Here is a 133,815-nt window from a genome sequence, read left to right as displayed (position 1 = left end):
GCAGTTGTGATGGCACATACCAGATGACATATTCTCCACTAGTTTGCCCTCCTCCCCGAGCAACAGCTGGGGTGGTTTTTTTTTCCCTCATCCTTGAACATTCCCTTTCGTGTTTTACCCCAAGCTCATTCTCCTGCCTGTTCCAGGGCTGTTCTCATTTTCTAACCCCTTCCCCCACCCAAGAGGCCCCTGTAGATTCATCCTTTCCTCCAGCTGTGAATCCACATGAGAAGGGAGATTAAAAAAAAAAAAAAAACAAAACACCCCAAACCAAACCAGACTCCCCAGAAACATAACATGCTGCAGCCCACATAACTGCATAGACTCAGTTTAAAGAAGTGGTAGGATGATCCAAAGTCAGCAAGTGCTTGGTAGTCCAGGCAAAAGTTGTCAGAGCCTTGTGCCCCTGTTTAGTGTTGCTGTATTGAAGGGGAGAATTTTAACAGGGTACAGCTCCAGCTGGAGGCAGCACCCTCATACTAGGGAAGGGTAGATGGCACTTGCACACATGGCATCCAGGGCATGAAACTAATGAAAATAATACACAAAGTGGGCTCTGAGCTGGGTGGGTGGCAAGAAGTAGAGGGTGTGCACGGAGGAGAAAGCTAGGTTAGTCTGTCTGCAGAGAAGGTGGAATGAGAGGATTCAAAGAAGGCTGGGGTCTGTGAATGCCAAGGGTTGGCGGAACCCAGCAGAAGCGGGTACTAAAAGCAGAACACCATTGCTTGCCAGGCCAAAGAGAGGACAGCAGAAATACCAATGCAGCTGGAAAAAACAATGCTTAGTGCATTGGTCATCAGTCGCAGCGCTCCTAAATGTGATGGGCACCAAAGCTTGTCACGCACATACACAGCAGGGCAGGAGATGTGTGACGCTGCTCCCGCCTGAGGTGTAGGCACAGCTCAAACCACCCAGCTGCTGGGCCATGGTGCAGAGAGCGAGCCCTGCCAAGCCAAGGGATGCAGGGAGCCTATCTGGGATGTGGGCAGAGGCAGCTGAGCTCTAACAGATTTCCACTGCAAGACCTGGCACCCCTTCATGAAGGATTGACTGAGAAATATGTTTGGGTTATGAACGAATAATAAAATGCAAGCAAGCGTGAAGCCTGGACACAAGGATAAGTTACACGAGGTCTGGGGTGGAGCCTGCTATGAGGAGACCAGCCAAGGCACCCAGAGCCTCCTTTCTCCCTGCAAATGTGGCTCAATCCCACCTAGCTGTGGCCCCCAACACCCTACACATGTCCCAGCTCGAACACAGCTGAGGGAGCTGCGCTGCCCCAGGGACAGGGTGGTCTGGGGCGATCAAACATCTGTGAGGATTTCACCCCTCCACCCCAGGCTGAGCCTGCTGAGTTCAGAGCGGTGCTGAGCTGCAGCTTGGAAATTGGCAGCCAGGCACACACACCTACAGAGTCAAACAAAAAAGAGCGTCTTTTCCCCTTCACTTGTATAAACAGGAAGAAAAAAAACTACAAAAAATTGGTTTAGTCTAATCCTAAAATGAAAGTTCATATTCTTTAGCTAGGTTTCAAAAACAAAGTCTCTGTTTGACCTCAAATGTTTAATTTGACCTAAAATCATTTGCTTTGCTTTTAGTTTCTTGGATACTTCAAGGAAATGTGCCGATTTTAAAATCAAACAATGGTTTAACTTTCTTTTTTTTTTTTAACAGCCTTATGTGAGTTGTTTTTTGTTGGTGGGTTTTTTATGTAACTCTGTAAGCAGGCAGATCATGAACACCCTGGCCCAGTGAGTCTAGCTAACAAAAGCTGTAGGACATTGTCCAGTCCATGTCCGTGTCACTTTGTGTACTGAGAGGACCAGACCTGGCAGATGAAGGGCCATGCCACAGTGCAAGACAGAGGGTCTGCCTTTGGCTGCCTTCCCCAGCTAAAACCACAGCTCAGGCTGGAGTTGCTCCATCCGTAGCCCAACAGTTACCCTCCCTCTGGGGCATTGCTTGGGGATGTTGGGGCAAAAATCACCCCTTCCAAATGTCCTCGCTGGCTGAGAAGAGCCTGAATGTCTCATCCCAGGGACCTGTGACAGGATTTTGTCTCCTTTGGCCATGCCCATGCGGCCCATCTGCTCCATTCAGCTCATAAGACGTTGCCAGATGCCCCAGTCCTCCAAGGAACTGGCTTGCTATTGAATTTAACGTTTGGCTGAAACCAGCTCCCGACTTGGTCTTCAGCAGCTCTCCCACACCAAGAGTGTTTAAATGATTCCGTAGGGTAACAGTCTGACATTGCCCCAGTGACAACTTAGGAGCATTGGCTGACTGAAGAAGAGGATCAAAGGCCTGCAGCAGCAAAGTGGCACAAAGACAAATCCCATTCAACCTCTGGCTTGAACAGGGCTTCAAGAAGGGTTGAAGAAGAACCCCTGAAGAAGTTCAAGATGTCCCCAAATGGCACATTCTGGGATGAGCTGCAGAACAAAATAACAGTCTGCTGCCCTATGGAGTTCCATTTTTTTCAGTTGTAAAATGTTTATCAGGGAAAAAGCCCCGCTTTCCAATTAAGCCCTTTCAGAAAGTGCAGTGTTTGCTCAGTCAGATGGCTGTTTTTAACAACAGAGCAGGTTTCTTAGTTTTAAGATCTGCCAGGGTAGAAACAACCATTTCCCTTCATACCAAGTGCCCTTCAATTGTAAAACAACAACCTTTACCCTCATTTAAGAACAATAATACCAATTGCACTGTGTTTTCCTTTGCTTTCCTGATTTATCCACTTGGGAGTCTGATTATGGCCTCATAAAAGAGTATAAGGCTACTACTAACTTTTAACTGATACAGTAAAAAATAGGTACGGGGTATGTATGGAAAGTAAATACTCTGCACAGGACACTGAGTACTTTGTAAACCTAAATAACTCTGCTATAGCATGAAAGTGTCTTTACTTTTGGCACTACAAAAAGCCAGAATCAAATTGGCAGAGAGCAAGATATACAAGGAGATGAATTCAAACCAGAAACGCATCACACTGCCATCCAGAAAGACAAACAACCCAACTAGTTATAACCTCTTTTGACTGAGCCATGTCACTGTCCCCCTGAGGTGTGTTGTGCTCCATCACACGGCATCCCAGCCACTGTGACCAGAAACAGCTGAGTTTAAAGATGTAAAAAGGAGGTTTGGAATCTGTAGCAGCTCAAAATGCAAAGCACAAGTGCAGGCTACGCTTATACTCGTGCTTCATCTGCATGTGGGACATTTGAAAAGCCCCGGGGTACCACTTGCCATCTGCAAGCAAAGGTTGTGCATCCCCTGCAAGCTCCTTAGAGCAACATGCTGGTTCCAGCTGTGCATCTCAGAATAGAAGCTTTTCACTCAAACTATCTGCTACCTTATAAAACCTCACTCGCACCTGCTTAGCCTGACCAAAAACATGTTTCGAGCTAGAGGTTCAGCCCAGCCAGGAGAACAAGTAGGATGCATCATTTTACACCTCTCTGTGGGCTCCCCAGGGCTGGCAATGGAAACTTCAATTAACATGTGATACAATTTTCTCTTGCTAAATGCTCCAAAGCTCCCAGAAAGCACTGGCCATCACCAGCACTAACTGTACCCTTGTCTGTGATGGTGCACAGAAACAAAATCGCTGATTTTCTTTTCCTTCTTCAATTAGGTTGTCCTCAGGCCAGTCCCTCTGAACTCCAAGGACTTCTCTCCAAGAAGAAACTGCTTTTTAATTTTCATCAAGACATTAAAGATATCAGTGAGTAGCAGGATACACAGGACAAGAAGAGAGCAGGCAATGTTTTCCACATGTTCTGGGAGGGAGTAAACTGATGTGTAACACAAGTGTTGTTTGTAAGGGTTTGGACTGAATGAAGTCCTTTGCAGATACATAACAAATTGATTGCACTTGATAAAAAAGCACTTAGGACAAATTAAGAGAGTCATAACATTGTGCTGTTTTCTAGATTAAAAGTCTTGGGTTATTTTATACTGTTCTTCCAGCAGTTTCCATACCACTGCGTTTAGCTACCCACTTTGAATTTTCAACCAGTTTCAAAGGCAACCCAAGTCTCAGGATGGATTTGCAAGGCTGACACCAGGCTTGCCTTCTCCTTTGAGCACATCATTAAGAAGGAAGTGACCTTGTGTCCTGCTGCGCTATTAGGGAGGCCATTTTCAGATGACAGTACTGTTGGGAAACCACACTTCATGAGGGGCAGAAGAAGGATTGGCAGAAGCCACTTAGAAATCAGGGCATTGCACAGCTCATTTAAAAAAAAAAGCACTCACACGTCTGGGTTTGAGGCAGGTGACAATAATAAGCAGTGATAAATGAGCATCAGTCTGTGTTCACATAAAATGTCTCATCTTGGCCAGGTGCCAGATGCACTGCCAACAAGGATGTATTAGTCTCTGTTGTCAAAACTGCTCTATTTTTAAAAAAATAAATAATTAAATATCCCCTTGGCCAAATGGAAAGAGTAGGTGATGCCTGGGTAGGAAATGGGGGCAAGTGTCTCAGCATGGACCACTGGAAGTACCTCCAGCTTTCTAGATGTGAGAAAGTCATTTTCCATCTCTTGCTGTTCCCCTAATACCATGAAGTGATGCCTTGTGCTCAGCTGGGCTGTGGTTCCTACCAGGCACTCAGAGACCTAACATTCAGCAGCAAAAGCAATTATAATACAACAGTACTCTCTAGGACACCTGAGCTGTACCGTCACAATAGTCCTGACCCAGAGGGTAGAGGCAAGACTGGTTTTACAAGCTTGATTAAAAACAAATGGCACCTCAACCCAGAGTGACCTTGCTGGCATGACCAGCCTTACCCACAGAGCAGCGGGAGGCAGATCCACGGTCATGTACAGCAAAATTAGGATAGCAAAGCAGAGTCCCTCTCTGAGAAAACTGCGGGGCAGTAATGGCCTTTCTTAAGGGGCAAGGCTGGTGGTAGGCATGTGGGACATTACTGATAGGAGCACACTCATCAGCTACTTGGAGACACAAGCATAAATGTTCTCTTCAACTGATGCTTGCAAAAGTAAAATCAAATGAGCCCTGATGGCAAGATTCAACAAGACACAGATATAAATAGGGAAAGACTCCCACAATATCCTAAAGGACAAGGGCTTGGCTTCAGCAGTTGCTGCTTGATCTGGAACAGCCTGGTGTCAACCAGGGTTTATGTTTTCACTTGCTAGAGGAGGCTTCCTGGAGAAGCCTGTGCATCAGTGGCTCTACTATATCTCCCACACTGCATTCTCCTTTTAGCCCCTTCCAGCATCTCAGACATCAGCTCATCACTTTCCCACCATTACTTGTCCATCATTATTACCAAGAAATAGCTATATGACTGTATACATCTGGCTATAGCTCCAGCTGACATGAGTTTATTGTACTTGAGTTTAAGAACACTTTACAAGGGCCTATAGCCTGCCATCCATCCATTTTCTTGTATCCTTCTGAAGACCAAAATTTCCCTTCATTCGACACTTCTCTAACTATCCTTAATAAAACAAAAAAACCCCCATATTTCTCCCCCTTTGTAGCTTGCTCATGTATTTTGCAGGCCTCCTGGTTCTTGCCTGCGCTCAGTGATAATGACTCAACAAGAAAGCTATAGCACGTTACAGGAGCAGGCTTTGGTCACTGGAATTTTTAGCCTGTGTCTGACACATGGCTTTTGGAGGCAGAGGATTTCATTTGTTGTGTCTGAGACCATTGCCCTAAATACTTCCTACTCCTCTCGATTTTCCCAGACACTATATGATCCCGGAGGGCATTTCATATTCCCTCCAACTTAACTGCAGTAGAGTCCGAAACTTGCATTGCTTCTTCCAGAGCCTAATAAAGTCTCATGAGAACAACAGCTTTTTGTGTGTGGTTACTTTCTATATCTGAAGGATACTCCTGAACTTTAGCCTGACTTTTGCTTTTGGCTTCTCTCCTAGAACTTTGATCCAAGAAACCCTCTCAACATGTTCCACTTGCTCAGCTGGGGAATTCAGCACTGCGGTATCTTGCATTGCAGATTATTTTTAGGGATGATCAAATCAAGACAGATAAAATAAGAAACAAGCTGAATCTTTGCTAGAGCTGACTGCAAAATGCTGTGACTTACCAGCACATGGTCTCATGGCCAGAGTATAATTCCTCACCCAAGAAAGAGGAAAACATATTCCTGATTGACCTGATTCAGAGCGGGGCCTTGAACTCGGCAGCCTACAGACCACACTGTCAAATTAGTCTCTGTCTCCCTGGTATCTTGCTTCCTCGGTATCAGCTATCTCCTGCTTCTGAGCTAGAGAATTCCCACACAGGCAGCTTGTGGCCTCCCAAAGGGAGATGCAACAGTAAGCAGAGGTGCCCTGCAGCACAACAGCTCTGAATTTGAAGCTGAACTGAACAACAGCAGCCAGGTGATGTGCATGCTGATGCACAAAGGCTTAATTTGGGAGGATACAATGGGCAGCCCAACACTCCAGTCCAAAAAAAGCACTTGAAAGAAAGCGCATGTAACTGGGATCACATTCTGGATCAGTGGTGTTGGGCTGAGTCACAGATTCTCACTGATGATGAATGAGAGACATTCCCATTATGAGAGGCAACACTACCTCCCAGACCAAAAGTTTTCACATGGGCAAGCCTCCTTCCATTATCCTGCTGTCCATAGGCTCTCCTGGGCAGCAAGAGCAGACCTTCATGTAGAAGCAGCTGAACAAGCCAAGGACGTATGAACAGACCTTGATGGCTCAGTTGTGCTGCCTACTAGCATCCAGTGAGCAACACAGTTTTATGACAAAAAGGAGAGATCGCCATAGGTCAACACAGTCACCTGCATGCCAAAATACTCAAATTAAATCCAAATCTCATTTCAAAGACAAGGAAACATCATCCTTAGCTTGAAGGACATCCTAAACAATGATGGCCAGCAAAGCTGGTGATGCACAGCCAGATTTCATTTAAGATCTTTAATAAATGATTATCAGATCTTTAATAAACTCAGCTGGGCTGTCTAACTACAGTAGTCATCATCTAGCACTTTACTGGAAAGAAAAGAATAGCAGAAAACAGTGAGACATACCTCTCTGTGCCATATGCCAAGACTTAAGAAAACTGTTTTGGGGGAAATTCCACAGCACACTGCAGCAGAAACGTGAAGGACAAAACATGTTTTTTTTCACTGATGTGAGGAAACAGGCTTTGCTGTTAATTGGTCAGTATTGCCTGGGGAAAGAAATTTTTTTTAGAAAACCACCAATGAGGGACAAAGCAGCTAGCCTAAACTAGTCCCTTAAAGGTATTTATTTTGAAGAAGGCAATTTTCTCTTCTTCTTTTTTTTTTTTTTTTTTGTCAGGTTTACTATTGCCAACAGTAGTTTAGCTTATGCTGTGCCTGCTGACCTACCACATTTAGCCTACTTACACTAATTAAACTTTAATTAAGTTTATTAGGTGTTCATCTAACATCAAAAGTAAGTCAAAGGTTTTGCAAAGTGTTTGCTAAGGCCTTAGCATGACTGGGCAGTTTTGGTTTACATAATTTTATTTATATATTTATATAAAAGTTGGGTTTTTTTAAAGTGCAGGTAACTTCTAACCTACTCATCATCACCTTTCCGAAAGCCACAGCAAGCACTCGGTCTACAGTTCCATTTAGAGCCGGCGTTGCAAGGAGAGGCACTTACTGGTTTGCTGTTACTCTTGCTGTAACAGAGACCTCGAGGGACTGACTTGTGTTTTAGGATGCTCTCATCAGTCCAGGCCCATCAGGTACCTCAGGTTTCTCCTCCTAGGTTACCAGTCATGCCTTGTTGCATTTCTGCTTCTTTTTAAAAAACAGGGACAGGACTCTTCTTCAATTCCACCCTGCCAGTGCAGAGTGAAGTCTCTGCTTTGTGCATGGACAATTGTTTTCTAGTCAACCTTACTCTTTGCTCAAATAACTCAAGCCAAGTTTCCTGACAAGTCCAGCCTTTCCCCATTTCTTCTCCTCTCTGATTCCCCCATGTCCCAGCAAACGTGCTGCCATCACGTGTTTCTGAACTGAAGGAGGCAGTACCAGAAGTTTCACGTGGCACTGGAACAAGTGTATCACAAGGCACCAATGAATTAATCAGTGGTCTGAAAGATCCCATTAAAAAAGATCCTAGTGCTATACTCAGTTGAAAAGCATTGTTTTTCTTTAATTTCTGTAAGATTATCTGGGAAAGTGAAAGCAAGCTGCACGTATATACCTCAAGAACCAGCAATCTATTTGTTGGCATCCATAATCGTCATCTTACATAGTTCACTCCATTCTCACCTTTAGCAAAACTGGTCAGCCTTTTACCCTGGGAAAGCCACTGATATTAAAGCTACTGCTTGGGCAAAACTCCCATGGGAGCTGTCCCAGCAGCTGAGCACATCAAGGAAACACAGACTGAGCCCAGCACAACCCATCTTCAAGTCCCAGTTCCCCACAGCGGGGCACAGGACACTGGCACAGCATTTGTCTCCAGGAGGTTTTCAGCCCAAGGTCCTTCTGCAAGTCCTCTGCCTTGCAAGTCTTGCCAGCTGAGTCACTCAATGGCACCGGTGCTGCACGTGCACTCTTACAAACTGAAAGCACTGTCCAGTTTGTGTTGGCCTTGGGTCTACTCACTCCTCCAGGTTACGGGCATGCCACCAGGCAGCCGGTTCCCCTGGGGCTGGCAACACCCCCAGCTGTCTCGAAAGACCCCTGTCATTATTAGACTCCCCACCTCTATCCACAACCTTTTCCCACAGCCACAGCCGCAATAACTGCACAGCCCAGGAGATCACCCGGCAGCAGTTAACACAACCCAGTTTATTTTGCTATCAGCCACATCCGCACCTGCTCTTTGTTCTTTAGATATAGTGCCTACTCCCTGTTAGCTTGTTCGTTGTTAATGCTCAACTGATTATTCAACGGGTGACTCCCTGCTCTGGCATGATGTGGCACGGAGAAGTCTTGAGGCGAGTGTGGGCACCCTACAGGGGATGCCGGCGGCGGCTGCTGGCTCAGGCACTGCTTTGAGCGGTGTGTCTTTCTCTGTGAGACTGCACACAGGGCTCCCAGGCACCCACAGAGATGAATAACAAACCAAAATGTTCCAAAAGCAGCCAAAGGGCAGGATCGGGTAAAACTCTGTCCCATCACCCTGCCATCAATCAGTGAATCACTTGCCCTGTTATCAAGGTGCACTGATCTTTGCCAGGAGATACGGAAAAACTTCCCCACCACAAAAAACATGCCTCAAATATGGACAAAAATCATCATTTTCAAATAGAAGGAAATAGCTTTTAAAACAAGACAGATTTTCATTTTGGATAAAGCTTTCCAGACAAGCTATGATAAGCATAGCATAAGAAATTATGCAGATAATTTTCTACATAAAAATGCAGGGGGAAAAAATGCCCCTTTTTTTTTTAAAACAAGCACCAACTTAAAAAAGAAGGTTTTGGAAAAGAATATTTTGGCAACAAACTCTTCAGCTTAGTACTTGGCAGCTGCCAAATATTTAGCTTTGCAAAATAAAAAATTGTTCAGAGCTTTGGATTTTGCTTTCTTTTCCCTTTTCAAATGAGAGAGTGTGCACTGGCACTGTGAGTGAGAAGGTTCTGACAAAAAAAACACCTCACCACCGGTGAATTCTCAGTGACTTCTAAGTAAAAAGATACATTAATCTGAAGCTAACTCCAAATTCCCAGGAGGACCACACATAGCTGCATGGTCTTCTCTCTCCCTTAATGACAGATACCTCCCAGTTAGTATTAGAGGAGATTCGAACGGGTGTTAGACACCCACAAAAGCAACATCTCATTGGTTTCCTCTTCTCTGAAAGGCCACTTGCCTGGCAGCTGTTCCTTCGCCTCCTCCTTCACCTTCCCCATGCCACACTGCTAGTCCGAGTGCACGCTTCTCCTGAAACACTCCACAACTCCCTGGAATACCATTGCAGCAGAGATGAATGAGTCAGGGCCTCTTTTGGCTGCTTGCAGCTGGATGATTTGACAGAGAGAGACTCCAACCTTAAAGTAAAAATACTACTTTGTAAACAAAGCTGAGATGAGATTTAACACAAAACAGAAACAGGGAAGTCATTGTTCCAAACAATAATCACCTATTTATTTTATTTTTCAGTCTACCAAAAGAAAAATGCTCGCAGTGAACGTTCTGTGCAGAAACACGGTTTCCTAATGAGATATTCTGTATGTCAGCGAGGCCAAGCAATGGAAACTCTCCATGTAGGAATTAAATGGGTGCATATGCCTCCTCCAGCAGAAGTAAAGGTCTGGGAAAACAGATGCCCCTTGCACACATCTTGGAGTCAATCCTCCTAGTACTTTTTGGCCTGTAATGTATAGAACAGGATAGCAATCTCTTTGGGCCTTTAAAAACAAATCCAAAAAGCTATGATCTGTCTAGAGTATTAGATAAATTTACTCCCAGAATTGAGAAGGTCTCTCCAAACGGCTTGCTGCTAAACCTCAGATGTCATCACATGGAAACATCCAACTCAGAAGCATCGGCTCACCACAAGCATCCCAGCAGGGTAGGACCCAAGTCATGGAGGTCTGTTTTTAGCCCTGGATGAGCCCCAGGCGGGAAGAACAAGCAAGCAGCGCAAATCAGGGGTGTACCAAATCCATGCAGCAAGTGAGGCAGATCTGCCCCAGGGTGCTTTCGGAAGGTGGAAAGACACCCCAGGGGCGTCTATACTGCAGGTCCTTATGGCACAGGAGGAGAAATCGCAGTCTCTACCTGTGCCGCTTTGCGAGCTAAGCGCTCCCCCTTGCTTGTTCTGTTCATACTGACATTGATTTGCAGCCTTTCGTGGAATATACGCTATAAATACATATGCCAGTTTCCAAAATAGCCTCACAGGGTTACACTGTAAACAGTGCTGCTCCCTGATGTTTCCTGCATCTATTTTCGTAGCTCTGCAGAACCTGCAGCAAGCCCCGTTTTCTGAGATCCTCTCTCCCAGCAGCCCCTCACTCTAAGCTCCAAAAGGGCAGGAGGGCTTTGGCTCCAAACTCATTTGCTCGATGGCATTGGAGAAAGCAGAGAGGTAACTAGAGAAACAGAACATTTGGCAAATGTGTATTGAACTTCTCACAACAAACCCATTAGTTCAGGCGGCCCATCTCTATGGCAACCAAACAGCACAAAACCAAGACATTAACACCTAAATTTATTAGTGTGCAAGTGCTTAGCTATTATCATTCCAGGGGTATATTCCCATCCCTACCCCCCAACCTTGTTTTGGTTCATAATGAAGACAACTCGATTCTAGTTCAAATGCCAACGTAAACATAGGAACGCAATTTACAGACAGCAGAGCTGAAGTTTTCAGATTTTTAATCACAGTTTGAAAAACAAACAAAAACCCCAAACCAAAACAAACAAAAAAAAAGGCTGTTTGTAGGGAGCTACTCAATTTCCGTTTTATTTTGCAAAACTGTTAAAGATTTGCAAGTCATGGGTACAAGGGGGAGAGATACTCTCCATCCTACCCTAACAGGTCTGTGAAGGTCTTCATTAGGTGGAGGAATTGGGAATGTATACTGCTTCTCCAAAAACAATTTCAAATCACCTTGCTTTTATTTTATACAGATATTACAAGCAGCTCCCCAGGAAACGTAACACAATCTCTACTGTGCCACAAGGCTTCAGGTCATGTCACAGTCACTGGGCTAAGTGTGTTGCTATTTGGGTACGTTCACTCAAGAAATAAGCAAGGGCTAGGGGTAAAGATGCTGGGAAGCAGACACAGTGCGTGGCATCGTGGGGTCTGGCAGCAAAGCTAATGAATTCAGACATTTTTGGAGATCCAAGTGTGCCTAGAGGGTCCTTAGTGAATTCCAGTGGCCTCAAGAGCAAAGACCATACTGAGACAGCTTGTAGAAGACAATGAGGCATTAGGTCTGTATCTCTGCAAGTCGACGCGAAGCAGGAAAACGAAGGATTTATCACAGCACAAGGCACATTTGAAATTGTGTTGGCCACTCACGGGGCTAACAACACTCTCCACATTTATCTATGTGTTCACTGAACTTCTTTCATTTTTCCTTCAGGATTTAGAATAACTTACATGAGGAATAAGGATCTGGCTTTACTGGGGTGGACACTCTTATTGAGTCTAGTCCCGCCCAGTCTGTCAGAGACAGAAAGTGGGACCAGACAGACTGGCAGCCTCATCATGTCCAGCAACCTCTATGCTGGCCAGATGTGCAACAAGCCTCATTGCTGGGACAGAACTGCCCTCCCAACGACAGCAGCACAGCTAAGTGAAGTAAGGAAAAACCTTCAGCAGCATGTGGCGGTGAGCCTTGCCTGAGGATCAAAGAGACTTTGTAAGTAAGCAGTTACCATTTCTGGAATCAGAGCATAGTAAATATGTGGTTAGCGATAAGACTTAAACACAAATGGATCTCATAGGTGGGTAAGGAGTGCAGGTGATGGAATAGGCTCACCAGTGCTCCATGTATGCTAGTAATGTTTGATAACGTTAAACCCTCAATTACTGTAGAGGGAATGGTAGAGAGAACACTTCTGAAGGCCACCAGAACCATTCCGACACCGACAGGTTGAAGACGTCAAGCAACAGTTGCCTCAAACTCCAACGTAACACCTCAAGGTATGCGTGTGGGAGCGGTGTTAGGTTACCCCATCCCTAAGGAACCACACGGCTCCACATACCAGACTCAACAGGTCTGGAAGTCCTTTTCTAGACCATTTGGCATTTTCCCCCTTCTGTCATGCACTGCTGTTTCCAAGTGAAAGGCACCTTGTCTTGGGGCTAATTCAGATGTAATCACTGTAGGGTTAATCCAGATGTAATCATTAAGCATCCTGCACCTTTGAGCAATGACAGCAAAGAAAATCCAGGCTGAATGCTCAGGAAAACTCTTTAGTGGGAACAGCAGCAATGCACTGGGAGATGATGCCTTGGGAGAGTGTGGAGTCTCCACAAAGACCTGTCAGGAATTACTTACATAAAATTGATGCTGCCCAGGGGCAAAAGGACTAGCTGCCTGCCCAGGACACCAAGGACAGGCACTGCATCAGTGGTGTGGAGTGCAGTATGTTCACTCTCACACAGTGCTGCAATCGCTGGTGAGAAGTCTCATGAAAAGTAAGATTTGCCATTGTCACAGGCATGATTTGCCACGGTACGGAGCACATATAAAATACATATAAAATGCAAGATCTGTTTGATCAAAGCCAGAGCAAACGAGCTATGGATTTTCACAAGGTTTTTCAGCTCTTTAAGGATAGATGCTAGCATGGAAAGGGACTGAATTCCTTCCAGAGGACCATGCCCAGGCCATATAACACAACACTGCTTCTCAGCACTGACAGCAAATGGATTACAGGGGACAAATAAAAAAAAAGCATCAAACCAACCTTCTCCTCTAGCATCCCTCAGGTGGAGTCAGTAGAGCATTTCTGAACTTGACACTAGTGAAACCAAGAGCTAGATTTAGCCCATCACTGTACAGAAGGTCTAATGGAAAATTGCTTGTCATCTAATTTCAGACACGCAAACAGAAAATGTTTAACATAAGGGTTGCAATATATTAACCGCACTCCCATTAGCAGTGGAACAATCCATTACTAATATTTCTCCATCCTCAGGCAGCACCTCCTCCTGAAAGCAACTGCCAAGATTTAAGCTGACCAGGCCCCAGTTTCCAGGCCCTTCAGGCAGGTTACAAGAAAGCAAATTAACAGGTTGAAACCCTGACAATTTGCTTCTGAAATAAGGTCACTGAGGATCCTGCAAGTCCCTAACTAGCTGGCTTGCTATCAGCTGAAAGACATTTCAAGAACATTAGCAATGGTGCCAAAAATATCTGGGCTTGTCCCTGCGGCAAAACAGCAGCAGGAGAAGGAGGCTGAGGATAAAATGTCAGTATCTGAATAGGCAGAGTGATGGGTGGAGTTGAGCTGTTGTTGAGACCTTGTTTGTTGGGGTATCGCCACTGCCAGGAAGAGTAAACCAGCACCGGCTAGGCGAGGATGTGCCTCAACAGCGGAGCAAGGGTGAATGCACCCTTGGGAAATCACTGCTCTGCAAGTCTGTAGACCTCCAAGAACAGCACGAAAACATCCAACAAAAGAGCTGCAGTATGGTTTTCCTGTTGTGGACAAGAAAACATGGCCAGGCACACTCACATCACTCTAGCAAGTCTCCTGCTTTCTGTTAGCCAGAGCTAATACTCTTGTCGCCATGACACTCCACCAGCTGAAGACCTCTGACAATAGATCTAAGCACACAGCAGCAAGCCAGCTTGAAATAAATCTTCAGCATGTCCAGCTCCTTACAGAAGATGCAATTCCACCAAAACAAGATGCTTGGCAACATCATGCCCACTTCCCCTATGTTTTTCCTCTATAGGAACACCTTTTCCCATCTCCAGTCTCTCCTTACAGTCTTCTCAAAAGGGAAGCCTTCTTTTTTTCTCCAGTGAAGTAACAGCTGTGTAACAAAACGCAGCAATTGTAACAAAATTCATACCCCCAAGCTTCAGTATAAAACCAGCCTAAGAAACACTTCAGTGTGACCTGGAATAAGATATCTCAGAACCTTCTTTCATGGCCTTCATGATTTGGTTTTTTGGATTTGTTTTCTAAATTAAACATTTAGAAGCCTCCGTGCTAAGACTTGGTGCTTTTCCCCCCAGAGTCATCCAGGGCTGACATATCACTGAGGCAAGGCGGGCATTCTGCTCCTGGTCCGTGTGAACGCAGACCAGCCCTGACTGCTTTTTTAAACATAGCAATGTTTCTGACTCCTAAAATTCATGTTACCATGCCACTGTCCTAAGGGGAGAAGACACACTGGAATATATGCAGAACCTGGGTACTAGCTTCTGGTTATTAATACCCGCACTCCACATACGCATGCACATAGATGCAGATTGTGTAATAGCTTTGAAAAATCATCCAGGCCCTCTGGAGACAGTGCCATCTTGAATCCATTAACTCTGTTATGAATAAATGAATGAACAAAAGCCAATTTTTTTTCTGACTATGTGGCAAAGGCAGAGGACAGAGACATGTAAGAGCAGAGAGGTGGAGCATGACTCCACACATGACACCAGCATCCCGAGTGTGCCCCGTGATGCTGACTAGTCCTGGTGGAGCCACACACAACCAAGAGGTGCCCAAGTCCAGACCTGGAGGCTGCCATTGCCCGAGTGTGTTTATTTTAGTCCTGCTTGCCTGCATGCGTGTTCCCAGCAGGAGGGGATGTAAATGGGCCCAGCCATCCCTGCCCAGCCCTCCATCCTCCGGCATGTGCCAAAACTGTTCTGCTCACGCTAGCGCGAGGTCACATTTCTTGGCAGAGAGCTCAGCTCCTTCTCCCCTCTCCCTTCCCCCATGCTCCTGGTAAAATATGAAAACAGCCTGCCACCTGCCATTTGCCTGGCCTGTTTCTCTCTGTCTGCCAAAAATTAGCAACATGCCCCAAAATATAATTGGAAACACTGCACTGCACTGCAGGGGTCCCATTTCTGTTGCATAGAAAAGGCTTGAAAAAAAGCCAATTTAATTTCTAGATTCCCCGGGCTGCATATAGCTGCTAAGTGGGGAGGTAAAAAAAGTCACTTTTATCAGGCCAATTCCTATTAGTAGATTCAGATCTTTTAACAAGCCATGCTGTAGGAATCAGCGAGCTGTCATTGCAAGCAGATTTAGGGCATTGTTCCTTGGAATTAGAGTTGTGTGGGAGGTCAAAAGTTAGAGGCCAGCATTCCCAAACTTCAGAGCCAAGAGCCCGGGTGTGCACACAAGAGCTGGGGGGTGGCAGAGGTTTTGTGAAGGCTGACATTAACCCTGGGAAGCAAACTGCCCCATTCCCCCTCCTCCCCAACAGATCTTGCGCAAGTCCCCAAGAGGATCCCTGCAGGAGGCATTTGCAGATGAGTCCAGGGCTCTGTCAGGGCTCCACTGCTATTGCGGCAGCCGGGGCTTCAACTCCCATTCAAGTTTCTTTAGAGAAACAGCTTTGCGAAGTGCTGTGTGGCTGAGGGAGGGCTGCCGCGTCTCCTGTGCTCAGGGCAGCTCTGCCTGCAGGCGCCCCGGTCCACAGACGGTGAGCCAGCCCTGCAAAGCCAGCAGTTATCTCCCCTTTGCAGAAGAGGGGCAGAACAGGGGATCAAGAAAATATAGGGCACCTCATTCATGCCATGCTTTGGCAGAGAGCTTGGCCAGCAGATTTCTGAAACTAAAAGCAACATTTCACCCTGAAGAGCTGTTTACATTGTCAGGGTTGACTTGCCAGCCTTACGAAAGCACTGTGCCAGATTGGCTTATATTCTTCCTCCCTCAAAATGCTCAGGGTCTGCTCCTTTGTTATGAGGTGTCAGCATCCACCGTGCAAAGGAGCTCTGCTAACAAACCAGGTCTCCTTGGGCAGACCGGTACACACAGACACGGGGAACTCTGCCACTCTCCAGCAATAAAGAGCCCCGCTGGAGGCTTTCAGCTCCAGTGAGAATATACAACCAGGGAGTGAACATGTCACCCACTCCCAGGAGTTATCATAGGCCATCACACCGTTTGCCCAGCATCAGTAAGCAATCAGTGCTCCACTTTTTGCAGGACTAATTGAGGTAACTCTTATAAATGAATTGCCAGGCCATCTTCAGCCTCACAGGGCACTAGAAACCACTTTGTAAATTATGCGCTATAAAATTAATATTCACTACCATCCATCCCAAGCAGCAATAATACCTCCTACACGGCAAATGCCTCCAATAAAACCAAGCAAAAACCCCTCCTGGCCAGCCACCCTCCAAAGCGCTGGAGCCCTACCTACTTCATGTTACCCCTTGAATTCTGCTGCCTCCTTGACTCTACCACACTCACTTAGGGTGTTATAGTCCAAAGAGGAACAATCCCACCGCCTTCTCTTATGGCGAAGAGTGCATAAACCTGTCACAGCACTACTACATAAGTCCTCAAATCCTCTCTGACCAGGCTCCTCAGAGAAGATGTGTAGAGATGCCCAGATCAGACATCCTGGGGGCACTCAAGTGTAACTGAAGGCCTTATACAGTGCACGAGACACTGGGAAAATTGAACATCCTGGAGATAGGCTGGGAGACTATATGTAGAGCTGGGACTCATTTACCTAAATCCCTTTACGGATCTGATGCATAGAACTGTGGGCTGCCTTAATTTCAGCCTCAGAAGGGAAGAGCAAGAGGGAACCCCAGATTCCTTCTCATCAGGCTGCTTACTGAATAGACTTTCATAGATCAAGGAGTGAAAAACATGGTTGAGTCTTAACTACTTTGAAATTCTTCAGTGTTAGAATTTTTTCTATAGCAGGCATGCTATGAAATAGTAGGGAGATGACCCTATGTTTCCAAAAAATAAAAATGTCATCACAAAATCCACAGCTGCTCCACATTTGCAATAAGCTGTTCAAAACAAAATAAACCAATACATTTGCTCCAAGAAATACGCATTAGGCACTGGCAGCTTGCTTCCCTTGTTCTCTATCCCCAAGTACTTAAGCTGAAAAGAGGGGAAAACCTTGAAGTAATATATGCGTGAAAAAGTCCTGAGTACAATAAGTGCTCTCCAGTTGACTCCAAAGCTGTTATTAAACTTGAGGTTCCTGTGCTAGCAGAGCACAGCTTGAGCAGCATACTCTGTATTCACCACCACCATCACTAGGCTCTGATAATGCAAGCAAGTCAGGTTTCCACCTACAAATTCCTGGAAGTTCATAGCCTAAAGAGCAACATGCCAGTACCTCGGTATGAGCAGGCTCAGCTGGAGAGCATTATGGAAACCTCCCCTGCTAGGGCAAAATACCAACGAACTAATCCTGAGATCAGAATGGGCAGGCTCTTACTTGGAGCCAAACATCACCATTGTGTTTTAAACTGAACTTTTCCCAGGGGTCTTCAGAACGAGGTGCAGTCAATATGAAGCAGCTAGAGTATGTATGTCATACAAGACATACTCAGACTTTCAGCTCCAGATAATGACAAAGGTTGGGTCAAAAAAAGCAAGCATCCAGAAGCTGGCCAAAGTCTCTATAGCACATTGTAATCATCTCCCCCAAAACTGATTCCATAATCTGAACATACCATCCAAAGGTGTTTCAGTGAACCTCCCACCCAGAGGAGGGGAAGACCCCTCATTCTGCATGGGCTGGAAGAAGGAGATAGACGGTTCAGCATTTCACCAGTACCACAGGAAGGAACAGACTCCTTCAGTGAGCTATGAGAATATGCAACATGGTGGGAAAGACAAAGAGAGACCAGTGTCTGCACCATGATTCAAGGCAGAGCATGAAAACAACTAACTGAGACCTGTTTGCAGGCATTAAAATTCTCCAGGGAAGAAGGAATGGGAGACTAAGAAGGAAATCTAAGAAAAACAGTGCACGCTTAAAAGCAGCAGCTCATCACTTTAAATATATCCATGCAGTTTATGATGTGTATTTTCAATAACCCAGACCACCTATCATTTCATCCAGGACTGTCATGACTATTCATCATTGAAGAAGTTTTGCCTGAAGGGGTGCAAACCCATGCCACTGAACTGCTGTCCCCAGAAGCAAACCAAGCATCACTGGGAGGGCAGGAGGGGATGGGGCCTTCCGCCTGTGTTCATTGTGCACAGCGTGCGTGAAGCTTGCTGCCTTCTTCTCCAGAGCAAACGGCTTTTGTTCCAGATGGAGGGGCTAATAAACAATCTCTGACAAAAGTGTGTTTCTGGGACAACTGGGAAGCAGATGCCAGGGACACAGAAGGGCTTGTAGTCATGCTGCTGGGCTGTGCAGAGCTCTGACACACTCCCCGCCTGACAGAGAAGCCCTGGCTGCAACAGAATTCATGTTTCATTGGTTTTCTTTTTTCTTTTCTTTTTTTTTTTTTTCTTTTTTCCTTGGGATGCGCTGTCTGTCAGTGGATGGGGGTGGGAAATCCAGTTGATAAACTATGGAGCAAACCACACAGAAGGCTGAGGAACTGGGGTGGGAAGGAGGAGCTGAGCAGACAGCAAGTGCTGCAGAAACCAGACCACAGTGCTCTTGAATTAGCAGCACAGTCCCTGGGTGTCTTAAACTGGGTAGGGGAAGCTGAATGTAGCTGTTTGTAACCAGTCTGCAGCTCTTGTCCCTCCTGAAAATGGGGAGAAGAATTAAAGGGTATGCCCTGCACTAGGGATGCTCTGAGGGTCCCTTTTTCTAGGGCCTGGCTTTGGAAAACGAAGCGTCTCTTGGCACCCATTACAGCAAGTACATAGTTATTTCTTCTAGTCCCCTGGACACTGAGCTGGCCCATAGGAAATAAGGCATTAAAATTTTCTCGAGTTTAAAAGCTGGAGAAGCCTATGAAGCACTATCTTCAAGTCAAGCCTCACAGAGAGACACAGTCAGGAAGAACAAATAGCTCAGTCTGCTGTCCAACAGAACCGAGCACCAGGCAAAAACCAGAAATGAAGAAAAATCTGAGGCAGGACTAAACTACTGTGTTCAAAATCAGATTTTCGGCCATGAAGGACTCAGATAGAAAAGCAGGTGAGGGAAGGTTTCAACAACCACAGTGAGCTAGAGACACGCTTCCCCCCCAGCCTGTTGCACCTCTGTGCCCGTATTAATCTCCTTTCTGCTGAGGACACATAAAGGAGAATTTTCACCTGGCATTCCCAGGAGACCTTAACTGAGTTATGCACCAAATACCTCTCAACTGCTGTTGGATCCGAGTCCCTGATTCCCACAGGCCCTTTACAAACACCCAGCCTTGTGTTAATGACAGCGAGACCAGCAGCAGGATCTCTCCGTCACAGGGATACCTGCACCCAAAGATTTCCCTGAATGCATACACCAGAGGCAGTGCCCAACCTAGCTTGCTCTGAGGCACCTCTTCTTGATGTTCCCAGCCCTCTGAAGGGCTAAACCCCAACAGCCAGCTAAGGTGGGACACAAACTGCATGTGACATGGACAACCACAGTGGCGTCAGCAATGCCTCTCAGTTTCCACTGCTCTCAAGCGCATCAGCTTGGGACCCCCCTGGGCCAGTTTTTCAGTTTCCTCAAAGTCATCATTAAAGTGTGGCCAAGCTCGGGAATGGAATTCTTGCTCCACTAAAGATCAGGGTTTTTTACCTTGGCAAGAGGGTTTCATTGTCTGGCTACTGCACATTCAGGTACACACTGGTGCCATGCCCTGTTCATCCAGGCTATGTTCTTGGGAAGTTCCAGCAGAGACTTTAGGCAAGATCAGTTTGTAAAATGTCTCTCTGTGGCTATTGAGGAGCACAGGAGATTTCCCAGAAAGTTTCAGATGTGAGGAAGCATCCAGGTGCACCACTGCCCATAGCAAAAGCAATGCTAATGCAGGTACACAGGGAAGTTCCAACTCAACTGTTCCATATTTTCGAGGCTGGGCTCAGAAGGGTATTTGTACTGGTACAATCTTCACTGTCAAACCAAGAAATGCATGCTTGGTATCTGCAACTAATCTGTTGTTTGTAATAAGCAAGTGGAATTATTTTAAATTTATAATAAGAATAAAACTATCCATCAGCATTCCTGCACAATGACAAAGGGGAGGTCTCCCCTCCTCCTACTCTGTGGGTTCTCTCAAAGTGAGAGATGCAGCCAGATGTTTGGAAACAGGCTGTTGACAGTACTGTGGAGTAAGATATAGGCTATTATGAGTCAATTAAAATTTTATTAAGAGAGAGTGGGCAGGAGGTACTGATCTTCTGATTCCAGCTGTTTCACCCTTCTTGTGGGACAAGTAAATTGGAACTTTCAGATCTTCCATGGGGAGACCAGAAACAAACAATCCAAACAAACGCAAGGACTCGGTGCTTAAGAAAAACACTTCTTTGTGCTAGCTGCGCTTCAACAATGCACTCGCATCACATACTTGCACATGGTATATTTCACTGTTAAACACACCCAGAAAAATAAGACCGGCACAGAAAAGCTAATAGCAATCTGTGTTCATTGTAAAGAGGTCATGAGAGACCTGAATTATCTGAAGCCAAGGCACGAATAATAAAAATGAGTTGTCAGGACCAGGCTGTAATTCACCTAAGAGCTCTGATAGAGCCCAAACATGAAGATTGGAAGTGTTGCTCAGGTTGGATCAAAAAAAGCTAAAGTGGCAAATGCAACATCTGAAGACAGCTTCAGGAGAAATACTGGGTGCTACAAATAACTTATGCCAAGCTAGACAGGAGGAACTGCAAGAAAGCAGAGTGGAAGATGCAGGGAGAAGTACAATGTGTTGTGTTGTCTTTTCAAAATAACTTTTGACAAGATCCCTCAAAGGCTCTTACAATAACCCAAATTAGGTCCTCACAAAAGGGTAGAATGGTAGAATGGTAGAAAAGATGGTAGAAATAAAGTGTGAAAAAAGTAAGCGCTCTTTGCAATGGTGATCGACCAAGAACTAACTAGCAGGATGCTGTTCTTCAACATGCACAGGGGAAGTCTGGAGAAGGTATGAACAGAAAGGGGATGAAGAAAGAAAACATACAGGGCAGTCGCAACCAAAAACAACTATGAAGGGATACAAATCCTGGTCCTTATTCCATACAGTCCAAGGCCTAATGGACTTGCAGCAGCAGGATCATGCAATGGGTTTAACACTGCAAAAGAAAACATCTTCTTTTCTCAGCACACAAACAGCAGAATGCATTGCTACAGGACTTTGTGGGACTCAAGAATATAAGAGGGCTCAAAAAGAATTAGGCCCACTTGAAGACAATAGACCTAACAATGCCTATTAAACACTGGGATCTGATTGAAACTTCCAGGCCTGGACATTCCCCAAAATCCTGACGCTGGAAGCTGGAGGCTGAACTGGAAGCTCAAGGGTACAGCAGTCTTAAGTATGTCTCTGCTCCGAGTATATAGGGCTTCAGATGCTGGCTTGAGCGGCCTTGATATGGCCACACCGGATGGTTACGGATCAAACAGGCTGCTTAGCTCTGCAGCGACCAAGTCTGACTCTTCAGTTTGTTCCCCCTTTGGAAACCATTTCTCTATGTGCCTTTGTTACTGAGGGAAACTAGGGAGAAGTTTTAACACAAGCAAAAGCAAAATTCACCAGGGCCACTCACCCTAGGATATATTTATTAACAATGGGGAAAGGTAATGTCAGTCTCCCTGCCGAGGACAGAAGCAGTGACTGAGTTTAGCCTCAGCTAAAAAGCCCAAAGGTTCCTCCTTGCTGGGTTATAGATACAGTAGCTGAAAGCTATGGCATTCCTGTCTGGCCTCCATCGGAGAGGTGGGTGGCAGGAGCAACAGGACAGGATCAGGTACTATTGATTTAGGTGGCTTTTGATTCAGCGTCTGGACAAGTATGCACTGGGTTTGCATGCAGTCCTTCTCTTGTTACCACTGCTCTTGCATTACACCAACTGCTTTCGGTACTACATTGCTCCAGCTGAGCTCTGACATCAGGAGACAACTCTGTACGACTCCCCTGACAACTGCAGTGAAGTCCTAAGCAGGAGGACCTTCAGCTTTCAGTTTATCATATCTGTTAAGGGGACCCTAGAGCAGGTTGATACTTCTTCTGATGGAGGAGATGTGAGGAGGCTCAGAGCTGACCTTAGGCACCTCAGAGAGCAGTCCCCCTTCACCTAACCAGGAGCAGGAGCTCCCAAGTGCCTGTGCTCTGCCACTCTAACCCTAGCTTGAAAGCAAGGATCCCAGGAGCTCTCCTTGCAATGGGAGAAAGCAGGGTAATCTTTTCATCCAGCATCTCACGAAAGCTAGTTTTGCAGGAAGCCCTGCCAGGCTTTCTGCAGTATTTACTACAGCCAGGGCTGTCCCCTTGCTTTCCCACCAAGGAACATTTTGTTCGAAGACAGCTAATGACCCATTTACATTTGCCTATAAAATGATATTGGGTTATTTCTCCCCACCTCTTCCACCACTTGGCTGCCTCTGGTTTGCAGAGCTTGTCAGGGCTAATTACATTGGCTTTTTCATTGAGGGAGTTTTTTCTCTTTGCATGTGTTTTCTGTTCTGAGCATAGCACAGTTTCAACAGGTTTTTGATGCTGCTGTTGTTGTTGTTCTTGACAAGAGCTGCTGTTATGAAACACATCCTCATGGCCCTGCCAAGGCCCCAGCCAACTGCAAACCAGCTCTATTTGACGCAGGAGCAAATTGAGACCATTTGGTACTTGGGGCACTGGACATCTTATTCAGACTGCAAGGGAGCTGGGAAAAGGGCTGAGTTTCTCCTCCCTCCCCTTCCCTTTCAATACACTCATTTGTTCCTGCAGAAACAGTGTTTCTTTTCAGTCTTCCCTCTTCCCTAATTTTAACCATATGCAGTCCAAGATGGACATGGAAAATTACCTGCCCGTTACTCTCAGCAGATGCCTGCCACCAGTTAGGCCAATAAATTTCCCTTAGGGACACAAGCTGTCCCTTGCACCCTTTTGCCAGGGGCAAAGCTACTCAGATGGCAGCAAAACGAGAGCATCCCAGGGCCCAGCCTTAAAGCCAACACAGGGCACAGACCCGCAGCTGATCATGGAGCCAAACTCAGCAGGGGAGCACCCTCTCCTCCAGCACACTAGGGGATTTGAGGTCTAGGGGAGGAGACCACAGATCCCCTACCAAGTGAGACCTTCTCCCCCACGGAGAGAGAGTGCCTCTGCCTTGAGGGGGCCCATGTCAAGATCACAGCTGTTGTGTGCGGTCTGGGCAATAGTTTCTCTTCCCCACTCTGCTCCCCAGCGTAGCAGCTCATTTATCAGGGAAACGCGCCAGCAAGCTGAGGTGGTGGGAGAGCTGGGCCACAGCTGTGCTCCCGGCAGCCCTCCACTCAGACAGGACTTAGCATGTACCATCCCAACACCAGCTAGGCTTGATCAAAGCTACGTGGGGCCATCCACTCTTGCATCCAGTGGACGCCAGGCAGGCAAGCCCAGAGATCTTTCCACTCAGGTCAGCGTTTCCATCCTGGAAAAGATAAAAGGGATGCCCTGCATGGAGAACAGTGCCAGCTTAAGTGCCGTGGGAGATGACCACACAATCCACCCCACAAACTGCAGAAGGTGTCAGGTCAAACAACGTAGCTTCCTTCCTACACTGGTACAAGAGATGGGATTAAAGCCTCCCTCCATGGCCTGCCCAGGGGAAGCATTTCAGAGCATTGGATGCCCCAGAAGAGATGCTATTCCTTATCGGACTCCGTCATGGTCAGCTTGGACCACAATGACTTGGCCAAGGCTTCGAAGGTGTGGAGCTCTGGGCTGCTCCTCACACTTGGACATCACAGACTGACTCTGGGGAGCTCTTGCACCCCACCAAGACTCCAGGCACCATTTTAATTAATGAGGACAACCTGTTTTACCATGCACACAACCCCAAAATATTTCAACAGGAGGTTGAACTGTTTAACCCAAGGCTTTGGCTCAGCTGAAGTGTCACACTGAAGAGCCCACGCAAGCCATGGGGAGCGGACATGAGAACACATCTGGCAGCACTGCCAGCACCCCACTATGGGATGCCCCTCCGCAAGCAGGGCCCTTATAACAGAGTGGTAATTATATTTTAAAACCTCCAGTTCTAATAAAACCCATTCACACACATTCAGAGGAGTTGAATCTTACTTACAGCTCTTCCCAAGCCCTTAGGTTATTTTCATCAACTACAAAATTGTTAGATAATCACAACAAATATTATGTGGGGGGCTGTTTTGGAGTATTTTAGAGTCTGAATGTTGATTTTTTTTTTTGATTGCAGCAGTGGCAGCTGTGGTGAGGGGTTGCAGGGCTGCGGCTGCTTGCCGCTCCAGGGATGGCGGCAGCACCTTCACCCCGCTGGAGGCAGCGGCCATCTTAAGCAGGGGAAGACCGCTGGCTCCGAGGTGGCTACAAGCACATCTCCGTCCCACTGCTACAGCATGGCCCACCATCACCAGGCCCAGCACCCCTCCGTGGCAACAATCACAAGGATCCAGACAGACAGCCACCTCCTTCCGTCCCCCAAGGTCAACCAGGAAACAGGATCCCCAGTGAGGGATGCGCCGCCATCTTATCCCTCCCTCCCGCAAGGCACCAGCCCCCGGCCTGCAGGAGCAGAGGGCAGAGCCCCAGCCCTTGTGCTGATTTTCCCCTGGCCGCTTTCAGGATGGGGGAGAGGGGCCGCAGGGAGAGGCAGCGGGGCTGGGGTTACCTCACGTGGCCGTGTGTGGGTGAAGCCACCCCACCGCAGACCCTTGTCCCCTCAGACAGGCCAATGCGCCAAGCCTGCGGCAGCAGCCCACACAGCACCTTCCTCCCGCCTCTTTGCTAAATAATCCTTTAAAAACTCTCCGTTATTTTTTCACTGCGATGAATTAGGAGGCCTTCACTGTAAAACAGTGATTCTGCAGGGTGGAGGGGATAATTACATCCCCCCTTCGCACCGCTTTGTCTTGCCCGGGGAAGACGCCAGCATAAAAGCTGGGTTGTAAATCATTTTCGCACATGTTAATATGACTGTTTTTGCCGGGGAGGCTAGGGAAATAAGGAAGTGCATGTATATTGTCCTCACCCTTTTTTAATTTAAAGAGGACCCCCCCTTTCCTAAACATACAGAGGCAGAAGGACACAGGCTCGGCCCTGTGTCTCAGCCAGCCTGACCTAAGGGACGTAAACCCCAGGTTAGATCCTCTCTGCACAAATACCCCATGGCTGGGACAGGATATCCTCCTTGTTACATTTCAGACGAGACCTTCCTCCCCCAAAACATGACAAACTCTCCTTCTCCAAACTCTAATTGTCATCCGGTCTTTGCGACCCACTTCAGAACCACCTCCGAGCTTCACCGTGCTGCAGAAGCGATGTCCCGAGGGAACAAAACACCTCTGAGCTTTAGGTCCATCCTCTACTGAGCCATACAAACACAACTGCAGAAAACACGTACAGTCCATTGCTCCTCTCCATGTAGTAGCCCAGATCTAAACCATTTCTTGTGTATCAGCAAAGGCTGTACTACCAAAGAGAAAACAAACAGGAGAGTCCTCCAGAATGGAGCCTATGAATGGCCCTGTTGGTCTATCTGTTACTGATGCTGCATCTGGAAAGAGAAAACTATGTCATTTCATGCAAGGCATTTTCTGGAGCATTGGCTGAATTTACTTCATCTACCCGAAACCCATTTTAAAAAACTCTGGCAGCAAAATCAGAAGAACCAAATAGAGGCTTTTTGGTGTGAGAAACGAAACCAAGAAACCCAAATCAGCTTACGTGAAGACTGATAGTAAAAGCTTGTATGTTTTAAGAGTTCGACAGGGGACACAAAAAGAGGTGATGAAATTGCCCAAGGAAAAATCTAAGAGGGAAACGAAGGAAAAATCTAAGAGGGAAACTGGTGACATGTGTATTATTGCACACCAGGCATTGATAAATGTTCATTGTTGGAGACAGAAACACACCACCCTTCCTTTTCTGATGTGGGCTAGGCAAAGGGCATGCACCAACAAACCCTGTAACTGGATCAAGCCCAGGGAAGAATTTCATTCCTTGGGTAGTGGTGGTGTGTAAGGTGGTCATCACAAGCCTCAACCCTTGGGTTTGCTTCTGGAGATGAATATTGCCTCTTCCTTGCACTTGAAGTGCCTCAAAGGGACAGGCACAGGGTGGACCAAGTGAGTCAGAGTAGCCTGTGTTTCTGCAAGCTTCTGAGCTCCCGGAGGCCTTCCTTTTCAGGCAGGGTCTTGCCATGGATAGGAGCAGCTCTCCCTGGACTAACTTCTTCAAGGATGTGAACTAGCACAGCTGCCCTGCGCTCCTGCAGCTGGGAACCCAGCCCGGCTCATTTCAGTGGAAATCTCATTAAGGAGGAGGTAGAGTTAAGCGACAAAGAAATCAAGCTTATCAAGGTCCAGCTAGGGATAGTCAGAGGAAATGCAGCAGCCAGAGCACATGCCAATATTGTTAATGCCTTTTTGGTCTGTATCTTAGAGAGGGTTTATTTTGGCAGCTGCAGAGTGTGTTAAAAAAATATGTCCTTGTTGTATAGATTGCATAGACTGTTGCAGAGAGCCAAAGCTACGAGGCAGCACAGGGATGTTCTGACACCAGGGCTGAATCCTCACCTGGCAGAAGTCCACCTGGCTCCAGCAAATCTAACAGCATTGCACCGCTTTACACCAACTGAGCATCTGGCCCCAGTTGGTTGTTTGTTCTGCTCATTATTTGTTTTTCTGACACCTCCTTTGGGCTTCTCATGCTTAATTTACAAAATGGTGACTTTTTTAGATGCTGCAGGGCTATGTGGTTATCATTAAACTCAGCCACATTCTGTAGCAGTTCAGCAAGTCATAATGGGCTCTTCAGATCCAAGCCTTCCTCTTAGTGTCAGTACGGCTTTCTCAGCTCTGATATCCCCAAGATTCAGAAGGGTTCAAACAGTTCCAAGAGCAAGCTTGGAAATGAGAGACCTCTGTTTGCCAATGGCCATGTGAGCAAGCTTTTTCCCCTCCCCCAGCACTTCTTCTACAAGAAGCACTGCTTTAGAGGGCTAAAAACCAGAACCAAGCAGGCCTGTCTTCCGGTTCGTGACCAATGGATGCCAGTGACTTACTGATGAATCAAAAACAATGATAGATTTGAGTAGCTAGCCAAATCTCATCCATGTGTGCATCTCTTGCATGCTAGAGAAAGACTGTTCTGGATGCATGGTGTCCTTTCCAGTGCCCACACACAACAGACTGGAGTCCATGAGCCATCTGTGATGGTGTCCTAGAGATCCTCAGCAGGTCTGTCCCTGCTGGAGAGGTCAAGGTGGTGGCCATCATGTGGATGGGAAGCATGTGCTACGAATGCTACTCTGTCCCTCATTGATCTGTTCGAAACATTGGTTCTTAGCTACTTTTATCCAGAAGGTAACTAGGTCATTTCCTGGAGAGGTAACCAAAGGGACAGCTATTGTGGTAGTGCAGATAGATGGGCACCTTTGTGAGCCCATGGGAAAGTGACTACAGGAGCCTTTCATCCACATGAGCTGGGGATATCACTGTGTACTTGATCTGGGGGGTGAGATACTGTTTCCATGCTGTGGTTCATCAGTCTTACTGAAGGTGGGAATCTCTGCTCACAAAACTCTTCCCTAGCAGGGCCAAATATATCGCTCTCTTTGACTGCAAAAGGCAACACCAAGTGTGACCAAAGGCAGCTCCTTACAGGATGCAAATAAAGCTTTAAAGAGAGCAAACTGTTGCGAAAACAAAAAGAAACAGCTAGGTCAGCAGTAAATCAGGCATCCTTGGCACGGGTCTCAAGCTACACACAGCTAGGACCATCTGGTGGCAGCGGGCAAGCTAATACATCCAAAAGCAGCTTGCTCTGGCCAGCGGCATGTGACAAAGGCTCTTGTGTCCCTGTAAGAAAGGGCCCTGCAGGTGACACTGATGAGCGTAAGCAGTACTGAAGAGATTCTTCGCAAGTAGCTGTCATAGCTCTCACTGCAACATCATCTCTCCCCCACCTTAACATACCCAGAGCCCTAGAGTACTACTCAGCCAACGGCAAGACCCACCTTATGTCTTCAGATTTGCTGCTGCCTGGTCCTTCCTGTTCCCTTCACATTCTGTGACCAGTCTTGTGTGCCAAGCCACTACCTTGTGTGTCCAAGGCCAGCTTTGGCCTCATGGCAGGTGAATGCAAAGGGCTAGCTACACCTTGACTGTACAGGTCACCATAAAGATGGTGCTGGTGGCATGTACCCCTTTGCATTTTAGCATGGCTTTTTCAGCTCCGCAGTTGCAAGGATTCCCACCCATAGCAATTCTTATGAGGAGCTGGGAATCCCTTCACTGCATTTTCAGCACGCACATCTTGGATTTTCCTGTTTCAGGCGTGGAAGCAGTAAAAGAGCTGAAATTGTACCCATTGTGTTGCTATTGGTTGCTTGATCTTCTCTCCCCCCACTCTTCCTCCTGCCGCCCCCACTTCATTCCACATTTTTCACCTCCCAATGCTTTCTGGAGCTTGCCCAACAGAAATAAACGCATCCTGACCATCACTGGTGGGGCAAGGGGCAAGAGGTTACTCTCTCGGTAAATTTAGCCTCTCACTGACAGATTTATCTTCCTTAATCAGAACCAAGTGTAGTTACCGAGGTTTGTTTTTGTAGACTGAACTTCCCCAAAGTCAGTGCACACACACCTCCTCCTCCCTCCCCAATTACATAAATGCTTTTAGTTAAGAGCTAATTTCCTGGAGCGTGTGCCAGTGCTCTCTCCAAGCAAACAAAACAAAGACGACACGTAAAAAACTGTGTTTTGCATTGAGAAGGAAGCTTGCCCTAATAAAAGTCCAGGAATGAGATGGCATCAAAGGGTCTTTTCCCCATTTCTCCTCCTTCATTTCCATGTGTAAGATAAAGCAGAGATGGTGAGCACCTTTCCAGTCTAAAAATGCAGGTTGTCCTAATAGACCTTGAAAAACCTTGTATAACAGCATAGAGAGGTCAGTGTGCTGAGGTATGTTGCGTTAACTGGCTGTAGATGAACTTGTCTGGACTTCACCAGATCTTGTCTCCATCCAGAGTGACCCAGAAAGTCATTTTTAGCAAGCACAACCTCAGGACCTCACAACAGCTGGCCATATGTTGCCTAATGCAGGCACCGAGCCTTCTCAGATGCTACGATTTGTCTTTCCTCCTTTTGCAAAATGTCGTTTCACCCAGTCAAAGAGAGCTAAAGTTTTAGTCAGAAACTAAAACGCGCCTTTCACTAAGCAGGTGAGCCTGACAGATTCACCAGGAGAACCACATAGCCTCTCCATTTAAATCAAGACTGCCTCTCTTGTCCTTGCTTCATCCTACATTCACACGTTGGCACTACTGATGTATCCCATCCTGCCGCAGCTTGGATCGCTGTGGCGGCTGATCTAGCCAGGCCTTGGCTCCGCAGTCCTCTCCTGGGAACAATTTGGAGGCTGTGTGGTAGGAGAGACTTTGTGGACATCTTACTACATGGGGCTCCTCCTCTACATCTGTCCATAATCTTACTTGAACATTTCCCTTTCATTTTTCTTCCCATCATGCTATTAATTAAGAACATTTCTAACATGTGCCAGCCTGGAAAGGAGTGTGTTGTAATGACCATTTTTCTTCTGTTTCAGTTTAAACGGTTGTTTTTATTGAGCTCCTAAAACGCAACCAAGCCCATAAAGAACTGATTTTAAGAGAAAAACTTGAATTCGGACTCCAGTAAGGTTCAATAAACTTCCATTAGGTCTCAGACAAGTGGATCACATGAATGGTGACCATGACTTCAGCCCTTCTTCACTTCTGTGTGTCACGCATGAGAAGCCTGGCTAGTGTAACTGAGTAATGTTTCTTCCCTGCCTTCTACAGGCCATGCTGGTTGCTAGTTAGAAGAAAAAGCAAGAAATAGGGAGGGAAATCCAGGATCTCTCTGGTCTCAGTACAATGCCTCCATGGTTGTCATACAGTCCTATTGGATGTGTCAGCACAGGCCAGCTCAAGGTGACCCGTAACAAGAAGAGATACTGCAGGCTGCGGCATCCAAAAGGACCAGACCTAATAGCAGTCCCTTTTGGCTTTCACACTTACTACCTCGTCTGGGATCCATCCGGACAAAGGCCATTAATTAGAAACGTCGTTTGCTCAGACTTAGCCCATGGAAGCTATCAGAAAGGGTTGCTTTGCTGTCGTGCACTGTTAACGTGTTCCACTTGGTTTTCTTTCCTTTCTCTCTGGACACAGGAAATGAAGAGGATCTGGGAGGATAAGATAAGGCATGTAATAAATTGACTTCTTATAAATCAGCCTGTCTCTTGATCTTTCCACTGCTGCCTTGGTTTGTGCTGTAACAGGGTGCAGATGAGCTTCGTTCAATAGCTTGGTTTCTGCCATCCATCAGCTCCAATGTCTGTGGCAAATCTCCAGCAGGTTCCCTGTTCCTTATGCTTACCTGGGGAGCCTTGTCTTGAATGGTACAACGGTGCACATCTGCACACTGAGAGGCCCAGTGCCTCCCATCGGATCTAATCTGCCTGCTGTAATACAGCTTGACACGGCCAACCACACCACCAAGACACAGCCCTCAGCCTCCTGCTGTCATAGCACAGGCATTACTACAGCAACAAGCCCAAATCGGCTGTTCCAGGACCAATATGCTGTCTACAGCCATGACCCATGCCCGATCTTGCCCTGCCAGACTGCAGAGTTAAATGCAAACACAACTGGATGTTAAATCAGGCCTTCACAAGAGTAGAAGACAGACAGACAGATGTGTCTCGGCCAATCTTTTAGCCTTCTTTTGTGCGACAGACTCTGGAGAATTTTCCAGGGGATCTGCAAAGGTGCAGATTTAAGTCTCAGCCACTGCCCTCCACAGAGCAAAGAGGTGGCAGAGAAAAGTCCCTGTCACTTGATACCCAGACAATAAAAAGAGACTGTCATCCTTCGCAGGAGTCAGCTTTGCCCACGCACAAAGCCAGGAGGATCCTCTGCACTCGCCTGCTCTCAGCCACCCCTCCGTCCCACTTCTGATGAACGGGAGCACCACCCTTGCTCACATCTGCCCTTGAAGGGCTCACCATGGATGGCTGGCACTCCCCATTGCTGGCTGGAATTGACTTCTGAGCCCACCACACCAAAACGTTGCCATGGGGTTACTCTGCCCTAAAACCAGACAGCTGGCACTGCAGGAATCAGCATGTCAAGGGAGTCTTTAAAGCCTCAGCTCACTGTGACACCTGGCCTTAGCTCTATGCTCCAGTGTTTTGCAGGAAGGAGAAGGGGGTTTCTGGGCACTTGGGGGTTTTCTTCTAGCAAAGTCTTACTCATTTTTTACCTTTTCTGTGGGGGGTGCTGGTCCCAAGGGGCTGCTGCCATTCTTGGCACGAGACAGAGATCTGCCCAAGAGCTGTGGGTACAGTAATCAGGAGAATGATTCTCCAGAATCAGCCAAAGCCATATGTGAGGCTCCTTCCACGGTCACAGTGTAGGACAAGGCACAGCCGCTGCACTTCTGGGTTTGGCTCTGTTCTCACTGTGCTTAATTAGCCAAATCCACTCTCTCCCAGCAATCCCCTATTTCCATGGCATTTCCCCATCCCAGTGCCTGGGGCTCTACCTCACCACCTAAGGGTGCAGTCCCCAGGTTGAACCACTGTTTCCCCACCGAGTCTTTGCTTTCTATACTTTTAACGCATTGCTATCTTACACTGCACGGCATGTTGAGGCCAATGCTGCTCTCCTAGCTTCAATGCAACTGATTAATGTCCACCAAATGGGCTTGAGATAGGACCCAAGTACCTATGAAGAAGTTGGGGGCACCTGCATCACACTTAGGGTGCGAGGAGCCCCTCCACAGCTCATACTGGGAAAGCCCGTGATGGAGGACACTCAGGGTATCCTCACAACTCACTGCCCAGCCCATCTGGGCCTATGAGGATTGCTGCGTAATGAAAATACCTAGGAAACGACACATGGAAAAGCAAAACGCAAACTAGCAGTCCTGGCACAACTAGCCTGCGTGGATCTCAGACAGGAATTCTGCCTGATTTTTTTTTTATGTCTCACTGGTGTCAGTAGGCAGAGATGAGCCTCATGCAGTGGTTGCAGCCCCAGCTGTCAGCTCCTAAAGCCTGGGCGAAGGCTCACACAGCCCAGCCTCTGACGCCCGGACCTCCCAATGCACCGGGGCCGTGTACAAATCTAGGTGGGGTTATGTTGCCATTATAAGAGCATTAACGTTTTCTTTTCCCATTGGTGCAATTAAGGATGAAACCTTATGTTTCCTTTTGCGTACAAAAAAGTTAGGTCAGCCCAGAAGCATTGCTTAAGCACAAGACAGCTTAGCTGAGCAGTGAGGAAGGCCACAGCAGCTAAGAGAAATTGCAGAAGAGGGGAGAAGCAACACAGAGGGGAGAGGTGCATTTATATATTTTCTGAATTAGCACGGGTTGAGGTGGAGTCCTTACCCCGTGACGTCTTTAATCCAGACTGGGCACCTTCCTATGTGAAACTCCCAAGAAACCACCCCAGATTTTTAGCTTAATAGCAGTTTTTTCCATCTTGCCCTACTTGGGCAAGCAGTAGCTATCTATATGCAGGACAAAGCAGCATCTGCCGGATTTCAAAGCTCACCCTGCAGCTGCCTGGAACTACAGCAGAGCCTGAGTAAACCGCACCCAAGACTGGGCCCATGAGCTGTCTTTCATGGTGGTCACGGTGGTGGGGATGGCCTCAGGTGCACCAGGGACCAGGAGCACTGCAGGGGGCTCCCTGGCACAGCTCTCACTGGAGCTTCTCCCTTTGCCCCTGACCTGGTGGTGCAGCCGCTATCAGGACCTGCTAGCCCCAGCTCCAGCTGGGGACTGCTCCCTCTGCCAGGCAGACAGACGCTCCGCAGTGGCAGAGCTGTCTGCACAGCCCAGCTCCATGCTGCAAACATCAGCCCAGATGTGTTGCCCGGAGCACATGGATGCAGCTGGGGCAGCTCCCCACATGCAATGACAGTCACTCACTTCAGCTGACATTGTCCACTTCTGCCCATCTTCCAGGGGCTGTACTGGACCAAAGTGCATCTCCGCTGCCCAGAGACGGACCGCCGTTTCCAGAAGGCAAGCCGGGAAGGTAAATTTTGCTCTCATTTTTTGCTTAATATCAAAATTCCCCTCATTTCCCATAGAAAGCAAGCACACGTGGGACTATTTTTACCCTGAGTTATTTTTACTTAGTCTTTCCTACGTTGCCTCTCACATGGCTGTAAAGAGAGCACCCCCACCACACAGGCATGCGAGAGACCGAAGGCAGCGGCTGGAAGGGCGCTTTCTCCCTCTACAGCATGACAGGGCTGGGGGCAAACGCGCTGCTGGTAATTACAGCACAGCATCATTAGATCAGCTGCTGCTTGCAGCCTTGCTCCCCAGCCCGCCGGGTGCAGTGAGGCTGTTCCTAGCCAACACTGCTGCCTGCACCAGCCCCGTTGCTAGAGACACCTCCAGCCAAACATGCTCCCATCCTGACGGTGCTGCCCCAAGGGACCCAATTCATGCTGTCCTCCTCTTACACCACAGAGCAGTTAGCCCCCAGGAAGACAACAGGGTGCTGGCGCAAGCTGAAGGCGCCTGAAGCTGCGTTCAGAGCTGAAGCCTGGCCATAACCATCAGCAGGGCACCGTGTGGCCCCCCTGGGACAGGGCCCCCTCTGCCCATCTCTGCCTTAAAGCAAAGCCTCCGGGCAGGCGGCTGGGGAAGGGGACCAGGATGATCAGAAGTCGCTTTGGCCAGGGATGCAAACGCCTCTGGCCAGGGTGAATGCTGTGGGTGCTGCGGGCCAGTGGATTTTTTTGGTTTGGATAAGCAATGTGCAAAGGTCTGGGTTTCACTCCTTAGGGGAATTAAAACATAGCCCAAGCCTTAATGTTTTTGCACAAAGGGGAATCACTGCTTCCCACCAGCATGACTAACCTCACTAATTGCAGCCTTTGCGGTCAAGCAGCAGCTGGGTAGAAAGGCGGTCGCGCTGAGAGGCTGGTCTGGAAGCGGCACTGTGGCTGCGGCCGAGGCTTTGGCTCCTCGCAAGCGCGGCAGCGTGGATGTGAAGCTGGACAGGAGGGGAGGCAGAGGAGGCCAGACTCTGCTCAAGGGACCGTCATTTCCCAGAGCTGCTTCTTACCCTGCCATCACCTCTCAGAGCATCTTCCCAAGGCTCCTGCCAGCTTCCCCAGGAGAAATCACAGCCTCTCCATCCCACCAGCCCTCTGCAGCCCAGATAACAGCGTGCCACACCGCCCGCAGTGCCACGCTGCCCGCAGTGCCGGCCTGCAGCATTTGCTGGCAGGTCCCCCGTTACCATGGCAATGCTGTCAAGGTTCAGATAATATTTTCCTCCAGCCCGATTTCTGCTGCTGCTGCTTTATTTCCCGCCCCCCCCTCCGTACTTTGCTAGTCATGCCGGTGCAGCCTACCTCGTGAGGCAGCAGGGAAAGGGTTAGGATGCTGCTCTGCTGTTCGGGCTTCGGTCACATTGCTTGAAGTCCTTGCTCAGGAGTAACAGCATTAGATCTTCTGTCACAACAGACGTAAAGCTGAAATCAGCAAGCAGATACTAACAAATCCTCCACTGTCTCTTCTCATTAGACTTAATCACAGGGAAAAACCCAAAAGGCCTGAAACATTTTGTTAAGTGACAGATAGATTTTTTTTTTTTTTCTTTAAAAAGAAAAGCTCACCGAGCAGAGGGGACAGCCATGGGTACAGCTCCTCGTCAGTGTTGGTCTCGCTATGGGTGCTGCTGCTGTGCTCAGGCCCTCTGGCAGCCCCTCTGCCTGCCCATCCTCTCTGTTCAGTCCCCCCATCTGCGACCCTTCTCTCTGGAGGGGCAGCAGGGCAGGTGACAGCAGCCTGCATCGCACTTGCATGGAGGGCCCAACCCTGGGGGTCCATCCCACCCCAGTGTCCAGCGCAAGCCTCCTGGGCTCGCAGGAACATCTCCTTGGGGCCACAGTCCCTTTTCACCCAGGTGCTATTTCCTGGTGGCCTCCATCCAGCTTCTCCATAGCAACATCTAGACATTAAATACAGACGCATCCCCAAACAGCCTTTGCAAAAATGCCACCTCTCCCTACCACAGACAGGCATTTTCAGGGAATGTCACATTTCCCCCTTACCCATCTCCAAACGAAGATGGGAAAGCAGCTAATTAGGAGTGGTCTCACATTGTCTGCGTCCCAAGCTGTTAGCTAGCTGATGAGCTGCTAAATTATTTTTCATCCTTGCTGAAAGAGATTAACCTATGGCTTTAGATGCAGAGGAACAACGTCTGCTGCCCAGGACAGCCAGGCAGTGCCAGAAGCCCCACTACCAGAGGCTGCTCACACCCAGGGAGGGAAGCAGGGCTGAGGGCAGCTGGGACCAGTGGAGGCAAAGGGCTGCTGGCACTGGGTGCAGGCAGGCAGCAGCACCCACCTCACCACCTTCAGAGGATGGACAAGGTGCACAGGAACAGCTACTGCAGTAAACCTCAGCATGGAGGATTCTGCTCAAACACCGTCCTGGGGACTGTTGATCAGTTATTGCTTGTAGAGAGGGGAAGAGGAGAGACTCCCTGCAAGGACAGGACAGCTGGGACCATCAAGGAAGGCCAAGGAAATCCTGGCACCCAGCTCTCATTGCCAGGCACCAAGAGAAAATGAGGCCAGAAAATTAAGAGCCATAGAGGTGGGATGCTAACAGAGCATGGCCTGGAACTGCGCAAAAGAGAAGGTGCTGCTCTGGGAGACAGAGACACAGCCTCTACTGTGTCCTGGGACTTTCACACAAAAATACCGGGGCTCTTTACCTACCTTTGCTGCTCTAGTCTGAGCATTTCAGAGAAAGCACAGTACGCAGCCACACTGCTCACCTGCTTTGCAGCTCCCCATGACACCCCTAGTGATTCATCTCCAGCAAGTTCAGCAGCAGGGTGCAGCTCCCGATTCCAGCCAGTTTTCTGAAAAGCAGACAGCAGGGGTAAGAGGAGAGACATGGTTGACTCCCTTAGTTAAGGAAAGAGCCAAATCTTTATTGGACACTGCTGGAAGACGCGAGGCATTGCAGGGAAAGCCGCAACCACACCCACGAGGCACCTGGTGAAGTGTCCCAAATCCCCTTGATCCCAGCCCGGGGGTTGCTGTCCATGCAGTGATAGCAGGTCATCTTTAGCTGGGGTTTCCAGGCTCTTTCCTATGAAGACATTGCTACCTGATCCTCGTGCAACTCAGTCCTTTTAGCCTGAAGGTGTGATAGGACAGGGTGAGCGAGCAGAAGAGGCTGGAGCAGCCTGAAAGCACTTACATACACAAACAAGCTCGGTGAACACCTGGGCACCACAGTGATGCTTCAGCTGCAGCAAACCCTCCTGCAGAAAGCCCAGACCTGCTCACTGGCAGCATAAGGTAGAAAACCTCCAAAATGCTAATGCATTCCTCTTCTGCGACCCACTGTGTGGCTGAGCCCAGCCTGTGCTCCAAGCACTGGCAATTCAGGAGGCCAGGAACTTCTCACACCGGAGCCTGCACTCTGGTTTCTCACAGCCCCTGTGGAATTTTCCTAACATACATCAACTCACTTTTTGAAGTTGTGTAGCTATTTGGCACCTGTGGCATCCTACAGCAAGCAGGTCTCCTGCTTAATGGCACTTTTTCCGTTACCAAAGACAGGGAGTCACCTTTTCTGCATGTAATGGCCAGCTGCAAGCAGATATTCAGTTGCACGAAGCACGGCCTGACTCCTCTGCCAGGTCTCTGATCCAGGCCAACAGGCAATGCTGCCGCTCGGTACAAATAAAGCAGGGGAGGTAGAGCAGCACTGCATGCAATTGCAATGAGAGCGCCCTGAATTAAATGGAGAGCTCAGATAACTGGAGCAATCCCTTATCAAACACTGAACCCCATGGAGATGGGGAGATTGGTGCTTGGGTCGCCATCCTGCCTCAGAGCAAGCCCTGTGCTGCTGGTGCTTTGGGTTTTTTCTCTTTGCCATCCTTGATTACAAGAGTGGTACTTTGGCAATCATGCTGAGGCTACTGATTAGCTGATGTTGGGACATCGTTCCAGGAAAGGCAATCATTTCTCAAAGTGCTTGCAGCTCCCAGTTCAGGGCAGGTGAAGTGCTAATAAATATTGAGCACAGCAAGTGAGTCTGACTCCAAAGCAGCTCAATAAATTAAAGGCTATTAGAAAAAAAAAATATCTGCAGATGCTTCTGCCAACCTTTCTTCTCCAGCAGCAGCTCTGGGTGCTGGTACTTTGCATTCCCATTTCACAGGGCAACTCACTGGAAGGAACTGCTTGTCTTTACGTTGCGAAATCCAAACTGTTGAAATCTCCAACTGAGATGAAATTGCAGATCATTGTTTTACTGAGCAAAAACCTGCGCAGCATCCCATCCAGGTCCGAATCACAGCTAAGCATGCCAGGCTCTGTCCTCCCAAGCTGACATCCCAAAGGCTAAAGGGCCAGCACACACTGCAGGCTGCACAGACATGGGCCAATTGAAAAGTAAGTGCTGTCTGGCAAAGAAATGAGCTGCTAATTTATTGAAACGCTCTGCAAAATAATTGCATTTGGAAGCCTTCAGCTGTCCTGGGTTTGTGCCTTCATGCAGGAGTGCAACTTCAAGAGATAGGACATAAAAGGGAATGGAAAACCAAAGAGATCTTTGAAGCTGGGGCAAAAGAGCATACAATCAAACAGAGCAAAACTCCAAGCTCCCACCCCACACAAAGCTTTGCAGCTCCTGTGGACAAGCAATTAAGAAACAAATCAGCCCTGTTTGTTTTCACAGAAGTGAGAAACACCTCCAAATCTGGCAGCAATTTCTGTTCCTTCAGACAACTTCCTCACAGCAAGCTGCACGCAGGGATGGGGCACAGGGAGGAAAGAGGACCACTCCATCCGCTCTCCTCCTGGTACATGAGGTGGCTCCTACCCACGGTGAGGTCCTCCTCACGTGTTTCTTTTGTTTCAGGCCTGCCCATTTGTCACTGGGATACTCTCCAGTGGGTGGCTGCTGTCCTCCATCCAGCATGAGAATAGGGGGCTGGTTTGGGAAGGGTTGGGGAGGTGCTGAAGTCGACTACAACAGAGATCTGGTGTCTGAAGGGCATTGATTAGAGCTGTTTTGGCAGGATCCCTATGACCTGAACTATGGAGGAACAGGTTGCTTTCAGCTTCCTCTACAGCTGTGACAAGGAAGATGTCATACCCCTACTGTGATTTAAAAAGCGGTAGGGAGCTGTAAGATGAAAAAGAAAAAAATCAAGCAAACAAAACAAATCCTCAAAGATCAAAAGTATTGAAGAGCCTTACCTGGATGCTTCTAAGGAAAACAACCCCAGAAACAAAACCAAAAAAAAAAAAAACAAAACCCACAACCAAAAGCTCACCCAACCCAGAAGCACATAACTACATAAACACAAAACCCACCTTCTTGAGCAAACTGAGACCCACGCAGGCTCCCAGTACCTGGAGCACAACCCTGCTTGCCAGGATTTACTCAGAAAGATGAACTAGAGCCTGCCTTCTCCCCAACCCCCACCTTTAGGAGGACATTTGGCACTTTCCCCAGCTCCTTCAGCAAGGAGGGGAGATCAGCCATGTGACAGCTACCCAGGCCGCTTGCCTCCGATGCTGACAGAGGCTCAGTGCAGTGCAGTGCCTGCTCCCTGCCCTCTGTTCTTTCTGTTCAGAGCCGTGAGTTTCGACAGGTCTGGGTCCTGGAGCTCCACCGAGACGAGAGCAGAGCTGGAACACCATCCAAAGGCAACAAAGGCGTCCAGCAGCATCACCTCCCTGCTCAGCATCTCCAGTGCAGAGGACCTCTCTCAAGCTCAATCTCTCTGCCAGCATCTGCTCCTGCAAAAGCTGCAGCCCAGCTGTGCTGCATGGTGCCAGCTCCTCGGGACTCTGCCTTTGCTCCTCAGCTTGGCTGTAGCTCCAGGTGAGAAGCAGGCTCCACAGCCCAGCCAGTCCAGCAGTGACCTCTAGTGACACGTAGGGGACACTCTTCAGTCCCCACATCTGGGTGGTGACATAGGCAAGGCCACAGGCTACCATGAAGGATGCTGTCCTTGTGAAGCAAGTCCCGGCTGAGTTGGTGGGAGCATTGCTGCTCCTGGGTGGCACTACCAGGTCCTGGATGGGCAAGAGGGTCCTCATCTCAGAGCCCTGGCTTGCCCCCCAGCCTCCTTGCCCTAACTTGTTCCTCTCGGCTGGGCTGGAGCACTTCTGACGCTCAGGCACCCGCTAAAGCCCAAGGAATGGAAAATTCATCAGCCATATGTTGCTCCTCCAATTAATCGCCCTTTGCTTCTGGTTTACCAGAAAGCAGGTTTCCCTTTCTGCTCAGGTGAGTCAGCAATGGCTCTGGAAGGGGTTTCCTCCTGGAAACCCTCCACTGAGCAGCCGTTGCCTCCCCAGCACATCCCAAGCTGTGCAGGTATCCTCCAGACAGGAACACAGGGGGCTGCTGCGCCGGGGGAAGCTTAGCTTCCCAGGCAATTGGCACAGCCTTTGCTAAGCACCCAGAGACACTGTCAGGATCACGGCATGGTTTAAGCTATAGGAAGCAAGCAGCGGCAAGAACCGCACTTGAGCAAAATAGAGCATCTCAGCCGGGGCAGCCATCTCCACAGCAGGGAGTCGCTGAGGGAACGCTGTGGTCCCCAGGGATGTACCAAAGCATGAGCTGATCAAAGAATGCGGCCAGGACGCGTGTGGAGCAGGCTGTGTGCCCCAGGGACCATCCGCGCTGCAGGGCTCTGCTTCCAACTGGATGAACAGATACAGCACAGTGAAAAACAAAGGGCAGAGAGCAGCCTGGGATGCAGAGGAGAAAAGGGCTGAGGACCCATCATCCCCAGCCCCTGCTTGCTACTCGTTCCCAGGCGCTTTTGCAGCACTTGCACTCACACAAGGGCAGGGGAAGGACGGGGTCACTGCTACACCAGCCCAGCAACACAAAGAGGGGCTCAGAGCTCTTCCTGCTGGAGCTAGCTGGCTTCCCTCCCCCCTCCAAGTGGGTCTTCTCTGTGCCTCTGTCTCCATCTTCCTCTTGGGCCATCTCCTGGATCAAGGTTGTCACACAAAGCCAGAGTAATTGCCCTGCCTTGGAGAGCTCTTCTGAAAATCAGCGCATTCAGGAAAATGCATCTTGAAGTCCTCTGGTGCCCAGCAGTTGGGGCCATCCCGGTCCCAGGGACAGAGCTTGTATTCACGCTCTGCAAACAACAGGGCATTCAGCAGAAATGAAGAGACAGTAAATTCAGAAGTGATGAAAAAATGCATCTTTTCACACAATTCGCCTTGGGGAACTCAATGTCATATGACGTAGCCAAGGGCAGGGACTTGTGGGATCAAACAACTGCTGAGCTGGCCCTGGGTATTTCTATTATTCATACCAAAAAATAAACTACATACAAATGTGAAAAGCCCACTGAGTGAACCACACGCAAGCACCAAAAATCACTCGGGCTGTTTTGCCTATGAAGCACCAGCTGGAGAAGACTTCCCAAGGAGAGACCACCTTTTCTGGGAACAGGTTCCAGGGACAGCCTGGATGTGGGGTGCAGGACTTCTTGCAGCTTTCCCTGAGGTTCCTGCTACCAGCTGATGCACCTTGGCTGAGTCAGAAAAAAAAAAAAAAAAAATTTTGCTAGCGACAGCAGCGACCAGCACTCCCACCACAAAAATGGGTATTGGGACTTGCTCCTTCTAGCCACTCTTGGATGATTTTCCTGAAATCCCCACATACTGCTGGGAAAATCTTGGTTCCTCACCTCTGCACCTGTCCTGCAAGGAGCTGCAGCCAGTGATCAAACTGGGCGTAAGGGCACTTACAGCTTCAGCCCATGTCCCAGCTTCTCTGGATGGCACCATCAGGTGTGGCTCAAGGTCACGGCCGTGTTCGGTCCTTCCCTTTACTGCAGTTGATGGAATAAATGGGTCTACAGCAGTAGCGTAGCTGATATATCAAAAACAGCACTGGAGGAGGTGTGAAAACGTGAAGATAGAGATACACAGAGTCAATCAGGATAAAACTTGGGCTTGGAAAGACCAACCCTCCTTCCCAGTCCCATTTTATATCAAGGGTTCGATCTTTTGCTTGAGGTGCAACAATTTCCGAGATCCTAAAACATACCTGAATTTTTTAATAGAAGTACAGTTGGTGAGAGGGACAGAGACTTGCAGTGGGAAGTTGTAATAAAGCACGTGTTGTTTCCCTTTTAAACTGCAGAGGGAGAATGCAGGGAAAGGTTTAGAGCAGAGGCTTAGCCCTGGAAGAGCTAGCACAGTAAAATGGTACCTGCAAAAAACTAGTATGCCACTAAAAGCCCCCCAATACCTTCAGTTTTTGAAGATTTCCTATTAGTACTTACAGTATGTTAACACTTGCCCCGGGTGCCAGTGCCACAGACTCTGGGCACCCGAGAGCACAGCCTGGAGAAGACTGGGGATGCTGCTGGAGCTTTCCTCGCCGGGTCCAGCCATCCTGCACTGTGGTCCCCGGCTGTACCACCTCGGATCCCCTGCAGCGCAGAAGAGCTGGGGAAGCAAGTGCGAGGGGAGGTCACGTAAACCCGCTCTGAATCACTGCAAGGTTGGGGTTTTTTCTCTGTTTTAGGTTTTGTTGTTGGGTTGTGTTTTGTTTTGTTTTTTTAAAACTGGTCAGATAAATGTTTTGAGAAGACATATTAAAGCAATGGCTGCTTTCTCCAGGGAACTATCAGGATGATTTTATTTGGCCAGAGCACGGTAACAGGGTCAGGCTGTCAGCTTCTATTAAGATTTGGATGTGCGTCACTGAATGGAAAGTGCTTGGCTACACTGCTTCTCATTAGATTGGTTTATGATAAATCTAATCATTAACTTACTACACTTGGCCTATCTGAAGGTTATAAGGCTGGCTCTGCAGCCGCCCCAGCAGGCTGCAAACCAAATGCCTTCCCTGGGAAGGGCAGCTTCACCGTGGCAGTGCCCGGTTCACAACAGCAAATGTCTTGGCAAAGCTACTGCTGGCTCACCTGGCCTCTCCAGCCAGCGAGGCATTGCCCTCCCTGTTGCCTTGTCCCAGTGGGATGCATCTGCACCACACTTTCACCCCAGTGGATGTTTTTGGATAACCAAGGGGTACTCAGGTGCTTGACAGCTTGGCCACATGTCACTCATTGCTTCACACCTCCTTCTGCAGCCCCTCACGCACCAGGCACGAGGCTGGGCTCCAGCACTGCTCCAAGGGCATCGCTGAAACCAAAGGAGGTGAAAACTTCCCCCTATTTTTAAGTCAGGCAGAGCAGATGACTCTTGCCATAGACCACGCTCCTTGGGGGACCCCCTCCTACGCCACATCCTGGCATCAAAACTCCACTGCAGCTGGTACCCACTGGTGTAAACAGGGCTGCTGGGGACCCGCGCTGGGACTGACCCACCCCAGCACCCCCGGCACAGCAAGCACTTGCTGCTGCGTGAGAAAAAGGAGGCAAGACCAGGGTGCACACTTGGATCTGGGCTGGTGCAGAAGGTCTGCCTCTCACGCTTTCATGTATCCAAATCAAGGACTTGCATCCCCCCCATCTTTATCTAAAGTAACAGAGCAGCTTTTAAAACTCCTCTGACCACCTCCTTGGTGGGCATAAGGATGAGCAGAGAGGGCCAGACCAGCCATAATTCTTACCTCCTCCTCTCCCGAGGGGACCCAAGAGGACAGCCAGCCTAGCCCCGAGGACACGGGAGCATACTGCAAACCTCTGATCAGAGACAAGGGTGACTTGGCTCCCCCAGGGACGGGCAAGGGACCAAACCACGAGGCTGCTGGAGGGACAGCATCAATGCCACATGGCAAGCACGTGGGACCTGCACCACAGCTCCCCTGCCCTCAGCTCCCATGGCAGGCTCAGAGGGGTACAAGGCACCCCCAGATAAAGCTGCAGAGCTGGGAGGCTTGCTCGCCACGTCTTTTCAGTGCATGTGTGTTTTAGCCAAGGCAGGGGCCCTCCCTGCCGCTGCAGCTCCTCTGAGCTTAATCTGCTCAGGCCAGTTCTAAACGTGTCTGCCTTGCATCCCACTGGCAATGAAGGCTTAACATGAACGCTTCCCATCTTCATTTGTTTTTATGATCTCATGAATTTATCAAAGACAATTAAGCCACCCCTGGCTGAGGCATCCCAGGCAAGCTGCTGGAGTCCTGCTCTTCCAGAGCAGCTTCTCCAGGACAAGGAGGGCTCCTCCATGCAGGACTTGGCACCATCAGCCCAGGCAGGCCCTCTGCCTGGAAACGCGGCAGCAGCTCAGCTGTGAGCTGTCAGGTGCTGTCACAGGAGGCTGTGCCACATTCCCCTGGGCTGTCCCTGCCCGTGAGAGATAAAAAGACGCAAATGCAAAGTAAATGCAAACAAGCGCTAAGTGTTTTCTGCAAGGTATTTAGAGAGCTGCAGCGGGAGGGGTCCTGCTGTATTTTGAGCCATTCATTATCCCCATCTCTAAAGGGCATCCGTGGCTCCCCCAAACAATCTGATCACCTGATCTTCGCTGAACCAGCCAGCTGCCTTCTAACCTGCACGATTACAAGACAGCTTAGCTGAATTTTCTCTCCCAACAAGCTGGGCAAAGTTTCACAGCCCTGCACACAGCAGCTTGGGAAGACCTGGGGACCGCAGCACACACTCAAAGCCTGCAGGGCGGTCTGAAGGGCTGCGATAGGCAGCATGGGGCATGCATCCCTCCAGCCACAGCAGCTCTGGGAGCCAGTCCTTCCCACCTGCAAGCCCAGCATCTCTGGGGCGCGTCAGGATATATCTGGGAGAAGACATCGAGGGTGGAGCTGAAGGCTCTCCTGGGATGCAGCGGTAGTTTCCCATGCCTCGGGCTCTCCCTTTTAGGGGTTAATTACAGTCACAGCTAAAAACCTCTGTCTTTGTTTACACTGGAGGCTGGCACACCCGCCGTCATTGGGAAGGGGGCTGGTTTGGGCCACACTATCACATCTAAAACCACACACAGAGCTGCAGCCACAGACAGAAGGCGCAGCCTCCCTGCTCCGGCTGGGCTGCTCCCCTCCCAGACAACAAAAGGGCTGGTAAAGCAGTTCAAAGTTCTCCCCGGTACAAAAATGGTCTTTGAGGGTAATTTGTTTCAGCTCGAAAGCAGCTGAAGTTAATTACACAGCATTGAAATATCACACTTAACTCTCCTCAGCCAGGCTGACATGAAATGCTGCTCTCTGAGATCTGGACCCAAGTGCCAATCTGGTGATCTCCAGATAACATCCTGGTTAAACAAGGGAGAGGCAGGTCATGGGATGCACCAGAGCCCAGGAGGAGGGGTGACAGAGCATGGGGCTGCTCGTGGGGCACCCATGATGCACAGCCTCCGTGGTGGCCGGGCCGTTCGGTGCATCTGCAACCCGCGTAGTGCCTTCCAGTCCCCCATGCTTCCCCTGGGGGGACCCATGCCGCCTCTAGCCCCATGCTTTGATCTCAATTCCCATTTGAAATTCAGGTATCTCCTTGCCACCAATGCACGGGGCACTCACACAGGCCATGCTCTACCCAGGCTGTGAGTAATGCTGCCGTCTGGCCCAGCAGCCGTCCTGGGAAGTCCCCTGGCCGCAGTCCGGCATGCCCGTCAGCACTTGGCCAGATGAGCTCTTTACTCACCTGTTTTTTGAGCAAGAGCTTGAGCACTTTGGCCAAGGGCATTGCAGGTGTCTCCATCCTCTGCAGGCACAGGAAAGTCTGCCGAGGAGGATGGAGAGCAGAAGCCTTCTCCTGTCTGAAGCTCGAGCTGGGGCAGAGTCTGTCAAGCAGGCAAGTGCACGGCTGGCAACCAGATGAACAAGAGCTGCCCCGCTCGCCGGTCACCCCAGGGAAGATGCTCAGTGCCCCTCTTGCCCTGACGCCACTTGGGCACTTTCGCCTGTTGCCCTGCTTGGAGGTGACATGAAATAAGGCAACAGGGAACACCAGGCTTGTGGACACAGAGGCCAAAGCACTTGCAAAGAGAATCTGTGTAGCCCACGCAAGGGGTAGAGCTGGGCCAAGCATCCCCACAGTCACCACATGATACAGGGCACCTCAAAGCCAGGAGGATGGCAAATCCCCGGGTTATTCTCAGTGTCAGCAGCTGAAGCAGAGTTAAAAGCACAGAATTAATCGTCCTTCCTGTGTGCTCAGAGCCTTGGCCACCCCAGCCTACCCCACCGCAGTGTCTGCAGCCAACTCCCCCCAGGCAGGCTGAACCCCCATGCTCGCTGCCATCATCCTCCAGTGCCGCACAGAGGAACAGGCTGCATTGCCACCTAATGGGATGTGCTGGGAAAGCCCTGTGCAACTTACTGGAAACCAGCAACACCAGTATCCTGGAGGCTCTGCAAGAGGTGGAGATGCTTACCCAGCTCCCCTGCACCTGCAGAGATCTTCTGGTCAGGACGACCCCGGCACCGTGATATAAAACACTGCAGGGGGGCATAAATCAAAGAGGACGTGGAGGCTGCGAGCGGGTTTGTGTACTCAGCGCTGTGCCAGGGAACACCAGTGTGAGGCAACCGCTTGTGTGACCCAGCGGTATCACAACCCCGATCTGAGCACACAGGCAAAAGCTTTATTGGGTATCGAAGTCATTTTCCCTTCACTGCCTCCACGGCTCATAAAAGCTCCGGCCAGCAGAGCATGTTTAATATTAAGCTCTTCAAGGAAGTGGATATGTTGTCCAGTTAAACATGCCTCCTTGCCAAAAGGCTGCATGCAAACAGACACCAAGGGGAAAACCAGACCCACAGGGACTCCAGCAATGGATGTTGAATCCGTTGGGTGGCAATCAGCATGGCGAGGAGAAAGGGGGGGGCGGCTGTGCCAGGAAAGCGCAGGACAAGTTAGGCAGGGACCGATGCACAGCAGCTGCCACAATCCCAGATTTGCTGTGTGGCTCCAAGCAACTCGCTTCACCTGCTGCCATCTCCCCCGGCCCAAGAAAACCAGCCCTGCAGGAGGCTGGGAAGCAGCCCTCCCACGGAGCTCCTCATTGGGAGATGCAGTAAGCCAGCAGTGACTCAAAGCAAAGAGCCACCAAAACGTTTCCTGGGAAGAGCCCACAGCATTCTCCTTCAACAGCCTTACTGTGCAAACACCTCATCAGAAGGAGCCCAGGGGTGCAGAGCCTGCCACCCCCGCCCGCAAACCACTGCTGACCCCCTTCGCCTCCCACTAGAGACCTGCAACTGGAAACACCAGGGCTGTGCTTCACCTGTTCTCACCAGCCCAAGGGGAACCAGAACGTGGCAGCAGCCTCACGACCCACCAACCTGGCCTTACTTTGCACAGGGAAAATCTGGAGCCATCCGTGGAACTACCACAGCAGGGTCTGAAGCTGCTGACAGGATTTAGGAGCTACTCTTCTCAGAGGCGCATAGTGGTACACGCAGGTCAGAGAGCTGTCAGACATGCTGGCGCGTGTAAGGAAGCTATATCCACAAACCTGAGCACACAGTCTTCCAACCCCGTTGCTTTCCACCACCTGGAGAGCAGCATGGCACCAGTCTGTCCCAACACAGCAACGACCTTTCACAATCCTTCATGGGGAACTGCTGGAAGCAGTAAGGATCCTGTCTTTTGAATTAATATAATGGACAAAGTCACTGGAAAGCAACCCCTCAGCCGAATGCCCTGCCAGAAGGACATGCTCATCTCCCCAGCCCTGCCTGGGGATTGGTGGTGAGTCTGTCTCACCAGTTTACTATTGAGCACAACTCAGACTGGAATCAGGAAGCAGCAACTGGAGCTTCAGCATTGACACCTCACTCCAGTTTAGTCCCTCACCCCCTTTCTGCTGTCACGCTGCAGTATCTCTTTCTCACCCGTGCACAGAAGCAGCACCCTAGGGAGAAGTCAGCAGGGATTTATGAGACTTCTCAGAGCCCGTGGTGGCTTCGGTTTCCCGTTCTCACTGAAGGTGCTACCCCTGCCCACACCAGCCTGACTTCCAGGATCACTTCAGCCAGTCACCGAGGACAACAGGAGACTGAGTTTTACCTGCATCCAACAAAGAGAAAAGCAAAGGATTTTGTCAAGTTCCTTCTTTCTTCCTCCCTCAGCCTTGGGTCTCTCCTGTAAGCAGGCAGAAGCCAGAACCCAAAAGCAGCAAATGGGATTCTCTGTCGTAATGGCAAATCCCGCCCTGCTCAGCGGCGGCTCCCACCAACTTCTGAACACCCTCACCTCTCTCACAGGACAACAATAATCAACCTCCTCTCCCCGAACACCCAGGGATGATGGCAGGCACCAGCAAACACGCACAGTCTGGGGGCTGACACTGGTCACTCCAGGGCTGGACAGCTCACGCCTACTTTATCACAGCACTGTTTTGTGCATTCTTTCTTTCATGCATCATCTTCATTTATACAACAGAAACTCTTGAGAGTTTTACATGTAAGAATTCGATTCCCAAAAAGGAAATAAGCTTCCACACAAAGTAGCAATCTGTTTGGATCAGCCTTCTTGTAAGCAAGAAGAGGAACCAGAGAAGAGCAAAGCTGTACACCAGTGGACTGATAAATCATGCTTCCATCCCACTTCTTGAAGCGCAGAGTGGCATTGCTGTGCTACCCCAGCCCCACAACGCAGTACAAGCCCGTCTGCCCCAGGAGCTGGTTCCTCACTTTCTACCAAAGCCACATGAACGCTGAGAGGAAGGCGCCTGCAGCGGCGAGATAAGAAACCCAGAGAAACCAAAGGCCTTGCTCTGCCACAACTTTTAGCCCACAGCTGGGAGAAGCACGCTCCCGTTTGGCGTGCCTGCGACCCCGCATCCAGCCGGCTCTACCAGTAATCCTTCCCCGGCCACACACTCCCGCTTCTCTGCCTTACACTTGTGCGGAGACACCGCCGAGGGCTGGGAACGCTCTCCTAGGTGCAGCAGCCTGCACACCAACCAGCAAATGCAGCCTTTAGCCCCCCAGGCAGCATCACTGTCTGGGATTGTGTCTCCAGGCCAGCTCCCTGAACTGCTGATCCACAAGCAGGTGGAGGAATGAGGTGTGGTGTCTGCCTCTCCCAGAGGGAACTGCAGTGGCTGCCACAGATTTCAATGCCCAACTATCTTTGAAGGCACTCAGTACCCACTAAGCTAATTGAGACTTCTCGAGGCACATTTCTCAGGCATGTAAAGTTTAGGTATCATTTGTACCTGCAGTTTTTGTTTGGGATGGTGGAGAACACCAGCAGGAATCAAATAATCAGGAGCAGTCCCATCAGATAGAAGTAGCTAGGCTGGGCTCCACCACCTGCAGAAGAATAACACCGCGCCAACAGGCAGCACGCTTGTTTTGATCTCGCTGTGAATATGTATTTGGCAAATAAAGACTTAAAAGCTGGGAACCAGAGCAGAACCTGCAAGTTTCATGCCATCCTGCCACCCGCGATGCTCACGGATGACGCTATCTGAGCGGCAGCTATCTAAAGAATGCTGCCCTCTTATCAGGGTTAAAAGGGTCAGCGCAAATCAAGAGCTTCTTACAGAGCAACTGCAAGGGGAAATAATCCCCCTTCCTCAGGAAAGCTCTCCAGCACGAGCTCCATTCTGCAGTGTGATAGACTATCCCCAACCCACAACATCAGAACTGGAGCAAAGCAGCCTCCTGGGTGGCCAAGGCTTTGCTCATCGCTGCAGCAAGACTGACACATGGCACCTTCTACCAGCGCGGCAGAAAGACGGGCTGGGACTTGTGCAGAGCTGCACCCTTCTGCCAGAGAAACCTAGACCCTACCTCCCTTCAGCTGCGAGGAAAGCAGAGAACGCCACTTGGAATGCCTATCCCATCTTTCAATCTGTGTTTTACCAAATGCTCATTTCACATAAGAGCTAAGCAGAGCCACGGGAAGCAACGCTGTCAGGTGGGCTCCGTTTCGACCAACATGGATGGGAGCTCCCAGGGCCGCACGCCTCTGAGAAGCTTGCCCAGCATCACATACAAGTCAACAAAAGGCACGAACACAAGGAGGAGAGTCAATCCTTTTCGTTGATCTTTGGACCTCCTTGAATGCAAATGGCTTTTGGAGGTTGTCCACAAATGCTCAGCTTACACTAACCCTGAGCAAGTCTGGAGAGCGGCCTGTCGGGTTACGGTGCGCCATCCCACCTCCCCTCTGCTCTGTGTGCTTCCATTAACTTTTGCACAAATGACTCATTTTACCCAGTCTTTTTGTAAACAGCATTCGAAGCCAGCTGGAATTTGTTGTGCACCTAAATTGCACTTGCTCAGCAAGCTCTTCCACAGAAGGGACACATTTCAATCTTTGCCTGTGGTGGGGGCACAGCAACGCGCATCCTCTCTTTCACTGCGGCAGCAGAGGCTCTTTCCTTTCACAGAACTGAAGCAGCATGGTTAATATCCAAACCTCGCTGCTATTAAGACATAAAACTTACACCTTGGAGGAAAGGCAAGAAGAAACTCACCGGATCTCTCAATTGTAGCGCCGGGCCAAGCGCCACTGCTGAAGAGCACAAGGGGGTAGGTAGGGGCAGGTGAGGAGTCAATACCTCAAGCTGAAGCGCAAAGCACGAGGAGGCTCAGACACACGCAGGTTTGTTCAGCAGAGGGGCTGACCTTGTCACACCCTGGATGGTTTCAGCTGTCCCCCAGCTGACAAGGAAGCTATTAATGGAGATATTGGGAAAGAACAAACATGCACTACTCAACCGCAGCAAAGGCCAGAGGGGGGTGGTTAAGAGACCAAATCTGAAATGCGGTAAGCCAAGTTCTTCGAGTGGGACAGGTGTTGGCATGAAATCACAGTTCCTGAGGCTAAGAGGCAATCTTTGCAACGTCATCTGAAGCTGCAGCATGTCAAGCCTTTGTTTTGGTGGCAGGACCCATTCCCACCCACCTCCTCTCCCCCTTCACCCCCTCCCGTACAACCAAAAAGGGAGCCCAAGGGGCAGTTAGTCGCTGGACTACGGGACAGACCAACTGCAGCCATCGGGAAAGCCAGCGGTTCTGCCCATAAAACGCGGCCAATGGCACTAACTGGAAGACCACCATTCCCAGGGACTCTGCCTTTGTGAAACAGGCAGAATCACGCATGGGACATGACGGGCAAAAGGCAAACTTCCCCATGGATTAACACAGGCAATGGGAACTCAGGGTAAGAGGACAGACTGCAGATGACATCACACGCACACCTACGCAGAAGCGTGGAGAGGACCTGAGCCATTTTATCTTTTCCAATCTAGTAAAGAACTGTAGATAGATTCATCCAACTGGCACAACATAGTCTTCAAAAGCCAAAATCTTTACAGCTGGTTTGCGAAGAGATGTTTTTTTGAGGTATTGGAGTGGGAAGGAGGGAAGAGAAAAACACAGCTAACACTCTTTCCTACAGCAAGAGGAGAGAAACTTACTTCCTTCACAGATTTAGTTTATAAACAGCTTTACTTTTAAAGCAGAGTTAAAACATGGATTAAAAAAAAAAAAAGTACATTCAACATGCATTTTGTCATACCACACTGCTTGCCATACAAGCCAACACTGCTTTTCCTGACTGGAATTTAAGTCCTTTACATCCAAAGCTCAGCTCAGCTCTCAGTGTGCTGCTGGAGCAGGTAGGGAAAGCTCTTAAAAAATGCTCTGCACCCCACTGCGCCCCACAATTGGCAAAGCTGAACACAGCAGCTTCCCCAGCACTACACACAGCACAAAATGCCTTTCTAGGAGATCCAACATCAAGCTGTACGCACATTGCCAACTGAATTTAAGCACCTGGAGCACACAGCAACACCGAGATGGAGGACACCTGTAAGGACAGATCTGGACTACTCCAAAGGGAACCTAAAGCCACAGCAGATGTTCCTTTCATCTCCACGCTCATTACTCACTGCTGTGAGATGATACTCTGGCCAGGTAAAGAACAGCTAGCAGTAATCGCTTAGGATCTCACTGCAGAGAAGACAAGGGTGGCTTGGGCTGGCAGACCCTCCAGCACAAGAACACTAAGATCCATCTTCCTGGGGGAGCTATGGGATGAGGAAGCACGCTGCTGAGCTGCAACACGCATAGGTCAGTGCCCTGATAATCAGCCTCCGGAACGCGAAAACACATAAAGATCTTGCAGCAGTTAAATAAACGCACAGCCTCACAGGACTGACTACACCAGTTCAGCTGCATTTTCACCCAAGTCCAAGGCACAGTGCCTCGCACCCCGGCACTTGCTCATCATCGTGAAGCCACCAGCCGCATGAGCGCAGGGTGGCACAGCGGCACCAAAGCAGAGCCAGTCTTTTTGTGACCAGAGGAAAGACTCTATAAAGCCATAAAACATGGTAACAAAGAGCTAAGGGACCAACGAGAAGAGCTACATTTCTATCCCATTGCTCATTTATTTCAGTATCTAACCGGGCCCCCAAGGCTGCTGTTAAAGGAGTCTTTTCATACTAGTTTTGATACAGGAAGGGGCATGGGCAAGACTTGGCTGCTTAATTCAAAGGCATTGCCCTGAATACTGGAATGCCTGGCAGCACTTTTACTCAGTGATTGAAGTAGTTAGCCCCTTGCTGGAAATGCAGAATTACTGCAGACTAAATCTGGACAGCATTGCTTGAACCAATGCCAAGGTGCCTCATTTCTGTGACTAACTAATACCAAATGAATAATTTCTTTAAAAAACCTCCAACTTGGACTTTCAGAGACTTGCAAAAATAATAATTACATTTGCCTTTTATACACAACAAACATTCTGATCTACAGCGCCCATTCAAAGGAAGAAGCTTTGAGTACAACTGCTGGCAATTATTTCGAATAATTTCTTTTATATTTTCAAGCACAGATATTTTGCTGTTTGAGATCAACACTTATCTCCTCCTCTCAAGGAACTTTTTTATGCTTATGCTTGCCTGCTTTGATGCTGATGTCCAGTAAAAGGCTTTCAGAACACGAGGCAAGCACTGTTTTTAGCATGTGCGCTCTTCTAATGAAACTAATAAAACACCATGCATGACAGAGCAAGAAATTAACTTTGTGAGAGCCAGGAGGATACAGGTTTAATTTCTCTTGATTCAGCAAAACAACAATAATCCTGTATAATAACATGCCACAGTCTTGAAGAAGAGAAAGTTCAGCATTGATCTTCAGTCTGCCCCTGTAATACCAGATCGCTTTGCTATCACACGTTGATTATCTGTCATCCAAAGACAAAGCACCCTGAATTCATCGGGGAAGAACAAACCAGAAAAAAGCGATTTCTCTTCTAGGAGTCTATTCTCTTACGCTGTAGCTGGAAGATAATTTAACCAGCATTTTCTTCGTGCCACACAACTGATGTGGAGCAGGCACGCTGAACTCTGCTTCTTCTTCACCCAGGTTCTGTGGTCCATCGCGGTTAGGGCTCCAAAGGGAGCAGATTTTCATTTCAGCCAGATCCACTTGTCACCAACATCAGCATTGTAGCCTTGCCTAAATTTGCGACCAGGAAGCTAGAGAAAGCAGAAAGTTCAGTCAGAAACATTTCTCTCTCCAAACTTCACAGAAATTTTTAGATTCTTTGTAAAGTGCCTCGTGGCATCTGCAGAAGTGCAACATGAAATGCGCTTTTAGAACACAGTAATTAGAACTTAAAGAAAAATCAGTCCCTTTGGAAAAAGTTGACCTGTGCAGCTGAAGGGGGGGGGGACCCACAAAAAACCACTACGCCATAATATATATAAAAACTAGTCAATAAACTCTACAGCACAACAGCATATTACACCTGGATTCATCTAACTTCTTCCCTACACACCCTTGTTCCCAGTTTTAGTAGGAAGACCTCTCTCACTGTAGCATGTAGTAGAATTGAATCAGTCAGTAGAATCTCATGCCAAAATAGGCACACATTATTAAATACACGAAATATTTCATGCATGAAATACTGAGTTAATTACTATATTAAATTAAACCATTCAAATGAAATTGCATATTTAGCCTTCAAGAGCTGAACTTAACTTCATTAAAGCAAAAGCAGTATCTGCCTGTCTTCATAAGCAAAGCCAGAAACCACTACTCACTAGAAAAAATGAAGTTTCTTGACCCCCCCCATCCAAATTTCACCAGTACCCTGGGACCTAAGCAACAGCCTTCACTTGCTGCCTCTGAACCTCGCTTACCTTTTCAGGCTGCAACTCTTCTCCACAGGCCCTTAACGTGGCTGGCACAGCCCCCGCTTTGGCAGCTCAGACACACAGGTGAGCCTGACTGACCTTTCTGTACCATGGTTCCCAAACCAGGGCTCGAGGAACCACGGTGCTGCCACGCAACGTCACCTCTCCGTACAGTCTGCTGCAACTCACTGTTCACGAGACAGCAGAGGGCTGGGGACTGCAGCAGGAAGCTTTTCCTTCTGGCAGCATCTCAAGAGCTTGTAACCTGTACAACCAGCCCAAGAGGATCACACGAGGAGCAGGTCAAGCCTAGTGAACCAAGAAATGCATTGCAGAGGGACAGGCTAGATGGACTGGAGCACTGGGAGTAGGGCACATCGGATGTACAAGGAAAGCTGGAGGGGTCTGCACCCTCACCAGGGAGGGAAAGCCAACGATCACTTGAGATGAGAGCAAATGCAAGTGGATAGCAGTAGCCTAAACAGAGCCTTGACATTTGGGAGTTCAAGGAATTGTGTCCTGGCCTGGAGACAACGATCTGTTACCTCCAAGTCTGTGAAAGGACATGGGACCTGAAGCACACAACCCCTTTTGCGGCAGTCCACCTAGCCAGCTGAACAGACGACCCACAGCAACCAAAGCCTTCCACAAGAGTTCAGGAGGAAGAGGGCACTGGGGGACGGAAAGCCAAGCCTGGCCCGCTCAGCCTGCTGCTGGCTGCAGCCACATTGCAAATGACCTCAGGTAGCGTTACAGACAAAAAATTCAGCAGCCAAGCTGTTCCACCTTCAGCTTTAGAGATTTGGGAAAAGAGACTGTTTAAGTAGCAGCCATTTTAAGGGATTACAAAGACAGCACAGAGGACTAGAAGAGAAAGTCTGCCAGCATGGTTAAAATAGCAAACTCCCCTCACAGAGCGTACGTGCTCTCCCTGCAGGCAAGGAAAGTGCTCCTTCAGGCAAGGGAGGCTGCATCGGGTCAGCAAAAGCACATTTATGTGACAGAAGACTCAACACAAGCGTGCCAAAAACGCTGTCATCAAAATCATCTCCCAACAACTTGCTTTGCAAAAGCAACATAAATTTTTAGCGCCGTTTCAGCCTGAATAAACATAAACCAGGTTCTGTACCCACTAGATAACTAAGCCACGGGAACAAAGCCTGCCAGCAACGGGATCAGTGCATAAAGTATCTACTTTGGTAATTCCTCTTGAACTGAGGGATCCTAAGGAGGAAAAAGATGCAGATACACTTCAACCTCTGTGCCTCAGGTGTTAAAGCAGTCCCCTTTGGAAAGTCCTGACCATGATCTGAAATGTCAGAGATGGTTAGACTACTTTTGGAGCTAAGACCTATCTCTAGAACCTCCCTTTCCTCCATCCAGGAATGAAAGAGAGAACACAGTATCCATCTTTGAGATACTAGAACCCAGAAGCAAACCACTACAAAAAAGCAAATTAGTTTTGTGAGAAAGTCTGAAGCAAGCAAAGATGCTATAATAAAACTCTTCCTTTAAAAATAAGCTGTCCCCTGGCAGCCTTTACAAATAATTAAGCACAGATCATCTGCTCATCTCCACGCAAACACTGGTTTCACACAGGACCCCTGACTCAGAATCCTAGAATCTTTTAGGTTGGAAAAGACATTTGAGATCATCAAGTCCAACCATTAACCCAGGACTGCCAAGTCCACCACTAAACCACATCCTTAAGCACTGCACTTATCCTGATGATTTTTCCTTTCGAAAAGCTCTAAGAGTATCCTGTTTGAGATAGCTGCCTCTGCAGGGAGAAGCAAGACCCATTCTTGATGGTATATATACTCAGGCCACAAACCCAGCTATTTAATCCAGGATGAAGCCTGTTGTTTTGAAGGAGGGGAAGTGTGTGTTTGGGGGGTTTATTTGAAGGTCGGAAAACAAGACACATCTTTCCCTAAAACAGCAAGCTAACAGAAGACTTCTACCTCTTTCATGTAACATTACCCACCCTGCCTTGTCACAAGCCATTACAAGCCATTTGTGATCAGTATTTCATTTAAAGTTGTCTTTAATGTCTTGTCTAAATATCAGAAGAAAGCATGCAGTCCTGTTAAGAGTTACTCCTGCTGAGCAAAGAGGAGATGAGAGATGAAAATAAATGATTACTATCTCTGCCCCACAAATTTACAGTGGTAAGCTAGGGAGGACATCAGACCTGCTGTGACCAGCCTGTATCTATTAATTCTAGCACAAAAACAGCTCTCCCTCAACCTCTCCAGGCAGCACATAATTGGCCCTTTGATACTTCAAGAGATTCCCAGATAACTAGGATTATTAAAGCAACAGGAGCTCTCTGGGAAAATACAGGAGTTTACAGTTTTGTTTCTGGGTACATCTGCCCTCTTTAAAAGATACAATATCAATCCCAACAGAATTCAAATTCATTGTCCAAAACAAATTCCCCATGTGCCTTTGGTTAAAGACATGCAATACATCAAAGCAAATTTTATAATAAGTATTCATCCATACTCCATCGTTCACAGTGGGCCTTGGCAAAGGCAGTTGAGTTTTGGGATATGTTACAGCCAAGCTTTCAAAATAGCAAAAAAAAAAAAAAAAACACACCACCAAAAAATGGGAAGAGGAAGGCACAGTAGACAAATCCCTTATTACCTAGTGAGCAGAATTATGTGAATTTATTTTCTGTGCACTATCTGTGCCAGGTACAAGTAACATAGACAGCTTCCTAGGAACACGCTCTTCAAAGCTCACGTTTTACAGCTGTGACCATAGTAAAAAAGCTGCACAACTGGGAACAAGGCAGGTCTGTCCCAGAGGGGAAGAAGCTGGTGATCTTTTACCACTTATTGAGCATTTGGAAAAATACTGAACAGAAGTCACCCCTGTTCTTGTGCTCTTCTGCCTCCCCTCCAGCTCTTCGCATGCCTACCTCCTGCCAGAACAAGCATTTGCTCAATGTCATGATAAGCCCGGATTAAAACAGCCAAATGAAAAGTGTTACAGCGATGCTGCACGGTGTGGCTGAGTGGACTGAAAAGCATGATGCCAGCAAGAAGAGGTCCTGCAGCACCCATCCTCTCATCTCTCTGCTGCACAGTCGAAGCCAGCTCTGCAGCTTTGCTGGATCATTCCACAAGCTCCATCAACCCCCTTGCCCAGTGAGAAGCTGCTATTCACTCCTCCTGGCTGGGTTAGTTTTTGGTGACTCTGCAAGCTCAGTCAGCCAAATACATACCAGACCACTGCAAGGAAGACTGGTGGGAGCACCAGGGAAGATCTGGGGACACAGGGCAAGTGGTAGGGTGTGCTGCTTTTGGTGACAACAAATGGTTAAGCTGGTGCTCCAAACTGCACCCAGCCGAAGCTCCCAGCCTGTTCTGCCCACACCTGCTTAGGCAGCACAAGGGCAGGGATGGGAACAAGCGGCCAGCTCTGGGGCTGTTGGTTTTGCAGCCAGAAGAGGCAGCCTGCCCAGCCTAGAGAAGAGATGATGGGAAGGAGATAGGACAAAGCTCTGCAGAACTTGCCAGTAGCCGAGAGAACACAGAGGGGGCCTGAATATTCACTGTCTCTTCCAGGACAGGATACAGGTGCCATCAAATGAAGGCAATGGCTTGAAGGACTTCTTGCTCAGTGCTCCTGCTGACAAAGTTTAGAGGGCTCGATGGGAAACCAGGCAAGTACTTGGAAGAGACTTGCACTTTCCATGAGACTTGTGCATTACAAGTCTCCCAGTCCGAACTATAATGGAAATCAGCAAGGCCACATCATTTGCAAGTGGCTGGCACATTCACAGGAACAGTCCGCATGTTACCTTCAAATCACACTTAAGACCAAAAGAAAGGTATGACAATGATCACACTAAAAACAATCATAGTGCATCCCATTATGCATGATTAACTATTAACAACACATTTCCACAGGCAAGTAAAAGAAGTAGCATACAGAGTCAAATAAATTCCTTCAAACCCTCTTAGGTCCTTCACTGACATCAGCCCAAGGAGACCTGCGGAGCCGCCAACAGGCTTGTCCAGCACCAAGTGGCAGGGAAAGCAGTTGGCTATCACACCAAAGCTGAACCATCTTTCCCAGAAAAAGTAAGAACAGCTATGTTCTTATCACAGCAGCCATCTAGACACACATTTTGCAACACAAGGATTCAGTCTCTGCCCTCAAGAGCTTACAAGAGAAGAAGCACTTAATGAGGACACTGGGCCAGAGGCACCACTAAACAAACCCAACAGCTCACACACATCCCTGTGGCAGGAGGTAAGCACGAGCTCCTGCAAGGTCACTGCCAAGTTACAGATTTTTCCACTCCATGGAAATGGATGACATGGAGAATCAGGTCTTGGGTCTGCTGCATTACACTGTGCAGAACTTAAAAGTTGGCAGCAAGGATTACCTCGAGAAGTATGAGATAAAAATCCACCACACCGAGCATGAAACTAATGAAGTGAGCTGTACCCAAAGGTAGAGCCAGCTCAAAGGAATGAAACTGCTCAACTTTAAAAGAACATTAGTAAAAAGATGAAAACAAGATCATCTCATCAGTTAAATTAAGAACTCTGCCACAGAAGTGTCTGTCAAAACTATAAACATGATGAAAAGCCCTATAAAGTGGTATAGGCTGCAGAGTAGCAACAAACAGCTTCAGCCAGCTGTTTGCTATATGCTGCAGCTGCATTTCATAGCTCCTCAAAACCATTTCAAACCAGACATGTACAGGTAGAGCTCTGAAAAGTTTTAACAATCTGAAAAGGTCTACAACCATCAGTTTAGAGCCTGCCTTCCAACATTATAGAAGCAAAAAGAATTACCGCGTTTTCCTTCTATTCCTGCTCTGCCTTCTACTAATGGCTGGGCTTCACAGCAAAACAGATCTATAAATAGCATGTTTTGAGCAGCGCTGATCAAAGAGCACTTAAAAACAGAGTCATTACTCTGCATGCATGGGCTCATTCATCAATATCCAAACCTTTTCGTTCAGTGGCTGTTTATAACAAGCATAATAATAGCACCTTCCATCACTGCTGTTAGCAAAGACTACTGCTTCTTCCAGTAGAAATCCTGACTTCCAGAAGTTTATTACCAGTGTTTGTTGTTGGCACACAGCTAAAATCAAGATCTAGGAATATGTAACTTCGTGCATTGGCTGTGCTCTGGAAGGGTTTGGTTCCTATATTTTAGGGCAATCTATAAAAAAGTGGGGTGTGGGTGTTTGTAATACCCCACAAACACACATTCAGGGTATGTATGGTTTGGTTTCCAAAGGACTGACATAGATAAATGTTTGTGTACAGCTTGAGTCCCGCCATTCTTTACTCAAAAGTCTTAATGATGTTAACATTCATTATAGTCCAAGTAACAAGAGTACTCAAGCACTTTACTGAATTGAGGTTAAAACAATTCCAATTTGCAGAAAACGTTCAATGAACATTGTCCTAACCTTCATTCATTCATTCAAAGACAAACAATAGAAAACTTTTGGAAAGAGAAGCGTCCATATAGAGGACACAGCACATTTCTTTAAAGCTCAGTGTTTTTTATTTCAAACAACTTAAGTGAGCTTAAGTAGGAATCTGATTTGTAGAAATGAATTTGTGACTTACAATTTGAACAACTACAAACACCATAAACAGTCTAACACATATCTCTAGCCTTGCTTTTGCAGGACAGCCAAGAATAAGCAAGCAATAGGGTACAGCTAAGTATTTTATTGCAGCTTTTTTCCCCACAGTGCCTACTTGCCCTACTGCTACAGTGGCAGAATAGTACCTACTTTGGTTTTCCTCAGCAAATACATTACAAATACCAGTTATCCACTATACAGTGCAAACCTACTACAGGAAAAAGCCAAGTAGCTACAGCTAAGCCAGATAAAGCGTTACACTAACTGTAGGCTGGCTTTTCTAACTGGACAGGTAACATGTAAAAAAAAGCCTCTTACAACAGCTTTTCTTATGTTATACTACTCAAGGTAGCAGCAGGTCTTAGTAATGCCAGTTCTATATTAAAAAAGACCAAAAGCACTTCGCAGCATAAAAATACTTCAGGAAACAAGGAAGATCGTACACCAACACAAGCCCAACTCAAACCTGTACCACCACACCAGCACAGTTAAACACCTCAAACCAACACTATTTCACAGTTTAAGACCCATGGAGATGTCCCCCCTAACAAGCTGTAGGAAAGCAGGGAGAGTGAGAAATAAATACAAGCATTCTTCCTTATGGATTTAATAAAACCTTTTCCTGATGTATCCGGATGTAAAACATGATTTTTAATATCAAGGCATCACAATGAAACTGTCCTCCGAATGTTGGATGTTGTTTTTGTTTTTGTTTTTTTTAATTAAAGTTTCCTAGAAGATGCAGAATAGTGGAGTGGGAGTAGTCCACCTGCAACTTTTCTCCACTTTGTTTAATCACTAACAAAAGATCTTTCTTCCAAACTATTTTCCTTGGTTGGTTTGGGTTTGTGTTTTTTTTTTTTTTACTTAATAGAGGTTTACCCTGGGGATCACATTCCTACATGGGTACAGTATCAAGAGGCATTTGAGAAAGGATGTGCTGCCATATAAAGTGTTTTCTTTCATAGGGCTCAGTGGCAGAACATCAAGTTTGAAATGGATTATTATAATGCCAGCGAGATTTTACTGTCTTTTTGATTTACATAGGTACCCAGTGTCTGGGATGGCAAGGTCTATGATCTAAAACAAAACAGACACAACTACCAAGACCAAGATTTGAAATAGTCCCAAGGTTTCTCATGTTCCTTCCCCTCCGTATCTGGGACGAATATCCCTTCCCACAATATTTGTCAAGGGGAGTAGGGTATAGAAGCTATGAGTTTCTAAAGAAGAAAAAGGGCTGCTTTCACAGTCTCTCTGTGGATTGGTGAGTGTGGAAGAGGAGTGGGAAGGGAGGAAGAGAAGATTACATGCCTATGCTCATCCCTTTCTAGGTACCCTTCAGGAACAACTTCATCATTTGTAGGTTTTAGGATCCTCTGGTCTTAGCAATATTTAGCCAGGCAACATCCTGCTATTTTAAAAAGAGCTTAAAATATTTCTGCAGAGATAAAATAGAAAACAACTTTAAATTAAGCCTAATTTATTGTGTGTCTGTTTCCATTCCTTCCTGTATTCAAGAGTAGACAGGGCTGGGCATTACAGCTGTCAAACACCTCCACTAAAATAAGAATTAGGAAGGAAGACCTTGATCCTAAAAAAAATGAAAACTTCATCAAGCGAAGAAAAAGTGGCAGGAGAGAGAAAACAGAAGATTGTATCAAAGACAGCCGCTATGGTAACAATCACAAACACAGGGAGAACAAAGATATCCTAACCTCCCTGTCTCTGCAAAGGCAAGAGTACTGTGGAAGACAATTCATGGCTTAGATAAGGTTTATTGCAGCAGTTGTACTTCATATGTACGCATGGGTAACATCCTCTGTCCATACAAGTACAAAGGGTTTGGGGTTGGTTTGGGGGGGGGGGGGGGGGGGGGGGCAGGGTTTAGGAGGTTTTTTTCCAGGTTTTGGGGGTTTTTTAGAAGCCTGTAGTTGCTCTTGTAACTGAAAATCTGCAGCCAAAGGCCAAGATGTTGAGGACCCTGCCACACAGTATCACATCAAGCCTGAGCGCATCATTTTGGCACAATCTGTCTCTGGTTTTGATCCAGACTCTGGGCTCCTGAAAGCTCAAGTATTTCTTTTGTAGGTCAGGGAATTTTAAGTGGGACATTTTTAAGAGATTTTAAATGGGAGAAGGCTCCGTGGAGACCTTACAGCAGCCTTCCAGAGCTGGAGAGGGACTTACTACAAGGGCATATAGTATAAGGGGGAATGGCTTTAAACTGAAAGGAGGTAAATTTACATTAGATGTAAAGAAGAAATGCTTCCCTATGAGGGTGGTGAGGCACTGGAACAGGTTGCCCAGAGAGGTGGTAGGTGCCCCACCTCTGGAGGCGTTCAAGGTCAGGTTGGATGGGGCTGGGAGCAACCTGCTCTAGGGGAAGGTGTCCCTGCCCATGGCAGGGGAGGTGGATCTAGATGGTCTTTAAGGTCTCTTCCAAACCAAACCATTCTATGATTCTATGATCTGTGTGTAGAGCCAGGAGTGCTCTGCACTCTCAGAGGAGATGCAAAAACTCCCATTTTCCAGCAGCCATCTTCAGCCCCTTGCAATCCCAGCTGCCAAGAAGCGTCAGGGCTGCAGTTCACATCCAACTTGGGCCACATCATACCTGCAAAAAGTCTTCCCTTTCATGTTCTTCCTTTTGGGCTAGTTATGATCTTCACATCATAAACACATGCACTTACGATACTCTCATTTTTGCGTTGTGAGGCCGAGAGTCGACTAAAGTTGCTCACCTTCCCATGGCTCAAAAGCTCACTGCATTACAGCTATTTCCCTGCAACTACCTATATAACTGGAGGCACAGCACATTTGAGGATTTCCCTTCCTAAGGTTGCATCCTTATGAATAAGAGGGTAATAAAAAAGCCTGGGGAAGTGTTGCCTCTTCTCCACTCCGTGCTATGCAAGACTGCAGGGGACTGCCAGCCACACACTCCCAGGTCCTGGGGTTGAACGGAGGAGGCTGGGGAGCAGGATACAAAGATGCAGCTGAGCTGATGCAGCTGCTGTGGGAAGGCAGCCATGCCTTACCCAGCCACACGCTGCTGCTACTTCCTTTCCACAGCTCTGGTATTCACCTAACCTCAGCAACCCATGCAGTTTGGCAATCTAGCATAAGACTAGCTATACATCCCTGCTCACTTACGACGCTGAAGGGCCTTGCCAGAGACAGTTATGGGAGCCAGATCGCACCCCGTAGCAATAGCTACTAAGCCTTTGGCTAGCTCAAGCTTTCCTTGCCTCAGGGTCAGCATCCCCATATTCCAAAAGCAGTCTTCCACCACAGGAAAAGGGCAGGAAAACACAGTGAGAGCCTTCTCTTACCCTTTCAGCGTCATATTTATTCACTTACTCGACGAGTTAAATGTTCGGCAGAAACACGAGCTGCTCATTTTGTCCTTGATAAACATGGAGCCACACTGACAAGGATGGACACAGCAGAATCATTACTACTGCCAAATATGCCTCTGCTTTCCTCAGGTGGTGAATATGGCACATGTGCAAAGTTTTATCTTATCACAGAAAGTGACACTGCACAATTAGATAGTCTGAAGAAAGATAATGAGAATCATCAACAAAAGGAGCCGATGAAGGAAGCTGAAGCGTGCCAGGATCAGCAAATAGCCAGTGCATGGTGGGGAAAAGCAATAAAAGGGTAAAGAAAGGAAGGGAAGCATGTGGCTCACCATTTCAATGCAAGAGTAAAAGGACGTTTCAGACTGAAAGATGACAACTAAAACTGATCTAAGAAAGCCCTACACACAAGCACATGCACTCACTAGAGTGAGAAGTCATATTGGGATAGGAAGAGTCTTTGAAAATAGTTCAAGACTGTGGAATAAATTCTTCAAAGAATTCATCACAATTGTCTGCTTCAAGGGTAAGGTACGCATCCCGACTTCTTTTTCCCTAACTGTGTAAGTTAGGCTAACAAAAGATACAACATTTTGATATGAGATTTGCCTTAGTACAAAAGGAACTTCTAAGTGCATAGGCCTGTCTCCTCTGAAGAAGAACCTGTGTGCCCAAGCATTTGGTCATTGTCTTTAATACACATACCAGCACATATTTAAAGAACTACAGCAAACTCTAAGGAGGATAGAATACTCCTCCCACTGCAGACTCACAACCTGCCCACCCCTGGGAAAAGGATGGGGGGGAAAAAAAAGAAAAAACAAATCAATCCTAGGGTGCAAGATGCAAGCCACAGTTTTTAGCCACGTACTAGTAAAAATAGTCCTTTTTTCCTTCATTGTTTCTTAGACTTGTTTTTAAAGACATTGTGGCCAGCCACTGGGCAAACACAGGAGCTGGGTTACATGAACCAGGGTCAGTGGGCTTGCATAAAAGTTTCCTGCTAGGGTTGATGACATGAGAAAGGAAAGTAGTTTCTAGCCATTTTGCTTTCACCTGTTCTAGCAAATGAATTCTCCACTCCAGAGCCCAAGTGAACACCAGCAAGCACTGGACTCCAGGCTCTAGTACACCTTGTGATAAGCAAGCCCACTAATTTTTTTGTACTTTTAAGCACAAAGTTAGTGGAAATGAAATGCTGATCATTTCCTTATGTTCTGCAGTGAAGGGAGAGGTGGCAAAGACCATTTTAAAGTTCTCCAGTGTTGTTTTCAGAGGTAAAGACGTAGGTGATGACTTGAATATGAATCTTAGACAGCTGCACTTTTATGTATACAGAAAAGAGCATGCACATAAAAGAAGCCTTTTCTCACCACCCCTAGGAGATTCAGCAGGACTTGCCAACAGCATTCGGGAGTGTGAAGTACATAAGTACATTATTTAAGTACACTGATTCCATTAAACAGAACCATTTGTTTTCGTCTTCTCTGCAAACACATCTGCCTAAGTGCTCCAGCTTCACAGGGCGCACATGGAGTTTGGAGCATTACCCATGGGGACTGTGCGCAGTTGGAAGAAAGCAGAGAGATACAGCAGTTGTTAAAAAAAAAAAAAAGGAAGAAAAAAAGAGTAGTCAAGTCTTTACTAGTCTGACAGTTCCTAAAATAATGTTGCCTCACTTAAGAATGAACATGCTTATCTCTGTGATCTACAGAACCTGACTAAAAGGTTACTTTTCCCTTGCCAGAAAAGATCTTTAGAAGTTTATGAATGCCTGAACAGAACAGCTGAACCTTGCCAGATGACTTTATGGTAAGAGAAGGCTGCAGAAAGCCACCTCCTCACATGTAAGCAGTATGCTTACAGAACAAATTTAGAGGATGTACATAAAAAAGCAAGTTTCTAGTATTCAGAGCTGTATGCAGCTACCTCATTATTTTGCAGAAAGGCACACATACTAAAGTCTTGGACTCCAAAGAGTTTCCTCCTCCTCAGTTGCTTCTGACTAATGAATATTTTGAACAAAAACCAGCTTCTGCCTGGAATTTGCGAATCCCCAAAACCCACCATTATTAAGCAGCATGAATTGTGTGCATGCAACTCTGAAAAGCACAGCAGTTAGCTGCCTATTGGTATGATCAAGGATTTATGACTTGTTATAGGATTGCTGAGGAAAAAAATCCCCTACGCAAATCATTGTATTTATGTGGTAAACATCATTACACTAACTTTAAAAGCGTGTATTTCCCACAAGGAAAAGTTAAAGTTCTGTAATTATACCATAATTAAGTCTTTACTTACAAGTCATGTGAGCCTAAAATCTTTATCTGTCTTCAAATGCAAAAGTGGTAGCACAGCTGTAACCATCCCTGCATAGACATGGGCAAGGCAAGGGCTGACGACTCCCTCTCATTAGACCCAGCAACCTCATAGCCAAGATTTGTATGTCTACAAGTTCATCTGCTTTTTCTGCCTGCACTGGCTGGTGTCATGCTGCATTACCTCTGCAAGACAAGGCTTATATTCAAAGAAATCCACACCTTCATTTGCTAAACAAAGTTGGAAGGAAAAACACAGATCTCCAAAGTTTCAAAGAATTCAATTCTTAGAACATAAAACAGTGGGTGGGGTTGGCTTTGTGCTTCCCCTTGCAGCAGCTTACAAGAAGGGGGAAAACTCAACATTTTGCATTGTACACCATCCCTATAGACCACCCCCCACCCCATCCCTGAAGGATTACAAGTGTTTAAGCTTTCAGAAGAGAAGAAAAAAAAAGATTAAAAAAAAAAAAAGAGTAGTTAGTATTGCCTAAATTTAACAGACTGCTTCATGAAATGTACAGCTCCTCCTTATTCCAAAGGACGTTATCACTTTCCACAGTACTTTCCCAATTCAGGGCCTAAAAGCACGCCTGCAGAAGGGAGATTGTATTTTGGCAATGTTTTTTTGCACTGACAGTGCTCAGCTTCTGCTGTCAAATGACTAGCATCGAGCAGAGCAATCCAAGAGCACAGCTTTCCTTCCCAGGTATTCATATTCCTGCTCCTGAGCATTCCTTCACTACATCTGCAAGGCAAGTCACAATTTTTCCCTGTAAGCCAGCTATTTGATGAGCCAGGGCATTCACAGTTTCTTGCCAGCACAAAGAGGAATGTGCTGTTGTACAGCTAGAGAGAAAAAGCTTTCAGAAGTATTACCCCTGGTTCTCAGCACGCAGCACCGAGGTCACATCTAGCTGTGTGTCAGGCAGCCTCAGTAATTCCCAGCTCCACTGCAAAGTGACACTTCAGCCAAAAAAACCCTATCATCTTCGGGAAGAAAGGCACTGTCAGTACAGATGGATGTTGCATGCTGGCGACAAGTCATGCAGCAGATCCTTCTGAAATATGTGCTGCACATGCACAGACATCTCTTGGAGTGAAGGACTCCAAAAATCCTTAGTCTGAGCTTGAAGTGTTGGACATAAAAATGTGATAGCAAGAAGCACAAAATTCTGACAGCAACTTCTCAGGTGGACCAGGGAGCTTTCAAACCCATTAGACAACCTCAAGGAGTACAGACATGCTTTCTACTGCTTTAATCTTTAGCACCTTTTTACAAGCTGGAAAGACCATCTCAAATGAGGCAGAATAGCATGAACCCAGGAGCCTCCCCACTACTTAGCTGAGGAGGAATAAATTATGTTGAATATCCACAGGGACATCTGAACTGACTATTCCAGAAGAAAACATTGGTAGTTCAGTTTCCAAACAAGTCCGCAACCTGTATCTTACATTTTAATTTCAGTAAGAGACTGTATACTAACAGGAACAGAAAAATGATAGTGTTTTGACTATGCAAATCATGATTCACAACAATTTATATAGATCTTCCTTCGTCTTCAGTAATTGCTTGGGGAAAAAAAAGCCACAAACGCAGCGGCAGAGAAGATTTCAACCCAACCTGAAAATGTATCATCACCTGCAACTTCAGTTCATCCAATCAATATTAGTTGTCATCAGTTCCAGAATTTCTCTAATAAGAATTTCCAGTACCTGGGCCCTAGAAAAACACCACATGGTGTGAGAGGACCCCATGCCAGCTAAATAACAATACGCAATAGGGCAAAGTGCTAAGTCAATTGGAAGCCGTTGTCTCCAGAACCAGAAAGGCAAGCAGCTAATTAAAACATTGTGTGGGAGCCTGCATGAGGTGTAAGAGAGCGCTGGGCCACAACAGGCTTTGGATGTGTGCCTACGTACAGAAACACACTATTTAAAGCAACAACAGTTTTGAGAAGCAATGTAACATTCATATCTCCTCAGCCTACTCTAGAAAAAAACACCCCCTCCCTCAGCATTTTATAAGCGGTCTCCTTTACAGAAGTCACCACGGGTTTCCAATTTTCTTGTTTGACTCAAAGGATGATTGTAGATTTCAGAGGTCAGAGACTAATCGGGGCAGGAGAAACAAAAACAAATGAAAACCACTTATCCTTTAGTCCTCATCTAAAGATCAAAAAAGAAAATCAGCTTACGAAACAAACCATTTGCTTCATGATTCCTCTTGTGGGGAAGCTAGACTTCAAAAAAACAGGTGGGGATCTGCGCAAAATCCAGAACTTATTCTTAGAAGTGTGTATCCCTGTACATGAGGTTGACACCCAGGCTGTGCACAGGACAGTTATGAACGTGCTTACACCTTGGCAGGGTGGTTGCCCGGCTATCATATCACTGCTCCCCTTCCAGTATTACTTACCGATCGATACTCATAATAGATTTTATCATATTCGCTGCCTCCAATTGTGACTTCTGGAATGAAGCGAGGGATGGCTACAGGATCCAGCACTCCGCTTTTGTCCTGAACACTGAGGGGAAAGAAAGAAAGAAAAAGAAAGAAAAAGGAGCAGTTAGTCTGCATCCTGCGCCAATGGCAACAGCATCAATTCTGAGATTGGCCAAATATTAAAGAACTACTTTTCTGTTAAATAATACTTCCACAGGTTTAGGCTATTTTCTGGTTTCAATGAATACCTGGTCCTTTCCCTCACTCCTCGCACCCTTGCCTCCAGTTTGCTCCTGCTCCAACTTCTCCCTGCTTCTCTATTCCTCTCCCCAGGTTTTTCATCCCTGGAGATGCTCTGTAATTTCTGGGAGCCTTCTCCAAAAGGCACCTCTAGGTTTTTGCTTTCCTATATTATCAAGGTAAAACCAGTGGTTTTATTGAATCCCACACACTATCTTGCTGTATCAACTTCATTTAATTGTCTACTGCTCAATTAATTTTCACAAATGAACCCTCAAAAGGATTAAAGTGAGGTGGTGCTCTTCCCCAAACTCCCATCCTAAATGGACCGACACCAAGGTAATCACAGGGGTTTGGGAGCAGGCAGTGCCTCTAGCATCCTGCCCGGGAGTAACCGGGAGAAGCCTGCTGCAGCAGCTGCAACAACACATATCAGGATCCACCAAAAGTCCATGCTGCACAATGCCAGCACTTTCAAACACCCCAAATGTGAAACGTCTGAGAAACTGCTAGAAAGCCACCTTCTGCATACTGGTATTATACATAGACCCACAGTGCCACCTATACATATTTGGGGAAAAATACATCAATTTGCAGTCAGCAGTGACCAAATTCTAAACTGAACACTTGGAACTCTTCAAATTGTGTTGTTCCCAGTGAACTACATCTCTTTACAAATATTTACATACACATAAAGGATATCCCTGAGCAAAGTTCTTAATTTTTAAGCCATTTTTTTCCCCCCTAAATCACAAACCTTGGGACCTTACCTCACAGCACTGGACAGCTTCAACAAGTAAACTAGTATGCTAACGTATCCTGACACGCACACTGTAAATTAACCTACTACCGACAAATTAGTAAGGAAATACAATAATCTAGAAGAAGCTGAGATGGGAGGAGGCATGGATAGATGTCCTTTTACAAGACCAGAATGAACACCAAAGATGCTTCCTATAAACTACTATATTATCTATCTACACATACATTAAATGTTTATTGCACATGCTGGAAGCCAGGAAAATGAGCCCTCTTTTGCCTCCTCACCAACACAGCAAAAGCTCTCTTCATGACATGTTAGCACCGGCCCTCCTGTCGGCCACTCCCAGCCTTCCCACTCCAGGATAGCTTGGAATAACCAAGCTGAGATGGAAGAGCTCGCCCAAAACTGATCTGACAATGCAACCAGTTTTATTTCTGAATCCCAGCATACTTCAGGAAGCACACCCTTGCACCTCCAAAGTCTCCTCTCTCAGGTTTCTGCTGCTAATTAACCTTGAACTAAAACAAACAGACCCCAGCAGAAAGCAGCCCTTCAGGTATGGGCTCCTCATCACTTAAATGCCGTCCAGCCTGTAACCACACTAGTACCGATGTTACGAGCTTTAATCTCTATTTCCATTGTGCAGAGAGCAGAGACAAGCAGCGGTCAGGACAGCACGCTAAGAGTTTTGATCTGAACAGGACCACGTGCAGGCAATGTTTAAAGACTTCGCTGAGCTCAGACTTAACAGCACAGGCTGTGAAAGATCCACTCATCTATCAGTGGATAAACACATCTCCGTCCCTTCTTCCCACAGAAACGGGGAGTCTGCTCTCTGCCAAGTAGCAGCAGATGTTCTGGACCTTCCAAGCCTGTAGGAGAAAGCAGATAAAATTTGTCCACGCATATATGAAGTATAACAGAGTCTAGTAGTCAACCAGTCTACAGTTAATCCATTCCTTCATGAATATCAGCCAAGTAGCAATTGTAGAGGACAATTTCTTTTAGTTATATATAATAAATTGTGTTGAGGCACAATTTATTTTAATGACTAAGATGGAAAACCTACTGTTCTTAAAAATTCTTTGCTCTCACAACCACTGCCTCCAAAGAACCCACTGTACAACAAAAAAAATGCAAGCCTAATGCTACCAAAAGATGGCTTCTCCAGGTTCAGCTCTGCTCCGACCTTAAGAAATAACTTTGAATACTAACTAAAAGCACCACCCAAAGACACCTGCCACAACAATGTCTAACCACAAAACCACACTCGCTTGCCAGAACTAATTCACTGCTCAGCAGGAAGCATTTAAAGGCAGCTTTTATGTTTCCTTAGCTTTCTCTCTCCCCAGCACAAAATTATCACTATTTATTACTTTCTGGCTCTTAACCATATTTTCTTGAAGCAGCTCTCATCACACAGTAGCATAGCTTTGCAGAGCATGCTTTACCTACCCATAAGTTTATGTCACATTTCAAACTTAACTGAGAGCATGGAAGTGACCACATGGTCCTAATACTGTAGGAATATCAGATTTTAGCTCACCATTGTTGCAACTGTCCATAATTCTATGAACTAAGGTGTTTCCCATTGCTACACAGGAATCATACTTGTAAGTATACTACACCAATGAGCAGCTCATCTCTTTTCCAAAAGCATCTACTACACACCTACTTCACACACTATGTCCAGCACAACATGCACGAGCACGTACTGAGGAATCAGGACTAACACATTCCTGCCTGTTTTCCAGAGGAGGAAGTCCTGTTTCCCTTACAGGCAGCTTACAGCAAGGATACAGAAATTTTTCAGGGCACCCGCAGAAAACTGATGACACACAAGTAACTGCGCTTTTTGTCCCGCCTATGTATAAAACAAAGTCCCAAGACTGCCTACCACAACGAACACTAGAAAGTCTCATGAACGTATTTGCTAAAAGTACAAGGTAAGGTAAAGGAAGTGAGACAGTTTGGAAAAAAACCCCAACTAGTCAACAAAACAAAAAACTCAGTTTGCACAGCCTGAGCCATGATTTCTCAGCAACTGATGTTGGCATAGTCACAAAAACTGAAGTGACAATACGCAGCATGAGAAAACCACACTTCCTACCTGAAAGCAGTCACTGGTCTAAACAGGCTTAGAGCCAGCAACACAAAAGCATATCAAGTTAAATTCTGTGTTTATTCATGAAAGTAACTTGAGAAATAGCAGGTGGATCCCACTGAAGAACAGAACATTTTTCTCGCACACCTGGAAACCAGCTTCTTGCCAACCAGTTACTGTGTTTCAGGTTTGAAGGCGAGCCAGTAGGTACATTCAATTCCTCTGCCATTCACACCCATATTACCTCGGCCAGGGCTCCTCAACCCCTGCTGCAGTCAGCTTCCCTGCCTTCCATGGGTAGGGTACAACACATGCAAGTGAGCCAGCGAGCATGTGATAGCTCACAACTTTGCCCCTACTTGTGAGAGCAGAGAAAAGGAGAAACGCTCCTGACTCAAGCCACAGGCACACAGAGCTAGATAAGAGAGATGGTTCCTGCATCCAGCTCTCGCCATACTGACCTCCTCCGCTCCTGTGCTCATTCAGCAAGTATTTATGACAGCCACAGACTATGTCCCCCCCATGTCTTTCCTTGCTTGTCATTTTGCCCTTGCCCATTCTCTCCAGGACTTTGTAAAGGCAGGGCAATGATATACAGACCTCCTCCTGCCAAAGCAGCTCAGGCTCCACCGTCTAGTTAGGCAGAACGAGTATGCCATGCCCAAGGAGAACCATGGCCACTCCCTTGGTGAACAACAAACACTCTTCATGAACAGCAAAAAAGAAAAAAAGCTTTCCAAGAAAAGCACATCTGCAAGAGAAGGTGAGGTGTAACACAGCTCTTCAAATCTATAAAAAGACACTGTAAAAAGAAAGTTACAAAGAACTGTTTCAACTGAAGCAAGAGAGAAGTAAGGTGTTAAAGGAAGCAGGTTTTAATAGTGCCAGAAGTTTTATAATGAATGGTTTATGAGATTTTTGGAGCCTCCATGACAAAAAGTTTCAAAAACAAGTCCACCAAAACCACCTTTTGCAAGCACGCCCAGTCCTGCTATATGAAATCAGACAAGACAGACATTCAGACGTGGATCCTTCCTCCCTTCGCTAAGCTCAATTACACAGCGAAACAGAGCTAAAGGGCCACCCTCCCTCATTCACCCCCATGCCTCCTTGTTGCAACATTTCATTTAACCAAAACAAAATGTACAGAAAGGAAATAGGAGCCAAGCTCTGGGGTTAGCAACAGGTCCAAGAAACTAAAAAAACGTTAAGAGAACTTAGAAAATGACTAGTTACTGCACATACAAGGTCCTTCAGTAACAATCTCAAAATGCACATCTGATGTCCCACCAAATACAATACCGAAGGATTTACTACACAGTGTTTGTGGCACACTAATAGTTATTAATGAATAACATCAAATAGATGAGTAGCAAACTATTTCATGGCTAGATTGTTTCCAAATGGAAATAGATCCCCTTTTCATCAAGATAAAGCAAATGCCAATACCTATCTTTTTTTAAATGAAATTAGTGGTGGCTGAAAAAAGCTGAAGTTTGTCCATACAAAATATGTTCTGCTCTAGCAAATTCTGAAGGAACTGTGGAAATATAACAGGTTTAACTGTGGACTTGTCTGATGAAACAAGTCAAACGCAGTAAGCTCCCCCCACCAGCTGGTAAAGTAACACAGGCAACGTTACACAAACTACAGTTCTTCATTCCAAAGTGTGTAGACAGACACACAATTTCACTGGGAAGGGCACAGATTAAAACGTGCTTGAGACAATACAGTGGCAACAGAGGAACTCCTTGAGACATTTCAAAAAGCCAGCAGAATGGTTTGTGTTGGATTCCACACTTGGAAAGGAAGGAAAGTTGTGAAAGGCATCCTCTGCGAGATCCCTCCACCTTACATACAGAAATGTATACCTTTCTAACCTTTTACCAAGACACACCTCAGCCCCACAACCACACTACTCTATTAGGGCAAGGGAGAGAGTACTCAAGGCCAAGGCAGGGAGATAAAAGGTATCATTATGCAACTGATTTTACATGGGTGTGGCTCACTGGGTTGATTAGCTTACTTATTTGCATGACCAAAGTAGTCAGAGGCCCTGCTGGGGTTTGTGCGCATTAGACCCTATACACGTGTAATGAAAAAAAAGTTATCCTCAGCCCTGCCCATTGATCCACTTCCTCCAGACACACCAGTACAAGCCGAAGGTGGAAGAGGTAAAGCTGCCGACAGACCAGCCGGCACCGGAGCGGGATTACGATCACAGCATCCTGCCTCCCGCTGCGGCAGCCGGTCAGAGCGTGCTGCCCCTCTGACAGCATCAGATCTGAAGTAGCCCAAGTCAGAATGAGTGGGCTGTGCAAAATGCTGGGAGATCAGGGGAGGAAGCAATTGCAGATGGAAAACCAAATACCTGCTGCAGCTTTCCAGAAATACCCACGAGAGGGCAGCATATGCCAGCATATGGAACAGGCAGCCCAGCAGGAAAGTGCTAAAAATTAATCTTTTTGAAAGTAAAAAATATAATGTAGGCATGGGAAACCTGCAAATCTGCGGAAGGCTGGGTAGCACAAGCTCTCTTCTACTTGGGCACTGGAAAAGTGAGGAAAGCATCAGCTTCAAAGTTCATGAACTAGCACCCGAGTTTGGCATTTGATGCTGCCGGATGCAATTCCAACACTGCACGCAGCAGGCTCCCTGCAGTGTTTCTTCGGTCCTTACACGTTTGTCTTCTGGCACTAGGCCTGACGTTTTCATGAGTGACCTTTGTGCAAGCTGTGACACAAGACTCATGTTGGTCCTGCACTTCTGGACTTAACGTGAGAAAAGATGATGTCCAAATTGACACAATTTTATAAAAAAATTACAAAGGTGCTCTTCCCAGACTGCCCGATATGTTGTGCGCTATTTTCTCATTCAGCTGAGCAAGGCACAAGCACAAAATTGGCACAGGATCTGTTGCTACACATTTGATCAATGCCCTAATATCCCAGCATCTCAACAAGATTCATAGCAAACACCAAGCACATTCATCAGGTGTCTGAATACAAATGCTATCTTGACAATGTGCTTCTGAAGGAAAAGGGAACCAGGAAAACTCATAGCATAAGAACATTTAAATTAGCAGTTTCTTGCTTTGTAAGATCTTACAACAGCCACATGCTGCCAACAGAAGAAATAATTTCCTATTATCTATAATGACAAGAGCCTTGCACAGGAGATTCACCCTCCCCTAGGGTTCAATGAAGAATTCAGTCCTTAACAATGCAATTTATTCCCTTCTACAGCTGCAAAGTAGAATTTTCATACAATACCTTAATACACCGCTCTAACTGTATGCTTTCCTTTACCTCCTTCCTACACTCTGCCATTAATAATCCTTTAATACCCGTACTAGTGCAAAGCTATAGGAAAACAAACAACTATTTTCTCTTTCAAAGGAAATCTGATTCTGATAGTTTTGCAGGGTCTAAGTCACCAAATGCTATCCTTCAATTACTACATGAAGAAACCTCTTCTTAGATAATTAAAGGGCTCTGAATCATGACTTGTTTCTCTTGGACACCACCCAACACTGCTCTTCTGAGATCTACCTTCACCCCTTGATAGATGGGCCATAGAAAAGGAACATTATCTCTAATTTTAGGAGGCATTTGAAGTAACAGCACAGAAAAGGCAGCAAAGAATATCAGAAGCCTGCAAAACAGTTTAACTTACTACTCCAATGCGCATCACAATCTCAGAAATTCAGAGACAGATATTAAATTTAAAAGTCCCTATGTTTCTCTTAACCTGAGGGATAACCAGAAATTAATATGAAAAGAGCAATTTTTCAATTTTATTTCTAAACTGTAGTAACTATACTGCACTTGCTACCTGCCCATGCAGTCTAAAGATGAAGTTTGGCAAAACGGGAAGCCTGTCTCACTTCAGTGCAAGGTTCCCTCTATTAAAAGCCTTACAAATGTAGATATATTCACTACACAGGGTTACCCAGAGGGTATTTTGTTCATCAGCTTGGCTTCAGACTAGCCCTCCTGATGCTTCGTCTGTAACACACGGATAAAAGTTTAGGTCTGATCTCACTTCTTTAGACATCAGTGGTTTGCTTCAACAGATTTTGGAGTTTGGAGGGCCACCTCTTATTTCAGCATTACTCTGGGGACATATGCAGCCCCACCAGTAGCATTCCACAGCTGAATTGGAGGACAGATAACCATGGAGTACTTCTAAAGAATTATTATAAACCAAATTTGATTCTATTCCAGCAAGGCACTTTCCACTGAGTTTCTCTTCACATTCAACTACATAGACAAGGATCTTAACAAAAAACAAAACAAAAAAAAAACAACAACCAAGCAAAAACACACCCCCCCCCCCCCCCAAAAAAACCCACCACCAAAAAGCCACCCTTAAACTTTTGTACTTTACAACCCCCATTGTTATTATGGAGAATGAACAACAGAAATACAATACTTCATTCTGTGAGTTAGGATTAAAGCATCTATTTAGGATTATTTACTGGGAGTCAGGGGAATGGGGCAAAAATTCCCCTCTATATTCTGTTCAGCCAGCTACCTGACTGCTGGAAAGATACTTAAAAGCAGAAAGCATAAGAAATTAGTTTAGTTTTAGAAAAAACACTCTCAACACAGCCAATCTAAACAGTACCACATATAAAACTTGCTACAAGGTTGCTCTGTCAACAAGGCTTTGTTGAAGGATGTTATGCTGCCCAGGGCAGCAGAGAAACCACCACACCAACTGCATAAATGCTCTGTTTTAAAATGAAATGCTTTTCTGTGATCACCCAGAAACAGAAGCGCTCACAAAAAAGACCTTCCTAGGGGCCACAGGTCACAGCACTTAGGAAATGCCTGGAGAGTTCTTCTGCTTTATTAATGGAATGGGATCTATTCGTCTGGAGTCTCTTGTCTAATCAATTAACAGCAGCAGCAATATGCCACACCATATTACGGTGCCAAGCACCAGTATTACAAAAGCCTGCTATCACCGACTTCTGACAAAGAACAAACAAGACAGAGTGCAAATATAAATATACCCTTAAAAACTGAAGGCCTTAACCATTTTCCCTGAGATCTTATGCTAAGTAATGTTCAGTTACTGGAAAACATCACACTTACTAAAGCCTCAAATGATGGAAAGAGACATCATCCTGCTCCAGCCATGGCCCCTTGTCAAACTTCAGGTACTCAATGTCTTCGATTACCTGGAATTGGAAGATAAAAATCACACTAATTGGTGGTCTGATCAAAAGATCCAAAATCAATGCACATACCCCCCAAATGAATTAAATAATCAAAATATATTATTAAACAAGTCACCCAGCAGAAAGCCTTCACTGCTAAAGCTGCATTAACAACCCAAATGTTTAGAGCTCACGTATCTCCCAGTCATATTTCTGCAGATCATGGCCCTGCCATAAGCACTGGGCAGACATGTGGGGGCAGCTCTGAAGTTCCTGGTGCTTTCAGCCTCGGTGAGCAGAGGACGGCAGGGAATAAATCGGCTCAGGTGCCTTATTTCCAAATTCTTACCTGATCCAAGACATTCTTCCTCAACCTGCCATTGGGGCTGAAAGGAAACAAGGAAGGTACAACCCCACCTCTAAGGCAGAATGAGGAGGAAATGGAAGTAAGTCTAAATTTAACCCCCTTTCATTGCAAACAAACACCATCACGGCTCAGTGGCATACTAACTGAGACAGGCTGAGGAGCAATTGTGGCAGCTCCCTCTCAGTGTTGCTGTGTGTGGTTCACTTCACAGAAACAGAGGTATGTTTCAGGCTGGAAAACTCCAACACACTTGAAGTAGCCATACTGACGGAAGTCCAAAGCCTCACAATTTCATCGGTCATCAGGACCTACCCACGCATGCATGCACCCCAAGCAGAAAAGAAAGGTAAAACTCACAGCTCAGCACCCAGAACCATTCATCAAGTAACACCAGCTCAGCAAATCATTCCTTCAGCATCCCCAGACTTATCAATTCCATAGTTGCGCTTCATTTAAAGCCTTACTCCACCAGAAAACAGATCTTTGCTGCTCCACTGGGTAATTGCTTAACGCAAGCCTGAGGTTATCACACACGACTGACTGGATCTGAAGGAAACCCGAACTAGTGTCAGAAAGATGCACTTAAGGTGCATGACAAGGTGTAGGTAGTAGCTTGAAACAACTTGGGAAGGAGCTCACTGTCACAGCTCTAAACACTACTTTTCAGAGGTCTTTTCCAGAAGGAAAGGATAAAGCTATGAGGTCAGGACCAAAATCCTGATGACACGTTGTTGATCCATTGACAAGTAAGCAGATGCCAGTAATAAAATGAGTGATCAAATAAATGAAAAATGCACCTATTCTTTACCATACAATAAATCCACTATAATTATTCCCCGCAGTCACAGGAAATGCTAAATCCCACCTATTACCACTTAAAAGGCAGTAACAAAGTGCTATTACAAAGTAGTTTCAACTATAAAGGTCTACTCTATTACCAGTATTATGTTTTTATGTTAAGAAATAATGGCTTAGAGACTATGACTGTGTAATCACTTTTCCTTAAGGCATTTGTATTTCTTTAAAACTAATTTTGCTGATAGACTTAAAAAATATCGTTGATATGACATTGCCAAAGCATATTTAAAGCTTCAAGCAAGTTTAGATTTCTTTAACCATTTCCAATGTCCTACAAAGAGGCAAAGTTGATAAGTCAGATACTGTAGCTGAGATCATATGAAACCTACTTCTCACAATGAAAAAAGCCAATGACAAATCCACCTGTTGATGGAAAATATTTCAATCTTCAAAAAACACTACAGAAAATTACGCCATAACATTTTTTTTAAAAGAGTTTTCAAAATTGTATTTAGAAACCCCTTCTTCCTACCAGACTGTTGTAACATAACTTCCCTAGATAAGCATTCAATGATGTAAAGAGAAAGAAAGGTATATGGTAAGCTAGTTCAAATATTCATTATTTATTTTAATTATTTAATTTAAAAGCTGAACCTCCACCATACTTCCCATTAGCTATGCAAAAGCAATTACTTCTCTACTCCACAGCAAAGCTTTGGAAATTCACCACTATGGCTGATGACAGGACTAATAATAGAGTTGTTAAGAATAGAGCTCAGAGTATGTTGTGGGGAAAAAGTAATCTGTATCCAAATTAGTTTTGCACACTCTTTATTATCACATCAGAATATATTTCTCCCAGCAGCCCATTAACAATAGTATCAGCCGCCTGACCAGACTAGAACAGCTTAATTTATAAGGAATGCCCTGGTACCCCCTGGGAATTAGCAGCAAATGAATGATTTAAACCCGATCACAGCACAACTTGTAATAACGTACAGGAGAGATCAGGTCTTAATATACTGCAGAGCACACTAGGATTTAGAAAAAACGGTTTCAATAATGAGACCCCTCTCCATAATCTTTGCAACTAAGCCAATACGAGCATCTTACAAACTCTAAGCTCGTTTCACAGCGATCCAGTCAGTGTTGTTACTGCAAGAGCTGGGGGGTGGCAGGCAGAAGGTGACACTGTTCTTGTTTACGGGGGACACCACCACCAAATCTCAATAGGCCGCTCTCTCAGATGACTTCTCCCCACACTCCTCCCTCACAGGTTGTTTCTTTAGGCAAGAGATAGAAGCAGCAATGCAGGCTACAGCCCTACAGAGTTCAGAACACAACTTGTAGGAAGGAGTTCAGCTGACATAAAGCACCTACAACTGAAAAATTCCTGCAGGCTGCCTCTGGAGCACTTCACTTTTGTACTGGCGAAGGACAGAGCCCAGAGCTGCTCTGTCAGCAGCCCCCTATCTTCACCACATTCTCCAGCTCAGGCAAGCTGGTGACGCTGAGTAAAACTGATACATAAATACAAAACACCAGCCACAAACACAAGAGGAATAGAAACAATTTCAGTTCAGTTTCAGTTCTTTTCTACATTCACCTCTTTTAATACCCAGGGCTTCTAAAAAATTTAAACAAGTATCCAGCTAAGTTTTTACCTCCAGTTTTATCCTCATGCAAAAGCAGTCTGAAAAACCCTAGTGAAGTTCGTTTCAGCCACTACAACCAACGTTAATTACAATATAAACCCCCAACTGATCTATTTAAAACACACTTCAGAAACGAAAGTAACTTCTAAGTTGTATACGTCTGCTATGAGCAAATCAAAAGCCATTAAACTATAAGGTCATAAAAAAATTAAGCTCCCAAATCACACAGCAAATAGTCTGTAGATTGAAGCTAGCTAACAGTTAAACATTGCTATCAACAGGATACAGCTGTGTAAACAAAACATCCTACAAGACAGAGCCAAATCCCTCCTGCCAACCTTTATTTCCAAATTTCAACAATTTCATTCCAAAGATAAACTGAATCTGAACAGAAGTGGGAAAAAACAACTTTATTTTCTGGAGTGGAAAGAGTACCAATTGCTATAGCTAACATCTAACAATGAAAATGATACCATCTTGTACTTTGACTTCAAAATAATAATCCTTCCTCTAGTCCAGATTTGTCCAACCAAATTAAGAACTACATCAGCGCATACTGATGACCCTATGTAGAGTAATGACACAAGATTGCTGAGCTTGGTAGACTCTCTACTTGAGCAGTAAGAGCTTTAGCTGACTTTAAATCCTGATTTAAAGGATTAAAATTAAATCCCTAGCAATTGGTTTTACTACACACACACAAAAAAAAAAAAAGAAAAGAAGCAGCAAACTGCTTTATTCTGACCACTTCAAGACACACTCAGAGAGAAGGAAGGGGAGAAAAAACAAACACCAACCTCATCCCAACTTCCTCTTACTTCTTCTACCGAACATCTGTGGCTACCCTTCCTGAAACACCACAGTTCTCAAATCTTATCCTTTATGTTATCTGGAAAAAATACTAGAATTACTCAATATTAACATTCACACCCTGACCTCGATATTTTGTTCAATTCAGCTTCTTCTCATTTCATTATTTTTGTCGCTCAAAAAAACATCTGCAAACACAACAGAGAATATTATTCCTGGATGCTGATCTTTCTTGCCACCAAGGACACTTTCCACTGTAAAGCTGAATCTTCATGGTGGCTGCAAGTGTATGAACTTCAACAAGGAGTGTCTTCCAGCTGCTACATGCCTCAGCTACTACAGAAGCAAGGGCACCCCTACCCTGCTAGCACTAAAATAATACTATAGCTTCTTATGCATGAGAACAACGAGGCTGCACTCTCAGTCTTTCACAGGGTTACTTGCAAGACTGAAACCTCAAAAGATTCAAGAGCTATTTGGTCATTTCAGGACTAAGGCAAAAAGGTGAAAATTTACCCTCCTCAAGGCATTTTTTCCCCTTCCTGAAAATGATACAGAAAGATTCATGTCAGAATCATCAGCTGGCAAAAGTTGCAGGTAGCTATCTGCATAAATACAGTGGATCCCAGAACAAAGGGAAAGGCCTTTGGTTTGGTGGGGTTTTTTTGAAGCTTCCAAACCCACCTTATTTCCAGAGATCTTAGAAATTTTGCAGTACTCCAAATGCAAGCACTTGCCTCCTTGAAGTGCGATTTCACAAAGAACTTCTATTTATCTGCAGTCATACCAAAGGCACTAGCCCTTTTAGTGGGTATAAATTCAAACTGCCTCACGAATCTACTGGTTAATAACGATAACTTCTATTATCAAGTGCATGAGCATCCAGAAATCCAGCTACAACAAGGCAGGATCCAAAGTGTGGTGCACAACCATATTCTCACGAAGGGAACTAAAAGGCCTAGAAACACACAGCAATGCAGCTAACGTGTCCAATTTTAGGACCAGGAAAGTCCTTATCAATGTCTTCTGCTTCACAAAGATTTTGCATGGGAACACGAGGATATTAGTTGCAGGATATTTTAATGTACAAGGCTAACTAAAATCTACACTTCGTTCCTCTGAAAAAAGTCAGTCTTAAAAGAAGTTTACTGCAGACTTCAACCGAAACAGATTCATCGCCAACTCCTACAGCAGGACCCAAGCTGAAAGATCCAGGAGATTTTCCAGCCCCTTGCTCCCAGGACTGCTCTCAGCATTACAGGATGTGGAATATCCCTTTGGTCAGTCCAGGTCAGGCACCCCAGCTGCATCCCCTCCCAAACCTCTGCACACCCCCAGCCTAACTGCCAGGGGAAGAATGAGAAACAGAGACAGCCTTGACGCTGCGCAAGCGGTGCTCAGCAATAGCTAAAATACTGGTGCGTTATCAACACTGGGCTGGTCAGATCCAAGGCACAGCACCATATACACTCTTGCAAAGAAAATTAACTTGATCCCTGTCAAACCCAGTCCATCAGCAAGTGAGCACAGCAGTGACAGGCTGCCTTGTGCAACACTTCAAAACGTTCGAATGTGTTTTGTTTGGGGTTTTTTTGAGAGCTTCACAAAGGCAGTCAGCAGTCAGAAACCTCCCTTGCTATGAATGCCAAGGTTGGGCTTAAGGATCTTTAGTGAAGCACTGACTTGGAAGCTGAGCTAGGAAAGGCTCTAGGGCATGTCCCATAGCAAGATGGAAGCGCCCCCACAGAACTCCATGCAAACCCCTCCAGTAAGATGGCCTGCTACCCGCTGAGTGTCATATGTAGTGCAGGTGGGTGGACGAGTGCTGATATACCAAAATGAATGTTGCTTTCCTTTCACATCTGATTTGGGAAACCCCATTATGCTTTCCCAAACTTCTCCCCTTCACCGAACTAGTAAGTTTTCCATCTCAAAGTAATCACCCTGCCACTTCTCTCTTCCCAGCTGAATCAGGAATTAATCGCATACTGCTGTATAAAGCTCTGGATCTACTTCCTAAAGCAGAACACAATATAACCAGTCTCATATTTCTTTTCCTCTCTAACAGAGGAAAGGAGAGCATTAAGTGGACTCTGGAAAGGTTATCAGAGCTTTCAAACAAGAAACACAGAGAATGAAAATATTAAAAATCAGCAAGACCTATCTGAAAAATTATTTTTCAGTTAATGTGCGCAGCTGAGATCCTTACTGCTATTTTAGAATTTGAGTGAGTTTTGAGGGCCTTGCCGCATAACCTTCATCCCTCGAACTGAAATGCACCCACTACAAACCTGTCCAGGATTACCAAAACCTCACTGCTCTTTCCAGCAAGGGACAGCAGCTACAGAGAAAAGTTAACAATGGGAAAGCAAAAGGCTTGTTATGCCACTAGTGACCCTCCATGAGCAAGAACATTTGTTGAAATAAGGCAAATATATTATACCTACTCCAAGAAATGACACAGTTGAGTGGGAAGAAGCAGTGATCTCAGGTTAATCTTATAAGAGATGGCTTATTTCTAGCAATGAGAGGGCAATTTATCTGGCTTGGTCCAGGACTAACATGTCTGGCAAAAACATTTGGGGGGAAAAAAAAAAATGCAGTTTAGATACCACATGTTAGCTCACACAAAGGAATAACCCCGGGTTACAAAGCTTATAACAGCTCTGTTTATTCAGCTCTTCATCACAACCAAATAACGATGCACTTTTAGAAAACAGCTATTTTATCACATAGGAACCTATATACCAGCCTGGATCACAGGAAGCTGCAATGACAAAGCCAACAGAGACAGACCTTATACTGGTAGACAAAGCCTCAGCTGAATGCTGGGGGTGACTCACCTTTTGGGAACTGATGATATTAACCAAACTGAGCTATGAAGAGCCTAGCACATCCCACCAGCCACTTCAAAGAGGGATGCTGACTGAACAGCCAAACACTGCACAGCCCAGCAAGAACTCAGGCTACTCTGTTTTCACCTCCCTCACAGAATTTTCTTGGAAAAAACAAACCAAATCTGGAAACACCCAGCATAAGTTACAGCAGACAAAAGATACTAAAAAATGATAGTGATAATCATGTGGCTTACAGGAGGTTTTGCTTACTCAGCCAGCCAGGTATCTTGGCAGAAAGGATGGCAGGTGAGATTTCCCCTCTCCTGACAAAATGACATGTACTCATCAAAATATTCTAGTACAGACCCAGCCCAGATCTTTGTTATAGCAACAAACACTAAATGCATTAAATAGTTAACAAGTTTGTTATCTAGGACAACATGTTCTCTTTACATTTCACTCTTGTAAGTTTAAAAGAAAAACAATCAATATATGCAACAAACTCTTACCTTCTCCACATCCTCTGCCTCAGTTGCTGTGTACTGCAGGACTTCAGTGGTCTCACTGCAAAGAGGAAAAAAAATTTAATTTCCCTGACAACTGCTCTACCCATCTTTTCCCCTATTCTGAAACGAAGCAGAAATGAAGTTAAAAGGCAAAAACAACCAGAATAATCACAATTTTTTAGAATGCTTATGGAGTTCTTGCAACAGAATTCCTCTTAGACCTGTAAGTTGCTTCTTTCTTGGTGGAAAACTGTTTTTAAAGGGCAAAGGGCCTGTGTTATCTACATAGTTTCAGTTCAAAAGAAACAAAAGAAAAATTCCACCTATGAATTTTTTCCATTTCACTAGTACAGATACATGCCCCAATTACAACTGCCCAATCTATTTGAAGCCAAGTGAAATTCTCAACCAGCCCAACCAGAAACTTCATTAGACCTTGCTTTTCAGAAGTACATTAACACCTGTGGCTAATTTCAAAGAAAAGAATACCTTCATTCATCATTATTTAGTAAGACTGAGCTAACTGAACCAATACAAAGGCAGGCAGCAGACTCTGTAAGTATAAAAACATTTAAGACAGGCGATAGCTTCCCGGTTACAAGATTGTTTTCTTATTCAAACATCAACCTTCTCAGAAAAAGTCACTTGCACAGCAGGGCCACAATAGGAGTTCCCATATGAACACATGTCATTACTACATATGCACAGCTGCCCTGAGTAACAGTCATTGCCAAACCTGCTCCAGCCGCCCTGGAAGGCCTTTCCTTCAGTGAACAAAAACTTAAAGAGAAAATAAAATGGATGCCCAATGTGCACAGTATAGCAAACAAACATATAACAAACACAGCAAAGCAGAAGGGCATGGAGAAGAATCTGCAGACTTTTTGCTTAGCACAACCACTTCCAAGTTTAATCAGGATTAAGGCTGGCAATCTAAGTTACTTTAAGTGGTCACGTTATCAAAACAACTTAACTGCAGCAGTCCGAACTAGTTCCCGGTCTGCATTAACACTGGTCAGTGAAAACAACTCTAGTATAAAAATTCATTTATAAAATGCCTTTATTCCTACAGACCCCTAGGCTCCTAGTCAGCCATTCAACTGTTGCTCCTGAGAGGGGAATTACTTAAGAGTTTGTTCTCAACTTGAGAACAAAGCAGAATGCCTCCCACAACTCTTCAGTCACAGAGAGAAAATAAATGACCTCTTTTTAAAAGGGAGCTGCTTGACAGCGTAGCACGCATAACCCACATCTTCAATATCAACTGTCAGTAATCGAAGGGCAAGGTCAGACTTCACCAGTGTCTTATACTGGCAATTGCATTAACAATGCAGATCAAATCACTTGATACTCTGCAGATTATTAGGGCTTTCATTAAGAGAAGACAGCTGCTCAGTGGAGGCAGTATTGGATATGAAAGAGAACATTAGCAATCTTAGGGCTTTGGACCAGGAAAAGAAAAATCTAAAAACAAGAGCTCTTTGTTCAAAATCATGAGGTACTACTTGCTACAGCACCAAGCTCACAAATCACTACCCAAAGAAACATTGAAAGACATTCATAAACACGCTGGACTAGAAAGGAAGCACCAATTTTAAGACAGCCAGATATCCATTATAAAACGCACCATTTCAAGCAGCATCAAGCTGCTCCAAATAAATGGAACAAGGTAACAGGAATTTTGTTAAGTGACAAACTAGTCTGTTTTCCTGCTGCATTTCAAGAAAAGCAAGAGAACAAGCAAACACAAGCTTGAACAAGCAAACATAGGCTTGAACATGGAAAGCATGAAGGAGTTTGTTCAACAGTCTGTAATAACTCTTTCTAGCCTCTTTGACCCAGATTTTGGTCATCCCCAAGAGTTAGGGAATCAAATACTTAAGTCTGCCTACAGACTAGGAACCAGGCATAAATATTCTTCACTGCATCACCCCGCAAGCCAGCAGGTGAAGCTTCTGTACATTTATCCAATATACAAGCCATCAGTGAGGTCCAGAGATGCACAAAGCTAAAGTTTCACACATTCAGAACTCCCCCACATCAAGGGGAAAGAGACATCCTTCTTCAGACCCGAGCACAAAGATTGACCTGACAAGCTATTGTAAGCCCATCTGCTGATGAGGATGACAACCAGAGGGTGTTTGCTTGGTAAGCGTACTGACCATGTACAGACAAAGGGGAAAGAGTTGAAATCACAGCAGGACCAGGTCTAGGATTTAGCCTCACTAAACGCTACGGTATATTTCTGGAGCTCAATTTGATCCAAAGAACAAGCAGCATTTTTCTTCTCGCCAGTGAATTCAAAACAGTTCTGCCCTCAGGGAGATGACAGTCCCAAGGCCTCCCACCCTCCCTCTCCATCCTTAGCCCCCTTCATTCCCTTCCAAGAGCTGTGGGGGATGCACTGGGAAGCAGCTGACCATACACCGCACCAACAACTTCTGCCCTGTATGAATGACAAGCTCAATACGAAGTTATCCAGTTCAATTGCTGACAGCGCAATTACACTGATTTACCCTGGGAGACGGAGCAAGAAAGCAAGGTGAAACAAGCAGGCTGCAATACACCTGAAGGCCTACTGTGATTTAAATGCAACTCAATCAGCTCCATGCATACACTGAACCTTGCACAATTACTGATTGTTTTGATGTAAGGTAGGTCTGGCTCTGTGACCTTTAAGAGTTTCCCTTCCAGAAAGCTGTTTGAGGGACCAAGACTACTTTACATTCATGTACTTTTAGATTTTTCAGACAAATTGATTTTGGATAGAGCTCTTCTATAAGAATTTGGATAGCTGGCAAACTATAACAGTCTCATCTCAAGTTTACAGTGCACACATCCTTGCTTCCCAGACAGAGACAGCCAGGAGAACCCAGAGACAAGTACCTTTAAACTCTCAGAGCAAGTAGCAGTGCAGTCTTTATTTACTAGCACCAACAAACCCATCAAATCCTTTTTAAATGTGTAAGAGCATCAGGTATATGCCTCATGAGGTAGAGAAACAACTACAAAAGGGAACGGTCCCTTACCTGAAAGCCTTTCACCTCTCCCACCATACCACTGACAAGAAGCTAGCCAAAGCTGTGACAACTGAAAGGAAATTTTAGGAGAGAAAAATTCCAAACTCTCCAAAAAGGCCTGAGAAAGCCTTATACTGCATCACACTCTCTTCAGATCATGCAAACGCAAAACCACATCTATAGCTATAGCTCCAAGAAAGCACACTAACCACTGTTGCAAGCTACCACAAAGAGAAGCAAAGGTGTTTATGACAACCACATACAAAATAGCATCAGAAAGGGAGACAGAACTTGTTTCCACGATGCGAACTGACCAGACTCCTGGGTTTGCCCCTGAAGAGCTCTTAACTATGGAAACATTTATACTTCCTTGTACCTGACTCCATGACAGCAAAGTCACAATGCCCAGGACAGCGGGATGGAAAAAAAAAAAAAAAAAAATACACTGCACATCAGGGCTCATTAGTTTTGCAACATATAAGGTAGGTCAATGAAATCAAATTAATTTACTATTGTACAACACTTCCCACACTCTGAATCTATTCAGAGTCAAAAAACAGCTTTACAAAGCTCACACCCAAAAAGGCTTCATTTTTGTTCTTCCAGCACTGCAACACAATTACGCACAGTTGTTATGCCATGAATGCAATACCCAGTCATTAGGACATAATACCATACCACGTAGCACAAGGACGATTTCTCACAACAGGATTTTATTTGATTGTCAGAGATTTTATGATTTGCACACATTTTTATTCAGACTTAGATGAAACATTTTGGTTTGCTAACCTGATCTCTGGTAAGAAGGTTTTCTTGTAAGCATCCTCAATGCCCTGGAGATACAAAGGAGACACCTTTTTCTCATATGGCTAAAACACAAACAGAAAACAATGATGTGAAATTACTTTTCTTTCTTTTCCCACCAGTACAGATTCCAGCCTAAACAGAAGGCACTGCCACAATATCTGCCAAGAGTTCACTCTTGTATTAACAATGAAACATCTGAATGAACCATGTACACATCAATGAAAATTCAAAGAACTAAGACACACTTGGAGTGTTTAGAACTTTTTACACAGCAGTAAATATATCTAGAGTACCCCAAGGAACAAGTCAGTCTGTGTTAATCATTGCTTTGCCTTGTACTATTATGCCCATGGTGTTAATAATTAGCCATGTCAGTAAGATTCTTTTGATAAGCTTGTGAATCTAGAAAGAAAGGGAGTCAGGTTTAACAGAAGAATCTAAAAGCGAAAAAGTTTCTTCCAATTTATTTCAGTTTGTTACAGGAATCACCTCATTTGCCCTGAGGCTCACATAAACTAAGAGAACCATACATCAACAGCCGCAAAAAGATCAGCTTTCCAAGGACCAATCAATCTCAGCTACCTGCCCATTCAAGGAAGTTTTATATAAACATCCAGAAAATGGAAGATTGTCTGAGACTGCCTTTTCAATGCAAGGGCCAACATGCACCCATTTGCTGTCTAAGTCAAGTGCATGGGCAACCATCCAGTCCAAAATCTTTCTTTAAAGTTTCAATGGATATCATACCTACTGTTAAAACAGTTCATCTTCCACACAGTGTACTTCAATGCCACATTTGCAAAATGCCAGGAGTTTCTCTAATCTACCATTGCTCCTTCAGTTCAATCCTAAAATTAAAATACATTTCCTGCTTGAAATGCTCATTCAAGTTGCCCATTATGTTGGAAGGATCTGTGTCTCTGCTTGTTGGGCCTACTGGAGGGCTTTTCTTTTTCCAGTGCCCTGCAACAACAGCACGCTGAACATCAAACATTCCACCTGCCAAGGCGGCAGAATTCCCCAAAATACCATCCCCAAAACAAGCACTACAATGTTCAGTAGTGCCACTGAGTCAGAAAGTTACAAGTTACACCAGCAATTTCTGCCTAAAGGTCTCAAAAATGCCACCAACTTTTATGCTTACAAAAGAAAAAGAGCTCAAATTCCCACGATACATTAAAAAGTTTCTAATTCTGTCACTGAAGTTGCCAAAAGAAAAACGCTATGGTTTTCCAGTACAAGAGTATCTTGTTCATTAAAGTGCAGAGGCACATTCAGTCATGGCCTAAACTGCTGGAGGGCAGAAGGGCAGAGCCATTCAACCAGCAGACTAAGCAACTCAGGCCATGCAGATCACAAAGCGGCAAGGGCAGCCTTCCATTTACGGCTTTGAAGCCGCTTCCCTTTGGCAATCATCAGGCTCCCTCTTAAATGAGCAGGAAACCACAAAACGAAATGCTACTAGGTCACCCTAGCACACTCACACACACACTTCGAGAGAAACGGGCATCACCAGCATTTAAGAGACCCGACAATTTTCCTACAAGAAAGCTTTTCTTTATTAATCTATCAGGCTTTCCACAGTTAAATACTTCACTCGACGAAATTTTCCATAGCCTTTGAACAAGGTACAAGGTAAACATTATTTAATCGTCATAACACATCTGAGACTACTTACAAGCACATGTCCAAGTATCACAGAAGGGGGATGCAAAGACCCAGACCAAAAACCTTCTTTAGATTAGTCATTATCGAAAAGCACCCTACAGCTTTTCCGATCCAAGACTATTTCAACAAGCCAGCCACCTAATATGCTGATATAAAGAGAAGTAATTTGAAGACAATGCTACAGAACTAAGTTTATTTTCTTTTCTTTTTACCAGTAGTCTCCATCCAATACCACGGCTTCAAAAACAGATTATCTTGGAGAGAAACTATGCCACCCTCAAAGGGTTCTGAGAGCAAAAGTGAGAATGTTCCACAACTGTCAAAGATCAGTAATAGGTAAGAGTCACATACCATGACCTCAGACTAGACTGAAGTTGCACTAGTGGCAAGAAGCAACTGGACTTCTCATCAACTTTACATCAGAATAGCCAGAAAACACCCTGAATTTTGTATTTCATGGAATACCTATACAAAATTAGTGTTCAGTTTAAAACTGGTGGTTTCACTGTGTTAATACAGAAGCACCAAACAGTAATTTTCTTAATTTCAGAAAGTTAACTGAACTTGCTGATCACAAGTGACCTGTGTTGACATTGTGTGGGTCTGAAAAAGCAGTCAGCTGGGGAAGCTGGAGACAGGGACCACAGCTGGGTCTTCCGATACTCAAAAGTACAGAGAATCTTAGAGTGTATTGCAAGAAGCACATTACCTGGATATGACTCCTGATGTGGCAGCTACAGAGGCTGGTTTTTAAGAGCTGGTGAATTTTATACAATTTCTCAGTACAGAAATGGCAGCATACTGCTGCAAGTCAAAAAGTTGATTTTTGCATTTTTTAGAGAAAACATACCAGAATACCCACACAGTCACCACCAACACACAGTTCTTACACCTAAGAGGATAAGAACCTTTTCAGAAGCAGAATTCTGCACCAAAGCCCACGGGACTCATGCATAAAGGTTTGATTACAACAGACATTAACAGTCAGCAGCAGCAGCAAGACATAAAATTACCTCGCCTTTATCTTGAATCCTCTTCTGCACCTCTGGGACAGGTACATCTATATAAATGACCAAGTGAGGTGGCAGGAATTCACAAATGCTGTTCTCTTTGATCTCCTTGTAGTGATCAAGACCTGTACAAAAAAAAATGAACCAAATACACTGGAGAGCTAAAGGCAGCCCAGCTGAACACATACACACTTCACAAACGAGGACAAGTGCAATAGGAACAGTGTGATTATAATCTGTCTGGTAATGAACCCTCAATCATTTCCTGAGTGGTTTTTCCTGCACTTGCTAAACACATTCTATTTGCAATTAAACCACATCCTCCACCTTTGTATTTGTATCTCCTCTTCCTGGCTGATACAACAAGTTTAGGGTAGGGTTTTCTTCAAATAGGATTCAGGAAGTTTTTAGAATAAACACTCTTCCAGAAACAGAAAGTAAAACACAATTAAACTAAGAAGCTGCATGCACTGTCACAAGAATCTAACAGCAGCTATTATCAAAGAGGGGGTTTATTTCTAACAAGTTTAGAGAAACTTAGGTTTTGCCCACCATCATTTAGAGACAGCCCCTCAAAACATCAGGGAGAGACTGCAGCACTCAGGTCACCTGAGGTGACCACCGGCTGGGGCTGCCTTCTGCCACAGCCTCATCCACAAAATAAATGGCCCCAACCTCCCACAAAGATGACAGTGTGGCAAAGGTGAACAAACACAACTAAAGTCCCAGAGGTCATTACTGATTACTGGAAGAGAACTGAAAACGCATGCGCCCTCGGTGGCTCTAAAATGCCACATTAAATAAGCCTCACCACCCGCAGAAGAGCTGTTTCATGATACCGCTTCAGCGGAAGGTCACATGTTTCAAGAAGACTTTGCAAGAACTTGTACTCTATTTTCTACAAGGGGGGAAACCCAAGGATGAGGCAGGCATCTGCCTTGCCCTCCAATGCCTACAAGAAATCATGTTGAGGAAAACCAAATATTTTAAGGCATCACCAATCCAGCAACGTCCCTCTTCACCTGTACTGGAGGCATACTGTGCACTACTGTTACTCAGTAGCTCTGTGCTCCACGTGAGCAACAGCAGATCTTCTCTCCAAAAACACAACCACCAGGCTGCCCTTTGGAGGACCTCACCTTCCCATGCAGAAAAATGTATCTGAGAGGAGCTGGTCAGGTCTGTGGTTCTACCACATCAATAACCTAAAGCATTTTGTGGGTAATAGTTGGTGATTAGGAAGCCACACAGGTTCAGGGGAAGCATCAATTCAAATGAAAATGGCATGAATAGCACAGGCTCCATTAAACCTAAATCTAGTGCAAGCTTTCCTCAATAAGGCTCATTGGCTTAGCTAGAAATGTAGTGCCAGGCTTTCAAATTCAAACAGCTTGTGAAAAATTTAAAGCCCACTGTGCTTGGCACCACAGTAAGTCAGCAGTACCTCTAATCAAGATGTATGCTGTGTAAGGATTCCAGCAATCCATTACTTATTACTAGCATTTTATATTAAATAGAAATTGTGGGTCGCTGGGCTTTGTTTGCCTCACCACCACAGAGCAGTAAGACAGTTCATTACAACCAGCTCTCAAACACATTCAGCAAGAAGTTGCAACTTACAGCAGGTGTTAAAAAACAAATATACACCTCCTAAATCTAAGCCAAATCAAACAGGACTGAAGCAGCATGAGGCAGTCAGGGGAACAATTATCTTCACCTGATGAGTAGTCAAAATGCCAGATTTGCTAAGAACAGGCAGAAACAAGAATTTCAACAGCAATTTACTAAAGGGTCAGCTGATGACTGGGCTTTACGGTTATTTTCTACATACTTTCAAACTCAGCGCTAAGTTTGCACATTTGGCTGTGGCTGGTCTCCTATGTGTCTCACAACTGCTCCATTCCTAGTCAAGGGATGGAGACTCTATGCATCTGTCCACAAGGCACCAGCACAGTAACACTGCACTGCTCAGGAGCTCACCACCCATAACCCCAAACCACAGAATCACACCCAGGTTGGAAGGAACATCCACAGATCATGTTGTTCAGCCAGTCTGCTCAGAATGGGGTGAACTAGAGCAAGTGGCTCAGGACTGTGTCCGAGTGTTCTGAGTATCTCCAGGATAGAGATCCCACAGCCTCCCCAGGCAATCTGCTCTAAGGTTTCACTACCTTCACAGTAGAAAATGTTTTTTTTTTCTTATAAATTGAACCTCTTGTATTTCAAGGCCCTTTGCCTTTTGTCCTCTCACGAAGTGCCACTGAGGAGAGACTGGATCCACACAGTACTTTTCCCCCGTCAAGTATTTTTAGACATAAACACCATCAGGGATTTATACACCCCCCTGAGCCTTGCCTTCTCTTCTCCAGGCCAAAAAGCCCCAGCTCTCTCAATCTCTCCTCATGCATTGGATGCTCTAGTTTCTTAATGACCTTCAGGGCTTTTGCTAGACTCCCTCCAGTAAGTTCACTTTTTTTTTTTTTTAACTGGTAGCCCAGAACTGGGCACAGTACTCCCGTTTTGATGAGAGCAACATCCTCGTCCCCTGGGATACACTAGTTATTGGCCTCCAGCTGGACTTTGCACTGTTGATCACAATCCTTTGAGCCCAGCAGTTCAGCCACTTTTCAATTCACTGCCTGCATAACTAAACCATCAGTTTTTCAGTGATGAGGTTATGAGAGACAGCACTGAAAGCCTTGCTTAATATAAACAATAGCCACTGCTCTCTGCTCATCCACTGAGCTAGCCTGCTATGAGGAGCTGACTAGCAGCTGTTTAAGTGTGATTTCCTTTTCATAAAACTATGACGACTATTATCCATCACCTAAACATCTGCATATGTTTGGACATTGCTTCCAGGAGGATTTGCTCCATCAGATCAAGCTGAGGCTGACTGGCCTGTAACTCCCTGGATCCTCCTCCTTGCCCTTCTTGAAGACAAGGGCAACATTTGTCTTCTCTGACATTCGGAACAGGCCTGGCTCTTTAAGGCAAGTAGGACAAACCCTGCTGGCCCATTATTTACCTCCCACCTAATACTCCAAGATCATGGTCTCCCCAAAGGACCTCTAGTCTTCATCAGCATCCTCACCACACGTTCAGGGAACTACAGGAGTCTCTGGCTGACAGGACACGAGCAATACACAGAATACATGTCCTTTAACATATCAGCAGAACCAAAGCCTCAAAGAAAACCTGGAAGTCTCATGGCTGGAGGTTGGTCCTTGATGCACAGAACAGCAAGGTGCTAAGCACCTTACAAACAACTCTGAGTATTTAAAGGACACCATCTTCCAAGCAGGCTTTTTTGTTTCTTTTTTAAAACCTAAACTACCACACTTCTTACAGATTACAGCAAAATAACTTCCTTTGGCATGCAAGTAACTTACATCGCTTGTGGATATAGCCTTGTTTAAACATTGCATCCAGAAACACAAAGTCGCTGTAGGGAGAGCGCTCCATCACTACACCTTGTCCTGCAATTGAAAGGAGGTTCCAGTCAGCAAGGCTCAAAGAGACTGCTGGCAGAAACATTTAAAATTATAGACAATACTTCTCTTACAGTCAATTTTCTGAATGCTTTTCTAGAAAATTTAAATAAAACCAAAGAGCAAGCTTTTGGCTCACTAAAACATACTGGATACGTATGCTGAACATGCCTGTCTCACCCACATATTCTCCTACTGTATCTATTACTAGAGTAGCTTAAACGTGTCAAACTTTCTGGTATCCACATATTTTCATCTTTTTTGGGAAACACTTACTAAAGCATAAGCAACAGGTAAATCAGTGTTGGTATAGGAAATCTTCTCTCAACAGAAGACACTCAAATTGTAACACCACCACCACACAACAGTATTTAATGAAATAAAGACTGAACAAAAGACACCATTAGGAACTAAGTCTAGGAAGAGTTTTAAAAAGGCCATACAACACAAAGCTATCTTGGTATGTTTAAAATGCCTTTTTGAGAATAATCACGGCTTGCCAAATGAAAACTAATGAACTTGGTAATGTGTACATATTTCCTTTGCTTGAAAGGATATAAGATACTGTTCCAACAGAAAACATGCAAAGTATTTTTCCAAATGGCTGCTCACATGTACTCACTAAGGGGGAAAAAAATATAAAAAGCTTAACCATTCAAGAGCCTTCCATTTTAAAATGCAGGTATTAGCAAAGCACTTACACAGCTTACTTGCAACTTACACTCAGATGTTAATTCAGAAATGAAATTTATTCACTGTGAAATCTAACCTGTGCTCAGCAGATGCTCCAATGCATCAGCATACTGTAAAACACGATTACCAAACAGCCAAGCTTGCAGTCGATAAGAGTGTCCATCAGGGCATTTCGGATCATTGTAAAACCTCTCTAGGTTACAGAAACCATTAAATTTCTCATGCAGCAGTGTTCCGTCTGCCGTGATTCTGTTTAGGTAATGGATATCTGCTTCTGGGAAGTATTTCATCCCTGACAAAAAAGAAACCCACAACAGAGCACCAATCAATATATAAGTTTTGTTCCTTTACAGTAAACATCTATGCAGCTCAAATATATAGCTTTACATTGAACAACTCTTGAAAACAGCACAAAAACCTTTGGTCAATCACATCACAGAGGGCAGACAAACCCAAATTTGAAGTATTGCCACCTTCCACCTCCCCAGTGCGAGCTGAGCTATCATTCTACGCAGAATCTTTTTGCCACCAATCCTCTAATCCCCTTGATGCTCTGGTGTACACCCATGCAGAAAATCCTACCTCTCGAGGTGCTCAGTGACTCTATCAGAGGTAGGAGCCCAGTGAGCAAAATGACTTCATTAGAACTGAATTTTTTTCAAAACAAATCATACCTACACAAGCATCCCACGGATCTGACAAATATCCCATCCTCATCTCAAGCCTCACCAACATTTTACTCTCCCCTTACCAATAAGCTTTCCACATTAACTGTGGCACTGCCTAAGTAATAATTCAAGAGTTTATTGGTGAACTAACTTTCTTTGCACAAGAATGACAACCGTAATGACAAATTCTATTAACTATTACAGAAATAGGTAAAATAAGAGATACCTAGTTTTTCTGCTACTAGTTTTGCAAGCTTGCCCTTCCCAGAAGATAAGTTTCCCTCCACTGTAAAGACTTTGCTGTATTCAGTGAACTTTCTCATAGCTCTGTCTCCCAACATATAAGCCAGCCAACCATACTCCAAATTCCACTTGGGGCTGATATGAATTCTTGCCTGAAAAAAAAACACACCAAAATTAAATTTTCAGTTTTCTTAGCTGAACTGGGCATGCTCAACATGCAGCTTTTTCAGACCTTCTGCACATGCATGAAGATACATACTCGCACATCTAATGCAAGGAATTTTCATACAGTATAGTGCTGCCATTTCAGCTTCACAACTGAAGCAATATTTAGGCTGAGAAGCTCTTCATGAAAAAGCAAGGCTGAGAAGGCAGAAACCATAAAACAACTTTCAGTGCCTTTAAAACTTGAAGTGGGACTGCTCTGCCAGAACTCCACTCTGAACCTACACAATGACAGAAACTTCTCAGATTTACTGAAGGCCACAGACATGACGTGCCCTGCATTCCCAAGGGAGATCAAACAGTAAACTTTTGCTTGTACTTTTGTTTGTTTGCTTGTTGTTGGGTAGATATTAACATTAAACCCTCCCCCAGACCCTCAGAACTTCCTCCCAGACTCTCAGGCGAGTTCCAGCTTCATTTCTGCATGAGACAGTATCTGGGCAAAGGTGGAAAGAAATAACCACCCATAAAGCTGAAAGCAGCACCTTACTGAGCCCTGCTCAGCAAAGCTGCCCAGAAACCTTGGCAAAAATCGAATAAGTCTTCTTCTGAGCAACGTAGTGGCATTACACATATGAGATTTTATTTTTGTTTAAAATTCTTCCGCCTGCACCACCAAAGACCACATTCCCAAGGTGAAGGTCACTGGGTCACCACGCTCTGGTCTCAGGTATTTACTCATGCCTTTACCTTAAATCTCACCTCCTCTCCATCGCCCCTGCACTGGCCCACCGGGAATATCCCCTCCTAAGGGGCAGCCCAGCATCCCCCCGCCCTAGGGCGGCCCCCAGCGCTCCCAGGAGCGCAGGAACGCCGGTGGGAGCGAGCAGAGGCCGGCCCGGGAGCCCAGCCCCGCTGCTGAAGGGCGGGGAGAGGGCGCCAGCAGCACAGGCCGCAGCGGCCCCGGCACCCCAAGGTGAGCCCGCCCGGCCGCGCCGAGGGGCGGCCGCCGCAGCCGAGGGAACGCGGCTGGGCACAGGGCCCTCCCCCTTCCCCGGCCCCGCTCACCGCCGGTACAACGGAGCTCCCCAGGCGGCCCCGAGCGGCGGCGGCCGCGGCCGGGCCCAGCTTGGCCACCCACAAGGACATGGCGGCGCTGAGGTGACAGCGCCGGCCCCGCCGCGACGATAAGTTGCGGGCGCGGGGTGATGACGTCACGGATAGCCCCGCGGCGCCACGCCCCCTCCCGGGGTCACGAGGTGCCCGCCGCGGCTGTTCCCGCCGCTGGCCGCGGGGGCCGGTGGCGGCGCCACTCGCGGTGACACCCCCGTCCGCTCCGGTGCTGCCCAGCCCCTGGGAGCGCAGCCGGGGCCGCGGGCAGCCGCGCTGTGGCCCGCCGGCGGGAGGCAGGGCCCGGGGGCGCCGGGTTGGCCCTGGGGAGTCCCGGTACAGGCAGAGCGGGCAGGGGGCGAGGGGCAGGGAGCTGCCCGCCTCTCCCGCGCTGTGCCCGGCAAAGCAGAGCTCCCTCACGCCTCCAGTGTCGCTTCCCTGGCAAACGTTGTTCCCTCGGGAAGTCCCACGGCTCTGGGAGGAGAACCGGTGGTGGGACAATGACACGGCTGCATGGTGTCCTTGGTGGCTCTGCAGGCATTGACCCCTCGGCCCAAATGGGCAGGCGGCCTCGTGCCACAGCCCCCCACGCTCCCCCTGCCCGCTGGGTCCGTGGGTCAGGGGCAGTGGGATTGCCAGGGCTCGAGCTCTGGGGATGCGAGTTGCTTATTCCTGGCTTTTCTGCCATGACAGGCTTTCCAGCCACACTGTCCGTCGTGTCGCTTCCCATCAGCCGCCGTGTGGGCTCACACAGTCGGACGCGAAGGGTGCAGCCCGGGCACCCCCCTGCCTCCTCACCCCCGCCGGGGCACCCAAGGCAGCCTCACCTCCTACCCGGCAGGGGGCTGCAAGACTCATGGCGGGACCTAAACCCCTAACCCTAAAAACCCCTAACCCTAAAAACTGCTCCCTGTTCCAGACTGGTGGGGACCCAGCCGTTAGAATGAAGGCCCCGGTGGCTGGCTACCCACAGCATTCCGGATTTACACAGCCAAAGAGGTGGAAACCAAGACCTACCTCCTTCTCCAGCTCTTTGGGAGCTGGTGACCTGGGACAGTTCCCACTTCCCCATCTAAAATGCTTCCTACCCTCTGCTTTGGGCCTTTGATTTGGGCTGTGTTTGCTAGCCATTGCTAGCAGGGGACAGCGTGACACCCTCCATACCAGCGCCTTAGAGTCATCCCCTCCCTCTCTGGATTCTCGCTGTTCTCAAAGAAGAGGATGGTGAAGGTCCATCAGCCTCCATGTGCATTTGTCACTCTCTGATGCCACCAGCTGCCAGCCTGAGGTTGCTTGGCCACCACGGAGAGAGAACCCTCATAACTCTCTGCAGAGCGAAGAGCATCTGCCTGGTGCTTCTCACTGTTGCTCTCTGCTTGTGGCAGAGCTGCATGGGCCTCCTTCAGGAGGGATGGGAGTCAATAACATTGATGGCCTCCAGAAATGAAAGATGGACTGGGAATGGAGGCTACAATGAGGTGGCACAGAGAGGACATGGGGGACAACTCACCAGCGTGTGCTTCTGCAGTCAAGATGTACCCAGCCTGTTTGGGCAAATCCCGCAGCAGGCTCAGTGCTCGGGTGGCAGCAGCCAAGGACAAGCTCCTCATGCAAGCATTGGAGCTGGCCAGCTGCAGCTCGGGCCAACCCTACCACTGCTGCCTGCAGCTGGGCCTGGGGGTGCTGCAGGAGAAGGGATGCTTTAACCTTAGGGCAGGAGAAGACACCTGGAAAGCACCCTAATGCCCACCCAGCAGGCAGACGTGGTGGTGGCGGACTTCACCGCTGCTCTTGGAGGTTTTGCTGATCTTTGCCACAAGATGGGGCTGGGTAATGCTGAAGGAAAGCTGCTTTCCCCCTGCCCGCCACCATGACTTGTCCCGTGGAGCTGTGTTAGGAGCACCGACAGGTCCCCATACCTCCCAGGGCTTGCTGGAGACTTTGAGAAAGGCTGCCAAGATGCTGCTCACATCTGGGGGTATCACATCCAAAGCATCTTCTCTGTAGAAGCCGCTCCTGTCTCCATACTGCTGCAGCGACCAGTGGCAGTTTTGCTTCCCCTTACTTTTTGTTTTGCTGCTCCATGTTTGCCAACAGGAAAGCTGGAGAAACTGTTCTGCTTTGGGAAGCTTGCAGAGCAGATTTGCTTTGCATCTGAAAATATCCATCTGCCTGGCCAGCCTGACCTCCTGTGTTGGTCAAGGAGCAGAAAACTGCAGAGAAATCTCTGAATCAACCAGAGTTTCTGGCTCTCTAACACTCAGCTTTTGACCGAGCTTGGAAATGCCTCGATGAAACAAGTGGTGGGGGAAGGAGCCAGATCAAGGAGACGTCAGAGCAGGAAGGGACAGCTGTGCCCCTTGCCAAGTATCTCCCTGGTACCTAAGACCACGCTCCCTGGGCTGAGATTTCTTTAATTTGCTGGAAAAGAAACTCTTCCAGAAAAGGGAGCAAGTGCAGGCTTAGTGCTGCCTTTGCTGCCTTGCAGAGCAGGTCTGCTGCCACTCTGGGCCAGCTCGGAGAGCCAGGGGGGCAGAAAACCATCACTGTCACCTGCAGGGTTAGTCCCTGCAATGCTCTGCTGACATGGCAGGGGCTGGCACTGCTCCCTAACCTGTGATCAGTCTCTGCCTGACTTCTTCCTCCATAATCACATTTCTTCATCTCTTTATCTCCTGCTTTCAACCATCACATAATTCCCAGCCTGCTGTCTCTTTAGGGACTGGCGTAGCTTGTGGGGGAGGCAGGGCAGCTCCTTGCCGGTACTGCCAGCGAGATGGCCACACTTCCAGCCCTGTCCTGAGCCCTATCCAGCGGAAGCTGTGGGGCTGCATCACATCAGCATGGGCCGTGCCTGTGCCAAGGTCCCCCTTGGCTCCCAGTTCATCATCTCATTGCCTCTACTACAAGCCTTGGCCCTCAAGTGCTGCAGGGTCTTGCCCCCATGGCTCCCCTGGATCTTTTCCCCCTTCACTCCCCCAAATCCTGCCTGCCTATGACCTTGGGCTCCATAATTACTCCCAAACCTGGGGGTCCTCAGCACTGACCCCCACCCCCTCCCCACTCAGCCTCTGGGGGCTTTTTGTAAATCCCCATCTCTGTCTCAGCTCCGAGCCCCCATGCCTTGTCCCTGCCCCAGATTGGTGTCACCCTGACAAAGCCCCATGGTGACCCACCACAGGCATAGCATTTCATAAGGGACATCTACCTGCATGAGGGATGTTGGTGGATGACCTGCCAGGTCTCCGCAAGCACCAGCCAACCTCACGCTCTGCTCACGGCTCTGTAGGCTTCGTTAATCTCAGCCTCAAGCACCTAGACTTGTGTACCTTTGCCTGTGTCTATGTGTGTCCCTCTCTAATGGCCCTGTGCGTGGGCAGCCCTTGGATCTATGCTGCAGGTAGCCTTGTCCCTGGTCCTGTCTCCCCGATGGACCTTGGAGCTATGCTGCAGCCTCCTCTCATGTTCACCCTCCATCTCCTGCTGCTCCTGGGCTCTTCCAGGCTGAGCTGTGCCTAGGGCTGTCACCAGAGGCTGCCCATGGCACCGCCACTTCCCCTGGGTGCTTCATCAGAGAGGACACCTATGGCTTATCCAGCCCCCAGGACAGCCCTGCTTCCATTGCTCCTTGGCTGGGATTTGGGATGGGAGGGGATGCCATCACTCTGCGGAGCACTGAGTCTCAAGCACAACAAATCCTCAATTACACACTGGACCTGCTTTGATACTAGAGATGAATTATTTTCTTCCTTTCCAGCTTGAGCATCTCCATGGCTTCCAAACTGGACAAGAGGGTTTCCTTGCTGCCATTTCTTGTCCTTGAGCTCAGGCCATCATGGTCAGATTTACCTCCAGGGATACTCTTGCACTGGATGGCCAAAGATCAGTGCCCTGGTGAAAGCCAGTAACAGACTTTTGACCTTCCTAACTATTGTACAAGGGACTGTGAGAAGTCACCGTGCTGGAGATGATGAATATCATCAAAGACAAGGCAGCTCTACCAGCTTTTACTGGGTGAAGGCTTGCCCCTGCTCTGCCATGATTAGGTTTAGGCACTTTTCTCATAAAGCACAACAGCCAGATTTTCTCCCTCCACCTGTCACCTATTCCCAACCTCAAGTCTGCAGGAGAGATGGATACAGGCAAACAGTTATAAACCCACAGACACTTATTTCTGCCTTTTGCTTTGGTAGAGCTGCGCAGCTGAGTTTCACAGTGGCTGAAATCTGGACCCAGGGATGTCCTCTGGAAACTGCCTTCCCACAGCCCTGCCTGCCCCCGAGACACCCAAGAACTGGGCAGCCCGTGGTGCTGGCAGCTGGGACACCTTCCTCCCCCAGCTTCCCTTCTCCACTTGATGGAGACACTGGAGTGCAATTTCCAGGGCTGGGCTGCATCTTTGCCTGCCTTATTAAAAGCATGGCTAAATTACTGTGCATCTATGTATGGTCTAGGAAGGTTATAAACAAATGTATTAACACATTTCCCATCAAACTGACATCAGCTTTGCTGACCTGGGACATTTTTTATATCATTAGCTGCTTCTGCTTTGCCCTTTGGCAAGAAGTGATCGAGTGTCATTTCAAAAATTTATCCCTGGAATTTGCAAACAGCTTAAAAAAACCAAACCACATACGATGTGTGTGGGTCTGGCTTTCTATCCTTTACAGCTCTGTCTGCAATGTGCTGGCACGTCAGGCAAGTCTTTCCAGTGAGAGGGTTGGAAAAACTCGGCAGTGGAGGCTGTAGGGCTGTCAGGATGCTGAAGGGGTGACCAGAGCAGGGGACGAGCTGACACCCCAGGGACCATCTCTCCATGTTCCTCTGTACCCACGTGGGAATAAGAGAGATATTCCCACAGCTCCAGGAGGTCAAGCTCTGCCCGATCCATGCTGGAAACTCTGCTGTTTGACACCAGTGTCCTAAATGGGGTGTGAATGGTGAGGAGGCTGCATTTGGTGATGTTTACTTGTCCTAGGGAGGATGTCAAAGGGGTGTTACAGGATGGAGCAGTAAAATAGCAGGTCCCATTCAGTGCAGGTAACAGCACAAGTGATGCAGGTGGGAACAGGCAGTCTCACGCCTACACATAACACATGGGGCTCTGAGCCTCGCCTCGCCGCTCAGGAGAGGTGTCTCATCCCTGAAAATGTCAACTCAGCAAGGATCAAAAAGGGAAAGTCGTGAGGAAAGGTGGAGCAAGGAAAACAAAGGACATCATTTGGCACCAGTATGAATCCACAGGTTTTTTGCTGTCCTTCTCACCTCAGAAGGGACACGGTGGAATGAGAAAAAGCTCAGAGGAGGGCAAACAAGGAAAACCAAAGACCCAAGTGACCACGTGAGTGGCGGAAGCCAGGCTTTCAAACCAGGTCAGGGAAGGTGGGCATTCGTGCAGTGCGAGTCGGACTGCGCAACTCATTGCCAAACGGTGCTAAACGGTCACGCAGATTCAAGGGGAGCCTGGAAGAGCATTACTGGGTAGAAGCCATATCTGGCTAAGGAAAGCACCTAGGCTAAAAATAGTTGGAGGCCAGGAAATTCCTCAGGGGAATATCAAATTTGCTTGTCCCATTCTTAGTCTTGCTGTGGCTGCTGCTGGATACCGGCCAGACTCACCTCCCAACGTGCCACCACTCTGTGCCGTGGCACATAGCTGCCGGTACCACCAATGCAGCTGTGAAAGCACAGGGTTGTCCACCATGCTTTCCTCCCACTGGGACATGAACAGGTTTGATTTTAAAGACAAGAGATTTATGGTAAAAACCAAACCATGGTCAGGTGTTATGTCTCTGTCTGTCACTCCTGTTTTCACAACAGCAGTTGAAGGTGGCTTTGGGGTGGAAGAGCAGAAGCTTTGGGCAGTGTTAACTCAAGGAAATGCAAAGTGAGAGGCAACAGGCTGGCTGTTCCTGGAGAGGGACAAGTGAGATCAGGCTCTGGGAGGTGGGGAGGCTTATCTTGCAAAGCCCTGGAGTCATAGCACTAAGGGTACCTGCAGGGTTAGGAAAATAGAAAGGTTTATTCCACAGAGCCAGACAATAAGGGATTTTATTGCATCTCTCTGCTCAGTTCTTTGTTTTTCACTGGTGACTGCACGACAAAAAACCTCAATGTTGAAAAAGAGCAGTAATTCAGGTGACTCCAGTTCTGCATTGCCTCTCTGGCTGTGGGGCAGGACTACATCTCCTGTGTTACACCAGCCTGGCTGCCCTGGAAGGGACTGGGGCTGGTGGGTATGCCACAGGAGGGACCACACAGACACGGAACACAGTGCATGGAGACCAGCAACATGGAGCCTGTGGATGAACATCATCCTGCAGCAGGAGAGGAGCATGGAAACTGCTCTGAAGTGGTCACCTTTTGCAGAAAAAAGAAGTGGCCCATAAGCATGGTGGCTTCCAGGATCTGGTGTCCCCCTGTGCATGCTGGCTGACAGGCACAGTAGCCCATAGGCACAGTGAGCTGTGCACACAGTGACTTTTGGGCTGTATTTAATTTGTGTGGCAAGGTTTTGGTCAGGGGCTAAAGGGCTGGCTTCCGTGAGAAGCTACCAGAAGCTTCCCCCATGTCCAACAGAACCAATGCCACTGGCTCCAAGATGGACTCAACGCTGGCCAAGACCAAGTTCACCAGCGGTAGTGGCAGCGCCTCTGGGATGACATGTTTAAGAAGGGGGAAAAGCTACTGCACAACAGCAATAGCAGTTGGAGGGAGGAGTGAGAATATGTGAGAGCAGCAGCCCTGCAGCCCCCCAGGGCAGGACAGGAGGCGGGAGGGGGGTGGGGGTGGGGTGTCCCGGTGCCAGGGCAGAGGCTCCCCGGCAGCCCGTGGTGCCAGGGGTGCCATGGTGGCCCCAGCCCATGGAGCCCCCAGGGGAGCAGACCCTCACCCGCAGCCCAGCAGGGACCCCCCGGGGCAGGGGGTGCCCACAGGGGGCTGTGACCCACGGGCAGCCCATGCTGGGGCAGCTCCAGGCAGGGCTGGTGGCCCATGGGCAGAGGAACCCGGGCTGGGGCAGGGCTGGGGACCCCCTTGGGCCTGGGGGGCTGCGCCTGCGGGGGGACCCAGGCTGGGGCAGGGGCACAGTGTGAGGAGCCGCGGCAGAGACTGTGCGTGAGGGACCAGCCACGGCCCCATTCCCCATCCCCCTGTGCCACTGTGGGGAGGGAGGAGAGAAACTGGGAGTGAAATTGAGCCTGGGAAGAAGAGAGGGGTGAAGGGAAGGTGTTTTAAGATTTGGTTTTATTTCTCATTATCCTAGTTTGATTTAATTTATAATTGACTAAACTAATTTCCCCAAGTCGAGTCTGCTTTGCCCATGTCGGTAACTGCTGAGCGATGTCCCCGTCCTTACCCCAACCCACGAGCCTTTTGTTGTATTTTCTCTCCCCTGCCCAGCCGAGGAGGGCACTGATAGAGCAGCTCTGGTGGGTACCTAGTGTCCAGCCAGGGTCACCGTGCCACCAGGGCACAGTGGCTACATGGGCACGGTGACTCCAGAAAGAGTGGCCCATGGGCACAGTAGCAACATGAGCTGGGTGGCCCATGGGCATGTTGTTTCCCAGAACATGGTGGTTCCCCGGAGATGGTAACCTGCTGGTGGGCATGGTGTTCCTAGGGTTTGGTGGCTCCCCGGGCACAGTGGCCTGTGGGCACAACATTTCCCAGTATTTGGGTGGCCCCTTGTGGCTGGTGGCCCATAGGCACAGTGTTTCCCAGTATGTGGTGGCTCCTTGTGGCTGGTGGCCCATGGGCACCGTGTTTCCCAGGATTTGGTGGCCCCTTAGGGATGGAGGCCCATGGGCACCGTGTTCCCCAGCATTTGGTGGCCCCTTGAGGATGGTGACCCTCTGGCCATGGTGTATTTGGTGGCCCCTTGTGGCTGGTGGCCCATGGGCACCGTGTTTCCCAGGATTTAGCGGCTCCCCGGGAACAGTGACACCCCCCTCGGGCACGGTGGCAGCTGTCCCCTGTGCACGGCACTCCCGGGCACGGTGACCCGCCACCCCAGCTGCTCGCAGCCGCCCCCCCAGGCGCTGGGGGCCGGGCCGAGGTCCCCGGGGCGGGGAAGGGGCTGGGGCCGCCCCGCCGGGATCCTCCTTCAACCCCGCCCCCCGGGCCCCGGCCCCGCCCCGCGCCCCGCGCCCCCGGCCCCGCGCTCGGCGCTGCCGCCGGCATGTACGCGGGGAGGAAGAGGAAGAAGCCGGTGCCGAAGAGGTGGGTGCGGGGGGGGGGGGCGTGCTCCGGGGAGGGTCTTTCCCCTGGTACCACCCGGGGGCGGCAGTTTGGCAGGCGCTGGGAGGGCGGAGGGAGCTGGGGCAGGCCGGGGGGTGGAAACTGGTTTGTGAGAGGCAAAGTGGTGGTGGGGATGGGAGCAGCTGGAGAAGCGAAGGGGATGGGGGGACAGCGTGCTTGGGCTGCTCTGTTTTAATTAGGGTTAATTGGAGCTAATGCTTTGTAGGCTCTGGCATGCTGGTGAAAAAATAAAAATCCCGATGGAATTTATCCTGCATCCCCCGTGTTGCTGGGGGGGTGGGCTCGCCGGGGAGTTTGAGATGCCCATTTTGATGCTCAGCTCTCCTCCGGTTTGAGTTGCAGGGCCAGCGTAAATCAAATGCACAGCAACTACTATTTACCAAAAGATTGCTGTTCCTCAATAATTAATTAGCATGCTGTTCGATAGCTGCTGCATAACGGCCCCCCCACCCCACCCCCGATGTGTTGCTGGAGTTGCCTGGCTGTGGGACCCTCATGCCTCCCCCATACTGGCTCTGGAGCTGCATCAGCCTGTTTACCTCAGGTTCCCAGGTGTACGGGAGATAAGGGGGTGTATAGCTCTGGGAGGCAGATGAGCTGAGCCCAAGCCTGGGGTGAAGGAAGGAGCATCAGTGTTATAAATCTATGGTAAGAAGGTGAGCCAGAGCCTCTCTTAAGTGGTTATTAGGGAGCCTTAAAAAAGTGTGAAAACGCAAAGGGTGGTTGTTGTGCTTCAAACCTTTCTCCTGCTCACCTCGAAGTAGTGGTTCCAGCCCCGTGGTGAGGCTGGTGTGGCCAGACTGAGAGTTTGGGCTGGATTTGTGTGGTTCAGGGTGTGGGAGAAGATGTCTTTTTGGAGCAGGAGGGACCTCAGTCCCTGGCACCGCAGGGCCAGCCTTGGGAATCAGAAGAGATGATTTCCTCTGTGACGGAGCACTTCTTGTGGCAGGGTCTTGCTGGGAGAGGCCAAGGGGAGCAGGGCAAAGGGCAGTGGGATGTGCAGCCAGCCAGGCTGGGAGGGAAGGGTGAGGTTAGGGAGCTCTCTGGCCCCTTTACAGTTTGTCCAGAGCTTTTTACTTATTAAAAAAATTAATAAAAATTTGGAGACAGTATATTAGCTCAGGCAACTTCAGCTGTTGTTAATAGTATCACTTGGCACTTGCCAGCTTGCAAAAGTGATAAACTTCCTGCTGGGTGCCCCGTTCAAAGGGCAGCTGGGGAAAAATAACACTGCAGCAGCGGCACAGCCTTTGCCCCGCTGGGAGCTGAGCTTTCCCTGCAGCTCCGCGCTGGCCCGTCTAAGCAGGGTCAGCAGCTTTTCTCAGCAGTTTTTCTCAGCAGCTTCACGGTGGACTCCATGGCACGGCCGTGCGGAGCTTTGCACCGTACCCAGTTCATAATGTGCTGCGTTAGGGCTCCTGCAAACAGAATGGGGGCTCAGACCTCTTTCAAATGCCTTTTCCTTGCTTCTTGTGTAGGTGTTCAGCTGCTTTGTTGAATGGCAGGGCTCGGTGCATTGTGCTGGGGGAGCAGCACTCCTGGGACAGCCTTGCACGGTGCACAGTGCGTTGCCCTGTGAAGAGGGGGCAGCTGGATAGTGAGGATGGAGGCAGTCCCAAAGGCAGGGAATTTAAACAGGCTTTAAACAACTAGACCAAGCTTCGCTGTTTCTGTGAGCAGTGGGAAACGTTTCCTGCAGGGCTTACCTGTGCAGATTCTCTGGTGGCTAATAATGTGGTTGTGCTCAAGTCAATACCTCAAGTGTGCATGATGGGTGCTGGCAGTTCTCCTGGCCCTGCCTGCTGGCTTGCATGGAGCTCCTGGGAACTTCATAACTGCGCGGCAGAGTGTGAACAGATTTGTTAGCTATGAGCACCTGGAAGCTGTTTTGCTGTGGCATCCATGAGGATGAAGAACTGTGAAGCCTCCAGCCCCAGGAGTGCCTGGGCACAGGGTACAGCAGCGTGCCTATGGGAACAGCCTGTCAACAGAGCCACCCGGCATCGCCAGAGCCATTTTCCTCTTCATCTTTCTTCTTCATCATCACCCCTCTCCAAGGGTGGCCCTGAAACACCCTATGTGCTGCAGGGACACGCAGGAACAGAGATGTTGCGGTGTCCTCCTTTAACCATGTGGCACTTTGCTGCTGGCTGTGTCACCTCAGGTGTCTCAGCCAGAGCATTTTCAGTGCTTGGTCAAAATTTCCAAGGGACCCCATTAGACCTCTGTGTTTTACCCACTGCCATACAGAGCAGCACTCCTTGCTCATGTCCAGTCTCATTTTTACTTCTTACTGGCTGTTTGTGGACTAGATTTGGATAGTGAGTGGGCAGAGGACTTTTCTTTAAAGGATGTCTGAGTAAACTCAGAATAACTTTCTTTGCCTCTCTTTCTTTTTTTTTTTCTTTTTTTTTTTTTTTTAATCAGAGACAGAGTCATATCAAAGTAAAACTATTTAATTTTTTCCTTCCTGATGAGTGACTGTGTTTTCAAAAGTGTTGAAGCCACACTGAGTACATAAAAACACTGGTGCCAGTGTGTTTTGCCCAGCTTGTATGGGCAGGTTTGGTGATGAGTTGTGCCCATCCTCTTTGAGAAGCAGGGTATATCCCTTCTGACGCTGATGTTACAAAACAGCACGACTGAGCTTTTCTGGAAAAATACTACAATTTTCCATTCATGCTTGGAAGACCCCTTTGTAGCTCTGTGCAATGAACATTCCACAGGCACCTCACTGCCTTTCATTTAATGCTCATTTCCTCTCGTGTCACACATGCGAGCAGCCCTGCCAGACAAGATTTGAGAGCGATAGTAGAGGGGAAAGCTTAAATTGCTGCTAAATACTGGCAGATCCTGTTATCCAAAGCTACTCTGTGAAGCAAGGATGCCTGCAGAAAGGGAGTTTGTGGTTAGACAAATTACGTCAAAACAGCATGAGCTGCATGTTAGGGGATGCAGTCGAACCAAATGGGGGGGAGGGGGGGCAGGTCCAAAGGGTTTTTCTTCAATTTAGAAAATTCAAATTGGCATTAAAAACCACAGGAGACAAGGTGACATCCAGGACTCATTAAAGTTGTTAACTAACCTCTTACCGCTGTAGCATGTGAAATAACTGCAGCTGATAGAGACAGGTCCCCGTTGTCAGCTTCAGACAGACAAGAGCTGCTCTTGTGGACCCTGCTCCTGCAGACTGAGGGTTGGTCCCAGAGCCTAGGTTTGGTGCCAGGTTGGAAATTAGGTTGGAAATGCCTACCTGAAAGGATGAGAAATCAGCATATTGAAAGAAAAAAAATTTCTAAAAATCTACTATTTTTTTTTTTTTTAAAAAGGCTGTTTTGTAAGTGCGGTGCCTGAAACCACCCAATGCAGTATCTTTGTCCTGTCACTAACTTTCACATGTGCTCCTCTTGGTAATATTCATAATTAAGGCAATGGATCCAAGCTCTGAGCAGTCAGAGGAAACTTAAAAGAAGCTAATTGAAATAAATTCAAATAAAAATAAAAAATCTCTTTTTGCACCTTCCTGCTTTCCATTCTTGCTATTTAATGTGCTCATTGCCAAGACCTGGCTGAGAGCTGCTCAGTCCTGGGCAGGTGGAACAGCTGATGTGAATCTCCTGAGCAATTCAAGGTAAGTGCTTTCTGTGGTGAGGACCTGGTGTGAGCACGTGGAGCGCGGCCAGGGAGAGACCCACTGCGTGGGAAAGGTATGGGATGAGGGAGAAGAGGAGAAAGGGCGGAGAGAGCAGAGTGTGGGTGGAAAAGTCTAACCAGACCTCCAAGAGATGCTCCGATGGTGTGTAGGTCTCTGCCCTCAGTGTCCCTTTCCCTGCCAGGGCTCAGCAGCAGGAGCAAGAAAGGGAGCAAGGCTGCAGTATCCAGCTGAGCTGTCTCAGCCAGGCTGCACATTAAGGTGCCCCTCTGAGGATCACCCCACACTCCAGCTGGAGAACATCATGCCTGGGGCTGCACAAGGTGGCCAGCTGGGATGGCCATGTCTCCTCCTGCCATTGCTTTGTGGGCTTGCTGGAGCTTGCTCTTGCTGCCCCACGGCCTTACCTTGGCCACCTGATGTTTTACTGTTGTGGCTGCACGGAAGTCAATGCTGGATTTGGAAAGAACCTGTCAGACAGGCCCTGTTTGGTTAAACTCTCTTTTGCCTCTTCCAGCCCCAAACCACCACCCCCTGAGGGTGTGAAGTCCAACCCCTCCAAGCGGCATCGAGACCGGCTCAACCAGGAGCTGAGCAAGCTGATGGGTTTGCTGCCCTTCCCTGAAGATGTGCGCACCAGGCTTGATAAACTCTCCATCTTACGGTTGACTGTCGGATACCTGAAGGTGAAGAGCTACTTGATGGGTGAGTGTCCGTGTTGCGAGGGGTAAAAAAGCCCCTGGGGTCAATCGCCACTGCTCAGCTCACATCCCATCCCAAGCTATCCTTGCTTTGGGATGGAAAATTGTGTCTCCTGAAGGTAGGATGATGATGATGAGTTGTGGTACCAGGCCTTTGTATGTTAATGCATCAGTGTTGCACCTCTAGCTGAGGTACTGGATTGAAAATGCCCTGGAACAAGTGGGGAGGAAAGTGCCACATCTCCAGAAATGTGGAGGAGTTGACAATGGTTGCTGAGAGGTGCTATGCTCATGGGACATCTACCCCTCAGGTCATCTTTTGCTGCCATGAAACAGGCTTTATCTGTGTCCCCTCTGGAAGGAATCACCTTCAGGTTTGGATGCTGCATGCCTGAGTCTCATCCTCTTCAGTCAGTTACGGGTGTTTGGTGTCTCAGAAAAGCAACATCCTTGGGGAAGTGAGACCACCTAGATCAGCTGTGGAAACTGAGGGGCAGGGCTGAAGAGCAGGCAGGCAAGTGAGAGTTTGTGGGGGTGTTGAGGGCAGAAGACCCTGGCCCCATCACTTTCGAAGGGGGTGTCTGGCAGAGAAATGGCACCGTGGGTGGAGGGGAGCAGCTTGGGTGCCTGCCCAGCAGCTGAGGCCTCCTGCAAAGTTTTTCTGTCTGCTTCTCGTTAGCCGCCATACTAACCCTCCTTGATGTCCAAAACCCCACCTGCATCCTACTCCCACCAGGCTCTGGTGAAGAAGGGAGCAGTAGGTAACACAGTGTGTCTTGCTGAACAGCAGCATTTCCCTCATCTAACTGGAACTGTGGTTTATAACTAAATTAAATTGAATCTGTGGGCTGCTGTCCCTGATGGGCAGGTGAGGGTAGGAGGTGTTCTACAGGGCTGCTCTGCTCATTGAGGCTGGCAGGTTAAACAAGGCTGTTTCTAAGGCCCTTGTTGGGTTTGGCACCTTGTTAGCTCATTTTTTCTCCCCTTCCTTGGAGGGGGGCATCTCACATGGTGGTGGTTTACCGCTGCGCTTGTCACCCTGGCACTGCTGCGCTCAGCTGTGGTGGGTCTATTATACTTCTCCTAATTAGCATTTCTATGAGATTGAGTGTGATGCCTTATACCCAGGGACCCCAGTTCATTTTTGTGGGATGGAAGGTTGCGCAGATACGCCTGGAAAACAGATCTCCTCGCGTTTCCCTCTCTGCAGCCCTGCTGCTGCAGAGACCCGGGGACAGGGCAGCAACCACAGTGGGCAAGCGATTGTGGCTGGGCATCGGTGCTACTTTGCTTCTGCTCTTGGCTCCAGGGGCTTTTGGGGGTGTTTTTCGACCACGTGCATGTGGCTCCTACCTACTGCTCACAGGTCAAAGCAGTGATTGCCCTCTGCTTTTTCAGCAGTTGTTGATGTATCTGAGATAGATACTGCTGGTGAAAACACTTGTGCTGGGGCTCCAGTGTTATTCTACAGACCTTGGGTTTGGGGAGCAGGGGGCCTTGTACACATTACACATCACCTGATACAGTGCCATCTTTGAGCAAGAAAGATACTGCAAAAAAGAGGCCAGCCGAGCTATCTCGGGTGCACAGACCTGCTTGCCACCCTCTCACCTGAGCCATAGCCCAGGGAAGTTTTGTGCTGATGTGCTCGTGCTGTACCCCACTGAGGAGCTTCTCCCAGGCCCAGGAGCTGCAGATGGTTCAGCTCCTACTCCTGAAGCTGTAGCTCACACATGGGGTTGCAATGGTGAGCTCTCTCTGGCAGAGCTGATTTCTCAGGTGGGAACCAGAGCAGCTCCCTCCCGCTCCAACTCCCATCCCTGGGGCAATGTTGCAGCATCACAACAGTGTGTTGCCTCTGCAAAGGACTTGGTGGTTGGCAGACCATCCATTGTGGCTGTGAGTGTGGTAAACCCTCATCCTTGCCCTGGAGATGCTGACTGTTTGACCCCAGGTGCTGGGCTGGCCTCTCTTGTGGTGGTAGCTGTTCCCTGAGCACCTCTGGCACATCTTTGGAGGTGCCAGCTGCTGAAAGCTGTGCTGAGCCTGCTCTGGTACTGGCTGACTCTGACTGGGACAGAAGGATTGTGACCCAGGAGGTCCTTCCTTGGAGCAGGACCCCAAAGGACATGATGGAAGCATGAAGAGGCACCTTGCCGTGGAGGGGAAAATGTCTTGTGCTGGCTGCCTTTGCACAAGAGAGGTGATTGCTGCATGCACAGCATTGGATGCGCTCTGGATGGTGTTGTGCTCCTCAAAGGCGAGGTTGGACTGAGAGCAGGCCTTGCTGAGTGTCTCTTCCTCCATCGCCTGCTTTCTGGGGGTCAAACCTGGGAAACGGGATTCACTCCCTGCCTGTCTGAGATGTAGGATGGGTAGCTGAGAAAGAAGGCAGTGCTAGCAAGATGGGATGTTTTGGGAATATGACAGGTTCTTCTGTCCAAGGCGGTGCTGATATAGCATTAACCTGCATTGCTTTCTCCATTGATACTCAAAACAAGGCAGCAATCGGACATCCTTACTGATATGGCCAGACTCTGTGGCGCCCAGCATGTGCCTGGGCTGAGAGGGAGAATGGGGCTGCAGAGCCTGGCTGGGAGGGTGGTCACTGCATGCCTGTCAGTCACCACGCTCCCCTGCCTGCCAGCAGGACTTGAACTGCAGGCTGCAGTGCAAATAAAGCCTGAAAGGCTGCCAGGGTTTGCTTTCATAACCTACTTACAAAAGCAGTTGCTAAAATGCTGTGGAGCAGTGCTCGAGGGCTGGGGTGACTCTTGCATCTGGGGGAGGCATGGACTGGTGTTTGTGCATGGCATGGCATGGCAGGGGTCAAGATGTATGGACAAGGACGTGTTTCACCTCCAGTGTCTTGGGCTTGATGGAATGGGTGGTGGACTGGTGAAGGCAGAGCATGTGGAGGGCAGGAAGCCATCAGCATCTTTCTATACCTAGAGGCTCCTATTGTGTCTTCTCCGCCCAACACCCCCTGACTGAATAAACTTGGCTCCTTTAGCTTTTGCCCCATGCCCAGTCCCTTGGAGCTCTCCCAGGGCCCTCTCCAGCTGGGGATACTGGTCCCCAGGAGGAGACCCCTATGCCAAGCTCTCCAGCTGGGTGCCCCGCTTCCAAGCAGGAGCGGTTCCCGCTGCATGTGCTCAGCATGTGCTTCCCAGCGTGAGAGCTGCTTTGGAAGAGCAGTCATCACTGAATGGGCTCACGTTCGGTGGCAGCCTTGCCCCTCCTTGGAGACCTGCTTTGCCAGGCCAATTACGCCCATTTGGCCACTGTGCCTGTGATTTCCAGCTCCCTCCCCTTGCTTTGCTCGTGTCTGCCCTGAAGTTCATCTTGTTTGACTTCAGATCTTCCCACTGATTCATCAAGGTCGACTTTGGTTTGAGCCTTGCCTGATGAAGACCCATGTCATCCGCAAGACCCGGCAGCCTGCTCATGGTGTATCACATCAGGCGTTCTGGGGGGAGATGGTGAAAGCCCTGGTGCCATGCTTTCACACTCCGTTTTGCTGTTGCCTGCTTTTTGCTTTGTGCAGGCTCCTCTCCTGCAGCAGGAGAGCATGGCATCACCTCGTGAGCATCCCTGTCCTCTGCTTGCTTGACCTCTCTCCATCAGCAGCCCAAGCCCGTTGCCTGTGTCCAGGCAGCTTTAACGAGTGCTGTTTTGATAGAGGGTTTGTTTCTTCAAGCATTTCTATTGGGTCGAGGCACTTGCCCTTTCTCCTAGGCAGAGTTAACAAAGTCTATGTGGAGCCGAAGTCTGTGGTTATAACCAGTCTGGCAGGGAGGTGGATGCCGGCGGGTGACCCTGGACATATGCCTGCTCAGGCTGTGTCACAGGTTAAAAGTAAAAATCCCATGTACTGCTAGAATGGTTTTTGCAAGGAATGCAGCGTGTGCCACAAGCCCATCTGAGGCTCTGCCTCCTCTTAGCTTTGTGTCTTTGGAGCAGGTATTCAAGTCTTTGGGGCAGGAGATAGAGCGGTTATTGAGAAAGGCAGGAGGAATTAGCTGCTGCCCACCATTTGGTGTCCTTCTGCTAGCTCTCCCTCCCTGCTCTAAGTCTCCCGTACTGCCTGATGCGTGCTCGTGCTCCTGGGGGTACAGACAAACCAAACTGGGTTTGGCTTTTTGTTGCTGATGGCGAGTTTCTTAGCTTTTCTTATTTTGTTTTCAAATGTTTGGGGAAAGACTGGTAAGAGATGAGATGGATGCTGCTGCTTCTGAACAATCCTCTGGTCCTCCCTGGCCTGCCTGCATCGGCTGCTATTTTATCCTGGTGCCCCTCATACGGCTTTTGCTGGCTTGGAAACCATCTCAGGAAGACTGTGTAGAGGTGACGGGTATTTGGTTGGCTGCTTCTCGGGGTGGTGGAAGGATCCACACACTTCCTTCTCCAGATGGAGAGAACTACGCTGTCCTGAAGGGTGTGGAACACCTGCTGGAGTTATCAGGGAAACTTCAGCGGCATTTGAGCTGGCCAGGCTTTGGGCTGGCTGGCTGCCCTGCTCAGTGGGCTGGTGCTGAGCAGGGTGTGCACTGGCCAGGGTACCCCTTCCTGCTGCTGTTTGCCCAGCCTCATCAACAAACTCAAAGCAGAAAATAAATTGATGGCCAAACTCTCCAGGGAATTGGTTCCCAAAGCTCAGGCTTTCTTGTGCTTGCCTGATATGAAACTCAAATATCTCCTCCTGGATATCCCTGTGTTGCTGCTTTTTAGCTCACCATCACCTTCCTTGGGGTGTGAGGAAGACCTGGTCGGTGGGCACAGCAAGGATGATGACCAAAGTAAGGGTCAAGGTCAGCAGCAGGTACACGGGAGCTTCTGCATCCTCCCCTCTCCCACCTGGGGAGGATCATGGTTATCATGATTTATGCTTGGGGTCTGCAGTTGGATAAGCAGGCAGCAGGATCACAGCTGGAAGGTCACAAGGATCTAATTTTTGCAAGTTGAAAGAGCTTTTGGGATTTGAACTTGGTTCTGGAGCATAGGGCTGTTTGGAAACCAGGAGATGCTATTGCAGGGTAATGATTCACTGGATCATCTTTAAATCTGCTTTGCTTTTAAGTGTTTTCTCTCTTCTGTCTGTGCTTTAATGAGAAATGAGGAAAAACTTGTAATTTGCTGGAAATTACGAGCTTCAGGTATTGAGAGGAAAGCTCTTGAAGCTCCATGCATCCACAGGCTTGTTTGGGGCATATGCACATCTGCTGTAACTTGCCTGCCCCTGGTGCAAGTGCTGCAGATGTTGCACAGCTCTCTCTTGCCTTGTATCACAGTCTTCCCTGTGCAAATTAAAAAAAAAAAAAATTACAACAAATGGAAATTTGGCATGCAAGTTTGAAGTTGGGTGTTCAGGGAAATCATCTGGGCTGGCCATGAATGTCAGCTCCTGAACAGCTCCTTCCCCTGGGCTCAGGCGGGACTGGACTTTGAGATGGGTTGCTAAAATCTCATTATATTTTAGCCAAGCTCTTCTACAGTACACAAGTTGGCAGGCTTGGTCTCCCTGCTCTCCTGGGAGTAGCACAAAGCACCGCTGGTGAAGCTGAAGGCAGCACTCTCAGGCTTGGCGTGTGGCAGATGTGTGTCTGAAGCCATGGTGGTCTTCGGATGATGTGTGCCAAGTGCCAGCAGGATGGTGGTGGCTATGTCCCTTGGGTTTGATTCTTCCCCGTAGTCAGGAGGAGGAATAGACCCAGAAGTCTGGATTTCCCCCTTCCTTGGCTTTGCAACATGCTTTTGTCACCTGCTTGTGGCTGATGCCCACCTAGGGGAACAGCTTGCCCTCTGCAGTTGGCTATACCTCAGATGGGGACCTGTGTTTGCTCTTCTCAACTAGATCAAGCACCTCCATGCTCCCAGGGTCAGAGCCTGCTTTGAGCATCAGCAAAGTTTCAATCTTGCCCAAGGTTAAATGGGTAAAACATGGCAAGCTGGAGGTTCAGGGCTTGGTCTCTTCCAAGCTTTGCTCATCAGATCCAGCCTTTGAGTGCTGGTAGATGGCAATGGCAACTCTGGTGCTATCAAAACCTGCCTTAAGGGCACTTAAAGGTTTTGTCACTTGCATAAAAAAATGGCTGAACCTCACCACCAGACCTGCACTGAGCTTCTGTCTGCAAACCAATTTGCAGTGGTTGCCACTTGGACATATATCTGATGGTCTCCCAGATAAATCTGAAGTGATTTTGCTGATCCCAGTCTCCTTGACAATAACTGCCCAAAGGAGGAAAGTTTGTGTCGATGTTAGCAATGCTGCTGGCTGCCATGATGCTCTGGGCTCTGTGTGGTGTGACAGGAGCTCCGCTTGCTGCAAACAGTGAGATCTCATGAAAGCTTGAATGGATTTATTTAGTGCTGAGTGCTTGGAAAACCTCCAGCTAGCTGGAGATCTGTGCTGGGGTTCGTTTCCTAGGGTTTGTGTAACAAAAGCAGCAGATGCTGGGGTTTGCACATGTGGCTCTGCCCAGGGGGAGAGCAGCACGAAATTCGGGCTTAAAATGCTCTGCAAGGTGGAGAAGGATGTTTTTAGGGTACGTGCTGCCATGCCCCCTTCCCAGATTAAGATCACCCAGGTGGTGAGGTCCACGATAGAGAGAACCAGTGGAAAACCCTCTCCTGGTACAAGACCATGCTCTGGAGGTTGGCAAAGCTTGAGATGACTAACAGTGCAGAACAAATGGCAAATAGTGGCGTACTTCCCTGTAGCCCACTGGCCCACGCTCAGCCCAGGCTCAGCCTGGGGCAGGAGACACCATTTTCCACGTGTGCGTGCGTGTGTTTGAGAAAGTGTGGTCCACACATGTCTCCTTGTTCCGTTTCATCTCCTGCCAGACCTCCACCAAACACCCCGTCTGGGCTGCTGCCCAGGCATAAGGGAGAGCATCCTGCGGGAGCTGTGACCCAACCGACACGTGGCAAGCCCGTCTCCCTCGCAGGCTTCACTCCGCACCTTGCGAGCACAGCTGGAGGCCTGGAGGTGTTGCCTACGAGGTTATCGGGTGTTTTGGCTTGGTGGAGAGAAGCGGTCCAGGTGGGACCAGCTTCAGGGGCTGTTCTTCATGCTGGTGCACCAGAGGTGGCAGGTCGCAGGCTATGAAGAGCAGGCAGTGTTGCCACTGGCATTTACACGTGTGGATGTATTTTTGGACTGCACCCATGTCTTGGCTGCAACGTATTTAGGATGAACCTAAGGAAGGTCTTGCAAGATGCAGCCTTTCCCCTGGGCGCCTAAGGCTCTCCAGACAGCCATGAAGGGATCCTCTGCTTGGTCCATGCTAGACTACAGCTCATCTGTGCCAGGTCCCAGTGATCCTGGCTGCCACCTTTCAGCCACGATGACATCCCCTTAGCTCCACAGTGAGGCCTAGACCTGCCGTTTGCAGGCTGGCATTTGAACACCAGCAGGTGCCAGAGCAGAGATGGATCCCATGTGGATGTGCTGGGTGGCATGGTCCTGCCACCACAGGAGCTGAAATCCTGGTGGGTCTCCAGTCACCTGCCCATGGAGGAGAGCAGGGTGAATCCTCCAAGGTCTGTGCTTCCCACCAGCAGTCTCAGACATTGACCATCCCTGCACTGGTGCAGTTAGGAAGGTTAGATCCAAGATCCCCATCTGCTGTCTGTGCCAGGGACTGCTCGTGGTCCTGGGAAGCCTGCTCCGGCTGACCCTGCTGGAGCAGGGGGTTGCTGTAGTAGATCTGGCCAGGCTCCTTCCCACCTCTGCTGCTGTGCAACCCTGCAGTGCTCCGCTGTGGGCCAACTGGCACCAGGTTTCTCTGGGTAACCTCACTGCAGTCGGCATTAAATTAGCTTTTTTTTTTATTCATCTCGTTGTTTGCTGTTACGATGGGCCAGAGCTGCAGGGGTCTGGACCCAAGGTAACTGATGCAGTGAAAGGAGTCAAGCTTAAATCCCTCCCGGGGCAAGATCCTGCAGGACTGTGAGGAAGCGTTTGCAGCAGCAGGAGCAGGTTGGAGAGGTTGGCGTGGGCTTCGAGGCTGCCAGCCCTCCCCTGAGCATTTCTGTGCTCCTTGGAAAAATGCGGGGTGACTTCTTCTAATAGGTTTATAATCCGTGGTTTTGGCATTTGCCTGTTTTGCTTGGATGGCATGAGCCTGCTCTGCTTGGCATGATGCCTTTGTTAAACAGCTGAGGCAAAGGTTGGTGCTAATTTGATGGGGTTTGGGATCGGGTCCAGGAGGAAAAATGTTGTGCATGGCTTGTTGCTGGAATAACTGGAGGCTCCTGGTTACTTGATGCCAGGCATCTCTGGCTTCTGTTAGAAATGCTTGCCATGGGTGAAGTCTGTCATCTCCACCAGCGTAGCTCAGTCCATGAGAGCAGTAGCTGACTCCAGGATTTTTAACGAGTAACTTTTTCTTAGTGACAAAACTATGCCAGAGGCAAGGGATGTATTGGCCTCCATGGGTGCATTGCTGTGTTTTTCTTCATGAATGTGATGAGCAAAAAGTAAGGAGGTTAGATTGCTTTGTTCCTCTTTCTTTCTCATGCTTGAGGTCTTTCCTCCAAATTGCAGGGGTTAAGAAACCTTGCAGAGGCAAGAAAGCCAACCCAAAGGGGTTGCTCTTGGGGATGTACAGGAATGTCCTGATTCATTAATACTGAAAATGTTACTGATTGTGGCTGACATCTCCCCTGGCTTCCTTTTGAATGAAAGCCTTCCAGTCTTTGGGGATCACACCAGCAGCAGGAAGCCTCCTCCAGTGCTCTGGTTGGTGTAGGGCTTCAGGACAGAGCTGAATTTCCCCCTCCTCTCTTAAACATTACACACCAAAAGCACTTTGAAAATATAAACGATCACCAAATTGCTGCAGCAAATGCCTAGAATTTGTCTGGTAACCACAGATCACTTTTGTTGTGGTCTTTTCAGTCTTGCATTAATTCCCAAAGATGCACAGCGGGAGACTGAAAAAGCTGGGCACAAACAGCAAACATGCATCATCCTTGTATCCGTTTCTTTTACTGTGGGTATATTGTAGCTCATACGCATGTTGGACCTGTTTCTTTTAATCCCATTAATGTTGTGGTCTCAGCTGCTTCATGTGGAAAGGAGTCTCAGCATGTAACAGTCCATTACAATGAGTATGTTAAGCACGGGGTGAATTAGCCAGCTTTTAATATGGCTTGCCACCTGCTTTTTCCTGCCTTGCAGTGGATTGGGATCTCCTCTTCTTCCTGCCACCAATCGTTTTCAGTGCATCTTAGCCATCAGCCCCTTGGAGATGTGACTTCTTCGTGCTGAGGGATCCAGGGTACTCGGTGGGATTCCAGGGGGTGGCATCTCCCCATCACATAGCCTGCTCCGCTGAGGTGGAGAGCCCTGGCTCTCAGTCTTCCCTGCTCCTGGTAGCTCTGGCTCCAGCTTGTCCTTGCCACAAGCTCTGCTCTGGAGTTGCAGCACACCCCAGAGATGCTCTCTGCATTGCCTTCACCCAGCTGTGCTGGGGAGCTGTGGGAGGGGAAGGAGGCTACAAGCCATCACCCTGTGTCACTGGGAGATGGAGCCAGCATTGCCTGTCATAGGGTGATCATCCTACAAGTTGTTTCTGGCAAGCACGGATTTATGTGCTGGTAAAATGCCCCAGAGACTAGTAACTTGTCTCAAGCACATGGGGGATGTTTCAGGAGTGATCCTCCCTCCCATGAGGTTACCCATTTTGCAGATGGGGTGGGTTTTTTCTGCACTTTGATTAAAATTATTCTCTTTTTTCCTTTCCAAGTCAAAAAGTGTCTGGGAATAGCCTCTGTACCCCATGGTGGTTACGTGGGCCTGGATTTCTCTATCTGGATGTGCTCAGGCATCTCTTGGGATTGCTCCCGACCCCTGTGGTTCTTGGCAGTTTGACCAAGGATGAGTTCAGAGACCTGTTTGGAGGGGGAGAGCCACAGGGACACTTTGCTCCCCGCTTGTTGGTTGAGGAGGGAGGACACCCAGTCATGACATTTTTGAACATGAAGAGGGTCACCACCTGAAAATGGGTACGGGAGGTCTTTGGATCATCCAGACCACTGAGGAGTGGCTGTGGCTTTTGAGAGCAGCCTCAGCCCTGCCTGTCTGCTGGATGCTCACTCCACCACTGTCCATCCCCAGCAGGGTGGCTGTCTCAAAGCAGAGAAGCCCTCTGCAAAAACAGGACCAGGCCACAGATGTTGAATTGATGATGGAAGTAAGGGGAGCTCATGTGACACATTCCTGGATTTTGGTGGGAGAGCCGTGTATTTTGCCTCAAGCGCTGGCCTCAGCATCTCCTTGGCCTCTGGCTGTGGATGGTGAGGACTGGGCTGGATGTAAACACCAGCTGTTCTGCACCACCCATACTGAGGAGCACCAGTTACAATCCACAAACCCCGCAGTTAGGACCTTGCAACCCCAGTGCAGCGATACTTGGTGGCAAAGCAGTTGGCAGACACCATTTCTTTGGGTTCCTACCCTCTGAGTACTCCAGGCCTTCTCCCCAAGCCGGCTTGGAAGAGTGTGTCCCGTGAGAGAGTGGTTCTGCAGGTTTGTCTAGCTCAGCTGTGCAGAAATGGACCACTCTGTGTTTGAAAGGAGGGGAAGTGAGCATCTCTGATGGGAGATTAAAAGCCCCTTGCTAAGCTTGATGAGGGAATTGGAAGAAACAGTTCTGCTGGAAAACACAAAATGAGCAAATAAGTGTTTCATGTTGTGGAGTGCTGCTGTGGGCTTCCAGAATGCAAATCGTTGCAGCTCTCCCTGCAAATGCTGCTGGTGGATATTGGGAGAGAGCTGGAGACCATGTGCTCTTGGGATGTACATCCCCTCAAAACGCATTCTGCTCTTTTGGAGCTCTGTTTTGGAAGAACTTGGTTCCTTTTTGAATTTCTCTGCCAGCTTGCCTTATTTCAATGCTTCAGAGAAGAGTCAGCCCTTCAAAAGAATTCAAATTTAAAAAAAGAATCGATGTTTCATTTTGAAACTATTCTGCTCCATCATGTGCAAATTGAAGCCATACCCACGGAGCATCAAATGGTCCAGATGGGCTTTGGATGTTTTCCTTTGGGGCTTGCTTGGCAGTCGTGTGAGGAGGCTTTTTGCTCGGTGACTGCTTCAAACCTGCCTTTTGAAACTCCTGGGGACGTGCCTTTCCCTGACTGATGAGTAAACTGAGCACGGTGACCGCTTTCCTGGCATCGAACCTCACCTTTCCTAGGGGCCTCGCATCCCCTGGTCTGGCTGATCCTCCTCTTGCTGGTTTGGGAAGTGTCTATGCAGAGGGTTGCCCCATGCAGAAACAGGAATGTGAGCTTATGTGAGGGGCAATGAGGCATGTCCCCTGGCAGCTTGCCCACCAGCTGGGCTTTCCTCCAGCAAGCGAGGGTGCAGGATGGAAAGGGCAGAAGATGCGACTGCTGCCCGAGCATCACCAAGGAGCACTCAAGGCCTGGGGGAGGCTGAAGGCGCCCACTTCTATCAGCGATAATAGAGACTGAGGCTAATGCTGCTTCATGAGCTCGCAGCGTCCTCTCCCCTTCTGCTTAAACCTGTGTGACTGCGAGCGTGTGGCTCCTTTGTGGCACCTTTATACAAGACCTGTCGCTAATTATCGTTAAGGGTGGGCCTGGCTGCTGGAAGCCTGCCTAAGCGGGAGCTTGTTGTCACTCAGGCTCCACAGGTAGATAGATCAGAGTGATGTTTTGATCTCAAACTGTTTAATACAAAAACGCAGATCTGTCAGGGAAAATGCTTTTGCATATTGATGGTATGATGAAAAGCAAAAGGTCTCATATTGGCAGTTTCAGATTAAACTTTTTTTAGGTTTGGAATGGTTTTGGCTTTGAACTTGGTGCTACTGGGAGAAGAAAAAAAAAAAAAAGCAAACCTTTAAAACCTTTCAGTGATGAGGTGAGAGGTTCAATCATGGTGAAGATTAAATGTGTGGTCAGAGTTGGGATGGTTTGGGGTTTTTCCTCATTTCCTACCTCTCCCCCAAATTCAGAAGACCTATTCCCTTTGCCAAGGTCATGCAGCACCATCAGAAACCCCGGGCTCAGGTGGGGCAGGCAGTGATGCTTTGCTGGGAGGTGGCTGGATGCAGGGAGTGCAAGCTCTGCCTGACCCCAGGGCACTGCAGGAGCTGCTGGTGGTGGCAGGGGCGCAGTGGTTCCTGTGTGGGGGGCGCTTTGAGGTTGTCCTGTGGTTTTTTGGTCGAGTTGGCACAAAAACACGCCCTGAAAATTGTTCTTTTGTTGAAAGCTCAGTTTGTATTGAGTTTTGCAATGATAATTCCCCAGCAGATGAAGTACCATGCTGGGAAAGTCCCTGGGAGCCACTGTCCTCGTTCCTGTTCCCTGAACAACTGGTTTTCTGTGTGTCCCGTGATGCTCGAGGTCCTGCAGCCAGGGCAGGAGGCTTCACATTGGCTGCACCCATGGGTGTTGCTTTGAAGGCATCTAGTGAGGAAGCGTGAGGCAGCAGGTGAATTGGCCTGGGGGGTCATGGCAGCAAGTCCTGAGAGCTGAGAGTTGCTCAGGTGTCCTACTGGTAGAGCCATGGCCACCAACCCCCTGTTCTGCTTCCAAGCAGCCAAAGGTGGAAAGGGGCGGGGGGGGGGAAATATGGGGGCTTTGGCATCTCAGATGGTTTGGGAGAGTTTGCCACTCAGCCCTGAAGGGCAGGAAAGCATATGATGGTGCACTGGGGTGGCTTGAAGCCAACTTCAGCTCTACCAGGCTCTAACCTGAAGGCTTCTTGCTGTGTTGTGTAGTGTTTCCTAGCCTGGGCAGCCCAGAAGCACTCCCCTCTATCCTTTGCATCTCTGTCACAGACCTTGGCAGAAGCAAGGTCTTCCAGAAGTGGGACCAGGCAGGGGTAATCATCTCTTGGAGGAAGCATTGGGCAAGCTGGGCATGGCTCTACAAAGTTCCTGCTGGTCTCATCTTGCTCTGACCTGGCTCCGTGTGTGTTGGGTAGCATGGTGCAGCTGTGCGTGAGCAGCCCTGGGGTGGGAAGGAGGAGGAGGGAGAGGCTCCCAGCTTGCCCATTCCACTCTGATTTCTTGCCCTCTCACTCGCAGCCACAGCTACAAACACTGGTGACCGCATGCTGGATCAGCCCAGGGGCCCAGGAGGGAACAGTTGGACTGACCCACAGGTCGACAGGGAGCTGTTTCCTGAGGGGGAACTGCTGCTCCAGGTATCTTGCCGTACCTCGGTCATTCGGGGTCTTGCCTTAACTCCTGCCATCTGCCGGGCCCGGTGGCTGGTCCCCTCTGCTGAGCCATGCAGCGGCTGTGGAGCACGTGGTCCCATCTGTGGAGCAAGAGGAGACCCTGCCTTGCCGGGAGCTGCTTTGCTGTGATTTCTGGCAGGCACTGAGCACTATGGGACAAGGACCAGTGACGCTGCCTGACTGGGACAGGTCCCTGTTCCCGCCCACCCCGCACTGCAGTTTGATGCCCCTTTGGTTACACTGAGGGGCCTTTGCAGGGGCTGAGCCATAAACTGCATCTGTGAGCAGAGCAGGGCTCAGGGATGGGGGTTGTGTCCCCGCAAAGCCATCGGGTGCTGCCTGTGGCTGCTGGCATTAGCTGTCACTGAGCCCAGAGCTGGCATCCAGCGTGCACAGGCTCACCCGTCCCAACCAGGAGGTGCAGGGGTATCGTACAGCAGTGTAGGGGTTCTTCCCTGATCTGTCTCCAACGTGGAGGGTTCCTTGTGCTCTACTAAGTGCCGAGAGGGGCATGGCAAAAGCTGCAGGAGAAAACACCCAGCAGGAGCTGTTTGCCCTGCCTGGGGTGTTGCATGAGCTCCCTAGGATGAGTTCACAACCTGCCTGGGATGGAAAAAGTCCAGGTTCAGTTTTTAGGTTGTGGGGAGGAAAAGAAGGGAAGACGGATCTTGGAAGACAGTGGTGGACAAAGTCAGTGGGCGGTGGGAGCTTTGCTTTGTAGAAAGGCCAGTGTGTGTCTAATGGAATCGCTGCCAATGAACTCCGGAGAGCAAGGAGCTGGTGAATCAGCTGGTCCGAATGCTGCTGTTTGGGCTGTAATTTATAAATATAAGCTGGAAAGAAATGGGATAGAAAGGTCACATGGAAAGGCTGGTCGCTGAGTAAACATCTAGGCATGTCAACTTAAAACATGCTGCTCCTTGGGGCTGCAGGGCAAGTCCATGCAAGACCCTCAGTTGTTTCATGGCTGTGTTCCTGACATCACATGTGTCTGTGCTTTCTGGGCCTTCAGTCCTCTTCTCCCTTCTTCCACCTCTCCAAACGCTAGCTAACAGATGCTTGGCTTTCCTTAAAGTCTGACTTTGGTGCCTTCAGCCTTGTCCTGCACAGCCTTACATGAACGTCCACTGTTACGGACGGGCAGGTGTGAGCAGAGCCCTTGGGGGATTTTGTTGAGGTGGTGACTCCTGGGAGCCCAGTGTGACTTTTGGCGATGAAGCTTGGACCACATGAAGTCTTCCATGTGGGCTTCGCTCCCAGGAGCCATCGCAGCTGTCTGCGAGTGAGATAGTCACAGAGGAACAGCTGGAATAACACAATGGCCAGGAGGGAGCCTGTGGTTGTCCCAGTCCCACGACGGAGCTGCTCCCGAGTGCTCTCTGGGGGCTTGAGCTGGACCTATGATGGCAATTTTTTGAGCCACCAGAGCATTGGCAGCCTTGGGTGATTGAAAGCATCTGGAGAGCTTATGAGGTGTTAATGTGACAGAAATCCCTCAGCTGAGCTGCCTGATGTTTTGGGGGTGGGTTTGGTTTATTTTTTCCCCAAATAGCATTTTAATCAGATACTGTAATTTGCAGAAAACTCTGACTCAGGGCCCCTCAGGGGGCTGCAGCACACAAAGGGACCAGTCCCGATGCAAGCTGGATCTGTATAGTATCAGGCAACACGCTCAACCCAGCAACCTTTCAAATGATCCAAGTTACTGAGAACAGCCAGCCCACGCGAGCCCCAGCGTCGCTGTAAATGGGCAAATGCATGAGCTGTGTCAGCAGATTGCTCCTGCCTCCTCTTTGCGTGGGGACACAGGGTGAGCAGAGCCGAAGGAGCAGCATGGGCAGCTGGACCCTCCTCTCCAGCTTGGTCTGAAGCAAGCGACACATCCCCGTGGTCCCCCCCCCGGGGGCAGCTCAGCGTGGCAGAGTTGGGCAGCGAGGGCACAGTCCATAGTTGTGGCAGGTCCTGGCCTGATGCTTATGGGATCTGCTGAGACTTCTACCTGCATCCTGATTAAACAGAGTTCCACTTAGGGTTTTCTTTTCCTAATTTCTCTCCTTCTATTCGCTAATCAAATGTATTGCAGACAAGAGCAGGGGGTATGAATGACTATCTAGTGCAGTGCTTTCCTTTTGGAGGAAAACAGCCAGAAACCACCAGGTATCTCTGGATCTTCCTCTTGCCTCTTTTTCTGGGTATTCACTAGATGTGTGAGCTCCCCTCCCTCCATCCCAGCCATGATCTCCTATAGTTTTGCAATAGTTTCTCTTAATTTGGTGTGGGCTTGGTCTTTTTCAAGCAAGGAGCTACCAGTTGGGTATGGATTTAGCTGCAGGCCATCCATATGTAATCACAGAGTGCAAGGTGAGAAATGAAGCTGGCAGAGGGTATGAGCACAAAGGTGTGGGGTTTTTTTTTATAGAGATTTAGGGGGGTTGTGTTTAAAGCCATCTAGAATATCGGCAAGAGGAGAGTAATTTTCCCAGTATGGTGCCTCGTAGTGGGAGTTCAATGCCAGGACATATGTGAGGGGCAATGGGGTTTGCTCCTGACAAACATCTCGAGCAATGGGACCTCTTGAGTTGTTTGTCAGGAACAAGAACAAAATCAGAAGAGGTTGTGGTCCTGTGTGATGGAATACTGATGAGAACAGGAAGCTGTTGCCCCTCAAAGAGGTGTCGAACAGTCTGCATGCTTGTATGGACCAGGCTGTGCCACGTCAAGGCGTCACAGATGTGACATCGGGGATTTCACAAATCTGAGATCTGAGTTTCCAGATTTTCCCACCTCTTTTGCTTTCAAGGTAGGTGTGTTTTTTGAGCTCGGTTACCACCTTTGAATGATAACGGTGACTGGCTTTGGTCTTGCTTCGTGTACTCGGTGATGAGCTGTTCATGTACCCTTGGAGCTGAGAGCAGGAGTCTGAGGGACAGCAATGTCCTCGGGTGCTAAGGGTTAAAAGGCAGGTTTTGGGGGGTGATTGGAGAAACTGTGAGAAGACATACAGAAATGCAGAAAAAGCTGGTATAACCTCTTAACTGTAAAATTCAGGGTGAGGAGCAAGGCCTGAAGTGTTTTTGGAGGTCATCCTTAAAATGAATGAGTGGATAAATAGGTCAGGTCAGTGACTGGCTGCAGTTTGGTTACTATCTCTGGAGGCTCCATTGCGCTTGAACCGATGCTAGGCTCCTCCTGGAGTCACCAGGGTCCTGCATGGCTCAGGGCAGTCGTCCTTCCCTCTGCACAACCGGTTGCCACTTATTATTGAAGTTATAGGCAGATTTGTTAAAGAAAATCAGGATGCTAGAAGAGTATAGCTATACCCAGCTGGTACAGCCGGAGAGGAGGTAACTAACTCTAGGTCCTCCATGAAACCTCAGCTTAGCTGGTACCTCCTGGTACAGGAGCTGGCCTGCAGTGAGAGGGCTTCAGTGATGGCTCTAGAAAAAGGTGTCAGTCCAGCTTGGATCATTGCTCATGCTAACACTGAAGAAAAAAAAAAAAAACCACACAAAAGAAAAAGAAAAACCAAACCCACAAAAAAAAAAAAAACAACCAAAAAACCAAACCCCAGCTAACCAGAATTAAAAGTCTTGTATGGTCACAAGGTGCTTTCCTTTTTGTGGGGTTTCTTGTTGATGAAGAAGGTCCCTTTTTGTCCCCAAATGCTGAAGAAACACCTGAAGACGTTCATCTTTCAGCTGATTGAAGCTAGGGAGAGTAACTCCGGGCTTAACTTCTGCTTTCAGGCACTCAATGGATTTGTCATCGCCGTGACAGGAGATGGCTACATCTTCTACATCTCCCCTACTGTGCAGGACTACCTGGGCTTTCATCAGGTGGGTACTGTTTTTTCCTGGCTGTAAACAGATGGATGCACTCCAGGTCTGGGAAGGAGGCGCTGAGAGCCATGCCAGGGGCTTTCTTCTCCCTGCACGGCTCCCTCGGGTCATTTTTGATGTATGTTTTCAAATGAGTCATGTTCTTTGGGGGCTGTGGAAGCCAACAAACATGCTTGTGACTTTAGTGGGAACAGATGCAAGCTGAGCAATGGCAGGCTCTGTATCTTCTTGTCTTTGTGTGGAAGAGGGGTGTGAGATTTTTCTTGTCTCGTGCTGCTGGGCCCATATGCTCCCACTTACGGAGGGCTGAGGGTATCTTGCCGGTGAGAAGTGTCAGTGCCCTGAAGTGCCATGGGTTACATGGAATGCCAAGGAAAAGGAGGTCTCTCCCCATATCCACCCTGTTAGCTCTGATTCCCCTGATGTTCAGCTCCTTTGGCCAAAGGGCTGAGTCAACAGGAGGGCTGTGAGACTGCTAAACCCATTTCACTGCATGGGTTCCTCCTGCACCTGCAGACACTGATGTGGTTTTTTCTTTGTCCTCTGTTTGTACCCTTTCCCAGCTCACTGGGATCCTCGTGGGCTGATGCCCCAAGTCAAAACAGCTGTCAGTCAGGGACCGGTCTTCTCAAGGTACTGGTATGTCTGGTTAAGCAGGAGGCTCTGCTATGGTGTGTTTCTGAGGGCCGGGACATGGCAGTTGGTGGCTTGAGCTACCTGTGAGCTTAGCAGGACTGTGCTGACCACCACAGCATGCAGGACCGGGATGGGAAAGGCTGGTCCAAGGCATGGCCCTAGAAGAAGGGGGCTGTGTTGGGAGCAGGAGGTGTGAGGAATTGCTGGTGTTTCTGCTGTGAGGGCAACCTTCCCAGCATCAGCATGTCTGTCTTTCCTGGTGGTCCACCAAAGGAGGATGGTTTGCACTGGGATACAGATTCCCACTGGTTTGGAATAAAAAAACTTATAAAACCCTTTTTTCAAATAGCAAGAAACCCCATATAAGTCTGGAAAAAAATAATTAGGAAATAAAAGGAAAGCCTACTGCCCTGTCCTCCTCCAGACATCTTTGCCAGGCTGGGCAGAAGTCGATGCTTTTTTCCCCTTGTGTCATTCCAGTCGGATCTCATCTACCAGAGCGTGTATGAGCTGATCCATACGGACGACAGAGCTGCCTTCCGCCACCAGCTGCACAGAGCCCCGGTGCCTGGCAGCACCCAGCCTGCTGATGATGATGGTGAGTGTGGGGCGGTCCCTGGGGACCAGCCAGCCACATCTGCATGGCCACCCTCTGCTGGAAAACCCTCCTGGTGGCATTTATAGCCACCAAGCACAGCCCTGTGCTAAGGAGCATCCCGTAGCCTCCCTCTGGAACTCACAGCTATCGCGGGGCTTGACATGGCCACCTGCCACCAAAAGCAGCCAACAGTGGTGACGTGCTGGTTTTTGTTGTGCTGGAGGGGCAGGGATGCTTCCCTCAAACCTCTCAGCTTTTCAGCATTTGAAATCCATCTATTTCAGTGAGGGCGGCTTGCCTTGCTCCTCTCTGAGAGGCAAGGGACCAGAAACTGTTGTGAACTGGTAATTTCCCATGGCAAGGTCTTACCCCTCTTGTGAAGATCATGGGTTCACTTGAGCAGCAGTCTTCACCAGGAGCAGGTGGCCATGAGCTTGAGGTGCACAGCTTGGAAAGCTTCCTTTTCCCTTTGCTTTCCCAGCCTCTCCCAGCGAGCAGCCGCTGCTGGCTGGATGCAGCGCTGTGTCCAGCCCCCAGCACCTCCATCCTGAGAAGCCCTCCTTTGTGGAGAGGAGCTTCACCTGCCGCTTCCGCTGCTTGCTGGATAACTCCTCGGGATTTCTGGTAACGCAGCCCAGCACCCGGACACCCCTCTGCCCCTAGTGTGTTCCCGAGGGACCGCTCGTGTCCCATGGGGGTGGGAGCACAGCCAGTCCCCATCACCCTGTTTGTTTCACAGCCACGTTTTCTAATCCCCTCTAAGGCCTTGAATTTCCGCGGGCGCTTGAAATTCCTTCTGGGGCAGCAGAAGTCAGCATTGGACAAGTCACCGCTTGCTCTCTTCGCCGTCGCGACTCTCCTCCAGCCGCTCTCCATCCTGGAGCTTCGGACCAAGATGCTGATCTTCCAGACAAAGCACAAGCTGGACTTCACTCCCGTGGCCTGTGATTCCCGGTAGGACATCTCTCACCTTCCTCGTGGCAAAATCCCTGGCGCTGGGCAGAAAACCAGAGCCTGTAGGAACAGGGCACTTCTGACCCAGCTCCCACAGCAAGGTGTCTGATGCTTTTGCCATGGAATCATAAAATCCTTTATGTCGAGAGAGACCTTTAAGATCATTGAGTCCAGCTGTTAACCCAGCACTGCCAAGCCCACCACTAAACCAGGTCCCTAAGTGCCACATCTACGCATCCTTTAAATACCTCTGCTCCATCTGCTGCCGCCCTCCATCAACATGGGGAGCAGATTAACTGGGCACCAGTGCTTCTTGGTTGTTGTGGTTTAGCTTAGCAAACACCCAGCATGGGTGGTTTTGTGGAAGAGGGGATGTGGCTCAGCCCAGGATGGAGAGCTGCACCCCCCCCAAAGCGGGAGGCTTTGGCTAGCTGCCTGCGCTCTGGGCAGGGGATCACGTCTGGCTGGTGGGATGCAAGTGGGGGATCCACTCCTGGTGTCATTGTGTTTCTGCACTGTTTGCAGGGGGAAGGTTGTCCTGGGGTACACGGAAACGGAGCTGTGCAGGAGGGGGTCCGGGTACCAGTTTGTGCACGTGGCTGACATGATGCACTGTGCGGAGAACCACGTGAGAAGTGAGTGCTGGGGGGAGCAGCGGCGCTGTCTGGAGGGGCCGTCGGGGTGGGTGCGTTTGTGGGAGCCCTTGCGGCTCCCTGGTACCAGTGCAGTTCTGGCTGTGCCAGTACCATTGCTCCTCAGCAGGTGGGCTGTCCCCGGTCTGAGGCGGCTGTGATAAAGGCTCTCCCCTCCTGGGTGTCATACCTGCTCAGGGAGCTGGCAGAGGGACAGCACAGCACGTGGCATCATGTGCTGGCTGCGTCCTGCATCTTCCTCCCCCGTCGCACGGGTGCAAGGTGATGCTCAACCTTGTGGCCTCTTGCACGTGCCATTTGTCTGCACCCGCGGAGTAACCGTGTCTGTGCCGCCTCTCTTCTCTCCCTGCCCCAGTGATGAAGACAGGGGAGAGCGGGCTGACGGTTTTCCGGCTGCTGACCAAGAAAGGTGGCTGGGTGTGGGTGCAGGCCAATGCCCGGCTGGTGTACAAAGCAGGCAAACCCGACTGCATCATTGCCCGGCAGCGAGCCCTGTCGTGAGTATCACCAGATCCCCAGCTGCCTTCGCCTGCTCTTGGCGTGGGTGGCCGTGGTGCTGCCCAAGGCATGTGGAAGCAGTGAGGGTGGAGGAAAGGGCGGCTGGGTTGCATGGTTGGCACTTTGCAGCACGTGCCCTCCTGTAGCAGGTGGGCATGAGTGAAACAGCTCTGACAAGGGGGTTGCAGACACACTCACCCTGCCTGGGGTGAGCCCTGGACACACAGCCCTTCCCTCAGCCACGCACACCTCCCCGTGGGCTCCCCAGAGCCCTGGTCCTCCACCAGCATCATCATAGCCAGCTCAGCCCAGCACCCTTTTCTTTAGAAAAGCCAGGGCAGGCTGTGAGCTCCTGTCTCACGGTTGGCAGGGTGATTTTTGCCTGGCTCAGAGGAGGGGCTCATGCTGTTTCCATCTTTTTTTCCCCTCTGCCCTGAAGGAATGAAGAAGGGGAGGAACATCTGCGGAAGAGAAACCTGCAGCTGCCTTTTAGCTTTGCCACGGGGGAAGCAGTCTTGTACGGGAATGACCTTCCCGAATTCCTGGACTCCTTCCAGGCTAAGGAGGAGTTGCAGACACAAGCAAACTCGCACTCAAAGCAGCGCTCAGTAGACCCCAACTCTCTTCTTGGGGCCATGATGAAGCAAGATGCATCCATATACATCTCCCACACTGATGTGCCTCAGTTCTCCTTGCCAGATGTCATTGCTGAGCCCACTGGACTGAGCCAGAATGAGGAAGCTGGTGATGCCAGAGAGCACAGCGACTCCCTCCTGGTTGTTATAGAAACACTCTTTGAGAAGAGCAAGGTGAATGGAAACATCTGCCAGACCCTCCAGAGCCTCAACGTGGACAATGCAGAACTGCAGCGCTGGGAGGAGGCTCTGCTCAGCTTGGGTGCAGAGGAGCCGCCAGCTCAGGAGGGTGGCGAGAGGCTGGCCACCGAGGTGGTGCCCTATGAGGAGCAGATGCTCCTCAGTGAGGATGCTGGGAAGAGCATGGACTTCCCGCACTGCCGTGCATCACTCTGCGATGAGGAAAACAGTGCTGCGGCTCATTTCCAGCACTGCCGGGCAATGAATTCAGCTTTTCAAGGCCCACCACAGCCCCAGGCACCTGGTGCACAAGGCCAAGATGCTGTGGTCTCTCTAGTCTCCATTACATCTGAGGTCAGCACTGCTCAGCCAGAACAGCAGGTCCTGTTTCACTCAGCCAGGCTGATGGGGGGAACTGTTCTGGATGTCCTGGTCTCCAGCAGCAAGTCCTCTGTAGCACTTCAGCTGGCAAACCCGGGACAAGTGCTTCAGGCAGAGGTTGCTACCTCTGCTCCTGTAGATAACACTATTCCTAATGATCAGAGCCAGCCCGGGTGCAAGCTGGTGGGCTCAAGCTGCCCACCTCCGTTGCACTCAAACACGCTGGTGACTCAGTGGCACAGTGTCCTGGTCCAGGCAAACCCAGCTAATGCTTTGGGCCAGAGTGCTTCTCCTGGATGTTGCCCACCAGAGGCCTGGATGGCCGTAGCTCCGAAGCAGCTGGAAGTGTCAGGAACGCACATGGGTTCACAAACTCTGCTGGCTGGCAGCCCCGAGAGCTCCCTGGGGGCTGGGCTGTGGTTACTGCCCTCCCAGCCTGCTCCTTGCCCTGCACAGGGCTTGCATGAATCCTTGTTCTCTGGGGCTGGGGACCTCTGTGATGAGGAGGCTGTTCTCCCTGCACGAGCATCAGCACCCTTAGGAGTCAGCCAGCTGTCAGGGGATGGTGGCATCCCCAAACAGCCGCTCATACCCCACCTAGAGCCCAGCATTTCCTGGGCAGGGGAGCAGGCAGCGCTCCGAGAGGACAAGCGGCTCACGCAGCGCCAGCCGTGGCTGCTGCAGGCTGGGGCAGCTCCTCAGAGATGCAGCGGGGCAGGTTCAGTGCAACACAGCGGGCTCCTGCTGGGGTCCAACACGGGTCCCAGCACCCACCAGCTGGACCACATTGTGCTGCCTGAGTGCCAGTATAGAAGTAGCCTTTTTGAGAGCAGCTTTCTTAGGGATGCTGCTAAAATATCCCTTCCCCAGCAGCTGGGTGCTTTGCCTTGCCTCAGTGAGAGCCACCGTGGAGCATCATGTTCCTCACCAGGCTCAGTTTTGAGGTGCCCAGCAGCTCTCCCTGCAAAGGTGGGTGCAGAAGCACTGCCCTCCTCTGAGCGGGGCCCTGGCTTCCCATCAGCATCCTTTGCCGGCGGGCAGCCACGCTGCGCCTGCGAGGTCCAGCCCAAGGTGAGGTGTGAGGGCTGCAGGACCTGAGGGGTGCACCAGCTCGCATGGATGGAGGGAGGGGTGGTGCCAGGGGAATGCAGGCACAGCATCGTTCGTGGGCAGCCTGGTTTGAAGCCTTACTGTGAACTAGGAGCCACGTTTTGAAAACCCACCTGCAATTACGAGCTCTTCTGGCCGTGCACATCTGTGAGTGGTGCTCCATGCTTCTTGGTTGTTCAGGATTTTTTCTTCCAGTGCCTGAAACGAGGTGCCCTAGCAGAGCTTTCAGGCAGTCTAGGATGAAGTAATTTATTGGGTTTTTTGTCTTTTGGTTTTGGGGTTTTTTTTCCTATGATACTTTCAGGGAGACGCAGCCATGCCCGTGGGGAGGTTTCTCAGACTCGGGGTCCGAGGAAGGACCCTGCTTGCTGGCCTGCGCACTCATTGCAGCCTCTTGCAGATGGACCTGCTGCCTTACAGGTGTGTAGCACTGAATTGCTGTTTCTCAATGCAGCATGGTCTCCTCATCACCTGTATGAGTGGACCACCCTTGTCACATTGCTGTTCAGTCCCCTGCATCATCTCAGCCTGCCTGAGTCCCTCTGCTTTGCTCCTTGCTCCCTCCCTCCTGAGCTCTCCATCTCCCCTCCTCCTCCCAAGCTCATGGTGATGTAGTTCCTTTAGGAAAGGGGATGCTACCAAGCACTTGGAGAAGCTCAGCAGCATCTGAAGGGTCTCTGTGGGAGGTGGAGTTGGTGAGAGCAGAGGCAGGTCAGGGTTTTGGGCTCTTCAGCAGCTTTCCTGGAGAATTTGGGAGAAGCAGGTATCAAGCTGTTGTGACCTTTCTGGGCAGCAGGGTGGGGAAGCTCCAACCAAACGCCCCTTGCATTTGTGACTGGCTTGTCGTTGCCTTCTCCGCTGTGCCGTCAGGCAGAGGGGTGATGGGGTTTACTCCTGCAGTTGCTCAGGGTGGTGTGGTTTTGCCAAAGCAGTGAGAACGGCAGAAAGGGATGCAGTGACTGTCTTCTACCTCTCCACTTTGGACCAACTTTGTGCTTTTCAAACCTTTGTCCTGGAGACCAGCATAACCACTTCATTGAATTCTCTTTCTTTTGTACTTTTTTAACCTAAGATGTGACTTCTTTTTTTTTTTCTTTTTTTTTTTTTCCCCCCTGCCATGGGGCAAATTCTCCCAGATCCATCAGGGGAAACCTGATGGGAGGTATGTGGTAGGTGTGTGGTGTGATTCAAGGTCAGACACAGCAAGCCAGCTTGGTCAGAGTAACTGGGGGCCTCCACATCTTCCCCCCTCGCACCTGCCACCCTGAGCATCACATCTGCCTCTCACACCATTAAGCGTTTAGTTTGCCGAGCAAGTGAAATCAGGTAATCAGTGCAGGGCTAGCCCAGCAGCAGGCTTGCACATGTACTGGTGTGGGGTGGCCTGATCTCCCTAGGTCTCTTGCTTTGTGCCCTGCTTTGTCTCACTGTGCTGGGGCTCCCGGGGCTGCTGACAGGGCAAGATGGGGCTCAGGAAGTGTCCTGGCTGCAGGCTGGGAGCCAAGCGATGCTGGAGATGTGCCAGACATCTCTGAAGTGGCCTTGGAGGAGCACCGAGGGTGGGGCAAGGAGCTGACTCGTGATGATAGGGAGCCTTACACATCAATGGACCCAAAAAGCAGCAGGATGGACTCCACTCACCAGCCTTTGCTGTCCTGGCACGTGTAAGATGATGGGAAATAGTGCATGGCCCCAGGCCAGGGTCCTGCAAGAGGTGTGCCTTGGGGAGGGGGCACCCTGCCGGGCTCTGCTGGTTGGGGCCAAGAGAGACCCCTGGTGCTGCGTTACTTGTGTCTTACCTCCTCCTACGTTGTGTGTGTGCATATAACATCTATTTTCGTGGCAGTGTCTCATTTTACGCTTTATGATTTCTTTGTATTGCTGTTGGCAGACAGATGATGCTGAGGAGAAAAAGATGTCCTGAAACTCACCCCCTGTATTTGGTTACGTATTAAAGGGCGATTTGCTTTGTATAGCGCTGATGATTTGTTTTGACCTGAAACAGTGTCTCTTCATTTCCCTCTTGACTGAGCAAGTATTTGAAAAAGCCTGCTTTTGGCTTAACCCAGAGTCCAATTGCTTTGAGCGCTGGCTGAAGGAGGACAGTCCTGGCTCATGCCCCCCTCCTGCACCCGGGGAGGCATGGGGCTGGGAGCGCAGATGGGGGAAGGGCTGTGCTTTGCCTTGTACAGGGTAATTTTGGGGGGCAATGCAGCCATGTGGGTGCCTTCCAATATTACAGGCAAAGAAACCACAGGCTGCTGCCCTGGGTGTTCGTGCTCTGGCCCTGTTGCTGCTTGTGACTTGGTGGAGCATTTTTGGAAGGACAGAGACAGGGTGACCATGCCTGGTGCATGCACGCACACCCTGCCTCCAGGTTAGAGTGCAGCCATGTGTGCCCAGCCCAGGGCAGGTGTGTGACACACGTTCTCACTGTCCCCAGCCACTGTGGGTGTGCACAGCAGCAGAGGTGTGACAGTGTCCCCCTGTTGCTCCCCCAACTGCCCTGTGCAGCGGTGGGGCTCAGAGGCATGGTCACCTGTGATGCCAACACACACGCACAGCTTCCTGGGTGTCACTGCCACGCACGCATGTGCACAGGCGCTCTCATGCGCAGGGACATGCACACTGATGTGCACCCAGTCACCCTGACAGTCATCCCAGCATGCCAGGGTGATGCAGTGACACAAGTGCTCCCACCGCTCGCCCAGGTGGGTGGTGGGGATCACAGCTCTGCTTCCTCCCCTCATCCTCCATCTGCCTTGTCATTGCCATGTCCCCTTCACCTCCCAGTTCCTTTTCAGCCCCTCACATCCCTGCTTACCTGCCTGTCATTGCCCCCATCCCCACCTCCCTCCCATCATCCCCATACCCCCTTCTTCCCTTCACTCCCATCCAGCTGTTGTTGCCCCCATATCCTCCTCTCAGCCCCCCACATTTCCCCTCACACCCTAATTCCCCTCAGCCCCCCACATCCCCCCTCACCTCCCAGTCCCTGT

At 48.3% G+C, this 133,815-nt stretch overlaps 2 protein-coding genes across 8 annotated transcripts; one reads left to right on the top strand and one right to left on the bottom strand.

The window, feature by feature from the left end:
- Positions 1 to 52,489: 52,489 nt before the first annotated feature.
- NDUFA10 (NADH:ubiquinone oxidoreductase subunit A10) lies at positions 52,490 to 95,606 on the bottom strand. The gene is made up of 10 exons (XM_055811699.1): positions 95,454 to 95,606; positions 94,204 to 94,372; positions 93,386 to 93,601; positions 92,518 to 92,604; positions 89,129 to 89,250; positions 86,430 to 86,509; positions 82,624 to 82,678; positions 75,583 to 75,668; positions 67,347 to 67,455; positions 52,490 to 52,952 (listed from the first exon to the last, which is right to left on the bottom strand). The coding sequence occupies exons 1-10, from the start codon at positions 95,532 to 95,534 to the stop codon at positions 52,884 to 52,886; spliced, it is 1,074 nt and encodes a 357-aa protein (XP_055667674.1). The 5' UTR covers positions 95,535 to 95,606; the 3' UTR covers positions 52,490 to 52,883.
- LOC101924061 (aryl hydrocarbon receptor) lies at positions 94,382 to 132,789 on the top strand. Of its 7 annotated transcripts, none has more exons than XM_055811697.1 (10): positions 94,382 to 95,115; positions 107,924 to 108,111; positions 121,178 to 121,296; positions 125,079 to 125,168; positions 126,288 to 126,405; positions 126,887 to 127,029; positions 127,169 to 127,359; positions 127,885 to 127,994; positions 128,368 to 128,509; positions 128,950 to 132,789. In XM_055811697.1, the coding sequence occupies exons 2-10, from the start codon at positions 108,009 to 108,011 to the stop codon at positions 130,802 to 130,804; spliced, it is 2,871 nt and encodes a 956-aa protein (XP_055667672.1). In that variant the 5' UTR covers positions 94,382 to 95,115; positions 107,924 to 108,008; the 3' UTR covers positions 130,805 to 132,789. The 7 variants fall into 7 exon arrangements, 6 of the variants coding, with proteins under 6 accessions (XP_055667672.1, XP_055667670.1, XP_055667671.1 ...); XM_055811695.1 differs by lacking the exon at positions 94,382 to 95,115 and adding an exon at positions 103,636 to 103,715; XR_003556073.2 differs by lacking the exon at positions 94,382 to 95,115 and having other exon boundaries at positions 103,856 to 108,111; positions 128,950 to 131,236; positions 132,309 to 132,789.
- Positions 132,790 to 133,815: the final 1,026 nt, after the last annotated feature.

This window comes from Falco peregrinus, chromosome 8, assembly GCF_023634155.1.
Source record: "Falco peregrinus isolate bFalPer1 chromosome 8, bFalPer1.pri, whole genome shotgun sequence".
Lineage (NCBI taxonomy): Eukaryota > Metazoa > Chordata > Aves > Falconiformes > Falconidae > Falco > Falco peregrinus.
This window is presented reverse-complemented; position numbering and strand designations above follow the sequence as displayed.

Coding starts and splice junctions, on each gene's coding strand:
- NDUFA10 (XM_055811699.1), bottom strand. CDS start 95,534: ATGTCCTTGTGGGTGGCCAAGCTGGGCCCGGCCGCGGCCGCCGCCGCT. Junction 92,605..93,385: donor GGAGCATCTGCTGAGCACAG/GTTAGATTTCAC, acceptor TTTCAATTGCAG/GACAAGGTGTAGTGATGGAG. Junction 82,679..86,429: donor ACCTTCTTACCAGAGATCAG/GTTAGCAAACCA, acceptor TCCTCTTTGCAG/TGAGACCACTGAAGTCCTGC.
- LOC101924061 (XM_027792261.2), top strand. CDS start 107,826: ATGTTTTACTGTTGTGGCTGCACGGAAGTCAATGCTGGATTTGGAAAG. Junction 121,297..125,078: donor AGGGGGAACTGCTGCTCCAG/GTATCTTGCCGT, acceptor TTCTGCTTTCAG/GCACTCAATGGATTTGTCAT. Junction 126,406..126,886: donor CCAGCCTGCTGATGATGATG/GTGAGTGTGGGG, acceptor TTGCTTTCCCAG/CCTCTCCCAGCGAGCAGCCG.